The sequence below is a fragment of the Sorex araneus genome, chromosome 2 (genome assembly GCF_027595985.1).
Source record: "Sorex araneus isolate mSorAra2 chromosome 2, mSorAra2.pri, whole genome shotgun sequence".
NCBI lineage: Eukaryota > Metazoa > Chordata > Mammalia > Eulipotyphla > Soricidae > Sorex > Sorex araneus.
In genome coordinates this window covers 33,517,540-33,625,684 of record NC_073303.1, presented here as the reverse complement: position 1 = coordinate 33,625,684, position 108,145 = coordinate 33,517,540, and the positions used below count along the sequence as shown (strand labels likewise).

Sequence of the window (108,145 nt, the reverse complement as noted above, 5' to 3'; positions counted from 1 at the left end):
TAAAGTGAGGAACACAACCAGCCCTCCACACATCTTGTCTTATCTGTGCTGACGGAGCTAAAATAAAGGTTCAAGGTCCTGCTCCTTTTACTGGGGACTGCCTGATAGCATTGGAACCAGACTGTGTTCAGCTTTAAATAATTTCAAATATTTATTCATCAATAAAATACGCATCCATCAATTGAACACAAAACAATACATTAAAATAAAATGACAAAGCAACGTATAAATCTTTATAATGATTCCCACACCACTATCCAATCTCGTGATTCTAATTCTTAAATTTCTCAAAGTTTAGCAGTCACATCCCTGCCCTCTCATCTAGCCCCTTAAGAAATGTACTTTCATACCCAATTTGGGGTCCCTGTAGTATGTCTATATAAGTATTACCTTCCTTTTCTATGATTCCAGCCCTGGAAATATGTGATCAGATGTTTTACAGACAATCTAAGCACTTGAATCATGCATGAATTTCCTTATAAAATTATAAGAACTCTTGTAATGTGACTAAATTACCCAGAATTTAACAGGGTAAATAGAAATTCTTGATTTCTATTTCTATAAGAAAAAGTCAAAGAGTTTGGGATTTCTTCTCTTCTCCCATGCAACAGGCAAAATCACCAGTCTAACCCAGAAAAACTCAAATTATTTTGCACTCCAACAGATTAGCAGTAATAATGCCTAATGTTTCTTATTAAGTGGCATACTCTGGTGTAGGGGAAGTGGGTAAGTGATAGAGTGCCTGCTTCTCTTACATATAGCCCTGGGTTCAACCCTTGGCACCACTAAATAAATAAATATGTGGGAGCCATAATTTAAAGCCCCTAGCACTGGCAGCATGACCCGAGCTTGATTTTTCAGCTCTATTGCTCGAGCCTGGCAGCTTTGTTGTCTGATTACAGCCACCAAAAGGGATTTTCTGCCATACTACTACCAAATATGTATTAGAACAAGAGCTTAACGTGGTAAAAAACCCAGACGCACCATAATTAAACAGTGTAAAAGCACATGAGCAGGGAATGCGATCCTTGGTGAGCACATGTGTGAGCACCAAAGGAATCCCTAACAAGCATCGCAAGCAGAAGGTGTGAATATCACAACTAAAAAATGTAACATTTGTCTAAGTGTGCGAGCACCACAATCTGATATTTGACATTGAATTAAGCACCATAATTAAATGTTCGAGCAGCATAGCCAAGCATTTGTGTGAGCTTATAGTCATGGTTAAAAAATATTCAGGGACCAGGAATGTAAGTCAGTAATAAACCTATTTTGTATGTGTGAGGCCCTGGATTCAAAGTGGAGCTTCAAACTTTTTTAAAAAAGCAAAAATTCAGGGGGTTGGAGTGATAGCACAGAGGGTAGGGCATTTACCTTGCACGCGGCTTACCCAGGTTCAATTCCCAGCATCCCATATGGTCCCCTGAGCACTGCCAGGAGTAATTCCTGAGTGCAGAGCCAGGAGTAACCCCTGTGCATTGCCAGGTGTGACCCAAAAAGAAAAAAAAAAAGATCCCTCTTCCCCCAATACTCAATACTTCATCTTATCACATCACATTGATAATCACTAATATTAAATATTGGTGCATTCTGCCAGTTTTGTATAAAAGTGTATTTACTTTTATGTTATTTTACGTGAGTAAAATTATACCACAAATATTTTTGAAGTCTTCCAAAGTAAAATAACATGTAACAAATTCTTAAACACTATAGAGGTTTTAAAAAGTGTCATTTAAATAACCACACACCTTCTTTTGAATCCTATAACAAACGGGTGAAACACCAGGACTTAGTTTTATTTAATCCTGTGGTTGAGAAAACTGGCGCACAGACTAAAAGAACTTGTCCGACAAGTTTCCGTCTTTATAATCTGTCAGGAATCGAATCTATAGATCCTCACCCTCAGCTACATCCTCTTTCCGCCATACTCATACTTTCCAGATCACAGTGTGCACTGAATTAGTGTTTTAGACCAGGGAAGGCTTTTTGGTTGAGTATTAAATGGATGAAAGTGAGTGAATAACTGATATTATGTGCTCAAGCTCCTAGTTTGGGGGTAGATTAGGAAACTGAAGAATATGAATAATCATTCTTTGGAGGCTCTGAACCAAAATTTAATTGCCCCAATAAAAAAGAACAAAGGAACGAGAATTTAGAAGAAGAAGGGAAAGGTTTAAAAGTGTCCTAAGGACTGGTTCAAAGGATGGGGGCAGGATGCACAGATGTTTTCTTCTTTTACTTTACTCTTCGGGGGCGTGGAAGAGGCTCCCAAGCAGTGCTTAAGAGGCCCAGGGTCCCTTCCAGTTATTCACAGTCTACCAGGCAAGCTGTCAAATGTAGTACTGAGCCACCACAGCGGTGCTTGGAGCCTTCTGGGTCTCATCCGGCAATGCCTGGGGAACCTGGAGATGCTAGGGGTCACACTGGGCCAGCTGCATGCAAAGTATGTGCCCTTGTACACATACTCTCTCTCTCCCTCCCTCCCTCCCTCTCTCACTCTCTCTCTCTGTCTCTCTCTCTCTCTTCCTTACACTTCATTTTTGAAACAGGCATTATGGTTTATAATAAAATTAATCACTGTATCACTCTATCACTATCATCCCGTTGTTCATCAATTTACTCGAGCGGGCGCCAGTAATGTCTCCATTCGTCCCAGTCCTGAGATTTTTTTTTTTTGCTTTTTGGGTCACACCCAGCAGCGCACAGGGGTTACTCCTGGCTCTGCACTCAGGAACCACTCCTGGCAGTGCTGGGGTTATGGAATATATATGGGATGCTGGGAATCGAACCCGGGTCGGCCGAGTGCAAGGCAAATGTCCTACATGCTGTGCTATCGCTCCAGCCCCCCAGTCCTGAGATTTTAAGCAGCCTCTCCTTAATCGTCTTTCCCAATGATTGGAGGCTTCTTTCAGGGTCAGAGATCAGGGTCAATGAATGTTATTGTTACTGTTTTTGGCATATCGAATACCTCACGGGGAGCTTGCCAGGCTCTGCATGCGGGTGGGATACTCTCAGTAGTTTGCCAGGTGCTCCGAGAGACATATATATTTTGGAAAAAGTTTCAAGTGTGAACAACTGTCTCTACCATACTCCTAATTATTGGCATCTGGCATTTTATCTGCAAATGGAAGCACAGCTTGTATTTTTTTTTAATTGAATCACCATGAGATACAGTTACAAAGCTTTCATGTTTGAGTTTCAGTCATACAATGACCCACCCCTCCACCAGTGCACATTTTCCACCACCAATGTCCCCAGCATCCCTCCCCCCGCTATCCAAACCCTCCCCCTGCCTCTGTGGCAGACAATTTCCCCCATACTCTATTTGGGGGCATTATGGTTTGCAATACAGATACTGAGAGGCTATCATGTTTGGTGCTTTCTTTACTTTCAGCACACATCTCCCATCCCGAGCAATCCCTCCAAACACTATTGACTTAGTGATCCCTTCTCTATTCCAGCCGCCCTGTTCCCCCGCTCATGAGGCAGGGGAAGCATGCCTTTTATCCTAGATCAATTCAGGGCTTATCTCTTGGGAAGGCCATGTAAATGCTCCAATGTGTGGAAAATGAAAAGTTTACATAGGGCCCATGGGTAATGTTTTATAAGCGTGGAAAACACATTCAAAAGTGAGGGAAGCCTGCAGTAATGGCTTGTCCTCTTTGAATGACAATATGATTTATTTTCCAAATATTTGTGAGAAGATTTGTGCTGGTCTTTCTAAAGTCAAATCCAGGTGTCAGGATGCTGCATTGTTCAGGATGTTTTGTGGTTGTAAATTTAAATTACTAAGTGATCAAGCATTATATATATATATATATATATATACACACATATATGTGTATATATTTATATTTTTTCTACTCTCCTAATGGCCTCAGGTTCTGTTTTGCACATTTCCTTTATTAATTTTATTTCTTGATATTTGGACCACACCAGTGGTGCTCAGAGGACTGAATGTGATACCGGGAATTGATTTCAGGTCAGTCACGTGCAAGGCAAGTGCACTACCTGCTATTCTATATCTGACCCCAGCCTTAATTTTAATTCCATGGTTTCTTAGTCACCTGCATAGCACAGACTCATCACAAGTCCATGCAGTTTCTTTGATTTATTTATGTTTTGTCCTTTATCTCCAACTCTCATTTTCATTTCTTTTTTACTCCCATAGGCAGCGAAAGTTTTTTAACATGTCCTTGGATACAGCAGGATCTTTGAGTACATAAATAGAGCAATACTAGTTCTGTTTTCTTTTTAAAACCTAGTACCCAGGGGTATGGTGCCACCATCAGGTCAACCGTACCTGTGGGGCGAGTGCATCAGCAGCCTGATGGTGCCTTCAGGCTTTCTGATACTCCAAAATCGCCACTGTGCTTTTGGCCAGATCCCAAAAACTTGGGACCAAGCTTACCAAGAAATTAAACAGCCAAAATTAGGTATGTGGGAGATACACCCACAAACCACCTCCAGCTCTGCTATATAAGCTCAACACAGGGAGGAGAAGGGTTGAAACAGGGGTAGCGGGGGCAGCAACACTGGGGATTTTGGTGGTGGGAAATTTGCACTGGTGAAGGGATGGGTGTTTGATGATTGTATGACTGAAGCTCAAACATGAAAGCTTTGTAACTGTATCTCACAATGACTCAAAAAAAAAAGGAAGGGGGAAATAATAACAAAAATAATAAAATAAAATTAATGTTCAGAATAGAATTTTTAAAAAAATATAATGTGGAGACCGGCCACCGTCCAGATCAAAGCTGTTTCTCCTGAAAGGGAGCATAACATGAGGCCCCCATAAGCATGCCACCAGACTCCTCTCGCCAGGCTGTTTCATATGGGGCAACCCAGAGAGGGGCGGGTGAGAGCCCTCCCCGCCCCAAGGGACTCAACCCCAGCAGCCAAAAACCCCCACAACCGAACTGCCACCACGATCAAGGCTGCTCCCCATGTGCTCGGGCTGAGCCTCACATATGATTAAACATTTTCCTGGACCACGAAGCTGCTTTTGGCAACAAATCATAGAGAAATATATATATATCGCATATATACATATTTTCAGATATGTATACCAAAGCTCACATCACCCAAACTTTAACAACATGTTAGTGATATCTTATAGAATAGCTTAATGGCTCCTGCCAAAATAGAACAATCTTCACACTGTGTATGAACACTTTTTTGTAAGCATGTTCAGCAGTTCTTTATAACAGACAATACGAAATATACTATTTTGGTTGTGTTTTGGGACAGGGATTGGGGCTTGGGATGGAAACATACTGAATTTGGTAGTGGGAAGGTGTTTGAATATTGAATGTAATCAAACATTGTGAACTTATAAAATTAAAAAGTTAAAAAAAAGGAATGTGGAGTTCATGCCCAATTCAATCAGCTTAATCAATGGCTGAATAAATAGCAGTGCTCCTACATTAAAAAAAAAAATGAACGAGTACCATGTTTTGTTTTTCCCTAGTACCACAGACTTAGATCTACTTATGTTGAGAGGTTCATGGGAAAAGTTGAAAATTTGGAATAATTTCAATCCAGTGCTACAGGACAAGGAAAACCAAGGCAGCAGAATTCAAATTCAGAATGACAGATGAAGGAAGGAAGAAAGGGGTGGAGAGATTTAGTCACAACCAACATGGCAATATCTCTAGGGCTGACTATCTCAGGAATTCAGATTAGTGTGGTTTTGTCACTTGTGGATTAGAGGTAGAGATTAAAGAAGGGAATTAAATAAGCAAATCCAAAGAAGAGCAAAAATTAATGAGAGTTGCTGTGTTAATCAGTGGTTCCAATCTTTTTATACCTGTCGACAGGTTAAAAACAGGAGAAATATTTTGCAGACTGCTAAAGCAAAAATAAAACCATTATCTACAAAAAATATAATTTTGTGCATTAATCTTAAAATCTAATAGAATAAAATTAAAATTCTATCATCATCATCATCATCATCCCTTTGATCATCGAATTTCTCGAGCGGTCTCAGTAACATCTCCATTCGTCCTAGCCCTGAGATTTTAGAAGCCTCTCTTTACTCTTCCTTCCCAACAATGTCACCCTGGAGGCTCTTTCAGGGTCAGGGGAATGAGACCCAGCATTGTTACTGGTTTCGGCATATGAATACACCATAGGGAGTTTTCGAGGCTCTCCCATGTGGGCAGGAAACTCTTGGTAGCTTGCCAGGTTCTCCCAGAGGGAGAACTAGGCTTTGAAAATTCTATAGTTATGTAAATAAACTTTCCAATAAAACTAATCTTTTTGGGGTTGGAGCAATAGCACAGCGGATAGGGCGTTTGCCTTGCATGCGGCCAACCCGGGTTCGATTCCCAGCATCCCACATATTCACCCGAGTACCACCAGGAGTGATTCCGAAGTGCAGAGCCAGGAGTAACCCCTGAGCATCACCAAGTGTGACCCAAAAAGCAAAAACAAAAAACTAACCTTTTTGGAGAGTGGCAGAAAATTCTTCTGGACCTGTACTGAACTGAAGACCAATGACTGATAACCACTGATTGTATAGATTATTGAAATTGTCTGTCGTAGAGGCAGGCAGTGGGGTGGGGTGGGGGTGGCAGGAGGGATACTGGGGACACTGGTGGTGGGATGGGTGTTCGGTCATTGTATGACTGAAACTCAATCATGAAACTTTTGACTGTATCTCATGGTGATTCAATAAAAATAGATTATCTTTAATTTGGGACTATGGAAGTATCACCAATGAACGTTATCTTTGTTATCTTTGTTAATCCTCTCCTTTCTAGCATACTAGAAACATAAAAGCAAATTTTTGACACTAGTATCATCCCCTCACAGAAGTTTCTTTGTGCCCTTTAAGAACTAAGCACAACAGCACAACAGCAATGCAAACCAGTCAAGGTGGATAGTCGAGGGGGTGTGAAGACATTCTCTTCTAGCTTTGGTTCAGTCTGTGAATTTGACTTTGGGAAAAGAACCATTTGCACAGGTGTAGAGCACATAGAGGCTGTGATTTACTAATCTCACAGAGTGGTCCACCGTCGCAGTGGAGAATTCTGCTTCTACTATCAGCATCACCTTGTTTCTCAGGACTAAGCAACCCAAGCAACACTCAGGGAATCTGGGCACCACTCCTAGCAGTGCTCAGCCTGGCTATGTGGACCAGATGTTTCGATGGTTAGGTCCCACAATGCTGGAGGCCACCAAGGCTATGCCAAGAGGTATTTGGGGGAAGTGAGGGTGGTGACATGTGGTGCTGGGGACTGAACTCTGGGCCTTATGCATTCCAGGCATGTGCTCTGGTACCTTGGTTCTTGCTCATCTATCACAATTTCTCTCCTTTCTTCAACCTGCTTTTTATTTTTTTGCTTTTTGGGTCACACCCGGCAATGCACAGGGGTCACTCCTGGCTCTGCACTCAGGAATTACCCCTGGCGGTGCTCAGGGGACCACATGGGATGCTGGGAATCGAACCTGGGTCAGCTGCGTGCAAGGCAAACGTCCCACCTGCTGTGCTATTACTCCAGCCCCTCAACCTGCTTTTAATCAAAGCTCCCTGTGCACCTACAAAAATTCCTCAAGATCCTCAACATCTCCTCTCTAGCTAAGTTCACAAGTTAATTCAAGCACCAGTCTATCATCTCTGTAAGCCAAGCACCTGCTGCAAGCTCTCCATTCCATTCTCTTTATCACACATACTGGGTAATTTAATGCAAATCCCACAAGCCAGACTTTAAGATCTTTCCCTACCTGAAAATATACTTATCAAAATCAAATCCCCAACTCCCACCTCACTGCACTGTCCATAACCCACCGCCAAAAATGTAGGCTACTTATGTCTAATGCTATTCAAAAGGAGTAGGAGCTAGAGCGATATAGCACAACGGGTAGGGCGTTTGCCTTGCACGCGGCCGACCCAGGTTCAGTCCCCAGCATCCCATATGGTCCCCTGAGCACCGCCAGGAGTAACTCCTGAGTGCAAAGCCAGGAGTAACCCCTGTGCATCGCCGGGTGAGACCCAAAAAGCAAAAAAAAGAGTAATTAGGAATCTAATGGAGAGACTATTTAGTAGGATGAAGAAATAAGAGAACCAATCCAGGCTTCCCAGCATAATGGTGAATATACATCCAGGAGGCCGTGTGCCAGTAAGGAATTGACTATTCTAGCTCAAAAGTCAGGGGTACCCTGAAGACAAAGGGGACAAGAGAGCCTGGTCACTGCACTTAAAAATTTTCTGAAAAGTGGTGGTGTTTAGGGATCAGTTCGTGATAATACAGAAAATAAAACAAAGCAGGGGGCAACTAATGATTCCAGAAAAGGAGTATACAGGAAGAAAAAATAGTCATGGTTTACCAAATAGTCCAGGTGTACAGAGCTTGTACAAGAACATATTCTTATCTAATGATGCCACAACTCCAAAGAAGAGGTGGGAAAGAATGTATGCGTGCATGTGTGGTGAGGGGCAGAGAGAAGAGTTCCTTCTCCACAGTTGCAAACTGTTACTGTCCCACACTCAGAAAAAATGAAATGAAAGGAAACACCAAAAATATGTTACAAAATATAAACTAGGTCTCTGGTGGGAGAGGAAGGGGGCAGGGGATTTTTATTTGCTTCTTTTTTTTTTTTTTTTTGCTTTTGGGGTCACACCCAGCAATGCACAGGGTTTACTCCTGGCTCGTGCACTCAGGAGTTACTCCTGGAGCTGCTCAAGAGATCATACGGAATGCTGGGAATTGAACCCGGGTTGGCTGCGTGCAAGGCAAACATCCCGCCTGCTATGCTATCGCTCCCGCCCCTTGTTTCTTTTTTAATAAGCCCTGTAGATTTATTTGACCATATGTATAAGTGTGGTACCTTTAATGAAAACATAAGAAAGAAAAAAGGTTCAAATAATTTGTTGAATAAATTCTTATAGCTACTTTTTGCATTAAACTGATATAATAAGGTATGCATTTTTATATTCTCAAGAGTTACAGTGAGACCTTTAAAATCTTCCAATTTATTCTGAAATTATCACACTCATAAAACTCATTAAAACAACAGTGACTTGAAAGGCATTACTATTTGGTTCAAATGAAAAATATTCCTTACTCAATGATAATTTTTAATTACATAGTGATCACTTTTAAAAGTTTCAGAAATCTGTTATTAAACATTCTTCCAAAGGAAAAAAGGCATGTTGAGAATTATAAAATTATTCCAAATAAACGGTTAGCAGAGTACAACTAAAGGAAAATTCACATCAACAAAATAATCTTTGTATTCAAGAAAAAAACCACACCAACAAAATTAATTTAAAATGTCAACAATATGTAGCATCTATTATCTCAGGATTCAACTGTAGATTAACTGATCTTATTTATAATTCATGCCTTATTTTTAATGATTGACATTTTTAATAATGTTATTAGAGAAAGAAATTTAAAGAGAAAACATTGAGTCTAAAAATAAGACCAAAGGGAAAAAATATTCTCTTTGCCTCTAGAACATCTTAGAAATACTTTAGCATGATCTTTTTTCTTCCTTTAAGATGACCATTTAAAAAATATTAGAAAGGATACAAAGTTATTAGTTGAATGTGTTAGGAGGTAGGATAAAATCTCTGTGGAGTCTAAAATTAGCAGGGCACTGCTAATTTTCTATTTCCAGGGAAGAATTTTGAGTGTGCTATGCTGGATGTCACCTTAATCCCAGAAGCCCATCCTATACTAAGATGCTGGGTCTCAGCCCAGGGCCACCTTACATGAGGAAGAAGCAGGTGGAGTCTTGGTGTTATCTGATCTATACCCCATGGAGGGTGGGGGGAGGGGGCAGTGCTTCCTCAGGGTCTTCTAAAAATGACAACTTGTGTGAACAGATGACAGAAAACAGTTACTGACTTCTCAAGGACTCGGAAGTGCAAGCAAAGAAAGCCCTAGGCTTTCTTTAAGACCCGCTCTGTAGCCAGGGTGAGAAGGTCTAGTGATACCTAAGTTAAAATATCTATATATCTCGGGGTCGTAGTCTCTACAAATTTTTATTGAGCACCTAGTCTTCACCCTGTACTGCACTGGGTGACATGAAGAGCACAGGAAAGGAAAAGTGTAAGAGACGAGCTTACAAAACTAGAGGCAGACATCAGATGAATGTGCAACTCAGAGGTCGAAGGTGCAGCAATGTTTAAAAAAGATACGGGGCGAAGACATCACCGAGACCCACCATGCTAGGCCATGCTGGGATGTCTCTTAGAGCACAGGAAGGGTGGTCTCAAGGGGACCAGCGTCACAGGAGGGGAAGCAGTCGTGGGTGTGGGGACCCTCCTCTCTGCAGGTGCAGAGTCCTCTGCCAGCACAACTCCTGCCCCATCAGTAAGTCCTGGAGTTTCAGAGAAGCGAAGCATCAGTGGGGGTGTGTCTGAGAAAGGGGCTCAGGGTCTCAGTAGGAGTCGCGTTCCCGGCCACTTGAGCCACAGGAAGGGGACCAGGCGCCGAGTGAAGGTGGTGGTGAAGGTGTAGATGAGTTCTTGTGACTCTGCGTTGGTAAAAGTCACGGTGCCCCCTTCGTAATCCAGGGCGATCCCCACTCTGCGTGGTCGCAGCGACGGGAAGAGCTCGGCCTCGGGGTACGTGTTGGCCCAGACACCCGCTGAGGAGAGGCGCAGGGCCCACACCCCATCCTCCGGCCTCAGAGAGAGGTCTCCCTTTCTCTTCACGGAGTCCCGGGCCACCCCCACCATGCAGCTTTCCTGGACTTCCTCCTCCTCGTCTACTTCCTCTTCCTCTTCTTCCTCTTCCTCCTCGGATTCCTCCTCTTCATCCGTTCCCCAGTCAACATAACCATCTGCGTAGCCAGCCTCCTCTTCCTCCTCCTCTTCTTCTTCTTCTTCTTCTCCCTCCTCCTCTTCCCCGTCCTCCTCTTCGTCCTCGGACCAGCTGTCCCTTTCCACCTCTACTTCCCAGTAGACCTTGCCCCAGGTGAAGCCCTTGCTGCCCAGCACCCCCGGCTCACAGTCAAACTGCTGAGGGTACAGGTAAGCATTCTGGTACAGGCTGCTGTACGTCACACACTTCCAGTCCTCTGACAGCTGGAGGTAGCCACTGGCTGACTTCGGGTCCAGGGTGACACTCACTGTGGGGAAAGGAGTAACTGCATTATCGGTGGGCTAGGAGGACGCCTACCGGTCTCTACAGGTATTCACAGCAGTGCCATCCGAGGACGAGCCACATTCTGATTTATGTAACTAGGAGTCAAGTACACAACTCCACCAGAGGGCCAAAAGGGAACTCAGTAGTGGGGCCTGGGGTGGGGCCTAAGGCCTTAGGATGCTGCTAGAGTCAGCTCTGATTGTGGGAGCCACTTTGACGGGCAGATGAGTAGAAACCCAGATAGACAGGAAGGACGAGTGGGAGCACAGCCAAGCCTGGGGCAGAGTAGAGTCAGAAAATAGAAGGTTGCGGGGGCTGGAGCAATAGCACAGCGGGTAGGGCGTTTGCCTTGCACGCGGCCGACCCAGATTCGATTCCCAGCATCCCATATGGTCCCCTGAGCACTGCCAGGAGTCATTCCTGAGTGTAGAGCCAGGAGTGACCCCTGTGCATTGCCAGGTGTGACCCAAAAAGAAAAAAAAAAACAGAAAAAACAAAATAGAAGGTGGGGGCTTTAGATTAGCAGAAGGAAATTCTTTGTTCACAGCCAAGGGATGTCTGGAGGCATCAGAGAACAGTCAGAACCTCTGGGGAGGACATTTTTTATATGAGGCATATCTGGGACCAACTCTTTGTATACTAACCTGTCTTATATTCCAAGTCTCTCAGCAATTTCCCTGGAGAATAAAAAAGACAACAATGACTCAATGCTAGCAATGTATGGGCCTATATTAATTTTGTAGCTGGGGCTCCATCCCTGGGATCTCAAGAAGAAAACAACCAGAAGATCTTTAGAAAAGGAAGGAGTGACCTCCATTTTCTCTCCGAGTGACCTCCAGCTCCTGACCCCCTCCAAGGCTCTCCCCATGCCTGACCTTGGAATTCTCTCAGGCCTTGCTGCAGGGACAAAATTTTTTCTGAAAGTTCTTCTGTCCTTTTTTTCACCACACGACTGATGGGTTTTCCAATCCAGAACTTCTTTCGTGGGTACCTAAAAAAATCAGGTGCAGACACACCTTGTTAATATCTTCATGGCAATTAAGAGGAAGGAAATAGATCATGTACAGTCAACAGACAGAAATAAAAGGACTCAGACAGAAGGCAAACAGCCAGGCCCATGCTGGGATTTAAAGTGGACTCAATACCCAGAGCACTTTTGTCTACTACCATTCATTCCTACCCTCACTTTTTGTCTCAGACAAATATGGTAAGCAAGAGTTTGGCATAGAGGGCTGGAGCGATAGCACAATGGATAGGGCATTTGCCTGGCACTTGGCCAACCCAGGTTTGACTCCCAGCATCCCCCAAGCTGGAATATGCTCCCCATATCCCCATATGGTTCCCCGAGCACCGCCAGGACTAATCCCTGAGTGCAGAGCCAGGAGTAAGCCCTGTGCATTGCCAGGTGTGACCCAAAAAGAAAAAAAAAAATTTTTTTAAAGTAACTGTAGTTTAGGTAAGATGGTTATAGTACTGTTAATTTTTTTTTCTTTTTGGGTCACACCCAGCTATGCACAGGGGTTACTCCTGGCTCTGCACTCAGGAATCACCCCTGGTGGTGCTCAGGGGACCATATGGGATGCTGGGAATCGAACCCAAGTCGGCCACATGCAAGGCAAACGCTCTACCCGCTGTGCTATTGCTCCAGCCCCAGTACTGTTAAATTTTATGGTATTGATGTACAGATTTATTTCACTACATCACCACCGAAGTGGCTGTGACACTCATTACTGCCCCTATTTTACCTCTAGTCTGGTCATCACTCTCCTCCTCCTCCCTCCCCTCTCCCTACTGCCTGGTTTTGGAACCCAAGGTTAAGGATTTGTCATTGTTCAATATGTCTGTTCCTGTGTGTTTTGTCTCCTTATTCAGCAGATGAGTGATATCCCATATTTGTCTTCCATCCCCTGACCTATTTCATTTAATATTATATCATCCAGCTCCATTCAAGTTACAGAAAACAGAAATCTTTCATCTTTTCTTATAGTGGCATAGCATTTCATATGTCTCTATACCACAACTTCCTTACTCCATTCATTTGTCATAGGATATCTGGGTTATCTCCATAACCCCACTATTGTACTACACTCTGCAAATGAACATAGGTGTGCACACACCGTTTTAAATTAATGTTTTCAAAAAAAAAAATTCATGTTTTCAAGTTTGGGGGTTAGATACCAAGAAGTAGAACAACTGGGATTTCTATTCTTACTTTTCTAAGAAATCTTAAGAAGTTTGTAGTTTAGAGGAAACTCATGTCTAGGTCTCCCAGGATCTGTTTGTACTTCTCAGGAGGTAAAGAGTGCAGAATTGGGGGGCGGGAGTGATAGCACAGTGGGTAAGGCGTTTGCCTTGCACGCAGCCGACACGGGTTCGATTCCCAGCATCCCATATGGTCCCCCAGCACCGCCAGGAGTAATTCCTGAGTGCAGAGCCAGGAGTAACCCCTGTGCATCGCTGGGTATGACCCAAAAAGAAAAAAAAAAAAAAGAGTGCAGAATAAACTCTGAAATGAGGCTATCTCAGGCCTCATGTCACTCTCCATCAAAGAAAAGAGGTGGGGGCTGGAGCGATAATATAGCGGGTAGGGCGTTTGCAGAACCAGGAGTAACCCCTGAGCATTGCTGTGTGTGACCCAAAAAGCAAAAGAAAAGAAAGAGGGAGGGGGGAGGCGGGAACACACAGGTATTAGGAAAGGAGTTACACTGAAGGAAAAAAGCTCTTTTACCTGTTCAAGAAGTCTCCGGTATCCTGGAAAGGAAGCACAAGCATTAGTGTGAATCAAAGATATCCTTCACAGATACCAATGTTGTATTAGAGACCAGGGAAGCATCAATACACAAACGTGGTCCCTTCCTTATGGAGCTGACATTCCATTTGCAGCACGGCAAAGAGCAAGAAAATGAAGAAAATAACCACAATGGCATAGCAAATTCTGAGGCTGGGTAGGGAGCGACAGTGCTAACTTCCCTGGGATGACAGCTGTTATGAGATTTGAGAAAGAGAAAGTGCTGGCCAGGTGAAAAACAGAGAGAATGTCAGGTGGGAAAAAATCTGACCAAGTCTAACCTTTGTTCCACACATAAAAAGTGGCTTCCTTTCTTTGTTCCATGTATCAGAAAGCCACCAAAGGGTGGTAAGGAGGGAAGTGCTGTATGTGATCTGCTTTACAAGAGTCTGAGGCTGCTAAGTCACCCTTGAAATACATTTTTCATTGTTCCTATTAATAACAGAATCCCAAATGTAATACCTGGGCAGATGACCTCACAAAAAAAAAGACCAAAATCCCCAAATTCTCATTTTTTTTTTTCTTTTTGGGTCACACCCAGCGATGCACAGGGGTTACTCCTGGCTCTGCACTCAGGAATTACTCCTGGCAGTGCTTGGGGGACCATATGGGATGCCGGGGATCGAACCCGGGTCTGCCGCGTGCAAGGCAAACGCTCTACCCGCTGTGCTATCACTCCGGCCCCCAAATTCTCTTATTATTGAAGCAGATCTGGTCATGTGACTAAGCTCCAGGCAATGATATAAAAGAAAAAAATAACTAATATTCAGGTTAAGTCCTAAAAAATAGGGGCTGGAGCAATAGCACAGCAGGTAGGGCATTTGCCTTGCACGTGGCCAACCCGGGTTCGATTCCCAACATCCCATATGGTGACCCGAGCACTGCCAGGAGTAATTCCTGAGTGCAGAGCCAGGAGTAACCCCTGTGCATCACCAGGTGTGACCCAAAAAGAAAGAAAAAAAAAAAGGGCCTAAAAATAAAAAGAAACTGATTTCACACTAAATAATAAAAAGAAAGTGATTTCCTCTTTTCTCTGGCTGAATTTCCGGTTCAGAGGTAGAAGGCCATCTTTCGCCACACGGTTGATGACATATCCATTCCATGAAGTTAGTGAAACCACCAGATGGGTGTAACCAGGCTCAAGGACACCGCCCTGGCAGCTCTTCGCCCCTTATCTCCACACAAGTACTGAGAAGTTTCAGGTTCACTTGAATCACTGTATCTGAACTTGACATAGCACACAGCTGTCATGTAGCAGGGGTTGTGGACAGCAAAGAGGACACAGAGGTCCAGTCTGGGAGCTGTTTCTGTGGACCAGCTTGAGAGATAAAGAAGCATGAACAAGGGCCATGGGGGCAGAGCCAGAAGCAGCGCCTCCAGGGGTGTATGAGACAAACTAGCCAGGGCAGACTGGGGAAGCACAGACAAGGACTGAACAGGAGAGAGGATGGTGTTGCCACCTGCATGATGGGATGCAGTGGGATGGAAGGGGGTTCTGTGAGATGCTGGTCATTGCCTTTTTGTAAGCAGTTTCTATGATCACTAAATCAGTTTCCGCCTTCCTCTCACTTACTCTGCAATATGAAAGTGCCTCCCGAGCCAGAAGTCTACGATAAAGCAGTGAGAAAATAATAAAAGAAGGCAGATCCCTACCCTTATCAGGGCTGAACTCCTAGCAAGGGAAACAGAAAGCAAGGGATCAGCACCACAAACAGATGTAACTCTCAGGTGTTTGGGGGGAAAAGAAAGAGAAGAACGAGACAGGATCTGGCGGGGTGGCGGGCTCACTGCTCTCCTGAGAGGGCAGTTTGGAAAACAAATGCGATTGTTTGGGGGGTAATGCTGCTTGAGAAAGTCTCAGGAAGAAAACTGGGCCCTGCTCCAAGGGGGACCGTACACCGGGTGGAGCACGGACTATGGACTACGGAGCCTCTCCCTGGAGCAACAGCCTGAAGACTGGTTCTGTTTCTGATAAATTCTCATCTGTTCCTCAAAATAAGTGAGTCCAAGCCAGCTTCAGAAAACCCGGTGTCAAACTTGACTGTGTGTGCCACTAAGTCAGCTGAGACATGGTTTAAAAGAACAAATAAATGAGCTAAGGGGGCTGGAGCGATAGCACATTGGGTACGGCCTTTGCCTTGCACGTGGCCAACCGGGGTTCGATTTCCAGCATCCCATGTGGTCCCCCCGAGCACTGCCATGAGTAATCCCTGAGTGCATGAATAATTGCTGTGCATTGCCGGTGTGACCCAAAAAAGCAAAACAGAAAAAGAAAAATGAGATAAGATTGGAGTGGGTTAGAGTGCCAAGAAGACACATTCTATGTCATGGGAGCTATTGAGTCATCGGGAGGGACAAAATGAGAACTGTTTAAGGATTAATCCCACCCAGCGATGCACAGGGGTTACTCCTGGCTCTGCACTCAGGAATTACTCCTGGTGGTGCTCAAGGGACTATATAGGGTGCTGGGAATTGAACCCGGGTCAGCCGCGTGCAAGGCAAACGCCCTACCCGCTGTGCTATCGCTCCAGCCCCCCTGTTTAAGGATTAAAGACTGAACAGCTTGGAGGCTGGAGCGATAGCACAGCGGGTAGGGCGTTTGCCTTGCACACGGTCGACCCGGGTTCAATTCCCAGCATCCCATATGGTCCCCTGAGCACTGCCAGTAGTAATTCCTGAGTGCATGAGCCAGGAGTAACCCCTGAGTATTGCCGGGTGAGACCCAAAAAGCAAAAAAAAAAGAAAAAAGAAAAGACTGAACAGCTTGGGAAGCAAGGAAATCATCCCAAGAGAAGCTGCTCCAGGGGGCAGCAGCCAGTCCATGGCTTCTGGAGTACCTGCATCTCTGCCACTGTGGGGGCAATGGGAACCCAGCACAGCCTCTCCAGCATGGGCCATACTAGATCTCAACAAAGTATGCATGAGGACAGCCGCCCGTGGGGGGAGAGACTTGCAAGGCCTGTCCTGGGTGGCACTGGGCAGGACTTAGGTGTCTCTCGACCTTCCCCTAGCCCCTGTCTCCCGTAACTTCATCCTGAATTCCCTGTCAAGGGATCTTTTCTTTCCTATCACTGTTTGTCAAAGGCTTTAGTCTTGCTTCTTCTCCCATTTACCGGTATTTCTCTCCCTTTTTTACTTTATTTAAATACCATGGTTTAAAAAGTTGTTCCTAATATGGTGGTTACAGCATTCAATGTTCTGACACGAATTCTACCATCAATGTGACCTTCCTTCCACCACTGTCCCCATCTTCCCAACCAACCCCCAACCCTGCCCCATTTAGCAGGCACAAAATAATTTCTTTTGTATTATTTGTTACAACTAAGTGGTTAATAGAATTATCAAAGAATACTTCAGTAAAATAAAAATTGTGCAAATCTCACCATGGGGTCATTTAAATCATTGTCTAGGGGTTTACAAAGCTGTTCACTGTTAGCTGGGTCTTCTGTATTATTGTTTTTGTTTACTGAGCTTAGTTGACTTCGATATTACTTTCCCATCTAATGTGCTCCTACTGGGCTGTCAGTATTGTGGAGTTTGGAATTTGGCCATGCATATGTGGTCACATGCTCTAGAAACTCCAGAACCTGTAGAACTGGGCCAACGGATGAGTTGCATGGGATGAGTTGCATGGATGAGTTGCATGGAGACCATGGGATATGACTGTAGCTTCTGGGGCTCCTGGAAATACAGGGATTGGGGGAATGGAGGGGGGGTTTGAAAAGACCCTAAAATTTTCAGTCTGAAAATCAGAGTACCTGGACTTTTTGTCAGTTTGGTGTCTCTAAAGAAATTAGTTGTAAAACAGTGAAGTTAGACTCTGGCATGGCAGAGTATGGGGTGTGGGTGGGGCTGCAGGGGTTTCGGTATGGCAGGAACTAACTTGGCCCACCCCCATCCTGAGAGCACCCCAGAGTTTTCAGCTTGGAGACCAGTGTACTTGTTAATTTTAACTGCTTAGTTTACACCTCCTTTTTATTTAAAAAAAAAAATTATTTTAAAGTCTTTGGCTTTTGTTAGGGAACCACACCCTGCAGTATTCCTGGCTCTGATGTCAAGGATCACTCCTGGTGGGGCTTAGGGAACCCTATGGAGTGCTGTGATCAAACCCAGGTCAGCCATGCGCAAAGCAAACAGCCTGACCTCTACTATCTTTTTGGCCCCGAAAGAGGCTTTTCTTCTTCTTTATGGTTTTTAGGCCACACCCAGCTGTTTGTATAACTTAATTCCTGGCTCCGCACTTAGAGATCACTCCTGGTGGGCTCAGGTACCAGGTAGAGTGCAAGGGATCAAACCTAGCTGGATAAGAACAAGGCAAGTGCCTTATCTGCTGTACTCTCTCTCCAGCCCCTTCACCTGCATTTCTCTTCAGGTATCACTCTTATAGTCAAGTAATCTCTGAAGAAATACTAATGACAAAAAAAAAAAGAAAGAAATACTAACGACAATGATCAAGTTAGCTGTCCTTGCAGCAAGTCAGACAAATCCATACAAACACAAACAAAATCCAGCAGTACCCACACCTCAGGTACTGGCGCTTCCTCAACTCTCCTCACCACCTACAAGTCTGAGGTCCAGGAGTCACTGAAGGCCAGGTCTCCGTTGGCCTTTTGTGAGTAAATTGAATTAAAGCTATATGCTGGCATACCAACTGGGTGGGAATTTCAGTTTCTGTACACACACACACTCACACACCCTTCCCACCTCTCAGTTCTCTCCCTCTCCGTTCCAGGAAAATGTGCACATTCGCATACAGGAATCCCTGAGGGGGAAGGAGGAATGCAGGCAGCAAGTGATCTAGTTGGAGTCTGAGGCAGAAATGGGAGGGAACAGAATGTCACTCAGTGGCAAGCAGGGAATCAAATTATTTGTTGTTGTTGTTGTTTTCTTGGTTTTTTTTTTTTTTTTTTTTTTTTTTTTGCTCTTTAGGTCACACCCGGCAATGCACAGGGGACACTCCTGGCTCTGCACTCAGGAATTATCCCTGGCGGTGCTCAGGGGACCATGTGGGATGCTGGGAATTGAACCCGGGTTGACTGCGTGCAAGGCAAACACCCTACCCGCTGTGCTATCGCTCCAGCCCCGGGAATCAGATTTTTAGAGCAAGAGCAACGAGATCTGGGAGACAGACACTTGGTTAGTGATCTACTCCCCGGCCCTGACAGACCCCCTCTGCTCTCTGGCCTCACTGATCTCCTCAGTGGGAGCTGCACTGGAAGTTCTGTCCCTGCCAGACCTGGCTGGTGAGTCTCAACCCAAAATGTCTAAGAGTGAAGCCATCTCTTCACAGGATCCATGTTGGCACTCACACTTGGAGAGCCTGTCTTGTCACCTCTCTATGAGCCCTGCCCTTGCGTGTTCCCGGAGGACAGACAGGCCTAACCACCCCACGTCAGCAGGGGAGGAGAGCACACAAGTCATCTCTTGACCAGGGAGGGTAGAAAGATTGAGCAGGGGAAATCCCAATGCTCTATCCCAAAGCAGGGTGAGTCTTCTAGAAAGCCCCAGGAGGAATGACCTTCCAAGTGGAAGGGTCTGTGGTGCACTAAAGTTTGGAACCCTGCCTACCAGGCAAGAGTCTCTCTCTCATCTCCAATGCTGTCTCCTCCAGGAAGTATTCCAGAATCACCTGCTTGCTCTCCTCCTTTCTTTTAGTATTTTTTTTCTTTCTGGGTCATACCCAGCAATGCACAGGGGTTACTCCTGGCTCATGCACTCAGGAATCACTCCTGGCAATGCTCAGGGGACCATATGGGAGGCTGGGAATCAAACCCGGGTTGGCCGTATGCAAGGCAAACACCCTACCCGCTGTGCTATTGCTCCAGCCCTATCTTTTAGGATAATTGTAGAGTTTAGGGAAAACCTCATCCATCTCCCTTCCTCAGATTCTTATCTCTTCCAGACACTCCACACGGCTGAGAGGGACCACTGTTTAGCATTCCTCAGCCACTCCAACAGTCTTCTTTATCTCCAGAACCATATCAAGCTTCCCCTAGAAAAGCATCTAACAGTAACCTGTTCTGACAGGCCTCTGATAGCGATGAGGATGGAGATGAAAAACAAGAATTAAAATGTTAAGAAGTGGGGCTGGAGGGATAGCACAGCAGGTAGGGTCTTTGCCTGGCATGCGGCCAACCCGGGTTCGATTCCCAGCATCCCAGATGATCCCCTGAGCACTGCCAGGAGTTAATTCCTGAGTGCATGAGCCAGGAGTAACCCCTGTGCATCGCCGGGTGTGACCCAAAAGCCAAAAAAAAAAAAGTTAAGAAGTTCCCATTTCAGGGCTGGAGCGATAGCACAGCGGGTAGGGCATTTGCCTTGCACTCAGCCGACCCGGGTTCGAATCCCAGCATCCCATAGGGTCCCGTGAGCACTGCCAGGAGTAATTCTTGAGTGTATGAGCCAGGAGTAACCCCTGTGCATCGCCGGGTGTGACCCAAAAAAAAAAAAAAAGTTCCCATTTCTATAGTACTTTTAATTCTTTAAATCTTTTTAGGTAGAAAATTTTCTTTTTCATATTACACCATTCTAGTTGTTGCATTTTATACTCACGTGATGGTTGGAATAAGTGAGGCTGGTAGGAAATGAGAAAATGAAGACCCCAGCAGAAAGTTACTTTCCAAGGGCCTGTGAACAGCGCGGCTGGCACCTGCAGCAAGGAATCGCCCAGGGAGCGCCACTCACCTGCATGAACTCTGCAGCGGGCTGCTGTGCCCGGCTCTCCAGCTCAGAGATAACCAGGGCCAGCCGGGAGAGCTCCACACTGCTCCTGTCCTTGCACTTCTCCCTGCCCTCGGTGACCTCCTGCTCCAGGGTTTCCAGCTGGTCCAGCAGGTGTCGCTCTCGTTCCCTCAGGAACTGGTGGACCTCTTCAAACCCAGCTTCGATGCACTGTCTCTGGCTCTGCAGCTGCTTCTGCAAGGGGGGGCAAGAGGAGAAAGGGGTCGACCCCTGGGCCATGGCTCTGGATCTGGTGCCATGACTCCAAGAAGACCAGTGAAGGGTCTCCGTTCAGTTCCCTCGGTCAGCTCAGAATTAGAAGCCTGACTGCAAGGCTGGAGTGTCCGTTCTGGGTCAGGTAAACCAGACTGTTCCAAGCTCCTCTGAGGAACCATGTAAACTCCCACGCTTTTCTGTCTTTGACACCAATCTATCTGGATTTTCCCAGGGATTAATCACTTAAATCCTTGACTGATTTCATCCGCGCCTGATTAACCCTTTCCTCTGCACCCGCCAAAGATGTGTATCTGTGTGTGCTGTGTCTTTGTCATGGAAACATGACCAAAGCTACGTAGTTCAGACAGTCCCAGAACACACTCTAGTGAGCTGAGCTGCCTCCGAGCTGCATCTCTAAGGCGCAGGCCACCTTCCTGCTCCCCGGGGTCATGGCCTCCAGAATTTCTCCGAACAGCTTCACTTACCAGCATAGCCATGATATCAGTTTCTGCCTTCGTCTGAAATCCCTGAATTTTGTCTCTGTCTCTCCTTAGGGTACTCAAGTGGCTCAGGATTTTCTCCTGTGAAAAAGACAAGCCATGGGGCTGGAGCGATAGCACAGCGAGTAGGGCATTTGCCTTGCACGCGGCCGATCCAGGTTCGATTCCCAGCAACCCAGATGGTCCCCCGAGCACCGCCAGGAGTTAATTCCTGAGTGCATGAGCCAGGAGTAACCTCTGTGCATTGCCAGATGTGACCCAAAGAGCCAAAAAAAAAAAAAAAAGACAAGCCATGGGACACATGGATGACCTGGACTGGGGGAGCAAGGTGGCCCTGGGCTGCGTGGAATGCCAGGGAGGAGGGTTCAGAGGACTGGTGGTCTGATGGGTGCCGAAAAGAGCATCCTGATGAGGGGACAGAGCCCCTGGTGTGGGGACAGCTTACCCGGTGGGGCTGGGCAGCCTTCTCCAGCAGGACGGCCGTGTGGGACCGGTGCTCCCGGGACTCCCTGCACAGCACACACAGCAGCTTCCCGTCGTCCTCACAGTAGTAGTGCAACTTCTCCTCGTGCCGCTCACACAACTTGGTGTTGTGCTGCTGCGGCGCCACTGTGCCCTGCTGCCTGCCCCTGTCCACCTTCAGCCGCTCAATGCTCTCCACCAGGCTGGCCAGCTGCCACACGGGCCTGATGTTCTCCTTCTTGAATGGCTTCTTGCAGAGGGGACACACAGGGCGGCCCGAGACGGGGCGAACATCAGTGGTGCAGTTCCGACAGAAGACATGGCCGCAGTCAATGGTCACAGGGTCCCGCAGGTAATCGAGGCAGATAGAACAGGTCACCTCCTCTTCCAAGCTCCGGAGTGGGGCTGACATGGCCATCCTGTCCTCAGTCAGAAGTGTCTCTCTCCCGGGTGGGCGTTCCTCCTCCTTAGATACCAGACAGAGGTTACAAGCTGACAGAGCAGGGGCAGAGGTGGCATACTGGCATGATCTGCCAGCTCCAACCACTTATCAGTTCCGTAACTCAATCAGTTATCAGATATTGTTATTATTAATTATTAACACCAATAAGATACACGCAATATCACAGCAAAGGACCTTACTAAGTATCTACTGTCCGAGCTCTGCATTTTACACATGGGGACACTGAAAATTGAGGCTCAGAGAGAGTCACTACACAGAGTGGGCACCAGAGCGTGGGGGTCAGCTCATGCTATGTGTTGAGAAATCTTTTCTTTTTCCCTTTTTAATTGAATCACAGTGAAATACACAGTTACAAAGTTGTTCATGATTGGGTTTCAGTCATGTAATATTCCAAAACTTGTCCCGTCACCAGTGTACATTACAGATAGTAATGTCCTCACCAAATGTACCCACTTTTCCTCTTACACCCCCCCATTGCAGGCCCTATCTTCTCTCTCTCTCTCTCTCTCTCTCTCTCTCTCTCTCTCTCTCTCTCTCTCTCTCTCTCTCTCTCTCTCTCTCTCTCTCTCTCTCTCTCTCTCTCTCTCTCTCTCCTCTCTCTCTCTCTCACCCAACCTTTTCCTGATCATAGTCCAGGGTCATGAACTCCCATCCTCCCATCCTACCACTTGGTCCCTTACACTCATGCTACGGTCCCAACTTACAAGATTTTCTCCTGTGACCCCCATGGAATATCCTGGGAGACCCAGCTGAGAAATGCTTCTCAAATGTATCAATCATGACAGCTATAACCATTCATAAAAAAAATCACAATAAATAAACAAAAATCTACAATGTTTACTATACAGTCAGTGGCCTTTGAGATCTTTCACTGAGCTGACCTGAATGAGGTAGAAGGAAATGTCCAGGTTCTAAGACCCAGAGGAAAAATAAAACAGGGATATAAAGTTCTCGTTTCAGCAGCACATAAACTAGAACAGGGATATAAGGCCTGTTTGGTGAGAATCTCAGCAATACGATGTTTGAAAATGCTTTATAGGGCTGGGGCAAAAGCACAGAGGGTAGGGCGTTTGCCTTGCACTCGGCCAACCAGGGTTCGATTCCCAGCATCCCATATGGCCCCCTGAGCACTGCCAGGAGTAATTCCTGAGCGCAGAGCCAGGAGTAACCCCTGTGCATCGCCAAAAAGCAATATATATATATATATATATATATATATATATATATACACACACACACATATATGTATATAAATACTCAGGAAACAACATATATATATGTGTGTATACATATATATATGCTTTATAAAGTAAAAATATAAAAATATGATTCAAATGTATACTGCTGATAAATTCCAATTGGAAGCTTCACAAATTTAGAGATGCATGTCTTTAGGAGATATAATGAATGTGAAAAAACATGCACATCAAAGCTCAAATAAGGATCAAAAAATTCAACTGACCAATGAAGGCAGTAGGTTGTTTTGCTTCGCTTTTTTCACTTATATTTTTGTCATACCCAGCAGCTGCATGCAAAGAGTCTTACTCTTGTGCTCTTCATCACCCTTCACCCTGCAGCAAGGTAGTAAGTTTTTCAAATGGTCCTTAGGCCAGTAAAGGCCCTAAGAATTGCCTGTCTGGTCCAACCACTTGGTTTGCTCAGGAAAATAAGGTTTACCCAGCATTACAGTTTTAACGAGAAGCAAGAAGTTTGAAATTTTCAATTAAAAAATTTTTTTAGAAAAGAGGTGGGAGCAGTGGTGTTGGGGACCCCTGGGACTTTGGAGTCCTTTTCCACGGCACTTTGTTGAGCAGCCAGGAAGTTTAAACACTCAGGGAACAACCAAATGCAAAGTCCCTGACTGGATCCTAGCTGTTGTTGTTGCTATTTTACAAGTTGTAGAGCCAAAAAGATACAGTGGGACGCGCACTTGCCTTGCATGTAGCCAATGTGGGTTCACTCCCTAAATCCTACAAAGAATGATACCTGAGTGAGTCAGGAACAAGGCCTCGGCATTGCCAGACATGCTAAAACCAAAGTCATCATCATCATCATCATCATCATCATCATCATCATCATCATCATCTCATCACTGTATCACTGTCATCCCGTTGCTCATGGATCTGCTCGAGCCAGCACCAGTAACATCTCCATTGTGAGACTTGCTGTTACTGTTTTTGTCATATCGAATACGCCACGGGTAGCTTGCCAGGCTCTGCCGTGCGGGCGGGGATACTCTTCAGTAGCTTGCCGGGCTCTCCGAGAGAGGCAGAGGAACGGAACCTGGGTCGGCTGCATACAAGGCAAATGCCCGCCCTACCGCTGTGCTATCGCTCCAGCCCATCATCATCATCATCATCATCATCATCATCATCATCATCATAAAAGAGAAAGGAAAAAAGTCAGTTTACACAAGAAGTTGTAAACTGACAATGGAATAACATTCGGCCATAAGGAAATATACAGTCATGCAATTTGCTGCACCAAGGATGGATCTGGAGAGCATCATGTTAAGTGAAATTAATCAGAGGGAGAACCGATTTAGAATGACCTAGTTCGGATGTGGGTTATAAAGAAACTTCAAGGGCTGGAGCGATAGCACAGCGGGTAGGCTGTTCACCTTGCACGCGGCTGACCAGGGTTCAATTCTCAGCATCCCATATGGTCCCTTGAGCACCGCCAGGAGTAACTCCTGAGTGCAAAGCCAGGAGTAACCACTGAACATCGTGGGGTGTGACCCAAAAAGCAAAAAAAAAAAAAAAAAAAGAAACTTCATAGGAGGAGAGCAAATGTTCAGTGGCAATAGAAACAATGAGCAGGAGACTGTTCCTCAGTAGGAAGCCTGCCACTGGGGCAGGGGTGCGGGGGACAAGTTAGGAAGGGAACATGACTGGGACGATGGGGGAGGGGAAAGTGCCTGCCACAGAGGTAGGCTGGGAGACAGGAGGGAAATTGGACAGGGTAGCAGGCACTGAAGAATTGGTGTTGGAACAATGTACACCTGAAACTCAATCACAAAAATCTTTGTAACTTTTTAATTCATGGTGATTCAATTTAAAAAAAAAAGTTACAAAACCCGTTTTGGACAATTAGAGAAAATATGACAAAAGACTCTTTTCAATGACAACAGGATAAACTGAAATAAAAGTTTGGCTAGTACACTAGTATTTTTTTTTCTTTTTTTGCTTTTTGGGTCACACTTGGTGATGCACAGGGGTTACTCCTGGCTCTGCACTCAGGAATTACCCCTGGCGATACTCGGGGGACCATATGGGATGCTGGGAATCAAACCCGGGTTGGCCACGTGCAAGGCAAACGCCCTACCCGCTGTTCTATGGCTCCAGCCCTCAGTTCACTAGTATTTTTTTAATGTGCAACAGACAATTTTAAAAAAAAAAAGTGCAATAGGAAATAGAAATTTTCTATGATTGAGAACCATCAAATAATAATAAACATAGCTGAAATATTTGGTTCAGGAATGCTAGTTTTATTGTGGTGATTTGGGGCATATATCTGTTAGGCAGGAATAAGTATATCAAATTCAATTTTTCAAAATCACAAATGGAGTCAGTACATTCTATCTCTGTGTTAGGGAGGTAGAGACAGTTAATTTAATTGGTGTGGGGGCAGGGTTGGACCACACCCTTCTGTTTTCAGGGCTTGCTACTGGATCTGTGCTCACTCTTCACAGTGCTCCAGAGTCCATATGGCATACCAAGAGATAGAACCTGGATTGGTCACAAGCAAGGCAAGCAACATCTGTAAAACTTGTATCTCTCCAGCTAAATTTCCTTTTACTATTATTATTTTGATGTTTTGTTTTTTTTTAATGGGGGCACACCCAGCAGAGCTCAAAGGCTTCCTCTTTGCAGTGCTCAGGAAACACATGTGGTGCAGTGCTGGAGATAACCAGGTTTAGTCAAGTGTACAGCAAGCACGTGAGTCCCTGTACTATCTCTAACCCCCTTTTTGGGGGTTGGGGGGACATAGTTTAAATAGTCATTCTCAGAGGAAGGAGGGATCAAAACCACCACCCTGGAAATTAACATTTTTCATCAATTTTCAGACACTCGTGTCATGACATTTCACCATCTCTGAAATGGGATTAATGGCAGGTAATATTTAACAAGCTAAGTATTGTTTTCTAAGTAGAATGTAAAATTATATGTTGAACCTCAAATGACATGTAAAACAAAATAATTAATGAATAATTAGTTGAAATATGGCCTATTTCCTAACAAGTATGGCCAGGGTCATCTTTCTAAAATATTGTCATCCACCTGTTTTAAAAGTTTTAGCGGGGCTGGAGCAATAGCACAGCGGGAAGGGTGTTTGCCTTGCACACGGCCGACCCGGGTTGGATTCCCAGCATCCCATATGGTCCCCCGAGCACTGCCAGGAGTAATTCATGAGTGCAGAGCCAGGAGTAACCCCTGAGCATCGCCTGGTGTGACCCCCCGAGAACTACCAGAAATAATTCCTAAGTGCATGAGCCAGGAGTCACCCCTGTGCACTGTTGGGTGTGACCCCCAAAAAAAAAGTTCATGTGTACTGATTTGGAGGCCCTTCCTGTGCCCATGTCACCTTCAATGTAAATGAAATGTCTCCTTTGGAGCACCGGCAGCACTGTAGCACTGTCCCGTCCCGTTGTTCATCAATTTGCTCATGCGGGCACCAGTAACGTCTCCATTGTGAGACTTGTTACTATTTTTGGCATATCGAATACGCCACGGGTAGCTTGCCAGGCTCTACATGCGGGTGGAATACTCTCAGTAGCTTGCCGGGCTCTCAGAGAGGAACGGAGGAATCGAACCCGGGTCAGCCACGTGCAAGGCAAACGCCCTTTCCACTATCACTATCGCTCAGCCCAATCCAGCAGCTCTGTAAACACTATATTTGTAGCACAGCACTATCATACTGTTTAATTATTGATATTTTTACCAATCTTTCTCTTGATCATTATATCCTCATTGAATTTTTTTGTTACAGCTGTTTTAGTTTGGGGGCCACACATGGCGATGCTCAGGGCTTATTCTAGCTCTGTGCTCAGGGATCAGTCCTGGAGGGCTTGGAGAGGAACACATGGGGTGTCAGGATTGAGCCCCCAGTGGCTGCATGCAAGGCAAGCACCTCACCCACTGTACTCTCAGGCTCCCTTCACTGATGTTTTTATCTCTAATGCCCAGCACAGTGTACATGGTCTATGGTCTGTGAGATCAAATGTTATCTAATGATTCCAAAGCTCCATTACCTCCATTTTTCCCTTTCACCCAACTCCCCTTTCCTTCTTTTTTTTTGGCTTTTTTGGGTCACACCTGGCGATGCACAGGGGCCACTCCTGGCTCTGCACTCAGGAATTACCCCTGGCGGTGCTCAGGAGACCATATGGGATGCTGGGAATCAAACCCGGGTCGGCCGCGTGCAAGACAAATGCCCTACCCGCTGTGCTATCTCTCCAGCCCCCCCTTTCCTTCATGAAAGACCCAGCAGCATCACATCTAAAAATATTTCCCGAAAGTTGCAAAAAAAAAAGCACAGTAGAAATGACCTCTGCACCTATATATTCATTGCAGCACTGTTCACAATAGCCAGAATCTGGAAACAACTCCAGTCCCCAAGAACAGATGACTGGTTAAACAAGAAACTTTGAAACATCTACACAATGGAATACTATGCAGCTGTTAGGAGAGATGAAGTCATGAAATTTGCTTATAAATGGATAGATATGGGGGCTGGAGAGATAGCACAGCAGGTAGGGCGTTTGCCTTGCACGTGGCCGACCCGGGTTCAATTCCCAGCATCCCATATGGTCCCCTGAGCACCACCAGGGGTAATTCCTGAGTGCAGAGCCAGGAATAACCCCTGTGCATTGCCGGGTATGACCCAAAAAAGCAAAAAAAAAAAAAAAAAAAAAATTAATTAATTAATTTTAAAAAATAGATAAATAAATGGATAGACATAAAGAGTATCATGCTAAGTGAAGTGAGTCAGAAAGATAACGACAGACATAAAAGGACTGCACTCATTTGTGGAATATAAAATAACATAATATGAGACTGATACCCAAGGACAGTAGACACAAGGGCCAGGAGTATTGCCCCATAGTTGGAAGCCTGTCTCACGTGCTGGGGGAGAAGGCAGCTGGAATAGAGAAAGGATCACTAAGGCAATGATAGTTGGAGGAATCATTCGGGATGGGAGACGTGTGCTGAAGATAAAGGGCCAAATATGATAACTTCTCAGTATCTGTATTCCAACCATAATGCCCAAAAGCAGAGAGTATGGGGGAAATTGTCTGCCATGGAGGCAGAGGGAGGGGTGGAAAGGGGGGATACACTGGGGACACTGGTGGTGGGGAATGTGCACTGGTGGAGGGATGGGTGTTTGATCATTGTATAATTGTAACTAAATCATGAAAGCTTGTAACTGTATCTCAAGGTGATTCAATTAAAAAAAAAAAAAGAGTCCCTAGTGACCCAAACTGCAACAATTTCAGTAACAAAAGTAGTATTGAAACATAACCCAAAATACAAATATCCATGAGTGATTGAATAAGTTAAGGCAAAGCAAGAGGGGAAAGTCTTCGATGCTTAATTCCAAATAATACATATACATGATCTTAAGGATGAGTATAAAATTCCCCTCCATTCTATATAGGGATACACAGTAACAAGTGAGATGCACTGGAAAGTGACTCTGTTTCCCCCATATCCCATTCTTCTTTGTATTTCAGAGTAGAGAATGGGGGCTTGGGGGGTAGGTAACTTCACAGTGAAAAAACCTAACAAACTCTCCAGTCAGGTGATCAAGATCAACACAAGTCACATGTAATTTTGATATGCGGTGATGACAATGACAACCTCTGTGTTATTCTGTCTCATGATCCATAAACCTAGTATTAGAAGAAAAATTAATTCCAGAGATGGGCACCCTACAGTATACATGACCAGTATTTCTCAAGCTGTCAAAATCATTAAAAAAAAAAGTGGAAGAACCAATCCGAAACTAGCATAAAGAGACATGAGAACTGCACATAATGTGATCACTTGAACAGGGCCACGAACAAAAAGGCACTAAGATTTAAAATTAAGGAAATGAATGTACTATGAACTTCAGTTAATAATATCAATAATGGCTCATTAGTTGTACAAATTTAATCTATCAATAATCGTTTTCAATAAGATACTGATAATGGGGGAAGATGTGATAATAGGCGATAATGATAAATAATAACAGATGGTAACAGATGATAGAGGAAAGGTGGTAAAGGGGGAAGAGCAAATAGGAACTCTATCTTTGCAATTTTGCAAACAATTTAAAACTGTCCTTAAAAACGTTATCTATTTCAACAAAACAAAACAAAAAAAAAACAAAGAAAAAGAAAAAACAACAACAACAACAAAAATGTTATCTATTTAAAATTGCAATTTGAGGGGCTGGAGCGATAGCACAGCAGGTACAGTGTTTGCCTTGCACGTGGCCAACCTGGGTTTGATTCCCAGCATCCCATATGGTCCCCTGAGCACCTCGAGGGGTGATTCCTGAGTGCAGAGCCAGGAGTAACCCCTGTGCATCGCTGGGTGTGACCCAAAAAGAAAAAAAATTGCAATTTGGGAACACAGTCTCTTTTTTTTGGGGGGGGAGTGGGCCCCACTTAGTGGTTCTCAGGGCTCTGTGCTCCTAGCGATGCTCAAGGTACCAGATTCCATACGGGATCTAATCCCAGTAGTCTGCCTGCAAGGCAAATGCCATAACTACTGTACTATTGCTCCAGGACATCAAACCTATTATTTTTCAAAGCTGTTTCATTTGCCAGTACATTTTCTTTTCTTTTTTGCTTTTTGGGTCACACCCAGTAATGCACAGGGGTCACTCCTGGCTCTGCACTCAGGAATTATCCCTGGCAGTGCTCGGGGGACCGTATGGGATGCTGGGAATCGAACCCGGGTCGGCCGCATGCAAGGCAAACGCCCTACCTGCTGTGCTATCACTCCAGCCCCTGTCCAGTAGATTTTTACACAATGTAAACACCAGCGTGGCTGATGACACTGGTATATGTTGCATGCACGAGAGAGTGTCACTCTCCCATCTTTAAAGACGTACACAAATGATTGTACAAAAATGAGATATGTGGGGCTGGAGCGATAGCACAGCGGGTAGGGCGTTTGCCTTGCACGCGCCCGCCCCGGCTCGATTCCCAGCATCCTATATGGTCTCCCGAGCACGCCAGGAGTAATTCCTGAGTGCGATGCCAGTGCAAAACCCTGTGCATGGCCGGGTGTAAGCAAAAAAAAAAAAAAAATCAGATGTATATTGGTAATTTGGAAATCTTGTCTCTCATTTTGCTTCATACAAAGATAAAGGCACACTCTTTGCTAAGGCCTATGAGGGAGAGAAATCAGCGAGAGGAAATGCTAATGTGTTCACGGATTGGAGAAGGGACTGTACCAGGCAGGTGGCAAAACCGGTTTACTCGGACACTTCCCAGTCCAACCTCCAAAGAATGGCAAGAAACAAAATACAGGGCGGACAGAGCCGAGGTGGAGGGACGTGGCTCCGTGGCTGGACACTTGCCTGGCATGCTTGGAGCTGGGCCTGATCCCGGCGCCGCCAAAAGAATAGAAAGACACAAAAACGTCACTCGCCACAGTGCCGACCGGCTCCACGCCACCAGGCCACCGTGCGAGGCGGGGGCCGGCGCGGCGAACTTCATCCCCTCTGCGGCACGCCCGGGGGTCGGCCGGGTTCTGCTCCGCGGCCCGCCGGTCCTGTCGGCTTGTCCGGAGCCCCCCGGAGCGCGTGTGGCCGCGGCGTGGCGGCGGGGCTGCGCGGGCGACGCCCCTCACTCACCGGCTGCGCTCACTCGTGTCCCGCGGCGGCCAGCTCCTGTCGCGGGTCCCGCGGGCGTCCTTGTGACAGACCGCGCACCCGCCGGGGACCCTTCCGGCTCCTACGAGTCCTCTTCCGAGATTTCTCCGGACCGCCGTCCCGATTGGGCCCTGCCCGGCCGCGCCTCCCAATGGGGACCTCGGTCCCCGCTGCGTCATCGCTCTCCGGGCGAATCCTCGAGCCTCGCCCGGTGCAGGGCAGAAGCCGGGAAAAGGAAATCAAAACCGGCCACCAGCGCGCCCCTGTTGTCCCCCGCACTTGGCCTCTTAGTTTGCCATTAACAGTCTGCCTGGACGCATTCCGCGGCCTAAAGAGATGCTATCGCTGGGGTACGGGGCCAGCCGGCATCCCCTTTCCTCTTCTCGAGACTCCCGCCCGAGCTGGACCGAAGTTGGAGTGGCCCTGGCCAGTGCTCAGCGTTAGATAGGACTCCCTGCCTAGACTGTGGCCTAAACTTGCTTTTTGGGCCAGGAATCTTGGTAAACAAACGTTATCTATCATTCCCGCAACGCCTACGATGAATAAGGTGCTTTGCATGAATATCCTTAAACGGGGAGGGGGGCTATTAAAGCCCTCCCGTTCAACAGAAGGGAAAACTGAGGTTCCAAGTTTAGAGGTCTAAGACTAGCTCTAAAGGGGCCTGTTCCTCCTGCATTCAGAAACCACAGAACTCTGAAAAAGCACCCGTTCCTCCGCGGTATCTTGGAGACTCGCAAGTGTAGCTCCATCGAGGTCAGAAAACTGATCCTCCCCAGGGCAGGTCACTGCACGAGCGCTTCCTGCGGCACCTCCAGCGGTTCTAGTGTTCAATCTAGGCGTGAAATTATCTCGGCACGGAAATCTCCCAGCCTGGGCCGGCTCGTGATTGGTGTAGGGAGTCTCAGTTGCCCCAAGGGTGCGTGGGAAATTGAGATGGGCGCACAGGTTTCCTGCTTAGAATCTTGCCAAGGGGTCGGGGCGGGTTGGGGGTAACAGTTGGGGTCGGAATCCTAAACATTCTCAATATTTATTTATTTATTTATTTATTTGTGCTTTTTGGGTCACACCCAGCAATGCTCAGGGCTGACTCCTGGCTCTGTACTCAGGAATCACTCCTGGCGGTGTTGCTCGGGGGACCATATGGGGTGCTGGGAATCGAACCCGGGTCGGCCGCGTGCAAGGCAAACGCCCTACCCGCTGTACTATTGCTCCAGCCCCTATCTCAATATTTATAACTGACCTTGTCCTAGCCGTCACTTGGGGTAGTTGCTCCTAACAGCAGCCTCTTAGCAGCCTTTCCCTTTGTGCTTGCTTGACTCGATTGTGTACTTATCCCTGTCCTCGTTGACTTCACTCAACATCATATTCTCGAGTTCCATCCATGTTTTTGCAAATTGCACAATTTTGCTCTTTCTTAGAGCTGTATAATGTTTTATTGTTTATATACCACAACTTCTTTTTGGGTTTTTTTTTTTTATTATTGTTGTGTGGTCACACCCAGTGATGCTCAGGGATTACTCTTGGCTCTGCACTCAGCAATTACTCTTGGCAGTACTCTGGAACCCACTGGGATGTCGGGGATTGAACCCCGGTTGCCAGTAGTGTGCGAGGCAAACTCCCTACAACTGTACTATCACTTCGGCCTCATCCCACAACTTCTTGATCCATTCATCTGTAGTTGGGCATTTGGGTTGTTTCTATATCTTGGCTATTGTACTAAGTGCAAAAATTAACATAGGCGTGCAGACATCCTTTCAAATTAATGTTTTGTATTTTGGGGATAGAGGCTAAGAATGGTATTGCATTGAAACTCAATCAAGAAAGCATTGTAACTATATCTCATAGTGATTCCATTTTTTAATTTTTTAAATTTTTTTATTGAATCACCATGAGAACAGGGGCCGGAGCGATAGCACAGTGGGTAGGGCATTTGCCTTGCATGCGGCTGACCTGGGTTCGATCCCCGGCATCCCATATGGTCCCCCCAAGCACTGCCAGGAGTAATTCCTGAGTGGAAAGCCAGGAGTAACCCCTGAGCATCGCTGGGTGTGACCCAAAAAACAAACAAACAAACAAAAAGAATCACCGTGAGAACAGTTAAAAAGGTTTCCAGTTTAAGTCTCGGTCATCCAATGATCAAACACCCATCCTTTCACCAGTGCACATGTTCCACCACCAGGAACCCCAGTATGCCCCCATCCCACCCCTCCCCCTGCCTATGTGGCGATGACTTCCACTTTACTCTCTCTCCACTCTGATCACATTCAATATTTCAACAAAAGACCCACCATTATTATTTGGAATTCTCCCCAACAATCAGATGACTTTCCAAGCCAGTTTTCGCTATGCTTTCTCTAGGACTCTGTGACTGACCTGGCATTCACTAAGGGACTGGCGTAGAGACGGGCCTCAGTCCTAGTGGGGGCCCGAGAGGCCCTCCCACCTCAGGCCTGGCAGAGAAGAGCAGGAGTAGGGCTTTTCAGAAACCAGACCAAAATTTATTTCTTTTTTTGCTTTTTGGGTCACACCCGATGATGCACAGGGGTTACTCCTGGCTCTGCACTCAGGAATTACCCCTGGCGGTGCTCGGGGGACCATATGGGATGCTGGGAATCGAACCTGGGTCGGCTGCGTGCAAGGCAAACGCCCTACCCACTGTGCTATTGCTCCAGCCCCCAAAACTCATTTCTTATGGAATCAGGTCACAGAAGGGAATCAATCTGTCAGGACTAGCTGTGTGTGGAGACCACAGGCTTCCCGCCTGAGGAGGAAGACCGTCTGGGCGAAAATTGGCATGGAAAGTCATCAGACGAGGAGGACTGAGGAGCCAGGTGAGCCACACCTGAGGGGGAATCTGGTTCCTGGAGGTGCCATTAGTGAGGTTTGGTTCTCCACAGAGAGTGACCCAGCTGTTGGACGCGGATCGGAGCAGGAGCGACTCCATCATGCCTGGTTCCTGCTCCACGTCCTGTTTTACTTAAACCTTTTTGTTTTTCTTAAAACCCCCTCTCCCCCGCTTCTCCCCCCTCCCCCGCCATCTGTGAGGGAAGGTCATTTGGGCTGAAAACTCAGCCTTGGCAAATAGCTTCATAACCGCTCTTCACCGTCTATAGAAGCCAGCAGACACAAGCAGGGCGGGTAGCTGCCAGAAGGTTCTGAAAACATGTCTAGATCACCTATCTGTAACTGCTTGTTTGTACTACTTGAAATTACGTTTTCTTCTGAATCATGAATAAATCATGAAACTTGCATTTTCACTTATGTTTTTGTTAAAATTCGTACTTGCGGGTTAGGATGTAAGCAGATGTAAACATCAACTATAAAACTTGCAGCTTTGGGTTGGAGAAATAGCACAACGGGTAGGGTGTTTGCCTTGCACACGGCCAACCTGGATTCAATTCCCAGCATCCTATATGGTCCCCTGAGCACTGCCGGGGGTAATTCGGTAATTCCTGAGTGCAGAGCCAGAAGTAACCCCTGTGCATCACCGGGTGTGACCCAAAAAGAAAAAAAATTAAAAACTTGCAGCTTTTCCCTTGTTCAGGGTCTTGCTTGGGACTGCGTGCCTAGAAGCTTGACCCCAGCTAGCTGGCTAATAAACTCCACTTGTTTATTACATTACTGGCTGAGCTCTTTGTGCAGATTCCAAGGGGGAAATTATCTACACCGAACTCTAACACAGTGAGAATCAGGGAAGATTAGAACTTTTTTTTTTTTTTTTGCTTTTTGGGTCACACCCGGCAATGCACAGGGGTCACTCCTAGTTCATGCACTCAGGAATCACCCCTGGCGGTACTCAGGGGACCATATGGGATGCTGGGATTCGGACCCGGGTCCGCCGCGTGCAAGGCAAACGCCCTACCCGCTGTGCTATCACTCCAGCCCTAGAACATATTTAAAAAAAAAAAAAAAAAAGAAGAAGGGTGCCATCAAAAGTTGGTGTCAGAAGTTAGGAGCCAGAGTTATAGGGGCCGGAATGATAGTACGTCCCTGACCCTATAAGGTCCTCCAAGTCTACAGCAGTGAAATCTGAACACAGAGCCAGGAGTAAGTTCTGAGCACCACTGTGTCTACCCTTACCAAAAAAAAAAAAGAGTTGACAAATATCAAAATCTCTTTTTAAAAAAAATTCTGGGAATCAACTAAAGGCTAAGAGAAGTAGCCAAATCATCTTGGTAGTGAGAGCTTGGAGTGTCTTGACTCACCCTGCATGAGCATCCCCTTCCCTTCTTCCTCAGCCCCAAGCTTTATGTTTATAAATGAATCAATGTGTTTATTGATTTGGTGGCGTCAGGACTTGAATTCAGTACTCAGCCTCATCGCTCAGGGCTCCAGGCTCAGGGGTCACACGGCAGCGACAGCACAGCAGCCACACCCCCAGGCTCTCACTGAACTGCCAGCCTGGTCGGCCAAGTACAGCTGGGGGTGCCGCACCCCACAGGTCTCCTGAGCACTGCTTGGGATGGCCCCCTCCAAAAATGAGTGACAACCCACAGTCCAAGACTAGGAAAGGAAGAATGGGTTGAACCTGAAGCTTCACTCATAGAGAACAGCTATGATCAGGGCCCGGAGGAATAGCTCAGTAGCTTGCAGCCTTATGTTCTTACTGTTGTGACCGAGTTGAATGTATGCATGGCCCAAACCCAGGCCATGAAAATCTAGGAGAAAGCAATCAACAAGAATTTTTTTTTGAGTGGGCTTGGGGAGATGGCTCAAAGGGTTGGTGCGCATCAGGCATGAAGGTCCTAGTTTGACCCCCAGATGTGCCTACAGACAGGGGGGAGGGGTCCATATTCTCTGCTTACAGCGGAGGCATTGGTAAGTGTGCTCAGGCCAAACAGTGGGACTGGATATGTACGTATCAGGGGAAAAGGTGGTTTGTTTGTTTGTTTGTTTTGCTTTTTGGGTCACACCCAGCGATGCACAGGGGTTACTCCTGGCTTTGCATTCAGGAATTACTCCTGGCAGTGCTCAGATGCTGGGAATTGAACCCGGGTTGGCTGCGTGCAAGGCAAACGCCCTACCCGCTGTGCTATTGCTCCAGCCCCAGAGAAAAAGATGTTTTTGTTTGTTTTGCTCTTTTTCTGTGACAAAGATCAAAATACATGAGTCATGTCCTCTATTTTTCACTATACTTTTCTGATCCCGAAAGGCAGTAACATTTTACCTTTTGGGCGGGCTGGGGCAGGGGGCAGGGAGTGGCATGTTCTCCTGGCATTCCCAGTCGGTGCTTTAATGTGAAGGCCCAAGGAGGAGGTGCTGGGAAGTTTCTGTAGTGCCAGCACTAACCTGGGCTTACCCCAGTGGGATTCAAGAGGCTGCAGGGCTGCAGCTGGGAAGCTTGGGAGAGTGTGGTGCCGGGCATCGAACTGGGGTCCGCCGTGTGCAGAGCCTGCACTTTAACCCCTCGAGTTTCTCTCCAGCCCAGCTCCCCAGATAGCTTTGCAGGCAGCCAGGAAGGAGAAGCATGGTACTAAATTTAAATAAAGGAACATACTCGGGGCTGGAGAGATAGCACAGCGGGTAGGGCTTTGCCTTGCACGAGGCCGAGCTGAGTTCGATTCCCAGCATCCCATATGGTCCCCCAGCACCGCCAGGAGTAATTCCTGAGTGCATGAGCCAGGAGTAACCCCTGTGCATTGCTGAGTGTGACCCACAAAGAAAAAAAAAAAAAGGAACATACTGAAAATCATCCCTACTCCCCCCATGCCCCATTCATTTATTCATCAAACTTCGGTAGTGGTTTCCAGGCATGATGCTGATTTGGCTGAAAGTTGCCCAGTAAAATCATACGGCACATCCTCATCCCCAGTGGCATCTCCCAGCCTAGAGTATCCTGATAGCATGCATGCTCGTTTGTGTGAATTGCTGACCTGATCCTTAGGTGGAAGTTTATTTCGTTCGCTTTCTGCAATTACGTGTTTGCATGATTATTTATACACGATACAGTATTTTTTTTTTTGGCTTTTTGGGTCACACCTGGCGATGCACAGGGGTTACTCCTGGCTCTGCACTCAGGAATTACTCCTGGCAGTGCTCAGGGGACCATATGGGATGCTGGGAATCGAACCCCGGTCAGCCACGTGCAAGGCAAATGCCCTGCCCGCTGTGCTATCACTCCAGTACCACAATATAGTATTTTTAACTACATAAATCCCTTCTAGGAAAAGACATCAATAATTTGTACTAGTTGCCATAGATTATGTTTATAAAGAAATTTAGTATTGTTACTCCCCCCTGTGTTCTTCTAATTTCATTTGACCTCATTGTTTCTAGACTAATACTCAGATTTTTAGGACTTTTAAAAAACTTCTGACTGGGGGCAGCCAGGGGAGAGCCCCCCCACTCGGCTCTCCTGTTGGCCGCTCGGGTTTGGGGGTTGGTCCGGGCCGCTCGCCCAGCCGGGGCGGCCCAGGCCATAGGGCATATGAGAGAGGAAACGAGGGCCAAGCGGATTGATTGATCAGTTGCCATTTATTCCATGCTCTCCACGCGCCTGTTCCAGTCTCTCTGAGCCCCTCATTCTAGCCTCACACTACCCCTCATTTCTCCTCCATCCCAGCTCTCTAGATTCTCCTCCTCCTCTCTAGTCTCTCCACCCCTACTTGTCTCTCTCCACCTTGCCCTCTGGGCTACACACAGTCTGGTAGCAAAATCAACATAAGAAAGCCCTTCCTGAGGGCCCACCTGTTTCAAAGGAATCACCACCTACTGGTATTCCAAAGCCCTTCCTGACTCCCGCAGGCAAAATACCTCTTAAGGTGTTTTTCTCCTTTCCTCAGTCCAAAAACTCAATCAGCATCTTAATACTAGTTATTTTTGGTTTTTTTGGTTTTTTTTTTTTTTTTTTTTTGCTTTTTGGGTCACACCTGGCGAAGCACAGGGGTTACTCCTGGCTCTGCACTCAGGAATTACTCCTGGCGGTGCTCAGGGGACCATATGGGATGCTGGAAATCGAACCCAGGTCAGCCGAGTGCAAGGCAAACGCCCTACCCGCTGTGCTATCTCTCCAGCCCCAATGCTAGTTATTTTTGCATGGACACAATAAGAGATATATTGAGGCTTGTAGGGCAGCTCTCCGGGGGAACATCTTGCCACAGACTCAGACTATAGAGTTCAGGCCAGATTAATCAATCCTAACCCTAGCAGGGTCCGAATCTAGTTATTTATGGATCATGACGGCATCTGTCCATGAGCAAGCTCTTAACTTACAGTTAAGCATTAGGCACTTTGGCCAGGCCCATCTCAATGCCAAGGTAGCACACAACTCACCACTTGCCCTAGTCCATCCCATCCCTCATGGGGACCTTGCCTGTGGGGGTGCTAGGAAGTAAGGGCAGCTGAGGCTTAGGTCAAGAGAACAGATGCCCAGGAGGAAAACATCAGGCAGAATCAAATGACTCCCAGGTTACAAAGCATAGCATTTACTACTATCTTCTGTGCCCATACTAAAAGGACATTGCTCTGAATAAACTATGCAAAGGACTCAAGGAAAAGAGAAAAACAATATTTATAAGTCAACAGAGCACAAAGAAAGAAGTTAAAAATAAGCACAGAGGAAAGGGAGCACTGTGATGGGAACAACTCAACAAACCTAAACTACCTGAGGTTATGTTATCCTCAAGGACTAATGTGAATTTTAGGACTAAAGATATGGTCAGATGGAGTAAGAGATTGGGAATACATTTTGTCATTTTTTTCATTTCTGGGTAAATTTCATTGATGTTACTTCTATGACTTAAGTTTCTTGATTCTTTGTATCATCATCATCATCAACATCATCATCATCCCATTGATCATCGAATTTCTCGATGGTCTCAGTAATGTCTCCATTTGTCCTAGCCCTGAAATTTTAGAAGCCTCTCTTTACTCATCCTTTCCAATGGTGCCAATTTGGAGGCTCTTCCAGGATCAGGGTAATGAGACCCATCATTGTTACTGGTTTTGGCATATGAATACGCCATGGGGAGTTTGTGAGGCTCTCCCATGTGTGCAGGAAACTCTCCGTAGATTGCCAGGCTCTCCCAGAGGGAGAACTAGGCCTTAAGATGTCATTTTGTTAGGGCGCCAATGGAGATCTTCCTTACCGACAAAGAGACTCCAGAGACTGCAAACAGCAAGCAGGGTTTATTGTAAGACTGGCTAGCCAGGGTCCAGCCACCTTCTCGGACATGCAGGTCCAGCAGGTTGGGCAAGACCCCCGAGCTTCTCCAAAGAAGATCTTATATAGGCTGTTACAGCAGAGCCCGAACATTTCATAGCCAATAGATTTGTAATATTACAAACTTTCTTAACCAATCCATTTAAAAGGACATCACTCCTTAGCCTATGGTTTTAGAGATCAGTATTCGCGCCAATATTCAGGAATGTCCCGGTTCTGGGGGCAGTCCTGGGCTTGTGATATGGTTCTTATGATATGGGTTGTGTGATATGGGTCTGGTTATCTGGTCTGACCACCACCCTTCTTGCGACCCACGGTGCCTGTATCCGAATTCCTTGCTCAGGGGCAGAAAATCAAGTTACTCTGCCATGCGGGCTCCTGTAAAAAGAGTATTGAGAAAGCTAAGTTGATTCCTGTGGTCTGTTCTGGGCCAGTTCCTCACAATTTATCATTTATCAGATTCCTTGTATACCTGGAAAATTTTTAAGTACATGCAAACTTTGTGAGTTTTACTAATTTGACTTTGCTTCTTTTTTTTTTTTTCTTTTTTTGGGTCCTACCTGGCGATGCACAGTGGTTACTCCTGGCTCATGCACTCAGAAATCACTCCTGGTGGTGCTCAGGGGACTATATGGGATGCTGGGAATCAAACCCAGGTCAGCCGCGTGCAAGGCAAATGCCCTACCCGCTGTGCTATCGCTCCAGCCCCCCGCTTATTCTTGTAATATCTTGTAATATTTTAAATACTCTTAGCTGTTAAGTTCTGTGATGCAGCTAAGCTTGGAAACAGTTTGATCCTTTTGAGGTTTGGCTTTAAGTTTTGTTTGGTGGGATCAGAGCAGCATTCATTCTAGGGATAATTTCTGTGTCAGCCAGAGATTGGATTTACCCTCTTGCCTTAAACAACTAAAAATCTGGAGCATATCCCTATTCTGTGCTGCTTGGTGTCAGACATCAGACACACCTAAGAGGGAAACAGATGATCACCCCAGCTAACGAGGATGGAGTTTCCAGACCCCAGCATAGAAGAGGGTGTGAGAGACAGATTCCTCAGTATGATCATAGAAAAGTTGAGAAGTGGCTGAACTCGTCTCTTCTCACTCTGGCCATAAGATTTGTAGGAGACAGCTCAGGCCACGAAGGATATGTGATTTAACTGAGCTAATTGTTTAACAGTACCACTTGGTGGGAAGCAGCCTTGGCCATGAAGGATTTATGACTGAATTAATAGGTTAAAGGAACTAACTGGTGTTTACACAGACACGGAGCTGGAAGGCCAGGAGTCACTGATGGCACCTGTGTCTTGTATCCTGTATCTAACTGATAAGATGCTTTCTTGAATGTATGGAAATGCCTTGCTTTCTTGATGTATGGAATTGGGAATGTCATATTGATATACTGTTCCTGTATGCTTTTGTTCATTATGATACATTTTAGGTTACTTCTGTTTTTTCCTATGTGCATTTTTTTTTTTTTTTTGCTTTTTGGGTCACACCCAGCGATGCACAGGGGTTACTCCTGGCTTTGCACTCAGGAATTACTCCTGGCAGTGCTTGGGGGACCATATGGGATGCCGGGGATCGAACCCGGGTCGGCCGCATGCAAGGCAAACGCCCTACCCGCTGTGCTATCGCTCCGGCCCCTCCTATGTGCTTTTGTTCATTATGAAATGTTGGAAATTATTTCTGTTTTTGGAATTGTTTATTATTGTGCCAACTCCTGAGGCCCGTGTGCCCAGGATGGCTATATAAATCCTTTTCTGTAAGCCCTCCAGGTCGAGCTCTGACCTCCTGCTTTGATAGGACAGCTCAGCCCCAGCTAGCTGGAATAATAAAGTCTCGGTGTGTGTTTTGCAGTCCCACTGGACTCTTTGTCTCTCTGAATACTGAGCGGTGGTCTCGGTCCTAACAGAGGGTCCATCCTGGAGAAGCCTCTTCATCTTCCTGGTTGAGGAAATGGCGTTGAGGGATTGGGGAGGTCGTAAGGCCAGAGTTTCCAAGAGTAGGGCAGAATTGGAAGAAGCAGGCAGAACAACCTCGGAGCTCACAAAGAAAGGAGTTTGTGTTCCCACTGGCTGGAACGAATCACACTTCGTATGCTAGCAGAGTTCTCAAAAAAATTCTGCCTTATTACTGAAGGAAAATTATCAATTAGCCCCAGAATGAATGCTGCTCTGATCCCACCAAACAAAACTTAAAGACAACCCTCAAGAGGATCAAACTGTTTTCCAAGCTTAGCTGCATCATAGAATTTAATAGCTAAGAGTACTTAAAATATTACAAGATAAGGAAAGACAAAGAAGTAAAACTCACAAAATGTGCACGCACTTACAATTTTTCCAGGTATACAAAGAATCAAGAAACTTAAGTCATAGAAGTAATATCAATTGAAATTTATCCAGAAATCAAAAAGATGATAAAATTTATTTCCAGGCTATACATTTAAAAAAATATATCACTGTATCTGTATCACTGTCATCACTGTCATCCTGTTGTTCCTCAATTTACTCGAGCGGGCACCAGTAACGTCTCTATTACACTCAGCCTTGAGACTTTTTATTTATTTTTTTTTTTTTTTGCTTTTTGGGTCACACCCAGCGATGCTCAGGGGTTACTCCTGGTTTTGCACTCAGGAATTACTCCTGGCAGTGCTTGGGGGACCATATGGGATGCCGGGATCGAACCCAGGTCGGCCTCGTGCAAGGCAAACATCCTACCCGCTGTGCTATCGATCCGGCCCCAGCCCTGAGATTTTAGCAGCCTTTCCTTATTCATCTTTACCGACGATTGGAGGCTATTACAGGGTCAGGGGAATGAGACCTATTGTTACTGATTTTGGCATATTGAATATGCTACTGGTAGCTTGCCAGGCTCTGCTGTGTGGGCGGGATACTCTCAGTTTGCCAGGCTATCTGAGAGGTATGTATATATCTGTTACTGTATTTTGGATATGAATACACCACGGGGAGCTTGTCAGGCTCTCCCAAGTGGGCAGTAGACTCTCGGTAGCTTGTCAGATGCTCTAAGAGGGAGAACTAAGCTATTAGATGTCACCCGGGAGCTTGGTTTTAGAGTCTCTGGATGTTGGCCATTGACGGGATTACACAGCACCGAGGGCAGTCTCTGGGTGTGACTGTCTAGCTACTGGAAAATGGGGGATCTGAGTGGAAAAGGTGCAGTCCCAATCCAAGCAGCCTTGGAGATCTCGGCCCCAGGTCCCACACACCTGGATTCCTCTGCCAGCTCCCAAATAATTCTAAGAATATGGAGGTATTACACTCCCTGATTTTAAATCATACTACAAAATTATAGTAATCAATACTGTGAGGTAATAAATATTACTAGCACAGAATTAAGATAAATCCTAAAATATATGGACAGTTAATCTATGAAAAAGAAGCTGGGTGCATAAGGTAAAGAAAGCCTTTTCAACAAAAGGTCTATGAAAACTAAAGAGCCACACTTAAAAACAAAAAAGAAAGTGGATCCATATCTCACACCACACAAAACATTATCTTAAAATGGTTTTAACACCTGAAGAACATATAAGAATCAATAAAATACATTGAGGACATCACAGGAAAAAGTCTGCAGTATATTTGGGGCTAGAGCAATAGCACAGCGGATAGGGCGTTTGCCTTGCACGTGGCTGACCCAGGTTTGATTCCCAGCATTCCCTAAGGTCCCCTGAGCACTGCCAGGAGTAATTCCTGAGTGCAGAGCCAGGAGTAACCCGTGTGCATCGCCAGGTATGACCCAAAAAGAAAAAAAAAATCTGCAGCATATAGAACTCAAAAATGTCTTTAGTAACTTAACTCCATCAGCAAAGACAACAAAAACAAAAGTAAACAAATGCGATTACATCAAACTAAATTTTTTCATAGTAAATGATGCCATTGATTTGGAATTGGACTTGATTTTACAGAAGAGAGGATATTTATGTCACTTCTTTCTGCCACCTCACTCCTTGAGTGATCAATGGCTAAGAATGTGTAGGTCAGGGGCTGGAGCAATAGCACAGCGGGTAGGGCATTTGCCTTGCACATGGCCAAACCGGGTTCAATTCCCAGCATCCCATATGGTCCCCTGAGCACTGCCAGGGGTAATTCCTGAGTGCAGAGCCAGGAGTAACCCCTGTGCAATGCTGAGTGTGACCCAAAAAGCCAAAACCTAAAATTTAAAAAGAATATGTAGGTCAAGAATAATGAAATTTGGGGAGCTGGAGTGATAGCACAGTGGATAGGGCGTTTGCCTTGCATGCGGCCAATCTGCGTTCGATTCCCAGCATCTCATATGGTCCCCTGAGCACCGCCAGGGGTAATTCCTGAGTACAGAGCCAGGAGTGACCCTTGTGCATTCCAGGTGTGACCCAAAAAGCAAAATAATAATAATAATAATAATAATAATAATAATAATGAAATTTCACTAGAGTGGTAAAGAGTACCAAGCAGTACAAAGAGTCTGTGTGACTTTCTCATATCTCCTGTGCTTAATCTATGTCTACACTAGTCTTTTTAAATAGAAAGGGTGAACTTCAATGAGTGTGTATATGTACATGTGTATACGTAGGAACTCCAGTAACTCCAAGAAATCAGCAACAAAAAGACAATTCTACTTTTAAATGATAAAAGAATTGGAGTCCCAGGAATATCTCAATTCATAGACCATCTGCCTTGCAAGCATGGGCTGTAAGTTTGATTGCTGGAACAGACCTACATGCTATGATTTTTTTTTTTTTTTGGCTTTTTGGCTTTTTTGGCTCACACTTGGTGATGCTCACTCCTGATTGCAGTTAGGCAAACACCCTATCCGCTGTGCTATCACTCTGGCCCTGACTGAGTGTGATTCTTATGGGAGGTATAGGGGAATATTTTTTTGTTTGTGTTTTGGCTTTTTTACTTTTTCAACATTGAACCCAGGTTGGCTACATACAAGTCAAACACTACCTGCTGTGCTATTGCTCCTGCCTCATGATTCTTATGTTACAGCAAAGTATGCAATCTCTGAAAAACTGCAGCTGACTACATATGTATACCACAATCAGATGTGTGCTCCCTGACAGGCACCCCAACAAAATGTGCATCACTCTTAATCTCAAGGGCAGCAAAAGTAAGAAGTCAAGGTAAAGGAATCTTGACTTCCAAACTCTACAATTCTGACACCCCAGAAGTAGCACACCAGATTGGATGGAAATGTAATATAGAAGCCAACCAACCTTGGGGCTAGAGAGATAGCACAGCGGATAGGGTGTTCGCCTTGCACACGGCTGACCCGGGTTCAAGTCCCAGCATCCCATTTGGTTCCCCGAGCACTGCCAGGGGTAATTCCTGACTGCAGAGCCAGGAGTAACTCCTGAGCATTGCTGGGTGTGACCCAAAAAAAGCAAAAAAAAAAAAAAAAAAAAAGCCAACCAATCTCTACTTAAAAAAAAATTAACACAAAGGCCTAACATGCAACAACAGCTTAGTAAACCCTCAGACAAGGACTTATGTCCCTATAGTGAGATACAACAATTTTCACAAATTTTCTTCTACTGAAATATTTTTTTTGATCACTCCAGTAGCCATTTAGTAGTAACAAGCATTGTAAAATAAATATTTATAAAATAAATTGTGGCCTGCTGTGAGGGCAGCCTTGATGGGTGGCTGGGAAAATAGAGACAATGATGGAGGGAAGGTGACAGGGGTGGTAGGGTTGGTGTTGGAATATTGAATGCCTATAATAAATCATCACAAACAATTTTGTAAACCATGGTATTTAAATAAAGGAGGGAGGCGGACGGAGTGATAGTACAGTGGGTACTATCACTGTGCTCATTTTTGCCTTGCTCATGACTCTAGTTTTTTGGGGTCACAATGCTTGGGTGTTATTCCTGCCTCTGCACTCAGGAGTTACTCCTGGCAGTGCTCAGGGAACCATATGAGGTGCTGGGAACTGAACTCAAGTCATTTTGCCTTGCACAACAGTTTTCACAAATTTTCTTCTACTGAAATATTTTTTTGATAATCCATTAGCCATTTAGTAGTGATGGCTCAAGTTCAATTCCCAGCACCCCATATAGTTCCTCGAGCACTGCCAGGAGTAACTCCTGAGTGCAGAGCCAGGAGTAACACCTGAGCATTTGTGACCCCAAAAGTCACTGCCACTGTCACCTGTTGCTCATCGATTTGTTCGAGCGGGCACCAGTAACATCTCTCATAAGACCCCAAAAGTAACAAATAAATAAATACATAAAGTAGGGAAAAAATGGTGCAGAGGCAGGGAAAATGATTGAGTAGAGATTTCTCTAAATAAGATAAAAATGTCATTAGCACATGAAAAGATATTCTTCATTATTGTTAGGCAAATTTATACAAAACCAACAAAATCACCATATAATATACATAAAAATCACTGTATACAGTGATCTACTCACTTTATAGTGATTTCTGGAAGAGAGACATTAGTATGGGATGATGGAAAGGTTATGTAAAGATGATGTCTACTTTAAAACTAAAAAAAGGTCAAGTTGTATCATAATCAGGAAATGTGATTATTTAAGAATTAGGAATTTGAGTTCATGACCAAAGGAAAGTGCCAGTTGTTCTATTAGGGTGAGAGCATAGGAAGAATTAAAGGATCAGGCAGATTTATTTGTGTTGGCAGTTTTAGACAGTAAAAGTCTTCAAACAGAAGGTTACAGTGCAGTGAGAGTGGTTTGCATGACCTGAAGATTATGTACTTGTTTTCTGTCATTAAATGACTGAATCAGGGCAATTAATTTTCATCCAGAATTCTGAACATGGCTACTTAGTGACAAGCTGGTGTCTGTTTAATTTAAAAGAGTTCTTCCCTTTTGAAATTTAAATATGAAATAGTCTTCCCCCAAAAAACAATAATTTCTAATTTTAGGTGTTTGCCTTGTACTCGGCCAACCCAGGTTTGATTCTTCTGTCCCTCTTGGAGAACCCAGCAAGCTACTGAGAGTATCCCACCGCACGGCAGAGCCTGGCAAGCTCCCCATGGCATTTTCGATATGCCAAAAACAGGAACAAGTCTCACAAATGGAGACGTTACTGGTGCCCGCTTGGGCAAATTGGTGAACAACAGGTCGACAGTGCAACAGTGCAGTGCTACTGCAAAGGTAGAGTAATCCGAATAGTGTGAAAGTGATACGGGAAGAGATACATTGATCAAGGGAATAGAAATGAAAGGTCAGAAATCATTCCTTACATTTACTCTTGATTGTATGTTAGCAAGAGTTCTAAGACAATTCAATAGATTATTTTACATACTTGTGTATCTACACAAAAAAGTGAAATTAAACAAAGAACTAAAGAATCCTAAAACTATAACAGATGTAATATGCAAGCAAATACGTACTTGCATATTATCATAGACTAAGCAATGGCTTCTTAAATGTCACTGTCATCCCGTTGCTCATCGATTTGTTCGAGCGGGCACCAGTAACGTCTCTCATTGAGAGACTTATTGTTACTGTTTTTGGCATATCCAATATGCACGGGTAGCTTGCCAGGCTCTACTGTGCGGGCTCAATACTCTCGGTAGGTTGCCGGGCTCTCCGAGAGGGGCGGAGGAATAGAACTCGGGTGGGCCGCGTGAAAGGCGAACGCCCAACCGCTGTGCTATCGATCTGGCTGCGGCTTCTTAAATACAGAGTAAATATAATACTCAAATACAAGGAGTAAAAAGACAATTTTCTATAAAATTTAAAACTTTTTAATTTTAGAAATATAAAATTAATGTTGCCATCCAAGTATAAAATATATTTGCAAATTTTTTTTTTTTTCTTTTTGGATCACACCTGGCGATGCACAGGGGTTATTCCTGGCTCTGCACTCAGGAATTACTCCTGGCGGGGCTCAGGGGACCATATGGGATGCTGGGAATCGAACCTGGGTCGGCCGCGTGCAAGGCAAACACCCTACCCGCTGTGCTATTGCACCAGCCCCAATATATTTGCAAATTTTATATCAAAGAAAATATTATTTAGAATATTTAAATGATTACTTCATCCTAATAATAGAAAAATCATTTAAAATGAACAAATATGGCTTCCAAACCTCTTCCTGCCCCATTGTCCCTTACCATGACATTTTCCTGGGTCCCGTGGACCTGGTCTCATACCCAAAACACATCTCTATGAGCCATTAAGCTGATGCTGGCTTCTTTTGTCATCAGGGTGCATTAAGGGCTCCAAAAAGCTTCCCGCCCTTTTGCCCTTGCACTCTGACCTTTGTTTCACACGTGTCCTTAACACACAAAAGCCTGAAGAACAGCATTGTTCAACAGAATGCTCTGTGATGAAGGATTTGTTCTCTGTCTGCAATAATATGCAAGGCAAATGCCCTACCCACTGTGCCATCCCTCCGGCCCTCAGCAGTTATATTTTAATATTTATTTAATTAATTTAAAATTAAATAGCTATATGTTCTGGAAATGTAGCTCAGCAGTAGTGCACCTGACTTGCATGGGTGGAACTCTAGGTTCAGTCCTGGGTATCACAAAAAAAGATGCAGGGAGAGATATTCCTACCAGGTTTGATGTTTGAAAGGACCTATCAAGAAAATTCTTTTTTTAAGTCTCTCCTCCTACCAATACTGTGTGACTCACAGGTGGATATATGTTAAAATTATTTTCATCAATTTGTCTATTTTTAGGTGTATCCTTAGAATACAGCATTCCCCCAAATTTAATATGTATTATACTTGAGTATACAGTTATTAAATAAAATATGACTTATCACAGAAAGGTCTTTACTTTTTAAAATTTTAATTAGCACTGCTCAAAAATGCTCATATTGCAGTTGGAACAATAGTACTGTGAGCAGGGCACTTGTCTTGCATGCAACTGACCAGGGTTCGATCCCTGGCAACCCATAATAGTCCTCTAGCACAGCCAGGAGTGGACCCTGAGCACAAAGACAGGAGGGTGTGGCCCAAAAAACAACTCAAAACACGTGTGTGTGTGTGTGTGTGTGTGTGTGTGTGTGTGTGTAAGTACATATATGGCAGAGCCTGGCAAGCTCCCCTGGCATATTCGATATGCAAAAAACAGTAACAATAACAGGTCTCATTCCCCTGAAAGAAGCCTCCAACCTTTGGAAAAGATGAGTAAGGAGCACTGTCTGTACTGTAGCACTGTCGTCCCGTTGTTCATCGATTTGCTCGACGGGCACCAGTAACGTCTCCATTGTGAGACTTGTTACTGTTTTTGGCATATTGAATACACCATGGGTAGCTTGCCAGGCTCTGCCGTGTGGGCGGGATACTCTCGGTAGCTTGCCTCATGAGTAAAGAGAAGCTGTTAAAGGTAGCTTACTCTTTTTTTTTTTTTCTGCTTTTTGGGTCACATCTGGCAATGCACAGGGGTTACTCCTGGCTCTGCACTCAGGAATCACCCCTAGCGGCGCTCAGAGGACCGTATGGGATGCTGGGAATCGAACCCAGGTTGGCCACGTGCAAGGCAAACGCCCTACCCGCTGTACTATTGCTCCAGCCCCAAGGTAGCTTACTCTTGGGCTGGAGTAATAGCACAGTGGGTAGGGCGTCTGCCTTGCACGCGGCTGACCCAGGTTTGATTTCCAGCATCTCATATGATCCCCAAGCACTGCCAGGAGACATTCCTGAGTGCAGAGCCAGGAGTAACCCCTGAGCATCGCTAGGTGTGACCCAAAAAGAAAAAAATTAAAATAATAATAAATAAATAAAATAAAGGTAGCTTACTCCACATGAGTAAGGAGAGGCTGCTAAAATTTCAGGGCTGGGATGAATGGACACGTTACTGGCGCCCAGTCGAGTAAATCGATGAACAATGGGATGACAGTGATACAGTGACACAGTGGTATGTACATAAGTATGTATACATATATATATATGTGTGTGTGTGTGTGTGTGTGTGTGTGTGTGCGCGCCCATAGCTGGAGATAAAGTGTGTTTGTATAATGAGGTTCTTGATGCTATTTCTGCTAACCCAGTAGTCATAAGGAGACATGTAAACCTTATCCTAGTGCAAGAGACTATGCATGTACTAAATAACTTGTGGTCTCTGGAGACACATTTTAAAAATTACAGCTTAGGGACTGGAGCAATAGCACAGAGGGTAGAGCGTTTTCCTTGCATGGGGCTGACCCGTGTTCGATTCCCAGCATCCCATATGGTTCCCTGAGCACCACCAGGGGTGACTCCTGAGTGCAGAGCCAGGAGGAACCCTTGTGCATTGCTGGGTGTGACCCAAAAAGCAAAAAGATAAATAAATAAAAAATAAAAACTACAGCTTAAATTTTATGCGGCCAGAGAGATAGTACAGCAAAAAATAAGGTGCTTGTTTCGCATGTGGTCATCTATCTGGGTTCAATTTCTACTTCTCGTATAGTCCCCCTAAGCACTGCCAGGAGTGATCCCTAAGCACAGAGTCAGGAATCATCCTTGAGCACAGCCATGTGTGCTACTCCCCCACCCTAAGAAAGGAAGTCCACTTCCTTAGATTTCTGTATCTATTGCTTCACACAATTTCCAAGTTACACAAGCACTTCTGTTTCTCTTCATCTCTAGGTTCCTCTCTCCTTATCAACCCATCCCATCAAAAATAGTCACAAAATTGTACAGTGAGGGAACAAATAATCCTCTAAATAAAACACAAAGGTGAAACTCATAAGAAAAATGTACATATAACTTCTATTTGTTAATCATGAATTCAGAAATATATAAATACATGCCCATAATCAAAATCTAAGATCTACTGACTTGGTAAGTTCACAGGAGAAAAATGAGAATTTTGAGAAACCTGAATCCTACCACTGTAAGCATAATAATTTCCCAATATAGGCAAACTTTTCTGTTGGGATACAGTGTGACCAAACATTGTTTCTGATCATTAGAAACCACTGTAATCATTAGAACCTACTGTTATCCATACTTGAAGATCCGCATGACCTGATGAAACAACTCACCAGTATGAAAAACTATATTATGAGATCAGATAGATAGTTCAGTGTTTGACTCCAGGCACCACCACACACGGCCCCAGGGGCTTCACCAGGAATAAGCCCTGAGCACTGCAGGGAAAACACAAAACAAAACATTATAGATTAGCACAAGAGCCATTCAATACGTAAGAGGTAACTATGGAAATAATCAACAGAACAGAAATAATTAACTGTTGAAATTAATGATAACAGAAAAAGAAAATATTCCGGGGGCTGGAGCGATAGCACAGCGGGTAGGGTGTTTGCCTTGCACGCGGCCGACCCGGGTTCAAATCCCAGCATCCCATATGGTCCCCTGAGCACCGCCAGGGGTAATTCCTGAGTGCATGAGCCAGGAGTGACCCCTGTGCATTTTTGGGGTGTGACCAAAAAAGCAAAAAAAAAAAAAATCCGTTATACTCCAGGTTTTACATTGCAAATAACCTTTCGGAAGATCTATTTTTCATGTAATATTAAAAACTAAACTATTTGAAAAGGTTATTAATATATTACTCCTGTGTATTTATGTGAAGTCTTTCCCCACCCTATCTACCAAAACAACAGAATAAAAGCAGAATAGGAAAATTCAGCGGGTTCTAATGACTTGCAAAATATAAAATTTAATAGATCCACTCTTTCAATTATTTTCTGAAATAGTCTCTGAGTTATTCTCTTGAAGACATTTTTAACTTTGGCTGCTGGCATTGTAAAGGTAGGTATAACCTACCATTGTAGATATGTACATATGTAGATACATAAAGAAAAATATATGGAAGGGGGTGGGGTCTTGTAAAGACTTGTATGAAATGAAAAAGTGAGAAAATCGTTGATAAAGACCTAGGGCTGCAAGAACAGCAGGAGTTCCAAGTTCCAGGGTCCCGCCCTCAGCGTCCCAAGAGCCCCGGGATGGTTTGTTTTTCCCTCTCTCCTGCTTTTCACTTCTCCCTCTCACAAGCTACGTCGGATTCACCTGCCTGAATATGAGTGAGGCGCCGCGGCCTCGCTCTTGCTTCCCGGCGGGCCCCCGGTTTCCAGGGAGACCGATCAGCATCTCATCCAGTCGGGGGCCACCTGCCTGAAGCCTGAAGGATGCGCGCCCGGCGCCCCGGCCGCTCCTGCTGCTGCCCGCCGGGTTCCCGGGCCCTCCCGCGACTGGTCTCTCCGGTGTCGCCTGTCCGGTCCCTCTCGCTCTTCCCAGTGTCCACCCGCTCGCCCCCGTTTCCCAACTCTGGCCTTTATTCAGTCCCTCTCGGTGGTCCTCTTGACATCTCTCTTCTCTCTAGCAGCCTCCAACGCCGCGGGGCGGCGGGGCGGGCCGGGTCTCACCCCTTCCCCTCCCCCAGGCCCCCACTCCCTGCGGTATGTCTACACCGCCGTGTCCCGGCCCGGCGGGGAGCCCCGCTTCATCGCCGTCGGCTACGTGGACGACACGCAGTTCGTGCGCTTCGACAGCGACTCGGCGAGTCCGAGGATGGAGCCGCGGGCGCCGTGGGCGGAGCAGGAGGGAGAGAGGGATGTGGGTACACTGGTGATGTTTGTGGGGATTGCAATTATGTGCACAAGAAACCAGTATTAACAGCATTGTAAAACACAGAATCTCGGGGCTGGAGCGATAGCACAGCGGGTAGGGCGTTTGCCTTGCATGCGGCTGACCCGGGTTCGATTTCCAGCATCCCATATGGTCCCCTGAGCACCGCCAGGGGTAATTCCTGAGTGCAGAGCCAGGAGTAACCCCTGTGCATCGCCGGGTGTGACCCAAAAACAAACAAAACACACACACACACACAAACACAGAATCTCAATCTATAAAGGATATTTTTAAAGGAAAATATTCTAGTTCTCATCAAATGGTTGATGAGACTAATAAAAGACAAAGACTAGTAAAAATATTTTGCATTTGCTGGAATTAAGCACTCATTAATTTATTTTTATGACTAGATTCAAAATAGCAGGAGGGACCCAAGGACTGGGAGCAGGAGACGCGGAGAGCCAAGAGCACAAAGAATTTCCTAAAGGGTCTAAACAACCTGCATAGCTACTAATCCTGAGCGAGCATGGGGAGGACGCACAGCAGGTGAAGACCAGACTTTCAGGGAATGGAACCTTCCAGAAGTGGGCGGCTGTGGTGGTGCCTTCTGGAGAGGAGCAGAGATACACGTGCCGTGTGCAGCACCAGGGGCTGCCGGAGCCTGTCACCCTGAGATGGGATAGGGAGGTGGATGGGGCCAGTCTACTCACAGGGGAATCAGAAAGACCCCTTATGGGGAACTTCAGTGGGTTGGGCTAAGGTCCGGGGGTCGGAGCCTCTCCTTCCTTTCCCAGACTTCCCTCTTCAGTTTACCATGCCCCGCCCCCCCCCCCATGTGCATTATGTTTCTTCTTCGAGTTGTGTCAGTGCAGCCGTGATCTGCAGGAGAAAATTCTCAGGTATTACAGCGAGGGCAGGGAGTGGGGAGGAGGCAGTATCTGAGTTTCCTTGTTCCATTTGGAGGGTTTTACATAAGTTTGCCCTGTCACAGTTGGAAGTGCCACCCATGTCTATGTGTTGCTCAGTCTGATGCTAATTTCAAATGCTATTTGTGAAGCTTTCAAGTTTATAAAAATGAAAACAACTTTTCCACCGAAACATTCTGGTAATGGGAAACTGATTTGTTCATAATGGGAAGTTACTTCTGACGTGAGACTTCCAGGAGGAAGCTGGGTCTTTATTCATGCTTCCTAATTCTACCCTGAGTCTACAGTCAAAGTTCTGAACACTTGGGGGCTGGAGCGAAAGCACAGCGGGTAGGGCATTTGCCTTGCACGCGGCTGACCTGGGCTCGAATCCCAACATCCCATATGGTCCCCTGAGCACCGCCAGGAGTAATTCCTGAGTGCATGAGCCAGGAGTAACCCCTGTGCATCGCCGGGTGTGACCCAAAAAGAAAAAAAAAAAAAAACATGTATAGGGACAAATAATTTTTGATAAAGGAGCTGTATCACTGTATCACTGTCATCCCATAGTTCATCGATTTGTTGGAGTGGGGGAAGTAACATCTCATTCATCCTAGACCTGAGATTTTAGCAGCCTCTCTTTATTCGTCTTTCCCAAAGGTGCCACATTGGAGGCTTTTCAGGATCAGGGGAATGAGACCCACCATTGTTACTGTTTTTGGCATATTGAATATGCCATGGGGAACTTGCCAGGCTCTGCCGTGTGGGCAGGATACTCTGGGTAGCTTGCCAGGTTTTCCAAGAGGAAGAACTATTTGAGGCCGTGCTTCCGGGAGCTTTGTTTTATAGTCTCTGGATCTTGGCCATTGATGGGATTACATGGTGCAGGGGGCAGTTTCTGGGTGTGGCCACCAAGCTACTGAAAAATGGGGGATCTGGGTGGAGGAGGCCCAGTCCCTATCCCAGTAGGCTTGGAGATCTCAGCCCCAGGTCCCGCACACCTGGGTTCCTCTGCCGGTTCCTTCATGCGTGAGGCTCATCTGAATGTGTGGAGAGAGGCCTTGAGCATGGCTGTGGCTGGGTTCTGGAGGTCTTCGGTTGCTGGGGCTCTGCTTAGGGTGAGGAGAGAAACTGAACCCGCCCCCCACTCCAAGGGGCCCCGGTGAAGACAGCCATGAAATGGAATAGATACCCTCTTCAACAAATGGTGCTGGCAAAACACTCAAGGACAGTAGATGCAGGGCTAGGAATATTGCCCCATAGTTGGAAGCCTGTCTCATGACCTAGGGGAGAAGACAGCTGGAATAGAGAAGGGATCACTAAGACAATGATGGTTGGAGGAATCGTTCAAGATGGGAGATGTGGTGCTCGCTTCGGCAGCACATATACTAAAATTGGAACAATACAGAGAAGATTAGCATGGCCCCTGCGCAAGGATGACACGCAAATTCGTGAAGCGTTCCATATTTTAAAAAAAAAAAAAAAAAAGATGGGAGATGTGTGCTGAAAGTAGATAAAGGACCAAACATGATAACCTCTCAGTATCTGTATGCAAGCCATAATGCCCAAAAGTAGAGAGAGGGTATGGGGGAAATTGTCTGCCATGGAGGCAGAGGGAGGGCTAGAAAGGGGGGGTATACTGTGGACATTGGTGGTGGGCATTGTGCACTGGTGGAGGGATGGGTGTTTGATCATTGTATGCACTGTGTAATTGCAACTCAAACATAAAAGCTTGTAACTATATCTCACGGTGATTCAATTAAAAAAATTAATAAAAGAAACATATGCTTAAAACTCAACTTTGTAAATCATGGTTCTTTAATTAAAATCTTTAAACCACCATATTATCCAAAGTAATTTATAGATACAATATGATCAAATAAAATTTCTCATGGCATTCTTTAAGGACATAGAAAAATACTTCTAAAATTTGCATGGAATCATAAATTTTTCCTCAGCAGCCTAAGAAATTCTGAGAAAAAAAAGATGACAGGCATACAAATGTTTGTAGTTTCAAAAAAATGAAGCAATTTGAATTTCCATAAATACTTAAATAAATAAAATTAAATAGTGCAAGAAAACTGTTTCTTTCAAATGTGATAACACATAATAAAACAGCATCTATGAATCACGAAGCAGGTCCTCACTAGGCATTTCCAACAACATGATAATGAACTTCCAAACCTCCAGAAGTATTAAGAAATTTGTATTTATAGGGGCTGGGGTGATAGCACAGCGGGTAGGGCATTTGCCTTGCACACGACCGACCCGTGTTCGATTCCCAGCATCCCATATAGTCCCCTGAGCACCGTCAGGAGTAATTCCTGAGTGCAAAGCCAGGAGTAACCCTTGAGCATTGCCAGATGTGATTCAAAAAGCAAGAAAAAAAAGAAATTTGTATTTTCTATGCAGCTGTTAGAAAAAAGGAGGTCAAGAATTTTGTAGTCAAGTGGATGGGCATGAAAAGTTTCATGCTGAGTGAAATGAGTCAGAAAGATTGCACTCATCTATGGTATATAGAATAACAGAGTGGGAGACTAACACCCAAGAACTGTAGAAATAAGTACCAGGAGGTTGACTCCATGGCTTCGAGGCTGGCCTCACGTTCCGGGGAAAGGTCAACTCAGAGAAGCGATCACCAACTACACTGTAGTCGAAGGCCATGTGGGGGAAGGGAGTTGCGGGCTGAATGAGGGCTAGAGACTGAGCACAGCGGCCACTCAACACCTTTATTGCAAACCACAACAGCTAATTAGAGAGAGAAAACAGAAGGGAATGCCTTGCCACAGTGGCAGGGTGGGGTGGGGGGGAGATGGGATTGGGGAGGGTGGGAGGGACACTGGGTTTACGGGTGGTGGAGAATGGGCACTGGCGAAGGGATGGGTTCCAAACTTTGTATGAGGGAAGTATAAGCACAAAAGTGTATAAATCTGTAACTGTACCCTCACGGTGATTCTCTAATTAAAAATAAATAAATTAAAAAAAAAAAAAGAAATTTGTATTTCTAGGACATTCAGTTTCCCATACTTTATTTACTATAGTAGCCTAGAAATAACAAGGAAATAATTTAAAAATTTTATTTTTATTTATACTTGTCGAATACTTTGACCCCTTCCCTTGCTCTCAGATGGTGTGCCTGTGTTGAGTAAATGAAACCTAACAAATAGAGGTGACAAAATGGCCATCAAAGACAATAAAAGCAAAGAATTGAGGCACCAAGAAGCTGTGAACTGAGTCTAATTAATTTGAACATTGCAAAGACATTTACAAAAAAGAAAAGACATTATTTCTTGAGAAATATACAAAAGAATTCTTGTAACTGTCAAATTTACTCAGCCCTCTGATTCTGATGATCTGCCAACAGATAGTTTTAGATTTTTAGGATAATTGCTTCCTAGTTAGAAATTCCACTTGTAAGATTATGGGAATATTAACAATTCCCTCTAAGGAAAATTAAAGAACTTTCATTAAGTATCTTGAGTGAAAATGTCAGAGGTCACTCTTCCACCTGTGACCAATCAAATTGACCTGTAGGCTTCGGAAGTACACATGTATACACTTGTCACAAGCACTCAAAAGAGATAAGTTTGTATCAGGCCCATGGGACAAGACATGGGCTAGGTCTTTGGAGAACCCAGAGTTTTGGGGAAGGGACACCAAGAAATGTAACTAAGATTGATGTATGGATTTCTATGGAAATAGAGCCCTCAAGAGATGGCAGGTCGGGCCGGAGCGATAGCACAGCGGGTAGGGCGTTTGCCTTGCACGCGGCCGACCCGGGTTCGATCCCCGGCATCCCATATGGTCCCCCAAGCACTGCCAGGAGTAATTTCTGAGTGCAAAGCCAGGAGTAACCCCTGAGCATCGCTGGGTATGACCCAAAAAGCAAAAAAAAAAAAAAAGAGATGGCAGGCAATGTTTATTCTTTATTGTTCTTCAGATTCTTCATGTTAGAGTTCAGTTAACTTTCATAATTGATACTAGGAGGTGCTGTATTAAAATATACTTGACCGTGAACAAGTCCACCTAGCCCACTCTAGACTCACACTTCTTCTCCCAGTTACTATTCCACCTCTGAGTAGCAGCTCAAATACTTCATGATGATTAGCTTTGGCTTACACCATCAGTTAGCTGTTGGGCTCACTCTGCCAAACATCAGGAAGTCTAATATTAACAGAATTTTCAAGAAGAGAAAATATTTTATTGCAATAAAGGTAGGATCAATACTCAGATCTACTACCCTGGCCCTTTGATTCAGAAAACATTTTATACAGTTACAAAGGGGTTTTTATACAGGTAAATGGGATTTGAAATTTCTATCTTGTCTTTTCTGCGTTTTAAGGACAAACAGAATGAGGGCCTTGAGGAAAACAAGAGGTCTCAAGGTAAAAAGCATAATGATGCATTTTTAGTATGTATCATTAAAAGTTTCATCATTTATATCAGAACTTCTAAAACATTTAGGCACTGTAATTTACAAAGTTGTTAATAAATGAGTTTGAGGCATAGTATTCCAATTTCACCACCATTGTCAGTATCCATCCATTAAAACCCCCAGATTCCTTCCCACCCACCAATCACTTCCTTATTAGATGTCTTTCGATTTTATTACTAAATCTAAATAATACTTTGGGTTCCAGGTTTACAACAGTCTACCTCTAGTTGTGGCTTTTTGTTTATTTTTTGTTTTGGAGCCACACCCAGTGATGCTCAGAATTTATGCATGGCTGTGAACTCAAGAGATCACTCTTGAGGCTTAGGGAGACCATACAGGATGCTGGGGATTAAACCTGGGTCAGCCACATGCAAGGCAAGAACCCAACCCACTGTACTATCACTCTGGACCCATAGTGGTTTTGATATATACAGATAACTCACTTCTACGGAACTAAAGTGCCCAAGTCCCTTGACCACTGCCACTGTATTACCTGCAGATACCTCTTATTTTCCCTCTCCATATTTCTCCTTTCTTGGCATTTTCATTTCTGTAGTAGAGTGCAGATTAATTCCCCACCTTTGATACCTTTCATTCCCTTTTCTTGTCATTCTATATGTCATAGATAAGTAACTTTTAACAGGTTTTTTATTCTTCTGGTGGTTTAAAGGTAAGAGACAGGCATAAACAAGGCATGTGTTTGTGTTGGGGTTGGAGTGGCTGAGTGAGCTTCTGTTTGTTCTTTCTTCCTGAAAAATTCTTGTAATCCAATTGACTGATATGCCTGTCCCTTTAGGGTCACAGTGCCCATGACAAAGATAATAGTGGTGAGTACAAGCTGTCTTTGAAATAAATTTAAAAGATTAAACTTGGGGCTGGAGTGATAGCACAGCGGGTAGGCGTTTGCCTTGCACGCAGCTGACCCGGGTTCGATTCCCAGCATCCCATATGGTCCCCTGAGCACCGCCAGGAATAATTCCTGAGTGCAAAGCCAGGAGTAACCCCTGTGCATCGCCATCTGTGACCCAAAAAAAAAAGCAAAAAATAAAAAATAAAAGATTAAACTTATTGTTCCCATTTCCATCAACTAAAAGAGAGAAAAGGAAGTGTTAGTATCTTTATATTTTAAGGCAGTACTGATATCTTTACACTTCAATAATAAAGGACTATTGTAAACGTGAAAAGTTACAGAAAGAGACAAGAAGCAGATAGGGATTCTTCCTTGTAAGAAAACATTGGTTCATGCTTTCTGCCTTGCCACAGGGAGTTTAGGTTTACTGGGTTACTCCTATCACAATGCTCTCATTCCTCTGGGCTTACTTCTAACTTCTTTCTTTGTGCTCTGTTGACTTGTAAATATTTTCTCTTCTCCTTAAGTCCTTTGCATAGTTAACTCAGAGCAATGTCCTTTTTGTCTGGACACAAGAAGACAGTTAATGCTATGCTTTCATAACTTGGGAGTTAATTGGCTCTGAATAATTTACCTCCTGGACATCTGTTCTCTCAATTTAAGCCTTAGTTGCCCTTACTTCCTAGCACCCCAAAAGCAGAGTTCCGACAAGAGACTGGATGGACCCTGAGTAAGCTATGAACTGTGTGCTACCCTGGCATCGAAATGGGCCTGGCCAAAGTGCCATTAATGCTTAACTGTAAGTTAGAGCATGGTCATGGACAAATTCTGTCATGATCCAAAAAGTACTAACTAAATTCGGACACTGCTAGGGTTAGGAATGATTAATTCAGCCTGAGTACTGTGATCAGAGTCAGTGGCAAGATGTCTCCAGGGAGTCACCCTACAAGCCTCAATGTATCTGTCTATACAAAACAACTAGTATTAAGAAGTAGAATTAAAATGTTAATTAAGTGATTGGTCTAAGGAAAGGAGAAAAACACCTGTAAGTGGTATTTTGCCCTAAGCAAAGGAAGGGCTTTCTTACATTGATTTTGCTACTGGCCTGGGTGTGGTGTCTGCCTCCAGTGCTGGAGAGGCAGAGAAGGATGAGAGTTGGAGAGAGAGGAGGGAGAGACCAGGGCAGCAAGATGGAGCGCGGAGAGACTAGCAAGGGGGACAGAGAGAGAAGAATGTAGAAGAATACAGGAGGAGGCACGTGGAGAGAGCGCCCAGGCTGCGAGATGCAGTGCAGAGATGAGCGGGAGAGACAGGAGGAGACGGGTATGAGGGCAGTGTAGACTAGAATGGGCAGCTTAGTGAGACTGGGAGTGGCATGGGGAGAGTGGATCATCAACCAGCTTGATCCTGAGACCACCAAACCGGGTGGGCCCCCGAGAGGGAGAGCCTAGCTGCCCGGAGATTATACACCTCCTGTTTCTAATGTTTTGCTTTTTTTTTTTTAGGTCACACCCGGTGATGCACAGGAGGTACTCCTGGCTCTGCAGTCAGGAATTAACTCCTGGCGGTGCTCAGGGGACCATATGGGATGATGGAAATCGAACCTAGGTCGGCCGCGTGCAAGGCAAATGCCCTACCCGCTGTGCTATCGCTCCAGCCTCTCATCTTTTTCTTTTTTTTTTTGCTTTTTTGGGTCACACCCGGTGATGCACACAGGGTTACTCCTGGCTCATGCACTCAGGAATTACTCCTGAGGACCATATGGGATGCTGGGATTCGAACCTGGGTCACTCCAGCCCCACAAGGCAAACGCCCTACCCGCTGTGCTGTCACTCCAGCCCCGCCCCTCACCTTTTTCTTAGAGATGAGAAACTTACTCTGAGGAGAATATCATCTCTAAAGTATATGTAGTTCACTAGTGGGAAATGATCACTCTGGGCAAGAACTTAGTGTTAAAACTAGGTAGAGGGATGTACATGATAAACTTTCAGCACCTGTACTGCAAACCAGAATGCCTAAAATGAGAGAAATAGAGGTGCCTCCCATACAGGCGGGCTGGGAATGGGGAGTGGTTTGTGGGTGTGGAAGGGAAACTGGGGACACTGGTGCTGGGAAATTACACTGGTTGAGGGATGGGTGTTGGAACACTGTATGACTGAAACCCAATCATGAACAGCTTTGTAATGCTCTCTCTCATGGTGATTCACTTGTATCACTTGCCTTTCTATTGATCTTTGACTTGCTCAAGAGGGTGCCAGTAATGTCTCCATTTACGGTGATTCAAGAAAATTTTTAAAAAATAATATTAGGAAAAAGAATTTACCTTGCTACAAATAGAATGAATTAAAAAAAAAATGCAGTCCACACTCACAAATAAATCTCGGAAGAGAGCAACAAGCTGCAGACTCAGACTCGCTTCCAGAACTCAAAGTCACCATCCAGTTAAAAACAACTCCAGCTGTTTCAAACTATTTAAAATTTTAGAATTCCTAGAGAGGTCACATGACATCTCATACTCTACCACGAGAAGCACAACACATTGGATGGGGTGTAAAGTAGAAGGCATCTGATCTCTATTTAAACACACAAGGCACAACCTGTAATAGCAAGTTGGAAACGTCTCTTGAAACAAGGACTTGATGGACTGGAGCGATGGCACAGTGGGTAGGGCATTTGCCTTGCACACAGCCGACCCGGGTTTGATTCCCAGCATCCCATATGGTCCCCTGAGCACCGCCAGAAGTAATTCCTGAGTGCATGAGCCAGGAGTAACCCCTGTGCATCGCAGGGTGTGACCCAAAAAAACAAAAAAGCCCCAAAACTATACACTTTCTTCTAAAGAAACTGATCACTTTTAGCGGATTACTCATAACAAGCAATACAAAATAAATTTACGGTGTGCTATTGCAGTAGGCTAATATTGATGTTGGGAAGGTGTAAAGGTGGTGGGATTGGTGTTGAAATATTAAGTGTAATAAATTATTGTGAACAACTTTATAAAAATAAAATTAAATATGTAGTCCAATGCAGAAACTTCAATTATCAGAAAATTAATTGTTACTAAACTTATAGAAAGACTCACAAGCCATATTTATGCAGCTCCAAATTTTATTCAGGCATTTCTTACAACATACACATCTTTTTCCAAACCCCAAGAACAACTTGGTCTTATAATAACAAGTTTTGAAATTTTAGAGCCTGAGCCAATAGGACAGAAATAAATATAGGGCACCAACCCTAGAGTGCAGAATTGAAAATATTTGTTAGAGTATATACTTCCCATACTATTACAAGTCCTACATGTATGTTGGCACTGAGTAGAGAACCACTTGTATGGTTTTGGGAAAGGTACAGCTCTTTTGGAGGGAAAGGATTAATTTGTTGGAAGAATAAGAGACAGGACAATGGAATTTTTTTTTGTTGTTGTTGTATCCACCACTAAAATACTGCAAAGATAAAGCAGTGTAGGAGAACATGGAATAGGTCATAACATATTTTATTTATTTTATATATATATTTATTGAATCACCATGTGGAAAGTTACAAAGCTTTCAGGTTTAAGTCCCAGTTACACAATGCTCAAACATCCATCCCTTCACCAGTGCACATATTCCACCACCAAGAACCACAGTAAACCTCCCCCCAACCGCCCAATCTTCTCAGCCCCCCACCCTGCCTGTGTAGCTGATAAATTTCACTTTACTTTCACTTTACTTGGTAATATTCAATATTTCAACAAAAAACTCACTATTATTGTTTGGAGTTTCTCTCCCCAAAGTCGGACCTGCTGAAAAGGAAGCATTTGATAATTTGTTTTCCATTGCTGAGAATGAAGAGATATGAGGTTGAGCGGCCGCAATAGTGACTGCACAGTTTTGGATTTCTTTCTTTTTTCTTTTTTTTTTTTTTTTTGCTTTTTGGGTCACACCCAGCGATGCTCAGGGGTTACTCCTGGCTTTGCACTCAGGAATTACTCCTGGCGGTGCTTGGGGGACCATATGGGATGCCGGGGATCGAACCCGGGTGGGCCGTGTGCAAGGCAAACGCCCTACCCGCTGTGCTATCGCTCCGGCCCCAACACAGTTTTGGATTTCTAAAAACATGGAACGCTTCACGAATTTGCGTGTCATCCTTGTGCAGGGGCCATGCTAATCTTCTATGGGGTCATAATATATTTTAGAGTTCACCTCCCACAGTGTGAGAATGGTATAAAAAGTAACCCTAGGGGCCAGAGCAACAGTATAGCGGGTAGGGCATTTGCTTTGCACGCAGCCGACCTGAGTTCAATTCCCAGCCTCCCATATGGTCTCCCAAGCACCACTAGGAGTAATTCCTGAATGCATGAGCCAGGAGTAAGCCTTGTGCAATGCCGGGTGTGACCCAAAAAGAAAAGAAAAAAAAAAAGGTAACCCTAGACACAGATGCTGTAAGATTCAAAGTATTATTTTGAGCACAATTGTGCAGGCTGGCTGACCCCAGGCACATCCTGTTATTAAAGTTTCTACTTTACGCATAAGGAACAGTATCTCCTGTGGAAAACCACATCATAAAAACGTGTTACAAAATCATTAAAACTATTTCTAACACTGAATTGTTATCAAATCTTTATCAGCATCACCTGTAAGAAATGTGTCCTCTCTTCTGCTTTAAGATTGTACTGCCTTTAATCTCTACCTCCAGTGCAGACTTCTCTTTTTCACTCTTGATCCTTCCCTCTGGCAGTGGGAATATTCAATACACATTTTTTATTGGCTTTAACAATAGCATTTGGTAAATTCTTTTACCCCTTACTCTGTGCACCAGCAATTCCCTCTAACCAGGACAATAGAAACGTTTGACCAGCTCACCTTACAACAAATAAAAACTGCTGACTCAATCTACTTGAATGAGGCCTATTTTAAGCTGTAGGGAGAGCTCAGTTGAAAGTATGTGAGCGGAAAGATGACAAAAAGTTATTCTAACATTCTAAAAAGAATCAAGAAAACCACCAGTCTCACTCTGGTTTAATAAATACATTGTAGAAACTGAAATTTTCTTTAACTGAAATTGAAAAATACATTATGGGCATTCAATTGAGATTCTGCAAGACTTCCATGAGACAAGCCATTTAAATGTTTAAGGTTCTCAGTGAGAGGAATTTATCAGATGTTGAGACTACAATATATATTTGAGCAAATGCAAAGTTGCCAAAAAATAGTTTTTAAAGATCGGGGGGGTGGGGGCTGAAGATTATTTTACTTTTTGGGTCACCCCCGGCAATGCACAGGTACCTGACTTGTACACTGCACACACCACTCCGGGCTCTTACTCAGGAATCACTCCTGGCGGTGCTCAGGGGACCATATGGAATGCTGGGATTCGAACCCACGTTGGCCGCGTGCAAGGCAAATGCCCTACCTGCTGTGCTATCACTCTTGCCCCCAGGGGTTGAAGATTACCTGACTTGTACACTGCACACACCAGTTCCATTCCTGGCACTACACAGTCTCCTAATTACCGTCTGGACTCACTCATGTGATGCGTTTTCTCCTGCAAGTGCACTGCTGGCAGTACCGCCAGCTCTCAAGCTCTCAGCATTGCACCCCCCCACCCCGCCCCCGTACCTCTCCCCCCTACACCCACCACCAGATAAAGCACACGGAGTGGGCTGAAAGGCCAACCAAGGTTTTTATTTATCAGATATGCGTGCACCATGCTGGTTGCAAACACTTGATGTATGGCAAGACTGTGAAGCCTTTGAATCACGGTGTTAACCAGCTCAGGTTTGCATGAAGCCTTCAGTCTGTGGCTCAGGTACAAGCTGGATGCCCGTGTGGGACTCTGAGAGTCCTGAATTCTTACTGGGTTAGTTAAGATTCCACAGACAAATTATTTGAGGTGATCCTCATCAATCCATTTCTTAAAAGGACTCCTGATACCTAGAAGATCTAAAGCAGTCCACAAGCACAGAGAGATACGAGGGCTGACATCTGCAAGCAGCAAGAGCAAAGGCTTGGCAAGGGTCACAGTTCCACCACATTATTGGTGGCGGCTCTTGCCAAGCAGCTTGGAGAAGGCACAGTACCCTCCAGATCCACCGTTACTGCTAACAGTAAGTAACATTACTGTTAGCAGTAACGTTACTTACTGTTAGTAACAAGCAAAAGTCTTACCTAACAAACAACTAGAACAGTCAAAAAAAATATCTTCAACAAAATTTAAAAAGTAGCACAAATAGACTGAGGCAAGCCCAGCAGCAGGTGTCAGGTGAGGGCTTGGTATTCAGGAATGCCATCTTGCTACACCAACCCCTGTGCCCCCGACACCACCCACCCCACCCCCGACACCCGCCCTGCCAGAAAGAGAGCAGCCTCTCCATAATTCACCATGAGCATACAAAGATATCCTAACTGGCCAAATAAAAGCTCACAAGAAACAACTCCAGGGGCTGGAGCGATAGCACAGCGGGTAGGGCATTTGCCTTGCATGCAGCCAACCGGGTTCAATTCCCAGCATCCCATATGGTCCTCTGAGCACTGCCAGGGGTAATTCCTGAGTGCAGAGCAAGGAGTAACCCCTGTGCATTGCCAAGTGTGACCTAAAAAGCAAAAAAAAAAAAAAAAAAAAAAAAGGAAAAAGAAACAACTCCAAACTCTAAATGTCACAATGGAAAGCAACGCAGAATCCCAGCACACTTCATAAGTAAAGATGGAAGCCAGAAGAATCAACCACTAATAATGAACTATAAGACCTCTCTGATAAGAAATTTAGAAAGAACTTGATAAGGATATACAAGGAACTCAGAGAAACAACGAAATGGACTACCATTAAAACACAAGAGGATATGAGAGCAGAAATAAGGAAACTATAAACAAAAATAACAGAACTGGAAGACAGAACTGAAAGAAATGGAAAACTACCTGGAAGGCCTCCGCAACAGAGTAACAGCTGCTGAGAAAAAAAATCAGTGAGTTCCAAGATAAGGTGCAGAAAACCTCCAGACAAAAACAGATGATGGAAATAAAACTTCAAAATAAACAAACAGCTGACAAAGAGAATTTTGGGATGAATTCAAGAGGAACACTTTTAAGAATCACCAGGGTCGGGGCTGGAGAGATAGCACAGCAGGTAGGGCGTTTGCCTTGCACGTGGCCGACCCGGGTTCAAATCCCAGCATCCCATATAGTCCCCTGAGCACGACCAGGGGTAATTCCTGAGTGCAGAGCTAGGAGTAACCCCTGTGCATCGCCAGGTGTGACCCAAAAAGCAAAAAAAAAAAAAAAAAAACAGAATCACCAGGGTCCTCTCCTAGAGGGTCAGGAAGGCAACATGATAAAGAAGGAACAGTTTAAAGACATTATAAATGAGAAGTACCCAGAGCTGAAGTACATGCACACAGATCCAGGAGACCCAAAGAGAATCGACAACAAGAAATTCAAATAACGGGGGCTGGAGCACGGGTAGGGTGTTTGCCTTGCACGCAGCCGACCCGGGTTCGATTCCCAGCATCCCATATGGTCCCCTGAGCACCGCCAGGGGTAATTCCTAAGTGAAGAGCCAGGAGTAACCCCTGTGCATTGCTGGGTGTGACCCAAAAAAAAAAAAAAAGAAATCCAAATAACAATACGAACTCACAAATAAATCTGCAGAGATGTCTCCCCACTCCGTGCCAGGCTGATTTCACTGGGGCGCCTCAGAGGCGGGTAGGCCAATCTTCAGGGGCTCATCGGAGCCCCTCACTCATGAGAATGAATCTGCTGAAAAACCCAGGTATGTGGGACCTGGGACTGAAAACTCTAGGCTTCAGGGCCGGAATGATAGTACAGCACGTAGGGTGTTTGCCTTGCACGAGGCCAACCCGGTTTCAATCTCTGGCATCCCATATGGTCCCCTGAGCACCGCCAGGGGTAATTCCTGAGTACAGAGCCAGGAGTAACCCCTGAGCATCGGCAGGTGTGAGTCAGGGAAGCAAAATAAATAAATAAAATATAAAGAAAATGCAAAAAAAGGAAAGAAAGAAAGAAAGAAAGAAAACTCCAGGCTTCATGGAGTCAGGGATGGACAACCTCCTCCCATCTCCACACCCTTTTGGTTTCCTCCCAGTCATGCCCACAAAATGCCTCTGGGTGCCATTTAAGAGCATTAACGATCATGATTCAGAGACTCACAAATGAATCTTGGAAGAGAGAAGCTCGCTGCAGAGATTCTGTCAGACCCCAATCATTTAAAATTTTAGAATCCCAAGAGCAGGTGGCCGGAAAAGCAGCAACGTAACATCTCATACTATTTATAACAAGCAATACAAAACAGTACAAAATAAATTATTCAGCATCTGCCTGTGGGACAGGCTTGAATAGTGGTGGGAAAATTTGAAATAATGGTAGTGGGAAGGTATAATGGTGGTGGGATTGGCGTTGAAATATTGAATGTAATCAATTATTGTGAACAACTTTATGAAAATGAAATTGAAAAATTAAGAAAATAATAATCAAAATGTAATCAAAAAAACCTCCAAAGCATCCTAATAAGAATGAAGAAGTCCACAGAAAGAGATATAATACTGAAAGCAACAAGATCAAAGAAAGAAGGTAGGGACTGGAGCGATAGCACAGCGGGTAGGGTGTTTGCCTTGCACACAGCTGACCCAGGTTTGATACCCAGCATACCATATGCTCCCCCCAGCACCACTGGGAGTAATTCCTGAGTGCATGAGCCAGAAGTAACCCCTGTGCATCACTGGGTGTGACCCAAAAAGCAAAAAAAAAAAAAAAGGAAGTTATAAACAAAGGAATGCCAAAGACAGTGGTAGGTTATAGTGAAAAGAACTCAATGAAATGAAAGCCTTACCAAGAAAACTTTACCTAGCTAGACTCTAATTCATAACTGAAGAATATGACTCTAGGGGCTGGAGCGATAGCACAGTGGGTAGGGCGTTTGCCTTGCACGTGGCCGACCCGGGTTTGATTCCCAGCATCCCATATGGTCCCCTGAGCACCGCACCGCCAGGGGTAATTCCTGAGTGCAGAGCCAGGAATAACCCTTGTGCATTGCCGGGTGTGACGCAAAAAGAAGAAAAAGAAAAAGGAATATGACTCTAATTCATAATTATATGAATATTTATATTGAATCATATATAAATATGACTAATTCACAACTCATAACTAGACTCTAATTCATAATTGAACAATACACAATTTCATAGAGAAATAACAAGTCAGGAACTTCATAACCTCAAAGCCATCTATATAAGAACCAAAGGGCTTCTTTAAGCCAAGATAGGTTCCCACCAACACACCAAACACCTGCGGAAATTGGACACCAAACTCCATGACAATTCATCAAAAAGATCATACGTCATGACCAAGTAAGATTCATCCCAAGGATACAAGGATGGCTTAAGATATGCAAGTCAATCAACATAATACATCTTATCAATAAAAGTAAAAATAAAAACATATGATGTTAAGAAGTGAAAACAGGAGCTGGAGCAATAGTACAGCGGGTAGGGCCTTTGCCTTGCACGCGGCCAAGCCAGGTTCTATTCCCAGCATCCCATATGGTCCTCTGAGCACTGCCAAGGCTGATTCCTGAGTGCAGAGCCAGGAGTAACCCCTGTGCATTGCCAGGTGTGACCCAAAAAAGCAAAAAATAAAATAAAATAAAATAAAATCAAGTGAAAACATTTCACAAGATCCAGGACCCATTCATAATAAAAACTCTCAACAAAATGGGAAATGACAGAACTTTGCTCAATATAATTAAAGTCATTTGCCACAAGCTCACGGCAAACATTATATTCAATGGGGAAAAATTAAACATCTTTAAGGTTAGACACAAGAGAAGGTTGCCCACTTTTGCCACTTCCATTCAATATGGTACTGGGAGGGAGTACTTGCTATAGCAATTAGGCAAGAAAAATACATCTCTTGATTTTTTTTTTTTGCTTTTTGGGTCACACCTGGTGATGAACAGGGGTTACTCCTGGCTCTACACTCAGGAATTACTCCTGGCGGTGTTCCGGGGACCATATGGGATGCTGGGAATCGAATCCAGGTCTGCCGCGTGCAAGGCAAACGTGCTGTGCTATATCTCCAGCCCCAACTTTTTTTTTTGGAGGGGTCATACCTGGTGATGCACAGGGGTTACTCCTGGCTCATACACTCAGGAATTACTTCTGGAAGTGCTTGGGGGACCATACGGGATGCTGGGAATCGAACCTGGGTTGGCCGAGTGCAAAAATGCCCTACCTGCTGTGCTATTGCTCCAGCCCCAGTCCCAACATTTTTTTTTGCTTTTTGGGTCACACCTGGTGATGCACAGGGGTTACTCCTGGTTCTACACTCAGGAATTACTCCTGGCGGTGCTCAGGGGACCATATGGGATGCTGGGATTCGAACCTGGGTCGGCCGCGTGCAAGGCAAACACCCTACCCGCTGTGCTATCGCTCCAGCCCCCAGTCCCAACTTTTAAATAAAAATATTTCCATCCTATTACTCTATTTTTCAAATCCATTTAATTCTAATTAATATAATTCATTATAACATGTTTCCCCAAAATAAAACTGAAAATGAGCCTGGAGAGATAGTACAATGGGTAAGGCACATGTTTTATACACTGCCAACCTGAGTTTCATCCCTGGCATCCCATATGGTTCCTCTTCCTAAGCGGAGAGCCAAGAGTGATTTCTAAGTCCTGAGCCAGGATAAGACCCCAAGCACAGCCAGGTGTGGCCCCAAAACAACAACAAAAAGCAAAGGATAAAAAGAGGCTGCTTGTCCAGTCAGTGTCTCAAACTTTCTTACCTAAGAACTAAGTTATTTCATGAAGAAAAAACAAGTTTTGATAAAATTTGTAACAGTGAAAAATGGGGGGCGGGCATTAATAAAAGTAATTTTCTTAAGTTTAATCCTCTTCAAATCATTGGCTACCAAAAGAAAAAGAAAAGAAAATGTGATCTGGGACTTGTGTGGTAGAACAGCGGGAAGGGTGTTTCTCAGTTCGATCCCTGGCATCCCATATGGTTCCCCAAGCACCGCCAAGACTAATTAATTCCTGAGTGCAGAGTCAGGAGTAACCCCCTGAGCATTGCCGGTTGTGACCCAAAGAGCAAAAAAAAAAAAAGGAAATGTGACCAAAAGATAAAGGACCAGTACAAAAAAAGACTCAGGCTAGGGCTAGGGTAAATAGTTCAGTGGCTTACCAAGCTCATGTGGGGCCCTGGGAAAGGGGAGGGAAGGGCAAGAGGACAAGAGGAAGAGAAAAGAGGACAAGGAGAAGGAAGTGAAAGCAACATCTTGTCTCTTCAGTATTTTTTTTCTTTTTGGTTCACACCCAGCGATGCACAGGGGTTACTCCTGGCTCTGTACTCAGGAAAATACCGCTCCCCCACCCCCCCACCCGAGTTAATTGGGATGCAGAGATCGAACCCCATCGGCCTGCTTGCAAGGCAAATGCCCTACCCTCTGTGCTATCTCTCCAGCCCCAAGGGAGTACTTTTTTAACTTAAAAATTGCATTTTTTAAGAACTAGAGAGATAACTCAAGGTGCTGAACATGTGGTTCCCTAACCTCAGGGCTAGAAACAACCCTAGCAGACCCTCCACCCAATTCCTGGTGTAGCTCAAAAGATAAATATGACAAGGGCAAGAGTAGACTAATGATATTCAGCATGCATGATCCTGCACCTTTGTACTGCAAATACTGGTAATTTCTACAAGTCTGTGGCTGCTAGGATGAGAAATGAAATACTACACAAGGTTTATAAACATCATAACAACTTACACGGAACAAAGCGGCCCAGAGTACACCAAATGTGTTGGGTGGAGAGAAGCGCCAACCCAGGCCTCCTTAAACGTCAAAATGGCCCAAACCCAACTAGATAGAGCAGTGCAGCAGAATAACAATTTACCAGGTGAGATCGTTTAGGTGAGAGCAAAGAAAGTTTATTTAGAGAATTTACTCATCAGGCTGGCATATTGGAGACTGACAGAGAGCTACCCAGCATATTCAGAAGCTTTTTATTGCAGGTTTCTGGGCTGCACAGAAAGATGTGTCTGTTTTTAGTTAATTGTGGAAGGTGAATGAGCAGGAAACAGATAGCCAATTCTGGAAAGGGAGTGAGTTGTATGAAAATAAAAAGTGTTCAGGGTCAAACATGTGAAGAGAAAGATGTAGATAAAACATTTTAAAGTCAATCCCGGGAAGAGAGGCTAGGCTGATTCTAGGAACTGAGTAACAACAGGGCCTCTATGGTCTCCTGGGCAGAGCTGATTATTTTAGCAGGGGCAGCACAGCTGATTGTGCTAGCAGGGATGGTCTCAGCCTGTGAAGAATTTAGATATGGGAATTGTGCTAGGCATCTCTTAAGGGGGCTTAAGCAAATCCATTTGTTCATCTTTCCATCTTTATTTTCCACGTCAAGAGTTTTAAGAGAGAAGGACAGGTAAGGCTTTTTTTTTTCTATTTTTTCTTTTTTTTTTTTTCTTTCTGGGTCACACCTCACACCGGGCAATGCTCAGGGGTTACCCCTGGCATTCAGGAATTACTCCTGGCAGTGCTCAAGAGACCATATGGGACGCTGGGAACCGAACCCAGGTCGGCCGCGTGCAAGGCAAACGCCCTACTCACTGTGCTATCGCTCCAGCCCCCGGATAAGGCTCTTTTTCATCAACAGAGTCAGATGTCCCCATCACCCATCCCTTCCCAGCTCCACACTTCTACCTAGACTTCCCTATCACTTCAGCCCAGCACCTACTCCCTGGTCTCCTGGCCCTTGGTCAGCGGACTGCTTCCAGCCTCATCACTCCACCTTCTTTCGAAGCTCCCGCGGAGCTTCCAGACTACAGGAGAGGAAAGCGGGAAAGCAGAAGTCTAGAACAATCACACAAGCACCACTGACTCCCTCGGGACAAACTCAAGCCAGCCCCCAAAGGTGGGAGGCACCGGCTGCAGTGGCTGGCCGTGCGCTGGCTGCGATCCGGGTCACAGCGAGCCCGTTCTCTCGGGACTCCCGCTGCAGCGAGGAAGTGCTGCGTTTCTTTTAAGATCGCCTAGCGGAGGGGGGGGGGGTGGAAAGGAGAACTTACCTAAGGCTTAAATGCAGAAAACCCAAACCCAGCTAGTCGGAAGTGACGTGCCAGCTGATACCCGCAGGTCCGCCACGTAATTGGCCGCAGCCTAGACAAGCCACCTTCTCCCTGGGGCCATCTAAAGACAGAACAAGCGTAACACCAATCCCGCAGCTGGCCCGTGCCCCGCCCCAGCGGGCTCGCACCCCACCCAGACCCCGGGACAGGAGCCCCGCCGCGGGAGTCCGGCCTGTGCCCTGCGGGCCCTGGGCGGCGGCGCTCAGCCTCGCGCATGCGCCGCCCGACCCCTCCAGCGGCTTCCCGGGATCACCTGGACGGCGGCGTGTGGGCCGCCTCGGAGCCGGCGCGTCCCCGCTCCCCGGCGCTTCCTCCGGTGCTCGCCGCCGCCCGCCCCCTCCTTCCACAGGCCCCGCCGGGCCCGCCCGCGCCGCCGCCGCCGCGTCGCCGGCTTCCCGGACTAGCGCTCGCGCCCCGCTTCCGCTTCCGGCGAGTATTGTGTGTCGCGCCGCGGCGGGGCGGGGGCAGGAGGAAGGAGGAGGCTGCGCCGCGGAGCCTCCGCGCCCCGCACTCCCGGACCGGAGCCGGGAAGGTAGGTGCCGTCCCGACCCCGCGCCCGGGCCCCGGGCCCCGCGCGGCCGCCCGGCTCCGCACGCCGCGGCCCCAGCGCCCCGCCGCCGCGTCACCGACCCCGGCACGCACCCGCCGCTGCCTCCGCCCGCCGCGGGGCCCGGGCGGACGTTTGCCGCCCCGGCGACGTCAGCGCGTCCGGCGTTGCTTGGCTACCCCGCCGTCCCCCCCCGCCCCCCGCCCCGTCCCGCCGCCGCTCGCCTGCCCGCCCGGGGGCAGCTGTGACGCCGTCACCGCGGGTCTCGGCTGCGTCACCGCGGCGGGCATCCCACCTCACGTCATCCCTCCGCCTCACCTGGACACGCGTCCCCTGTGCCGGGCACAGTGACTGCTCCCCTCACCTGCCAGCAGCCGGCCGAGAAGATGGAGACGGGGTGGGACTGAGTTGCGGACCGTGCTTAGGAGAAGGGGTCCCGAGATGGGACGCCCTCCCCCCACCCCCGGACAGTGGCAGCATCTACCTGAGTTCTTGAACTTGGTCCTCCTGCTGCGACACGAGGCGTAGCCGGGGGAAGTGACTAGGCGGCGGGGACGCCGCCTCGCTCTGGCTGCAGTTCCTTTGACGCATTTCTCTTCCATTCCACTTTTTTTTTTTTTTATGTCGTTCCTGGTTCTTAACTCTGCAAACTCCCCCGGGCTTAGAAAGCCAATTGATTTCTAGAAGATTAGGGAAGGTCAGAGTTAAAATAGGCAAATTTGGGGCCGGAAAGATACTACAACATACGTAGATAAAGGTCAACCCAGGTTCCTTTCCCTGCACCATATATGGTTCCCCAGGGAGGAAGCCCCGGGCACCTCCGGGTGTTGCCCAAAACCATCACCACTACCCTCAAAAAATTTTTTTTGGATTGCCATAGGTAAATCAGCTCATCAGACTCTTGGCTAAGGGTAGAAATTCAGATCCAAGGAACTTAGTTTCTTATGTGTCATTTTAGAACTAATGATGGCTAATCAAGCCAACAAATTGCATAGGCATGTCTCTCAGTACACAGACTTAGTAAATTTCTTTCCTTTGTTGGGTTCCTTGGTGGGAGGGGCGAAGGTTGGCAGTGGGGTTATGGGGATAGAAATCAGCTGTTTTATGGAGAAAAGTGATTCTTTAAGGATGGAATGGAGAATTAGCCTTCTGCTTTGTAAATTTCTTTGATGCATTTCTAATTCTTCTGAGAATTTAAGTGCAATTTTGATTGCCGCTTTTCTTTCTCTTAATTCACAATCACTCCCAGAACCTCTGAGTTAAAGGATGTCCAAGGAATTATCATAGATATTTTGAATGACTCCAGCCACTGCTGAGGGTGTAGACTTGTCAGCTCTCTTCAAGAAGTTACTGGCCTGGACTCCATCATAAATTTTTTAGACTAGCTGTCATGACTTTATCACTTTTTACCGTTCCAAAGGTACACAAATTAAAAACAGGATATTGGGGATTGTTTTATCCCCAGAAGAGGCTACATTGTCTCTAGTCTGATAAAAGGAAGGTACCTGTCAAACCTCCCTAAAAATAAAACATTGTAATCAGTGGTTTTCAGTACTTTCATTTCTGCCAGACCGGGCTGTGTCCATAGACCAGTTGCTGAAAACCGTTTATTTGAAAGAGTGAAAGAACAGGTGAAAAGAATCAAGTTTAGGCTCCAATGGACTTTTGGAGTACAGCTCTTCAAAATATACCTGATTTAAGAAGTCTTAATACATTTGGGTTTTTAAGACACTTTCCTAAGCTTCTTTATTAGAAAAATATACCAACTTAGTAGGCATACATGGGTCTAGAACTGTTAGTTATCAGATACAAATTGATAAACCTGGAACAGGAAATGTACACTGGGCTGTAGTTGAAGGAGCCGACATTTCCTAAACGAGATAGGAGAGGTTCAAAAGTAGAAGATGGGCTGGAGAAATAGGACAGCAGGTACGGTTCTTGTCTTGCATGCAGCGATCCCAGGTTCCGTCCTCAGCACCCGATACGGTCCCCCGAGCTCCACCAGGAGTGATTCTGAATACAGAGCAAGGAGTAAGCCCTGAACGCTGCCAGGTGTGGCCAACAAAAGAGAAGAGATTGACGGGTGTATGTCACTGACGGAAAAGGAAAAAAAAAAAAGATTAGATTGATGTGTGGGTGTCACCAGTTTTAGAGATGGAGGAAACAAAAGAGGTGGTAGTGGTGGAAGAGAAGATGTGACTACCAAGCTGGGACTAAATCTGACGTTAGGATTTGACAAGTAATAAATGTCAAACCAGGAATCGAAAAACTTAAACCTCAAGCTAACATTTTTCTTTTCTCTGCCCTCTTCCCATCCCCAAGTTAAATAATGGCAGAGACAAGTCTGTTAGAGGCTGGGGCCTCTGCAGCCTCCACAGCCGCGGCTCTGGAGAACTTACAGGTGGAGGCGAGTTGCTCCGTGTGCCTGGAGTATCTGAAGGAGCCTGTCATCATTGAGTGTGGGCACAACTTCTGCAAAGCTTGCATCACCCGCTGGTGGGAGGACCTAGAGAGGGACTTCCCTTGTCCAGTCTGTCGAAAGACATCCCGCTACCGCAGTCTCCGGCCCAATCGACAACTAGGCAGTATGGTAGAAATTGCCAAGCAGCTGCAGGCTGTAAAGCGGAAGATCCGGGATGAGAGCCTCTGCCCCCAGCACCACGAGGCCCTCAGCCTCTTTTGCTATGAGGACCAGGAGGCTGTATGTTTGATATGTGCAATTTCCCACACCCACCGGGCCCACACCGTCGTGCCACTGGATGATGCCACACAGGAGTACAAGGTGGGGAACCAGACACATGCCGTCAACCTGGGGCTAGAGGGAGGAGCACAGAGGAGAGGGCTCCCTGGGTAAAGGATCGGAAACTCCTGAGGGCAAGACAGGAGCCCCCTCAGGGCTCTCAGCTCAGCGGGTAATTGTATCTCTGACCAAGTGAACCTCAAAGCCTGAAGGAGAGCGATGTGAGCGGTACCTCTAAGTTTCTGTCTTAATTTTTCTAACACCTTTGAGTATGTGTCATCTTGAAATCATTACTGAACGAATCATTATTGAATGCAAACATGAACTAAGTTAAGCCTGGGAACAACTGAAGTGGTCTGATTTCTTCACTCTCGTCTTGCTCAAAATACCCCTTATTTTCCCATTGTTATGGGACTAGGTAACATCACCTTACATAATTGATCCCCTACAGATTAAACTGAACCGTTCTGTAGCTTACAGCTTCCCTAGGTAATGGATAACATGGCACCTGGTTTAGTACTGCAGGGACATCTAGTAAATGTTCGAGAAATTGGGTAAAGGTTTTAACATCGTTAGCATTTTATCAAGTACTTTGCTTAATTATATTAACAGAGTCTTAGAGGCAAGATCTAATATAGTATTGTAATTCAAAGTGTAATTATATTTGTGGGTGGTTATAGTTGGAGGGAGTTAAGGATATTGGTACAGTGGCCACCTTGACGGTTGCGTGACTAGGAAGATAGATAGGGTTGGGAAGAACACTGAGTTAACGACAGCTGGACATATATGGGATTGAAAAAAAGTTTGGTGAGCAAAAAAGGTGATGTATCAGCTGTTGGCAGTAAGAGGGGTCTGTAGGAAGTTGGTGATCCAGATGACAGGCAAGGAAGAGAGTTGGATCAAGCGGTAATGAATGAAAGCAATTTTTTTAAAATAAAAGGATAACGCTTTTATTAAACCTCAAATGCCACCTCTCCCACTTCTCATCCCTCAGGAAAAACTGCAGAAGTGCCTAGAGCCCCTGGAGCAGAAGCTGCAGGAGATCAACCACTGCAAATCCTCAGAGGAGAAGAAACCTGCGGAACTCAAGGTAAAGTCTTAACAAGGAACTAAAATTGACCTCACATGGGACTGGAGCGATAGCATAGCAGGTAGGGCATCTGCCTTGCACGTGGCCGACCCGGGTTCGATTACTCCTGAGTAACTGAGTAACTTCAGTTACTCCTGAGTGCATGAGCCAGGAGTAACCCCTGTGCATTGCTGGGTGTGACCCAAAAAGAAAAAGAATTCCGTATTCTCAGAAGTGATAAGTAAATGATAAGTGATGAGTAGAAAGGAAAAAGAAACCGACCAAGAGTTCCCAGAAGAACTGTCCAGTAATATTTGAAACACATTCGCTTAGTATGCGAGATGATGTTGGTTCAGTCAAAGAATATTCCTTTTCTCTCTACCTGTAGGGTGTGATCCTGTCCGTCCTTGTGGCAAGATAAAAGCTACTCTCTATGCAGCTTTTCTTAACCCTTCAGAAATTCTTTCTTTTCTTGGGCTGGAGTGATAGCACAGTGGGTAGGGCGTTTGCCTTGCACGCAGCCGACCCAGGTTCAAATCCCAGCATCCCATATGGTCCCCTGAGCACCGCCAGGGGTGATTCCTGAGTGCATGAGCCAGGAGTGACCCCTGTGCATCACAGGTGTGACCCAAAAAGCAAAAAAAAGAAAGAAATTCTTTCTTTTCTTACAACTTTTCTATCTCTTTTGATAGGGTAAACTTAAGTATTATTAACCCCAGTTCACACAGCAGGAAAGGCAACTTGGGTAAGTGTCTTATCCGAGAGCATGCATGCAGTATGTGGCCCAGTCAGGAATAAGAGTTCTTCAGGAGTCAAGTTTCCAGTATAGGCCAAATTCTATATTTGACACTGGGGGTCAGTGATGAGCAAAGATACAGTCCCTGTCCTCTGAACTTACAGTCAGAGACTGTAATAATTTAGTCTGTTTAGTCCCAAAGTAAATAGTTGCAAGTTCATAAGAAGATGACATAGAAATTTGACCTTATTGAAGAAGAAATGAAGAAATAATTTTTAAGCTGCTATTTAGGGATCACTGCTATATAGCCTCCGGGTGGAGTGGGCTCGGGCCACTCCCCCACTCAGAGGGCCGCTTCCCCTCTCGGGGCGGCCCGTGTCATGGGCAGACGGAGGAAACAAGGGCCAAGCCAGTTGATGCTCAGTTGCCATTTATTCCACTCTCCCCACGCGGCTGTCCCAGTCTCACTAAGCTCCCCATTCTAGTCTACACCGCCCTCATTCCCATCTCCTGTCTCTCCCGCTCATCTCTCTGCGCTGCATCTCGCAGCCTGGGCGCTCTCCACGCGCCTCCTCCTGTATTCTTCTTCTACACTCTTCTCCCTCTGTCCTCCTTGCTAGTCTCCAGGCTCCATCCTGTTGCCCTGGTCTCTCCCTCCACTCCTATTCTCTTCTCTTTCTCCGCCTCTCCCGCACTGGGGGTGGACACCACACCCAGGCCAGTAGCAAAATCAACATAAGAAAGCCCTTCCTTTGCTCAGGGCAAAATACCTCTTAAAGGTGTTTTTTCTCCTTTTCTTAGACCAATCACTTAATTAACATCTTGGGCTGGAGCTATAGCACAGCCGGTAGGGCGTTCACCTTGCACGCAGCCTACCTGGGTTTGATTCCCAGCATCCCATATGGTCCCCTGAGCACCGCCAGGGGTAATTCCTGAGTGCAGAGCCAGGAGTAACCCCTGTGCATTGCCAGGTGTGACCCAAAAAGAAAAAAAAAATCTTAATTCTACTTCTTCTTTAGTTATTTTGTAACTAAGTTATTTTGTAACACTTAAGAGAAACACTGAGCTTGTAGGCGGGCTCTCTGGGAACATCTCTCCACAGACTCAGGCTACTGTGCTCAGGCCGGATTAATCATTCCTAACCCTCACAGGGTCCGAATCTAGTTATTACTTTTTGGATCGTGGCAGCATTTTTCCATGACCATGCTCTTAACTTCTGTCACTGTCATCTCGTTGCTCATCGATTTGTTCGCGCGGGCACCAGTAACGTCTCCATTGTGAGACTTGTTACTGTTTTTGGCGTATCGAATACGCCACGGGGAGCTTGCCAGGCTCTGCCATGCTCTTAACTTATACTTAAGTATTATGGCACTTTGGGCAGGCCCATTTCGATGCCAGGGTAGCACATAGCTCACAGGTTGCCCTGGATTCACCCAGTCCCTCGTATTGGTTTGTCCTTTCCACCAGAAATTAAAAGCAGATTTGAAAACGTTAGAGACACTAATTCTGTCTTGGTTTGTTTGGGCAAAACAAACCCCTTGAGATAGACCTGTGGGGTAGCCTGCGTGACCCCCAGCACCACCGAGACCAAAGGCCCGAGCAGCGACACCTCCTCAAGCCTTTCACTGAGCTGCCTACCAGTTGCCCACGAATCGACAGTCAGGCATAGGGGCCTCCTAAGCACACTTAGGGAACCAAAAAGACATTAAAATATGGGGGGGGAAATTTTTTTTCTTTTTGGGTCACACCCAGCGATGCACAGGGGTTTCTCCTGGCTCTGCATTCAGGAATTACTCCAGGCGGTGCTCGGGGGACCAGATGGGATGCTGGGAATCAAACCCAAGTTCAGCCACGTGCAAGGCAAATGCTCTACCCGCTGTGCTATCACTCCAGCCCCATAAAAAATTTTTTTGAGAATCAAAGTAGTTTCATTTTACTAAATGGTAGGTTGATCCTGGAGTGCAAGGGACCGTGTCATGGCAAGGGTCAGACCTGGGCCTCCCTCATACAAGGCATGCACACTATCCCTTTTAACTTATCTTCCTGGTTCATAATACTAATTTTCTTAATAATGACAACATTTCAACAGGAAGCTTAGCCTTTGTACATTTTTTGAATGCAAGCATTTTTTTAATTTAAATTTTTATTGCAAAAGTAAAACTTTTTTTAGCTCTTTAAGATGAATACTGAGAAAGTTAAAATATGTGAGAACATGGATTTTACATATGTGCTTTCAGAGTCGTAGCTCAATTTAGGGCACATGATTCACAGGGGTGAGGCTCTGGATTCTGGCCCTAGGACCACCAGTATAAAAAGGCGGGAAGGGGCTGGAGTACAGCGTGTAGGGCATTTGCCTTGCATGAGGCCGACCTGGGTTCGATTCCCAGCATCCCATATGGTCCCCTGAGCACCGCCAAGAGTAATTCCTTAGTGCAGAGCCAGGAGCAACCCCTGTGCATCGCCGGGTGTGATCCAAAAAGCAAAAAAAAAAAAAAAAAAGGCGGGGAGGGCAGAGGGCGTGGACCACTCCTGGAATGGCTGTCTTCAGGGGGCTGCTTCTGGCAGTGCTCAGGGTTGCATTGCTGAGGGTTCAGCTAGGTTCCACAGTGTGTAAAACAAGCAACCTAATCCCTGTTTTAAACTCTGGCCCACCTTAAAAAAAAAAATTTTTTTTTAATCTGTGAAAATAAATCTAATTCTGCCATCAGCTTTCCTCTTCCTGTTGACCACCACCTTAAGAACGGAGAAATAGGCTAGAGAGAAAGTATAGCGGGTAGGGAGCTTGCCTTGTTCCCTAGGTTCCTTCCCCGTTATCATGGTGCCCCAAGCACCGCCAGAAGTAATTACTGAGTGCAGAGCCAGGAGTTAGCCCTGAGCACAGCCAGGTGTGTCCCAAACACAAACAAAAAGGATGGAGAAGTAAGTGAAGAATTTTAAAGCTGGGCCAGAGAAGTAACTCAAAGGGCTGAGTGCATCCTTTAGCCTGCCTTGGTCAGGGCTCATCCCTAGCACTGCCTGACCCACTGGGGATGGCGTCAAAAAACTAAAAGAAATAATATATATATATATATGTATATATATATATATTTTTTTTTTTTTAAGCTTTCTAATGCTTGATAGAACTGTCAAAAAAAAAAAATTTGTTTTTTTCTGTTTGGGTCACACCTGGCGATACACAGGGGTTACTCCTGGCTCTGCACTCAGGAATTACCCCTGGCGGTGCTTGGGGGACCATATGGGATGCTGGGAATCGAACCTGGGTCGGCCGCGTGCAAGGCAAACGCCCTACCTGCTGTGCTATCACTCCAGCCACAAACTGTGGTGTTTTTTAAAATGTGAATTATCAGGCCCAGAGATAATTGTGGTCCCCCTGGATACCTCCAATGGCACAGAGCCAGCACCTAAGTATCACTAAGTATGACTCAAACCACCCCCAAATCAAAAAAGTAAATTATCATTTCCATGGTCTGTGAAACTGCCACCATTCCTTTTATGACCATTTGAGTTACTCCTCATCCCTGCCTCCAGAATCAGACATAGTGCTCCTTTTAAAAGTAAGTCATTTGTAATTAACCTTGCCGAAATGAAACTTCTGACCTATCTGTATGATTTATGAAAAGAGACTGGGAAAGGCCAGTGAGACTATACAGTGGTTAAGGTGCTTGCCTTGCATGCAGCCAACCCAGGGTCAATCCTCGGCACCACTATAGTCCCCTGATGGCTCCAGGGTGATCCCTGAGCACAAAGCCAGGATTAAGTAAGCCCCAAGCACTGGCAATTGTGGCCCAAAAAATAAATAACTCAGGAGAGACTAGGAAAGCAGGGTTTGGGGAGACTGCTCAGAGAGCTAGAGCGAGTGCTTTGCTCAGGAACACCAGGCTCACTCCCTGGCAGCAGAGGGTCCCCTCTGCACTACTGAATGTGGACCCCCAAAATGAATTGAAACAAAGAGATTAGCATGCCCAACTATAATAAAATATCAGAGGAATTTATAATAAAATGATAGATATTTGGGTATGACCAACATGAAAGACATGAAGTGATAAATAACTTTTGCCGTAGCTTTTTTTTTGGGGGGGGGGTCACACCTGGCTCTGCACTCAGGAATTACTCCTGGAGGTACTCGGGGGACCATATGGGATGCTGGGGATCAAACCTGGGTGGGCCACATGCAAGGCAAACATCCTATCCGCTCTAGCCCCAACTTTTGCTATAGCTTTAAAAGTGTCCTGCCCTGTATACCCGTGGCCTGCCCTATGTAGCCTGACCTTCTCCCACTCTGGCCTTTGACAGTCTCCCCTCCCAGCCATGGTGCTGAATGTGGGTGATAGGGAGTAGGTGGGGAGTGGGGGTCTCTCCCCCCGTCTATTCCACCACCACCACCACCAACAACAACAACCCACTACCCGTTTTTTTCTAAATTACTCTCCCAACCCGTGGTCTCATCTGGAGCCAAAACTACTACATAGCTGAGTCCTCCATCTTCTTAGGTTGCTAGCATCTGAATAAACCACTTTTTCCCAGCAGTAAAAAAAGAGAGAGAGACTTGTAATGAATTTTAGTTAGCCATTCCTAAAATACTCAAATACTGGGCCAGGGATGTGGCTCGGCAGTAGAGAGCACTTATATGTCTGAAGCCCTTGGTCCAATTCCTGGCATAATACATAGACGTGCATACAGGTGTTACTGAAACGAGCAGTGTGAGTCTAGGGCCAGAGTGATAGTACAGTGGGGAGGGCATTTGCCTTACACACAGCCAGTCCGGGTTCAATTCCTGGCATCCCATATAGCACCCCCCAGCACCACCAGGAGTGATTCCTGAGTGCAGAACAAGGAATAACCACTGAGCATTGCCAGGTGTGATCCAAAAAGCCAAACAAAGAGAAAGAGAAGGGACTATGCAATTTAGGAAGGAAAGACCTCTTGCCTCCTGTTGACCACACTGACAAATCCTGAATCCTACCCATACATCATCCCTAAACATATGCACACACATAGAAGGAAGATCACTATTTTGCTTAGAATGGTAAGAGAATGTCGTTCCAGTGTGTGCCTGAAAAGGCAGCAGTGTAATGGTAAGTAGTAAACACTCTAGAAACAGTCAGTGCGCCTTTATTAGACACCAGATTGAAATCTAGATGTACCTAGTTTCGAAGGTCCCCTAGGCTTTGCAGCTCCACTGTTGGCCTCTAGCCCTTCCTTCCAGCTTTGTCCACTCCAAAGTCACTCCTCATTTTGTTTCCCTTGTGGATTGATTCCTCCCCATCAAACTCAGGACACTGAGAATCCTTTGGAGAGATGACTTCATGTTGCAGTGCAGTACAAGAAGGGAAATACCTCAGAAAGTGCTATGACTGGTACTTGAAATTCCTGAAAATCTGGAATTTTAGGGGTTTAAGTTGTATACTAGCTGATATAATAATGTTGCAGATTTTAAGCAGTTGGGCCAATGGCTCAGTTCAAATGACTGGAGCATTTACTTGCATCGTAGGAGGCTTGGGTTCAGTCCTCAGCACCATGTAACAGACCCCTGAGCACTGTGGGTATAGCCCAAAAACTGAAAACAATTTTTAAGCATTGTCCTAATAAACTTACAGAACCTGTTTTCAGGTTGGAAACTGTCAACTCTCTGAAATTGTTTTATTTTTTTTTAAATAATTTATTTTTTAATTAGTCACAGTGAGGGTACAGTTACAGATTCACACCTTTTCATGCTTGTTTTTCCCTCATGCAGTGTTCAAGAACCCTCTGAAATTGTTTTGTAAATTAAGCCCTGAAATCTACATTTCTCTTTTGTGTGATGAGTTGCTAAAGTGATGCTGACGCTTTCTAGTTAGCCTAAATTTTTATCAGGTAGATATGTCTTGTATGCAAAAGATAACTATTCATATCCCTGACTTTCCCATATTTATATTTTCCTTTTCTTGCATTAGGTAAAACTTCAAAGTTGGCAATAATAGAGATCTCTGACAGAGATGTCTTTTTTTTTTCTTTTTGGGTCATACCCGGCGATGCACAGAGGTTACTCCTGCCTTTGCACTCAGGAATTACTCCTGGCACTGCTCGGGGGACCATATGGGATGCTGGGAACCGAACCCGGGTCGGCCTCGTGCAAGGCAAACTCCCTACCCACTGTGCTATTGCTCCAGCCCCAAGAGATGTCTTTTTTGTTTGGGGGGAGTTTTGTTTTTGGAGTCACACCTGGCAGTGGTTGCTCTGCTCGGGAGATACTCCTGGTAGTGTTCAGAGTACCATGAAGGACTCTTGCTTCAAAGCAGATCAAACCCTTGCTTCCTGCCATGCTGCTGGGTTCGCTACAAATCAAACCTTAGTTTTCTGCCATGCTGCAGACCAAACCCTTGCTTCCAGACAGCCCGTTGAGCTGTCTCTGGTCCTAGATGCCATTAAAAATCTTACAAAGTTTTTATTCAGATTTTACTGATTTACCATTGTTTGCAATAATGTATGTTTATAAGCCTTCATACATGTATATGTTTTATAAGTCTTACCACACCCACCACCAAAATTCAACTATCTTCCCACTATCAAAATGACTCTACTTTCTCCTCTCACCCCCGCCCCCACTTTCCGGCTGTTTTCAGAACCTGAAAGTTGTTGTTGTGGTTTTCACTAGTTTATTTGCTGTAGTTATTTAGGTTCTTCATTGTTCACATGAGTGAAAGGATCAAGTAATTGTCTTTTACTTCCTGACCTTTCTTAGAGGGAGATTAGAGGGAATTAGATCACACTGGGAGGTAATCTGGGGCCATGCCTGCGCTCTGCCCAGGAGTGACCCCTGACACTGCTCAGAGGACCAGATGTGGTGCTGGAAATTCAGATTCAGTTCAGAACCCCTATACTGTCTGGCCCGTCACTTCCTGATTTTCTTTTTGGTTTGGAAGCTGCTCCTGTCTCTGTGCACAGGTTCATTCTGGCGGTACCAGGAATCAAACCCAGTTCTTAGAGCTATCTCCCTATTGAAGAAATAGTAATAAATAAATATATATATGTGTGTGTGTGTGATGTATATATTACATATATGCATATGTAAAGATAGTTGGGGTTTGTTTTTGTTTTAAATAAAGCTAGGGATTTCTCAGAGTTGGTAGAGGCCCAGGTTGTATTAACAGCACGGTATGGTCCCCTAGGAATAATCGCCAAACACCACTCCAGGAAACAAAAACAATTATTAACATATATATGCTAATACTTAATATATAGTTTGTATGCAATATATTAACATGTCGTGTGTGTGTGTGTGTGTGTGTGTGTGTGTGTGTGTGTACACACATGCACGTGCATGTGTGGGCGCGCACACACACACACACACACACACACACACTATGGTCTTTGCTTCCAGGTCTTCAGTGGGATTGAGCCATCCTTTATTTTGGGGGCCTTGGGGACCACAACCAGCTGTGCTCAAGACTCACTCCTGGCTCCACTCAAGATCACTCCCCTGCCAGGGCTTGGTGGGTCATATGCAGTGCTAGGGAGTAGACCCAGGTCGGCCACATGCACCGCCACAGCACCTTACCTGATGTACTGTCTCCCTGGCCCTGAAGCCAGTCTTTATTAAGGAAAATTCCAATGCAGAGAGAAACCTGAGTGTCTCGTTATTTCATTTGGCAAGGAAAGTATTCATTCACATACACAGTGCTTATAGAAACATTGAGTTGGGGCCAAAGAGCTAGTACAGTGGGTATGGCACTTGCTTTGCCAGGTGAATCTCCGGGAGTTAGCCCCTGAACACTACCAGGTCTGGCACAAAAACAAGTCACTTAAGTTCTGCGAACCCTAAAGCCCTCCCTCTCTTTTCAGAGGCTAGTGGAGAGTCGCCGGCAGCAAATCTTAAAGGAATTTGAGGAGCTTCATAGGCGGCTGGATGAAGAGCAGCAGGTACTGCTTTCACGGCTGGAGGAAGAGGAACAAGATATTCTACAGCGCCTCCGAGAAAATGCTGCTCACCTAGGAGATAAACGCCGCAACCTGGCCCACTTGGCTGCAGAGGTGGAGGGCAAGTGCTTACAGTCAGGCTTCGAGATGCTTAAGGTTCGACCTTTGCCCCTGCCTAGCCCCTCAGGTCGAGTGCAGTGTAGCTTTGCACTGGCCCTTTTGTCAGCCTGGGATGTTCCCTCTTCTGCTCAGCTCCTCTAATTCTAGTTTCCTTGTCCAGATATGCTCAAATGGCCTTTCTCACAGAAAGATTTTTCCCATTCCCTTCCAATTACCAATTATTTTTGTGTTTTTATGTCTTGTCAACAATTATGTGCTTAATTTGTACCAAAGGAAAAAAATCACTCGTTTGAAAGGAGAGATTTAGTCTGAATCAGTATAAAAAAAAGAGAAAAAAATAACTATGCATTAAAATTGTATAAATGCAGTTACCATTACTTTGAATCCTGGAACTTGATATACCTAAGTGCTTTCAAAAAATAGAAACATACTTTGAAGGACATTTGAAATAATGTATAAATATATTGCTTTTGGTATGTAAATAACACCTCTAACCTGTTTGAAATTATTTGTTTTCTTCAATGAATGGTGTTAGCAAGGCTGTAGGGAAGATACTTCTCAGAGACCGGAGTGTCAACATTTGACTGAGAGGCTGTACCTTTGTACCTTTATCTGCATGTTGTGTATTGCTTGGTATTGATTCTTATGTCCTTTCATGTATGTGTGTTCTGCCTTCCATATTAAACTGGGAAATCCTTGGGGGACAGAGATTTGTCTTCTTTGTCTTCTGGACCCCAAGTATTCACAAAATCAGGATTGGCACACGGTACTTAGTGACCAGTACCAGGTGGGGGGTACTGAGCCCAAACAGGAAGGTGTGATTGGTTCCTATGCCACCAGTCTGGAGCTATGTGTACAGATCCCCGAGAGGCCAAGTGTGTGGTGGGTACTTGGGGGACAGAGGAAAGAGCAGACACAATCCCTGTCCCTCTCCGTGAGCTCCCAGTGCCCTTGATGAGCAAAGACAAGCACACAGGAACCATTTGGAAGTGATCCCTGTTTCCCAGCTTCCGGTGGCCAGAGGTGAAAGCGGGAATTAAGTTGAGAAAGATACATGAGCCCTCAGGAGCTCTTCTTGCATTGTGATCTTCAGGTTGCCCATACCTAGTTGACAACTTTGGGGAGAGGGAACTTTTTGCCTTTAGGACCCTCAAATACCAGGACCAATATTGCTTTCTTTTCTCCTTCCCTCTAGGATGTCAAAAGTACCCTGGAAAAGTAAGTGATTCTTATATCTCTTTGAGTTAGGTCTTAGCTTAGGCGCATCTTTGTAGTAAGGAGCTTGGGAATTTGGGGAGCTGGGGGATGGATAGAGATGGGGAAATATTACATTTCTGGGAAAAATTTGGAGAAGGGTCTTTTCATCCATAAAGTTGGAGAGCAAATCATGTCGAGTTAGGGATTCATTATCCTTTCTCTTTGAACATCAGGATTCCCTTGGTAAGGAAGACGATACCAAGATAATATAGAACCAGAGTCTAACTGTGCCTGTGGGTGAACAAACAGCCTGGAAGGGATTGGGAAAGAGGGTAGGGTGGTCGTCCATCTGTGTGTGATTCAACAGTGCCCCCAGACCGAGACATTCTTTTTTAAAACTTTGGTTTGGGGGCATACCTGCCTGTATGCTTTGAGCTGTATCTCCCCATCCCCCAAAATAGAGCCATTCTTTGGGGGGAAGGGGGGGAGGCTGGGGGTTGGGGGAGAAGGGCATTCCCAGAGGCATTCTGGGGCTATTCCCAGCCCAATACTTCAGGGTCATTTCTAGCAGTGCTCAGGTACCGGTCAATGCCAGGGACCAGACCTTGCCTCATCGTGCCCTCTGCCTTTAGAGCTAGTTCTCTGGCTCAGCCATTCTTGAATAAGAGTCTATCCAGGGTACCATCTAGTTCTCCAAAGACTGACGAAAGGAAGCAGTAAGCAAATAAAATACTTAGGGAGAAAATGGGAGGGTGGAAAGTTTGTGCTTGTCCCATAGAGATGACAATATCTGAATCCTAACCCAGCCTCGGCATCCCTTGACCCCGCCCTTTTCTTCCCCTATCTCCTTACGCTCCTAGATGTGAGAAGGTGAAGACCATGGAGGTGACTTCAGTATCCATAGAGTTGGAAAAGAACTTCAGCAATTTCCCCCGACAGTACTTTGCCCTAAGGAAAATCCTTAAACAGCTAATTGGTGAGTTGTTCCCAAAGGCAACTAATAGAGAATTGGCCGTGAGAAGCAAGTCTGTAGCTTCTGCTTCATCTGGGCTTCCCACTACCCCCTGGGCCACTCTCCGTGCCCGTCCCATACGCACTCCCTTACCTGGCTCTCACTCCCGCTCGGAGGCACGAAACTGAGAAGCCGTAGGGCTCATCTCTCCTTAGGTCTACACTTTCCTAAATGGATAACCGAAGAGGTTGTAAATTTGTTTAAAGTAGCCCTCTCTTAGGAGGGAAACGTTTAATCATAAACCAGGACGGAACCCGGAAAGTTGGTGCATGATCAGCTTATCATGCCATAATGCTATCTTGCTCTGTCTCCTTCTTAATGTTTTCCATTCTCTTTGGCCCTTAGACTACCTGGCACTTCCCTACACAGTGAGAAGATAGATAATGATGTCAGAGGGGGATAGAAAGAAGACCAGGCAGGAGCCTAAACTGTCAGCCCTTGCATCTGTGGTCTTAGCGCCAGGGTGAGAAGTGAAGCCATGATTCCGACCCCTTGACTAGGTGACTAGGCACGGGGAAAGTTAGCCAAACCACTGTGCTTTGGGGACGCCCGTGGGGTCAGGCTCTGTAAAGGCAAAAGTGGGAGCGAGCGAGGCAGGAGTGTTTAGCTATTCCCATCCTCATCTAGCTCCCCACTCTGGCTTCTCCCGCCAGCGGATGTGACCCTCGACCCCGAGACTGCGCATCCTAACCTAGTCCTGTCAGAAGATCGTAAAAGCGTCAAGTTCGTGGAGACACGGCTTCGGGATCTCCCGGACACACCTCGGCGTTTCACCTTCTACCCTTGCGTCCTGGCGACTGAGGGTTTCACCTCCGGTCGACATTACTGGGAGGTGGAGGTGGGCGACAAGACCCACTGGGCAGTGGGGGTGTGCCGGGACTCCGTGAGCCGCAAGGGCGAGCTGACTCCGCTTCCTGAGACTGGCTACTGGCGGGTGCGGCTGTGGAACGGGGACAAGTACGCGGCCACCACCACGCCTTTCACCCCTTTGCACGTCAAGGTGAAACCCAAGCGGGTGGGCATATTCCTAGACTACGAGGCCGGCACACTGTCTTTTTATAACGTCACAGACCGCTCTCACATCTACACCTTCACTGATACCTTCACTGAGAAACTTTGGCCCCTCTTCTACCCAGGCATCCGGGCTGGTCGGAAGAATGCTGCACCACTCACCATCAGGCCCCCCACAGATTGGGAATGACAGGTAGGGATTTGGGGATCACTTGGGCGAGGCAGGGTCAAGAGCTGGGGGCCTTCCTTCCTGGAACCTGCTGGAACGTCTTCATAGCTGCCTGGTTCCAGTCTCGAACCATCCAGAAGAAACGCCTGGGTTTCTAGAATGGTTGGTGATGAGCAGTAGGCTGGTTGAGGTGTAGTTGTATCTCCCTCCTGCGAAGAGTGGCAAGCCGGGCCCCGGGGAGTTGTCTCCTGGTGTCCATCAGGTTTTCTGTTACACAGAAAGGGCTTGCGAAGGAGAGCTCTTACCGAAGCAAAACATCCAGGAGGATGTGACCTGCGCACACCAGAGGAGGAAGCAAACCCCTGTACATCCTATTACAGGGTTCTTTGACTCAGAATAGTCTTGTTGGTTGAAGATTCAATCTGTGTACCTCTAGACTGAAAAAAGGCATGGCAGCTGCTCTTAAGGGTCTAACCATTGAGTTTTCTGAGGTCAGAGATCGGGCATTACGGTCAGAAGGAAAATCAGGGACGGAGGGAAGACTAGAGGACCAGATCCCTGGAGAGGGGAAGAGAGTTTCTGTGGTTGCCAGTGTGAGCGGGAGCAGCCGAGGTAAGGAAGTGGGCAGAAGTGGGCTAGGGACAGGAGAGCCCCGGGCCCTGCCGCCACCTGCCGCACACTGGCTTGTCCAACCTGTCTCCTTACAGTTGACTGAGAGAAGCCGGTCACCTTGGGTTCCCTCCAGGGTCAAGGTGCCTGACATCCTGCAAGACAGTCTGCCCTTCAGCCATTTTCCCAGGGGAACTTGGAAAGAAGAGAGTCAGGTATTAGAGGAAAGAAAAAAGTTTCTATCTAAAACCCTAGCCTTAAAGACTGTTAGTAAGTATCTACTCCAAAATTGCCAGCCTTGTTACTTGGCTAGGTACCCAAGCCAGAAGGGAGAAGGAAAATAGTCTTCCTTACCCCTCGGACAGGATAGAGAAAGGGAGTTTGCAGGGAAGGGCCAGACAGACAACTTCCTTTTTCCTGATTGCATCTGGCCAGAAACTAGCCTTCCTAAGAGCCAGTCTTTTGCCTGTTTGTTGCTACTCGACACCTTTTTCCATTCCCCCATCAGAGAATGTAAATCATCTTAATGCTAGGCCAAAATAAATAACCTGTAGGGTACTTAACTTTGTCAAAAAAGGTAAAGCAATGCATGCCAAACCAAACTAAACTGACTTGGATTATCTGCTACTTGGGTAATCGGGATCCACAGAAGACTGGGACAAGACTGCAGTTTATTGAGGGCATTTTGTTCCTCTGCCACCTCAACAGGACTTTGTCCAGACTCTCCTCTTACCTTTGTGCCTTGACTGTGGTTCTTTGTGGCAAGATGCTTTGGTTGGTAAACATAATATGGAACAAAGGATCCACTGAAGTGATTTCTGTGTTGTGTGATAATTTGACAAATGTTGATGAGATGCAAAAATCACGTGTTAAAAATTCGTGTTCCAGCCCAGAGGAATAGCTCAGTGACTTAGAATGCCCACCTTGCGAGTATTGGGGAATGAACTCAACCCCAGAACCATTACATGCACCAAGGGCAATCCTGGCAACTCTGCCGTCCAATCCTCACAGGCAGATGTGTGTGAGCGCCACAGCAAAGACGTGGGACCCTTGGCGAGCGCTGCAGCTAAGTGTTGTGCAAGCTCCGCAGTCAGGACGTGCAACCACTGGCCAGCAGCACTCTAAGAATGTGCTTGAATACAACTTAGGAGGACAGGCTCTAGTGAGCGTCAGGGCTGAGTGTGCAAGCAACACAACATATACACAACACAACACCCTTGGTTAGCCCCAGATCACCATAGCCAGACGTGTGTGATTCCAGATGTTGCAACAAAAATATCAGCAATTGAGCAGGAGAGAATACAGCAAATGAGGCACTTACATTGCATGCTGCAGAGCCTGGTTGGATTCCTGACACCACAGACGGGGTCTCTAGTGAGCACTGTAGGAATGTGGCCCAATTTGTACCTCTCCAAAAAGGTCAAGAATAATAAAGGGAAGGGTTAAAGGATATTAACTAATAAATACATAATAGATCCTGGGCTAACTGAGGTCTAGGCTCATTTTTATAATCTGTTTTGTAGAAGTTAATTTTTTCCCTTTCCTTTTTTGTCATGATAAACAGGATTGCTTGCGTACATGCTTACTGGGGGTTACAGACCTTAGTTGAACTCATGCATGTTTTGGTTGCAATATTCACCAGTGATCATAGTTGTGATGCCCGCGATTCCAAACAGCTTAGTCACTAGGATCTTACTTGACCTTTAAGACAGTGTTGTGGACCAAACTCTCAGCCTCAGGCTTTGCAAGCTTGCACTGAGTGCTGCAGAACTGTCAGGCACTTTGCCGCTGAACTATTCCTGGTCCCGGGGTATCTATATTTTAAATACACTTCTCTCCGTTGAGTCTGGGGACCATTTTAAAAATACATCCTAGTGGGAAGATGTTTCAGACATTTTCTCTCTTAAAGATCTGATGCCCTTGGGGCTGGAGAGATGATAGCCCAGCAGGTAGGGCGTTTGTCTTGCACGTAGCCAACCCGGGTTCAATTCCCAGCATCCCATATGGTCCCCCGAGCACCACCAGGAGTGATTCCTGAGTGCAAAACCAGGAGTAACCCCTGTGCATCGCCAGGTGTGATCCAACAAGCAAACAAAGAAAAAAAGATCTGATGCCCTTGCCTAGCCTAACATGAGCATGGATGTTGTAACAGTGCCTGGAGAGAATGAGAAAATGCATTCTCTACCTTTCTTGGGGTTTGTGTTCTGCTCTTCAACTTGTATTCCTCCTTTTTTGTCCTGAGAAACTGGTAGTCATTACTGTGACACAGAGGTAAATGCTGAGTACCAAACGGAATGACAAACAGATCACAGGGAGGAGACATCTATATCTTGGCTGCAGTTTCAAGAGTCAAGAGGTGCTTGGACGGGTGTCTGTGTTCTGGTACCTGAGATTAGCCTCAGTACTGCACCGCAGAACAGGAAGTGTTTCTTTGGGAAGTGAGAGGCGTAGGGGAACCATGTTTTCTCAGGCCCAGGCGCCCTGTCCTCCCTCTACATCCACCTCTCATCATCCTTTCCAGTTCCACTCTTTTTACCAGCAGTGCTTTTTTTACATTTCCATCCTCTTCCATTATAGATCTCAGCATCCGTCTTCAGGAAAGTAGGGTAGTTCAGGAAAGTAGGGTAGGAGATCTGAATATACAGTGCAAATAACCATGCCCACAACCTTTCCGCATAGAGACCTGTAAGGAGGGCAGGGGCGGGAGCTCAGAAGACCAGAGCACGTTCTTTGCATGCCAGAGGCACGACCTAGTCCCAGAGCATTGCTGGGCTTGGCCTCAAAACCGGAGGGGGAAAAAAATAAGGTGCCTGTCCAGAAATTGGTTAGCAACTTAACATCCCCTCCTCTTCCTCTTACAGTCTCTCTCTCTACTATAACCTGATCATGGGCCTGGCTGTAGAAGACTAGAAAGAAGCCCAAACTCCAAAGACCCCTGGGCTTCAGCTGGTGGGGGCGGGGTGGCACCCCTACGTCGCTGGTAGACTGGCGTCGGGGGAGGGCTGTCGCGGGCCCGGAACTACACTTCCCGGGAGGCTTTGCGGGGCGCCCGGGGCCCTTCCGGGGCGGGGCCTGGGGCGGGCGGCGCGGATGGCGGGGCCGGTGAAGGACCGCGAGGCCCTGCAGCGCCTCAGCTTCCTGTACCAGGTGCGAACGGGCTGCGGGGCGGCGGGGCGGCGTCCGCCGGGTCTCGGGTGACCGCTGTCCTTCCCGCAGGCCGCGCACTGCGTGCTCGCGCAGGACCCCGAGAACCAGGCGCTGGCGAGGTTTTACTGCCACACCGAGAGGACCATCGCGAAGCGGCTGGTGCTGCGGCGGTGAGCGCGGGCGGCGCCCGGGCCCCGCGGCGGGCGGGAGGGGCGAGAGCGACCCCCGCGAGCCTGTCCCCTCTGCCCGCAGGGACCCCGCCGTGAAGAGGACTCTGTGTCGCGGCTGCTCGTCCCTGCTCATCCCGGGCCTGACCTGCACCCAGCGCCAGAGACGTGAGCGCCCCTCCTGGGAAGGGGAGACCGAGCCGCGCCGGCCGGGGATGGGGGCGGCAGAGGCGAGGCGGGCGGGATCTGCAGGCGCCCACTTTCCCCCTGCTCTGGTTAACATCACTGGGACAGACTTAAGGGTTGTTTTTTTTCTTTCTTTCTTTCTTTCTTTGCTTTGCTTTTTGGGTCGCATCTGGCGATGCTCAGGGGACCACAGGGGATGCTGGGAATCGAACCTGGGTCAGCTGCGTGCAAGGCAAACGCAGCCCAGATTTAAGGTTTTAAAGTTCAGGTTTGGGGGCCGGAGCGATAGCACAATGGGTAGGGCGTTTGCCTTGCATGCGGCTGACCCGGGTTCGATCCCCGGCATCCCATATGGTCCCCCAAGCACTGCCAGGAGCAATTCCTGAGTGCAAAGCCAGGAGTAACCCCTGAGCATCGCTGGGTGTGACCCAAAAAGCAAAAAAAAAAAAAAAAAAGTTCAGGTTTGACTTATGCAACGGAAAAGAAGTTGCTGCGAAAGACAGTCTATGCATAATAGATGTTATTTAACACACTGTAGCACTCTTGTCCCGTTGCCTGTGGATTTGCTCGAGCGGGCACCAGTAACGTCTCCATTGTGTGACCTGTTGTTACTGTTTTTGCCATATTGAATATGCCACTTCTGTGCCAACCAGATACTCTCGGTAGCTTGCCCAGCTCTCTGAGAGGGACAGAGGAATCGAACCCGTGTCCACAGCGTGCAAGGCAACTGCCCTATCCGCTGTGTTATCGCTCCAGTAGATGTAATTTAGGGAACAGAATTCAGTCATCATTTATCACCTGCCCAACACAATGTTTTGGTTTGGAGCCACATCCGATGGTACTGGGGTTACCCAGACACCGGCTGAGCAGGGACTGATACCCACAATACAATGCAAGCACTTTAGTTAGCCCTTTGCGCCATCTCACAGGTTACCCAGGACCAACAAGGACTTGTTTTTAATCTATGTTTATTCCAGTAGATGCTTTTTAATATGTGTCAAGCTTTATGCTAGATTCATTAGTCTGTTGAAATTATAGTTTCAATGGGTCAGAATAAAATAAAACAAAATAGTTTAGAGGACCAGAGCAATAGTACAGCGGATAGGGCGTTGCCTTGCACGCAGCTGACCCAGGTTTGATTCCCAGCATCCCATATGGTCCCCCAAGCAACACCAGGAGTAATCCCTGAGCATCGTGGGTATGACCCAAAAGCCAAAAATAATAGTAATAAAATAAATACTATGAAATTTGAATTGGAGAAATAAGATGCTATGTTACTAATGCCAGCAGTGATGAAGGTCATGGTAAAGCAAGTGGGTGATAGAAATTCTGAGTTTGTGTGAGCCCTCAGACAAGACTGTGGTACTGCCAAGAAAATATGAGTAAAGGAGGCTGGAGTGTGAGGTAGGCAAGGGCAAGACGTGAGACTCGAGTCGGAAACAGGGCTTGAGGAATCTTGTAAAGGTGCTTGGACTTGATCTAAAAGAGTTCCAAGAAACAGGTTGTGTATAGGCCCTAAAGGAATAGTATCAAGCAGAAGGGTAGAATTCCTGCTTGACAACAGTGGGGGCAGAACTGAAAACCTTTTCTCCCATACCTGCGTTCTGTTTCTTTTCCCCATTTTTCACTCCAGGCCGCAGAGGGCTGCACTGGACAGTCCAGACTTGCCTCACGTGCCAGCGCAGCCAACGGTTCCTCAATGATCCTGGACATCTGCTCTGGGGAGACCGGCCCGAGGCCCAGCTGGGGAACCAGGCAGGTGAGAGGTGGTAGAGGAAAAGGAGGGGTTCGGCGAGGGGTAGGAACAGGTACCTTCCCCTGAGGGTGGCCGTGAGGGGCATTAGCGTTCAAGAGGACATGGTGGGTGATTCCTGGGTCGGTACAAAAGGTGCCAGAATCTTAGCTAACTATTTCTGCTCGTCTGTAACAGATTCCAAACCACCGTGTCCCCTGCCAAATGTAGCCTGCCCGGAGCCGGCCCACCGTCCAGAGGAGAAAGCACAGCCTCAAAACGCTAGTCCCCAGTGATGGGTTTGCTCTCTCTTCTAGGAATAAATAATAAATAAAGCTTACTTTGTTTGTTTTGTTTTGGGGTCACACCCCGTGATGCACAGGGGTTGCTCCTGGCTCATGCACTCAGGAATTACTCCTGGCAGTGCTCGGGATATGGAATGCTGGGAATTGAACTCGGCTTGGCCACATGCAAGGCAAATGGCCTAGCCGCTGTGCTATCGCTCCAGCCCGCTGTACTCAGAGTTTACTCCTAGTGGGCTTAGGGGGATCATGTGAGGAGCCAGGGATCGAATCCAGGTCAGATGTGTGCCAGGCAAGTGCCATACCTGCTGTACTATCTTCTCCAGCCTCAGTTCTGAGTTGTTGACTTTTTTTTTTGGTTTTTTTAAAGTACAAGACAAGAAATTTTATTTTGCAAATAACCACAAGTTAGAAAAGGTCAATCTACAAAAAAAAAAAAAGAAAGATTGTTGTACAATTCTTGACAGTCTAGATTCCTTTGAAATAAAATCTACTTTTTTTTTTTTTTTTCCTTTTTGGGTCACACCTGGCGATGCACAGGGGTTGCTCCTGGCTCTTCACTCAGGAATTACTCCTGGCAGTGCTCAGGGGACCATATGGGATGCTGGGATTTGAACCTAGGTCGACCGCGTGCAAGGCAAACGCCCTACCCGATGTGCTATCGCTCCAGTCCCTAAAATCTACTTTTTAAATTAAAGAAAAGAAAATATTTTATTTTTTATGATAAATTGCATTTTATTAAAGTTATTTTTTATTATATATATATATATATTTTTTTTTTGTGAGTCACAGTGAGGGTACAGTTACAGATTCACACCTTTTCATGCTTGTTTTTCCCTCATGCAATGTTCGAGAGCCCATCCCTATGAGTTGTTGACTTAAACACCAAGTTGTCTGCTAGTGTTGTTGAACTGTATTTTATTTTTTGTGTGTGTGTGTGTTTTATTTTTTGGTTTTTGGGTCACACCCGGCGATGCACAGCAGTTACTCCTGGCTCTTCACTCAGGAATTACCCCTGACGGTGCTCAGGGGACCATATGGGATGCTGGGATTAGAACCTGGGTCGGCCGCGTGCAAGGCAAACGCCCTACCCGCTGTGCTATTGCTCCAGCCCTGTTGAACTGTATTTTAGGGTTTTTGTTTATTTGGGGGTCATACCCAGTGGTTCCTGGCTCTGTGTTTGGGGACCGTGTGATACCAAGAGCTCCTACTTGCCAAAGTATGTGCTCTAGGCCTTTGAGCTACCCTCCAGCTTTGATGGATTTTTGTTTGTTTGGTTAATTGATTCTGGTTTTTAGGGCCTCACCGTGTGGCGCCCACACTTACTCTGGCTCTGTGCTCAGTGATCATTTCCAGTTGTGCTTTGAGAATCACACAGTACTAAGTATCAAGTTGGGATTCACCATACAAGCCCAGGTCTTTAACTCTTGTGCTGTCTCTTGGACTCCTTGATGATGTTTTTAAAAGGAAAAAAAAAAGACACTTGGGGTGTCGAACTTAGCTGCTCCTTACCTGTGAGGCCTACCTCCTCCATAAGTGCCTTCTGTCACCACAAGGTAAAACCCACATCAGGAAACCCAACAATCATTAAGCGTTCGTCACACAGAGACCCTAATTGGGACAGAAGAAGGAACACTGCACTCAGCCACAGATGTCGGACCCTGCCAAGGGACCCGGAATAACACTGGATTGGCGAACAAGCTTTTTTTTTCTTTTTGGGTCACACTCAGCGATGCTCAGGGGTTACTCTTGGCTCTGTACTCGAGAATTACTCCTGGTGGTGCTCAGGGGACCATATGGGATGCAGGGGATCAAACCTAGGTTGGCCGCGTGCAAAGCAAATGCCCTTCCCGCCGTACTATTGCTCTGGCCCCAGCAAACAAGTTCTGGGTGCCAAAAATACCAGCTTTAGGCTCTGAGCTAATATAAACAGGCACTAGCCCAAAAATAAAGGGAGTAGTAATAGGTAGATGCTGTAAAGTTTCAGTGAGCCCCATGCCTAAAGATCTGAAGGAAAGATCTGCCTCCTGAAGAAAGGAGGAAGGAAGAATAAAAATGACCTAGCGGGGCTGGAGCAATAGCACAGCGGGTAGGGCGTTTCCCTTGCACGCGCTGACCCGGGTTCAATTCCCAGCATCCCATATGGTCCCCTGAGCACAGCCAGGGTTAATTCCTGAGTGCAGAGCCAGGAGTAACCCCTGTGCATCGCCAGGTGTGACCCAAAAAGGAAAAAAAATATATATATATATATATATATATATATATATATATGACCTAGGGCTGGAGTGATAGCACAGCCGTTAGGGCGTTTGCCTTGCATTCGGCCCACCCTGGTATCCCATATGGTTCCCTGAGCACCACCAGAAATAACTCCTGAGTGCATGAGCCAGGAGTAACTCATGTGGATCACTGGGTGTGACCCACATAGAAAAAAAGAATAAAAATGACCTAGAGCTGTGAGAGGGATGGTGGATCACTACCTTACTAGTCCCTATAGCTGTAGCTTGCACACCTAAAGCTGGCCTTGTGGCCTCTGCTGCTTTCACACTACACACTGCCATTAGGGCAAGTGCAGGCTGTGCTGCCACAGGATCCAGGGGCAAGCCTCTGGGCATCTCCCAGGGAAACAAGCTTTTTCAGAGTCAGTCCTAGGAAAAATGCCATAGGATTCCGCACAGAGAAGGATCAAGTCTATAGTCTGGGGGCAGAGTACTTACGGGTGACTGGAAGATGGAGACCAAGAAAAAGATGTCTCAGGGCAAATGCAAATTCCTGGGCTTTCCAGAGGGCTAGATGGAAGCCTCTAAGCCAAGGTGAGACGGTTAGGACTTGCACACCTCTTGGGCCTCTGGGACAGAAGCAAGAGCAGAAAGAATATCTCAGGGCACACGCTAGGTGGCGGGAGGTGAACCTCCAAGCTGAGGTGAGACCTTTGCAGGCCGCTTCGGTGGAGATGAGGGTTCATCATGATCCTCTCACACCTCTGGGACAGAGGAAGAGCAGAGCCAGCACTTTGGGGTGGCCTGAATCCCTAAACTGTGACATTCCACTCTCCAGGGGAAAGTGGGGGTCACAGAGCAGAGAAGCCAGAAAGATGTTTCATCCACCTTAAGAATGACCATCAGGAGGGCTGGAGCCATAGCACAGCGGGTAGAACGTTTGCCTTGCATGCGGCCAATCTGGATTCAATTCCCAGCATCCCATATGGTCCCCTGAGCACCACTAGGAGTAATTCCTGAGTGCAGAAGCAGGAGTAACCCCTGTGCATTGCCAAAATGTGTGACCCAAAAAGAAAAAAAAAATTCTTCCCCAGAGTTTAGGCTCACAGTGAGACTAAGAAATGGGAAATTCGTAAGGCAAGTAGCCAGACAAGGATCTTTTAGGTCCTTGCATCCTTTATTATTCAATATTTTCTTTTTTTTTTTTTTTTTTTGCTTTTTGGGTCACACCTAGCAATGCACAGGGATTACTACTGGCTTATGCACTCAGGAATTACTCCAGGTGGTGCTCAGGGGACCATATGAGATGCTGAGAATCGAACCTGGTTTGGCCTCGTGCAAGGCAAATGCCCTACCTGCCTTGTTATTGTTCCAGTCCAATATTTTCATTCTTTTTTTTTTTTTCTTTTTTGGGTCACACCCAATGATGCATAGGAGTTACGCCTGGCTCTGCACTCAGGAATTACTCCTGATGGTGCTCAGGGGACCATATGGGATGCTGGGGATTGAACCCGGGTTGGACATGTGCAAGGCGAATGCCCTACCTGCCGTGCTATTGCTCCAGCCCTATTTTCATTCTTGAAAATATTGAGGAACCTGGGAATCATGAACAGAGACTTGCCACTGCCACTTCGGCATAATCTGCATCAAAGGCCGCAATTTAACCATGAAGCCTTGACAGCCTGACCTTCCATCATGGACAGTGATTCCTAGAAATTGGAAAATTATTATAATTGATTTAAAATAACTTTCTTGGGGGCTGGAGAGATAGCACAGTGGGTAGGGCATTTGTCTTGCACGCGACCAACCTGGGTTCAATTCCCAGCATCCCATATGGTCCCCTGAGCACCGCCAGGGATAATTCCTGAGTGCAGAGCCAGGAGTGGCCCCTGTGCATTGCCAGGTGTGACCCAAAAAAGCCAAAAAAAAAAAAAATCTAAAATAACTTTCTTTACCATCCCTCTGACAGAAGCAGATAAGGAACAGTTTGCTTTCACTATTCAGTCATCAAGTCCTTTAGAGCCCGATATCAATGAAGGATTTTGCTTGAAGAATGCTAAACAGCCCCACTATTTCTCAAAGTTTTGTTGGCCTGGTCTTACAGTTATAAGGAACCAGTCCCCTGAAACTTATGTTATTCATTATATGGATGATATCTTAATAACCGCTCAAACCAGTGATCAGCTTCAAGCTATTATTCTGATGTAGGCAGGTAGATTAGGGATGTTCCCCCCCCCCAAATCATGACAATGAAATTCCTAGGAAGTAATAAAACCACCAGTCCTAAGTCTGACCCACCTTGTGGCTGCAGAAAGCAAGACCTGATAACACCTTCTCCAGCAACAGCTGGATCCCTCCCTACAGAAAGGGCATGAAGAAGATTACTGGAGAACCCTCAATTCCTTCCTTTAATCTGATTAGCCCTCAACTAGCCCAGACCAGAGAAGGCTGGATCTACCCCCAAGAGAAAATGCATCAGAACAAAGAAAGGTCAAGAAAGGAGTTTCAAAGAAGACAACCCCTAACTCTACCCACTTACCAACAACCCTCTCAATGGACTCATCTAGTTAAAAAACCCCACATGGGGGGCCGGAGCGATAGCACAGCGGGTAGGGCGTTTGCCTTGCACGCGGCCGACCCGGGTTCGATCCCCGGCATCCCATATGGTCCCCCAAGCACCGCCAGGAGTAATTCCTAAGTGCAAAGCCAGGAGTAACCCCTGAGCATCGCTGGGTGTGACCCAAAAAGCAAAAAAAAAAAAAAAAACCCACGTGGGGGCAGCTTAGGAAAACCCTATAAAAGCCACCATGAGCAAAGGGGGTTGCTTATACACTGCCTGTACCCACGTGACCAAGACTTGTAGTGCTCGCATAGCTCTAGATGTGTACTTTCTTTTTGTTTTGTTTTGTTTTTTTCTCTTTGGATCACACCCAGCGATTCACAGTGGTTACCTCCTGGCTTTGCACTTAGGAATTACTCCTGGCAGTGCTCTGGGGATCATATGGGATGCTGGGAATTGAACCCAGGTCGGCCGCGGGCAAGGCAAATGCCCTACCCACTGTGCTATTGCTCCAGCCCTGAGATGTGAACTTTCGTGCTTTTGTGTTTAATGCTGGGATGTATGTAGGGGCTCTCTCTGCCCTTGGAGAAGACCACATTCTGTAGAGCACATTTTTCTCTCTCTCTCTCCCCTCTTTTTCTCTTCTCTCTCCTCTCTCCCTTGCCCCTCCACACCTTCAAAAACCCCCCAAATAAAATCTATTTACTTCACTGCTTGTCTACTCCTGAAATTCCTTTTTTGCAAGTAACCTTGGGTCCCGGGCGGCAGAGGTGGATGGGGAGAAAGTGATCGTCTCTCTCCTCCCCGATTCACATAAGTCACCTGTGGGGCCCACCGACATCATCCTTCGAGAGAAGATCCAGCAGGAACAAAGGTCAAGAACGGGAGTTTTAAAGGTCGCACCCAACTCTACCCACTTAGCAACAACCCTCATAATGGACTCCTGTCTGGGTAGAAGCCCCAGGTGGGGGCAGGCTGGAGAAACCGTGTACAAGCCGCCTTGAGCAAAGGAAAGGGCACGCATATGCCGCCCGAGCCCATGTGCTGCTTGCGCCCACTTGGCTGAGTACATGTGGTGCCCACATCGTACTTTCATGCTTTCCTATCTAATGCTGGGATGTATGTAGGGGCTCTCTGTGCCCTTGGAAAAGCCCGGGTTCTCTCTTGAGCAACTCCCCACTCTCCCACTTTCTCTTCTCCTTCCCTTCAAAAAACCTCTAAATAAAAATCTGTTTTACTTTACTGCTCATCTACTCCTGAAATTCCTTTCTGAGAGGTGAGACAAGAACCCAGTACCCTGGGTTCCGGGTGGCAGAGGCAGATGGGGAGAAAGTGACCGTCTTTCTCCTCCCCGATTCACATAAGCCACTTATGAGGCCCACCAACATCAAAATGTAAGCCAGTGAAAATTCAAGTGACTATTTCTCGGGCCAAGTTTTTGTGCAGGATAAAGTTCTTTTGATTTAGTGTTACTGTGATTTAGACTGGTAAATTGCTATGAAATAAAGGTGTTACAATTCAAAAAAATTAAAAGTAAAAGAGCAATTGTCTCAGGCAGGGCTTTGCATAAAGTCAGAAAGAACATTCCATTGAATACCTTAGCCATTTAATAAATAGGGACATCATTGTGCCTCAAAAAGTGCCATTTAGGATTGATGACTTAAACTTCCTAAACGACTTTCAGAAAATATTAGGAGATATAAACTGGATTTCCTCTACTTTAGGAATTCCCACTTAAGGGCTAAGCAACATTTAAACATTTTAAAAGGAGGTTCTAGTTTGAATGGCCCTTAACATTTGACCCCTGCTGCCAAATCAGAATTAGAATGGTACAAGCTAGACTTCCTCAACCCCAGCTACAATGAGTTTCTCTAGATGAGGAAATAAGCTTGCAAATCTTTATTTTTTTTTCTTTTTGGGTCACACCCAGCGATGCACAGGGGTTATTCCTGACTCTGCACTCAGGAAATACTCCTGGCAGTGCTCAGGGGACCATATGGGATGCTGGGAATCGAACCCGGGTCAGCCGAGTTTAGGCAAACGCCTAAATCTTCTTCAGGTCCTTAATCGCCGTTTCTGTCACTGTTGAAGTTTGTGTCTCTGTGGGCTCCCTCCTCAGGGTCGTCACTTGTCCCAGGAAGATCTCATCAGGCCTAGGCCCTAATTCTTGCAGTTTCAGTGTTGTGTTAGGGTCGAGACCACCCCTCAGTATTCAGAGAGACAAAGAGTCCAGCGGGATTGCAAAACACACACCAAGACTTTATTATTCCAGCAATCCGGGGCGAGCTGTCCTGCCGAAGCAGGGGGTCAGAGCTTGACCCTGAGGGCTTACAGCAGAGGGTTTATATAGCCATCCGGGGCACACAGGCATCAGGAGCAAGCTCAGAGATAAACAATTCCAAAGGCAGAAATAACTTCAAACAGTTCATAAATGAACAAAAGCATACAAGAACAATATATCAAGAAAACATTCCCAATTAGGGAGTGTTAGGGCTCGGATCGAGATCTCCCTATAACGACAAAGAGACTCCAGAGACTGCAAACAGCAAGCAGGGTTTATTGTAAGACTGGCTAGCCAGGGTCCAGCCGCCTACGCAGACACGCAGGTCCAGCAGGTTGGGCAAGACCCCCGAGCTTCCCCAAAGAAGATCTTATATAGGCCTTCCCCGGCCATTACAGCAGAGCCCGCGCATTTCATAGCCAATAGATTTGTAATATTACAAACTTTCTTAACCAATCCATTTAAAAGGACATCACTCCTTAGCCTATGGCTTTAGAGATCAGTATTCACGCCAATATTCAGGAATGTCCCGGTTCTGGGGGCAGTCCTGGGTCTTGTGATATGGGTTGTGTGATATGGGTCTGGTTATCTGGTCTGACCACCACCCTTCTTGCGACCCAGGGTGCCTATATCCAAATTCCTTGCTCAGGGACAGATAGACAAGTTATTCTAGAATGAGGACTCCTGTAAAAAGAGTCTTAAGAAAGCTAAATAGATTCCTGTGGTCTGTCCTGGGCCAGATCCTCACAGGGAGACATTCCCAATTCCCATACATCAAGAAAGCAAGACATGGGGCTGGAGCAATAGCACAGCGGGAGGGCATTTGCCTTGCACGCAGTCGACCCAGGTTGGATTCCCAGCATCCCACATGGTCCCCTGAGCACCGCCAGGGATGATTCCTGAGCATAGAGCCAGGAGAAACCCCTGTGCATGGCCAGGTATGACCCAAAGAGCAAAAAAAAAAAAAGAAAAAAAAAAAAAAGAAAGAAAGAGCCCATTTCTCCGCGCCCGCACCCCCAGAATGACTGACGAAGAGGAGGGAGCTGCTTGGGACACCAGCAGCCCACCAGCAACCTGCAGTATGTGACTTGAGAGTGTCCGCCGGGTCCCCCGAGCGGGGGACCGGCGTTTCTCTTTTTTTTTTTTTTTAATCTCTCTCTCTTTCCCTCAACTTCTCCTGGGCACAGCACAGCATCTACCCCACTTCTCTGAGCACAAAATGGAGAGACGCACCCAAATGCGCGGCGCAGCTGGCAGGGGATCGAGGGCGGGGAAGTACCGGTCTCCGCCCACATCAGACACTTAAAGAGAGTGCAGCCACGTGGGCTTTCCCATTTCTCCGCGCCCGCACCCCCAGAATGACTGACGAAGAGGAGGGAGCTGCTTGGGACACCAGCAGCCCACCAGCAACCTGCAGTATGTGACTTGAGAGTGTCCGCCAGGTCCCCCGTGCAGAAATCTCCTTCAACTTTTTCCCTGGACTTTAGACAGAAACCCAAAACCGCGCGGCCAGCAGCCGCGCGACCTAATGTCATCTTAGTATCAGCAATATGTAATGGTTCCTTCTTAATGGGTCGGACTTTTGTGGGTGATCCTAACAAGAATAGTAAGTATTTTGTTGAAATATTGAAGGCAATCAAAATGGTAGCCATCTCTCTAGACTGAACTAAGCTATATCCCCACGCCGGCTGAGAAGAAATATCCTTCTTTCTCGGGAAGAAACGTGGCGTGGTGTCAAACATAGTGTGATGTCCATTAAGCAAACAGACCTGGTGGCGTGGGAATGGGAAATAAGGGGAAAAATTAGGTACATGGACCAGCGGGACGCTGGTGGTATCTCGAGCCGGAGCCGATATCAGCGCAAGAGCTTTGGTTCCAGAAACTGCTTCCAGACACTCTACTAGACTATCACCTAAGACAGAGCCCCACGCCGGCTGATGACGGGAAATAATCATCCTCTTCGGTTTTTTTCCCTTTGTCAGACAGCGTGGTGATTACTAAACAGGCGTGAACTCGGTGGCTCGGGGCAAGGGGGAAAAGGAAAAGTTATGTAACAAACAGCAGGACTTAATATCTCTATATTCTTAGTAATGGAGAACTATCAAATGCCTCATTGGCAATAGGACTGTCTTTTTCTTTTTGGGGGGAAACCCCAGCAACGGTAGTGAGTTGTGTGTTGAAACATGGAATGTAATCGAGATAAGCGTAAATGAAGTGAAACTTATCACGTACAAGGGTGGGGACTAGGGAGGTGGGAGGGGGCGGCAGATATACTGGGGGGGTTGGTGACGGAAGATGGGCACTGGTGAAGGGAAGGGTGTTTGAATATTGTATAACTGACATAATCCTGAGAACTTTGTAACCCTCCACTTGGTGATTCAATAAAAAAAATAAATAAATAAATAAAAAGAAAGAAAGAAAGAAAGAAAGAAAGAAAGAAAGAAAGAAAGAAAGAAAGAAAGAAAGAAAGAAAGAAAGAAAGAAAGAAAGAAAGAAAGAAAGAAAGAAAGAAAGAAAGAAAGAAAAACATTCCCATATATCAAGAAAGCATCTTATCAGTTAGACACAGGATCCAAGACACGGGTGTACCAGCTCCTGACTCTCCAACTCCATGTCTGTATAAACACCAGGTAGTTCTTTTAGTCCATTAACTCAGTCATAAATCCTTCATGGCCAGGGCTGCTTCCCACCAAGTGGTACTGGTACTGTCAACCAATTAACTCAGTTAAGTCATATATCCTTCCTGGCCAGAGCTGCCCCCTCCAATCTTTACGACCAGGGTGAGAAGAGATGAGCTAACTGCTTCTCATAGTTAGATTTATTACTTCTCAGAAATTCCACTGCCATGCGACCTCTCCTATCTATTTACGTGTCTCAAGTGGGTACCTTCCCACAGAATTAAGCCTCACCATGGTTATAAGAGAGAGCGTTCCACCCTGAATCCATCCATGAAAGAGATGGACGTGATAGAGAGGGTGAAAAGAACTCAGCAACTATCAGTACCCAGAGGCAGGAAAAGTATTGAGCCAGGGGAAGACCAATAAAACACCAGCCAATATGTATGCTTTCAGCTCTGACTGCCCCTTTTAAATGTATCAGTAAGTCAAGCAGGTGAGCACCATTATTGGACTTTTATTTCTCACCTCCCACTAATACAAGCAGCAAGCTGCGGAATGGTAGGACATACTGACTTTAACATGTGTCAATGGAACAGTTTGGATGCCAGGGCCCTGGGTGGGATCCTAGAGGCCCAGAAAAACCCCCAGAAGAAGAAACATTGCTCAACAATTACACTTTTGGGTTCTCCACTTTCCTTATCTCTTTGTTTGTTTGTTTTGCTTTTTGGGTCACACCTGGTAATGGACAGGGGTTACTCTTGGCTCTGCACTCGGGAATTACTCCTGGCGGTGCTCAGGGGACCATATGGGATGCTGGGAATCGAATCCGGGTCGGCCACGTGCAAGGCAAATGCCCTACCCGCTGTGCTATCGCTCCAGCCCCTCTTGTTCCTTGTTTATTTTATCACACCCAGTGGGTGCTGGGACTATCTGTGTATGTTGCTCAGGGCCATTCCTGGTGGTGCTTAGGTGTAGTGCTCGAGATTAAACATGGGTCGACCATTCGCAAAACATGCTCACTATTCTTTTCAGCTAAACTGATGACAATGCAGACTATGTATTGGTGAGGACTCAACCACACAAGATATTTCTCCTGAAACAAAGGAAACTCTCTGGTGTGTGTGTTTGGGCGGGGGGGTTTCTGAATGAAACTCTTTCCACTGGGAGAATTGCCCTTTCATTCCTCTTTTTTCTTTTTCCCTTTTTTCTTTTGCAATGTCAGACATGGAATTCTGGAACCAAGGCCTAACACATGTGAGACAAGTGTTCTACCTATTTCCCTGGACCACCACCCCTCCAAACACTACTGCCACCACTGTTGTTTATGTCATCTTTGACTGGAGCTATAACACTGTAGTCATCCACTTCTGGCTAGTGAAGTCATATTCTAAGCCATTCTATGTAGCCAGGCTCAAATTTATTTATCTGTAGTCTACTGGCCTTAGAGAACTACTCAGGGACCACAAACAGAAGAGTGAGCTCTGAAGAATTGATAAGAATAGAAGTGTAGGGGCTGGAGCGATAACAGAGTGAGTAGGGCATTTGCCTTGCACGTGGCCAACCCAGGTTTGATTCCCAGCATCCCACATGGTCCCCCGAACACCGCCAAGAGTAATTCCTGAGTGCAGAGCCAGGAGTAACCCCTGTGCATAGCTGGGTGTGGCCTGAAAGCAAAAGAAAAGAATAGGAGTATAGTTGTTTTTTTTTTCCTGTGGAGTTTCCCTGTGCTGCTCAAAGCTAAGCTAATGTAAAGCAGACCACTTCCCTAGATAAAGAGCTACTGAGATGGGAGCTGGAGCATTAGCACAGCGGGTAGGGCATTTGCCTTGCACGCAGTCGACCCGGGTTCTAATCCCAGCATCCCATATGGTTCCCTGAGCACTGCCAGGGGTAATTCCTGAGTGAAGAGCCAGGAATAACCCTGTGCATTGCCGGGTGTGACCCCAAAAAAAAAAAAAAAAAGAGCTACTGAGCATAGCGGAACATAGGAAAGCCTGGTGATACACCACTTGGATATTTGCTACCGCCTGACGGTGGCAGAATTGACCAGTAAAGTTGTTTAATCCTCCCTCCCTTCCTTTCTCTCTCCTTCCTTCCTTCCTTCCTTCCTTCCTTCCTTCCTTCCTTCCTTCCTTCCTTCCTTCCTTCCTTCCTTCCTTCCTTCCTTCCCCTCCTCTCTTTGCTTTCTTTCTTTCTTTTTTGTGGGAAGCTGCTGTGACAGACTTTGTGATGGAATAAGCCTAATATTATCACATTACTTTTTATTTTTATTTCTACTTTTAAAAATTTGTTATTTTTACAAAACTGTTCACAATAAGTGATTACATTCAATATTCCAACAGCAATCCCACCACCATTACACCTTCTTCCCACCACCATATTTCGAATTATTCCACCCCAACCCCCAAAGCCTGCTCCCAAAACAGAATATAATAATTTACCTTGTATTGCCTTTTTTTTTGTTTTTTTTTTTTTTTTTGCTTTTTGGGTCACACCCAGCGATGCTCAGGGGTTACTCCTGGCTTTGCACTCAGAAATCACTCCTGGCGGTGCTTGGGGGACCATATGGGATGCCGGGGATCGAACCCGGGTCGGCCGCGTGCAAGGCAAACGCCCTACCCGCTGTGCTATCGCTCCGGCCCCTGTATTGCCTGTTTTTTTTTAGTGGAATATTCCACTAAAAATGATCCAGTAAAGTTTCCTTAGAGGAAAGTGTGTGAAGATTGTTGTATCACCCTGGTGCCATTAAGCTCCTGTCTAGCGTATGAGAAGTCAAGCATCTGCAGATGCAGCCATGCACTCCAGAAATTCTAAGATTCTAAATAGGGCGTTACACCAAGAATTAAATAATAATAATAATTTTTTTTTCGCTTTTTGGGTCACACCCAGCGATGCTCAGGGGTTACTCCTGGCTTTGCACTCAGGAATTGCTCCTGGCAGTGCTTGGGGGACCATATGGGATGCCGGGGATTGAACCCGGGTCAGCAGCATGCAAGGCAAACACCCTACCCGCTGTGCTATCGCTCCGGCCCCAAAAATTAAAATTTTAACTTATTTTTAGTTCTTTTGTTTGCTAGTTTTGTTCCAGGGTCACATCCAGCCGTGCTCAGGGGTACTCCTGGCTCTGCACTCAGAAATTACCCCTGGTGATGTTCAGGGGACCATTTGGGATGACTGGGATCGAACTTGAATCAAACAGGAGCAAGGCAAGTGCCCTAATCACCATATTATTGCTCCAGTTCCTATTTCTCTTCTCTTTGGTATGTTCTAGTCTCACATTGGTGTGAGATAATATATTGTTGCTTCAATTTGATTCAGGAACAATTTCTGAGAAAGACAACACAGAATATAGTTTTTGTCCCAAACCCTGAACTTTGTGCACTAAATTTTCTGAGTACACTACTACAACTATTACTACTACTGCTATTACTACTCCTACCACTGCATGTGCAGGCACATGCACACACAAACACACACACACACACACACACATCCAAATAAGCATTTGGTGACAATGCTTATTAGCAGATATATAGTTGACTACTGCCTGGTCAGTAAGACATTTTCATTTTCAATAGATAAAAGCATTTTGTTATTTTACTACCTTTTTCTTTCTTGGGGGTGAGGGGGAGAGAATCATCCAGTGATGTTCAGAAATTACTCCTAGCTCTGCTCAGCCATCAGTCTGGCAGACTCAGAGGAGCATATGGGTGCCTGGAATCAAACCCAGGTAGAGCATGTAAGGCAGCCCCGTACCCGCTATACTCTCGCTCTGGGTAAGGGTCCTTCGTTATCACTGTGGGTGAGATTGTGGTTTGCTAAAGAACTGGCATCTGAGAGGCCCTGCAGAAGCGGCTGATGTTTGGATCAGTATTTGACTCACAGATATACTTGTGGCTTGGGACCTTGATTCCCAATAGTCTCCCGTAGTGTGGGACTTCTGCCCATGTCACCATGAGAAATCGGATGGTGGGACTCAACTCCCGTGCTGAGAAGACCAAACAGATGTCATATGTGACTTGACAGTCACCTGGTGGGGCTCATTGCAGACTTTATCAGTCCTCGTCTTCCCAGACCTGGGGGACATGAGCGTGTCCAGAGAAAGTGACTGTCTCTCTCACATAAGGCACTCGTGTGGGCCCACTGACTTCACCAGCGCCTGTGCAGTGCTGGTGTCCCTCAGCACTGTCCCTTGAGCGGAGATGCATCCAGCTGAGCACCAAACCCTTAGGCCGGCCCCACCTGACAAATATTGCTAGGAGTTTGCCCCAAACTCCCTCTCCAGCTCCAAGCAATACTGAGAAGGCTCCTATATATATATATTTTTTGGGTCACACCCGGCAATGCACAGGGGTCACTCCTGGCTCTGCACTCAGGAATCACCCCTGGAGGTGCTCAGGGGACCATATGGGATGCTGGGAATCGAACCTGGTCGGCCGCATGCAAGGCAAATGTGCTACCCACTATGCTATTACTCCAGTCCCCAAAGGCTCCTGTATTTTTTTTTTTTTTTTGGTTTTTGGGTCACACCTGGCGATGCACAAGGATTACTCCTGGCTCTGCACTCAGGAATTACTCCTGGCGGTGCTCAGGGGACCATATGGGATGCTGGGATTTGAACCCAGGTCGGCCGCGTGCAAGGCAAACGCCCTACCCGCTATGCTATCACTCCAGCCCCGGCTCCTGTATTTTTAAAAAATATTTATTTATTAGCCGCCATTGGGTCACACCAGGCGATGTT

General features: G+C 46.1%; 3 protein-coding genes, 2 non-coding genes and 1 pseudogene across 9 annotated transcripts; 4 read left to right on the top strand and 2 right to left on the bottom strand.

Moving 5' to 3' along the window:
- Window positions 1-8,957: 8,957 nt before the first annotated feature.
- TRIM26 (tripartite motif containing 26) lies at window positions 8,958-71,476 on the bottom strand. 5 transcript variants are annotated; one of them, XM_055129252.1, is made up of 10 exons: window positions 71,340-71,476; window positions 71,027-71,147; window positions 50,231-50,335; window positions 21,772-22,254; window positions 21,312-21,407; window positions 20,575-20,805; window positions 13,831-13,853; window positions 11,978-12,093; window positions 11,747-11,779; window positions 8,958-11,085 (listed from the first exon to the last, which is right to left on the bottom strand). In XM_055129252.1, the coding sequence occupies exons 4-10, from the start codon at window positions 22,204-22,206 to the stop codon at window positions 10,385-10,387; spliced, it is 1,635 nt and encodes a 544-aa protein (XP_054985227.1). In that variant the 5' UTR covers window positions 22,207-22,254; window positions 50,231-50,335; window positions 71,027-71,147; window positions 71,340-71,476; the 3' UTR covers window positions 8,958-10,384. The 5 variants fall into 5 exon arrangements, with proteins under 5 accessions (XP_054985227.1, XP_054985228.1, XP_054985231.1 ...); XM_055129253.1 differs by lacking the exon at window positions 71,027-71,147 and having other exon boundaries at window positions 71,340-71,475; XM_055129256.1 differs by lacking the exons at window positions 50,231-50,335; window positions 71,027-71,147 and having other exon boundaries at window positions 71,340-71,457.
- Window positions 54,043-54,149, top strand: LOC129402773 (U6 spliceosomal RNA). Its single transcript, XR_008628817.1, has one exon. It is a non-coding gene; the product is annotated as a U6 spliceosomal RNA (small nuclear RNA).
- LOC129402872 (U6 spliceosomal RNA) lies at window positions 62,059-62,163 on the bottom strand. Its single transcript, XR_008628906.1, has one exon. It is a non-coding gene; the product is annotated as a U6 spliceosomal RNA (small nuclear RNA).
- Window positions 63,481-64,241, top strand: LOC129402490 (60S ribosomal protein L15-like; annotated as a pseudogene).
- A 23-nt stretch (window positions 71,477-71,499) lies between the features above and the next one.
- Window positions 71,500-89,007, top strand: TRIM39 (tripartite motif containing 39). Its single transcript, XM_055129257.1, has 7 exons — window positions 71,500-71,618; window positions 73,956-74,415; window positions 75,368-75,463; window positions 84,000-84,230; window positions 85,390-85,412; window positions 86,252-86,367; window positions 87,057-89,007. The coding sequence occupies exons 2-7, from the start codon at window positions 73,963-73,965 to the stop codon at window positions 87,602-87,604; spliced, it is 1,467 nt and encodes a 488-aa protein (XP_054985232.1). The 5' UTR covers window positions 71,500-71,618; window positions 73,956-73,962; the 3' UTR covers window positions 87,605-89,007.
- Window positions 89,008-91,241: 2,234 nt separating this feature from the next.
- On the top strand, window positions 91,242-93,764 carry RPP21 (ribonuclease P/MRP subunit p21). The gene is made up of 5 exons (XM_012935245.2): window positions 91,242-91,339; window positions 91,409-91,509; window positions 91,592-91,674; window positions 93,326-93,451; window positions 93,623-93,764. The coding sequence occupies exons 1-5, from the start codon at window positions 91,283-91,285 to the stop codon at window positions 93,718-93,720; spliced, it is 465 nt and encodes a 154-aa protein (XP_012790699.1). The 5' UTR covers window positions 91,242-91,282; the 3' UTR covers window positions 93,721-93,764.
- The last annotated feature ends 14,381 nt before the right edge of the window (window positions 93,765-108,145 follow it).

What these genes read in the sequence shown, in the direction of transcription:
- TRIM26 (XM_055129252.1), bottom strand. Translation starts at nt 22,206, where the DNA reads ATGGCCATGTCAGCCCCACTCCGGAGCTTGGAAGAGGAGGTGACCTGT. An exon ending in CTGATATCATGGCTATGCTG is followed by an intron (nt 20,806 to 21,311) that starts GTAAGTGAAGCT and finishes CCCCCCTTGCAG; the next exon opens with AAGCAGCTGCAGAGCCAGAG. An exon ending in AGACTTGGAATATAAGACAG is followed by an intron (nt 11,086 to 11,746) that starts GTTAGTATACAA and finishes CTTTCCCCACAG; the next exon opens with TGAGTGTCACCCTGGACCCG.
- TRIM39 (XM_055129257.1), top strand. Translation starts at nt 73,963, where the DNA reads ATGGCAGAGACAAGTCTGTTAGAGGCTGGGGCCTCTGCAGCCTCCACA. An exon ending in ATGCCACACAGGAGTACAAG is followed by an intron (nt 74,416 to 75,367) that starts GTGGGGAACCAG and finishes CTCATCCCTCAG; the next exon opens with GAAAAACTGCAGAAGTGCCT. An exon ending in AATCCTTAAACAGCTAATTG is followed by an intron (nt 86,368 to 87,056) that starts GTGAGTTGTTCC and finishes TTCTCCCGCCAG; the next exon opens with CGGATGTGACCCTCGACCCC.
- RPP21 (XM_012935245.2), top strand. Translation starts at nt 91,283, where the DNA reads ATGGCGGGGCCGGTGAAGGACCGCGAGGCCCTGCAGCGCCTCAGCTTC. An exon ending in AAGCGGCTGGTGCTGCGGCG is followed by an intron (nt 91,510 to 91,591) that starts GTGAGCGCGGGC and finishes CTCTGCCCGCAG; the next exon opens with GGACCCCGCCGTGAAGAGGA. An exon ending in CCAGCTGGGGAACCAGGCAG is followed by an intron (nt 93,452 to 93,622) that starts GTGAGAGGTGGT and finishes CGTCTGTAACAG; the next exon opens with ATTCCAAACCACCGTGTCCC.